At 39.1% G+C, this 103,628-nt stretch overlaps 2 protein-coding genes across 4 annotated transcripts in view; both read left to right on the forward strand.

The window, feature by feature from the left end:
* The first annotated feature begins 21,365 nt into the window (after positions 1-21,365).
* On the forward strand, positions 21,366-92,706 carry LOC137268250 (polyamine-transporting ATPase 13A3-like). Of its 3 annotated transcripts, XM_067802787.1 has the most exons (33): positions 21,366-21,509; positions 35,551-35,642; positions 41,989-42,156; positions 42,599-42,657; positions 44,386-44,547; positions 46,791-46,868; positions 48,197-48,266; positions 49,401-49,535; positions 50,003-50,072; positions 50,454-50,585; positions 51,231-51,392; positions 52,104-52,261; positions 53,032-53,220; positions 53,413-53,474; positions 54,145-54,289; positions 55,039-55,134; positions 55,644-55,797; positions 56,088-56,208; positions 56,897-57,021; positions 61,239-61,441; positions 66,835-66,891; positions 68,176-68,220; positions 73,052-73,159; positions 74,525-74,604; positions 75,230-75,272; positions 75,662-75,771; positions 76,403-76,499; positions 77,470-77,542; positions 79,896-80,046; positions 82,122-82,270; positions 83,435-83,523; positions 84,054-84,143; positions 86,706-92,706. In XM_067802787.1, the coding sequence occupies exons 1-33, from the start codon at positions 21,494-21,496 to the stop codon at positions 86,907-86,909; spliced, it is 3,693 nt and encodes a 1,230-aa protein (XP_067658888.1). In that variant the 5' UTR covers positions 21,366-21,493; the 3' UTR covers positions 86,910-92,706. The 3 variants fall into 3 exon arrangements, with proteins under 3 accessions (XP_067658888.1, XP_067658890.1, XP_067658889.1); XM_067802789.1 differs by lacking the exons at positions 66,835-66,891; positions 68,176-68,220 and adding an exon at positions 61,918-61,953; XM_067802788.1 differs by lacking the exon at positions 68,176-68,220.
* Positions 92,707-97,725: 5,019 nt separating this feature from the next.
* The window catches only part of LOC137267689 (uncharacterized), a 21,646-nt gene continuing 15,743 nt past the window's right edge, over positions 97,726-103,628 (forward strand). Inside the window, exons 1-2 of the mRNA XM_067802156.1 lie at positions 97,726-97,939; positions 98,835-99,059. Of these exons, the coding sequence (XP_067658257.1) occupies positions 97,726-97,939; positions 98,835-99,059 (439 nt within the window). The remainder of the gene's footprint in view (positions 97,940-98,834; positions 99,060-103,628) is intronic.

Here is a 103,628-nt window from a genome sequence, read left to right on the forward strand (position 1 = left end):
AATCGGTATTCATAACATTCGTCACTGGTTTGTTAGCTGGGATATTGGTGTTAACGACAAAAAAAACAAACCAAATCCTTCGTCATTAATAACCAAACATGAATCAATACCTTACATGGCGTCATAGAGAAAGGATACATGTCTCTATCTTCCTTCATAAAACAACAGCTCGGAGTCACACCTTCAGCAACACAGACAAAATATTTTGTCAATGGCGGATAGCGTCGATGCGATAAGCCTTGACCCACAAAGACGTCGTCAGCGGCAACCAAACGTCTACTGCCCTTCGGCGTCGCTGCTGTGCTATTTACTGGGGCTTACCGCCGTGAACAATTGCCCCCTAAGGTCAAGCACACGTCAACGAGGAGTACCCCCTTTAGATCTATTACCGACGTCGGAGTTATTTCTCGAAGGACGCATAGTGCACCTAACTAATCCCCAACAGAGCTCAGCATGTTAAACGATTGTGGCAGAGTCTAATTTATAGCATAGAACTATTCACTGTAAATTTGCGCCTATGGTTGACTCGGACGCTCAAATTGGATTGGCACGTCTTTCATTTGTATGAAATGAAACTGACAAGAACGTTGGCAAATGACCTGATTTTGATTCTGTGACACAAATTGATGTCAAATCCAAAGATTCGTTGTGTAACAAGGACAGTCGGCATGTTGATGTGACGGGCGAACGCAGATATAGACGGTGATTTCATTGCCTGTCACGCTGCGGCAAAATTAGAGCAGTGCTGTTGCATGGCAGGTAAAAACACTTTATCATGGCAGAATTCTATAAATATTGAAGATGCCAGCATTGCTGAATATAGGGAGGGTAAATCACGTGTATTCTCACGTGTATTGGTAAACGGAATTACAAGGCGTTGCTTCATTATTTGGTTTTGATGAGCACGGCTGTCAGAGTTGAATCCCTTCGTTCCGCCAGGATGCTGTGGATCCCAGTTCCCAATTCCCCTGATTGTGATTTTTAACCGATGGGTGAAAGTTTGTCAAAACTGGTAATTCGGTGACCAAATCAATTTGCTCATGAAAGTGAGAGAGGTGGATTGGGCATGGAGAGAGAGACTTGGAGATGGAGAGAGACATGGAGAGATATAGGGGTGAGATCGATCTTTGATAGAAGGTTTCAAGGGTCCTGTGCTTATGCCAGTCATCAATATTATTCTCCCTCTAAACAATCATATCATTTTCGTGTTACTGTTGTTCTTAATGTCGTTGTCGCCATCATAATCATGTTCATCATGATCATCTGCAGCATCATGGGATACTGGGATACGATGTCACACAGGTCAGCGTGTCTGACCACTGGATCCCGTCAGTCGCCTCTTTCATCAAGCATGGGTTGCAGAAGACCAGGACATTCACGGGTCGTGCCACGTATAAACAAATATGCCACTATAAATGACAGACTGGTACAACTTTCAGCGTTTACAAACAAGTGTGTCAGTTGTGCTTACAATCACGCGTGTTGTGTGTGTCCGCGCGTGCGTACGCGATGTGAGTCCAGCATTCATCAAGCAGTCAAGTACCTGGAGCTGGAACCATCAACACGCCTATGCCACTCAAATGAAATCAAACAACTGCACTCGTGCATTATGTCAGCAGCGTTGAGAGAGTGAGTGAGAGAGCGACAGGGGAGAGTGAGGTAGGGAGAGAGACAGAGGTGAGTGAGATAGGGAGAGAGGTATATGTAAGACGGAGAGACAGGGGAGAGTGAGGTAGGGAGAGAGACAGAGGTGAGTGAGATAGGGAGAGAGGTATATGTAAGACGGAGAGGGAGAGAGACGGGGGAGAGTGAGGTAGGGAGAGAGACAGAGGTGAGTGAAATAGGGAGAGAGGTATATGTAAGACGGAGAGACAGGGGAGAGTGAGGTAGGGAGAGAGACAGAGGTGAGTGAGATAGGGAGAGAGGTATATGTAAGACGGAGAGGGAGAGAGACGGGGGAGAGTGAGGTAGGGAGAGAGATACTTGTAAGATGGAGAGGAAGATAGACGAGGAGAGTGACATTGGAAGAGAGGTATATGTAAGATGGAGAGTGAGAGAGACAGGGGAGGGTGAGATAGGAAGAGAGGTATATGTAAGATGGAGAGTGAGAGAGACAGGGGAAGGTGAGATAGGAAGAGAGGTATATGTAAGATGGAGAGTGAGAAAGACAGGGGAGGATGAGATAGGGAGATATATATAGGTATGATGGAGAGTGAGAGAGACAGGGGATAGGGAGAGAGATATATGTAAGTTGGGGACTGAGAGAGATTGGGGTGAGAGTGAGTATGGTTTAATGCCACACACAGAGATACTGGATTTGGAAAGATGAGGCAAGACAGGGTGAACAACAGGATGAAAAACTACCTCCACACACAAAACGTTTCATTTGGAGACTTGGCATCGTAAAATACGTTCCATCATCGAAGCATTTGTAAAATGGACACATACTTTCCCAAGAAATATGTGAACACTGACATTAAACAATGTCGTAATTTATTTTCCATTTCATGTTGAAATATCCATCATATTTAAGCCTGTTTCGGCTGTCTTCTAAATGATGTATGGCCAGCCTGTGGTCTCATATTATGTCTAAAGTTCGTTTTATTGCTGATTCCATTCTTTCGTAGGATTTTGTTGCGACGGTTCCCTCTGTGCCAACAGCTTCAACAAATTGACGAGTTGCAGCTTATAACAACATCCTCCACTCCAAAAGTCGTTAACCCCCAAGCAACGAGAAGCCCCAGTGCCCTACTTGCCATGTCAACATCTACCGGAGGCAGTATTGTTACCATATGTCCTTTTCTGTCCCACAGTGTGCACCTTGTCTTGTGCACCTTATGTATAACAAGTCGTTGGGCTTATTATGAAATCTCGTTGACAACTCCTTGAACGTTCTGAAAAATCCCGTTATAATGTCCCTGAATCTGTGCCTTATGACGAGAAAGTTCGTGCCTTTCGTTGCTGATATATTCGTATAATTCCTTCATTTAATGGCACTATAGTAACGCTGTAGAAAAACAACTACTCCTTCAAGACACTGAGTTAATTAGTTGTAATGTCTTCAAATACCCGATTCCACATCCGTTCACTGACCCGTCTTTCAGCTCATTGTGAAATTTCTATGTGATGTCGTCCTTCATTCACTATTCGCTGGCCTTCCACCACAAATCTCGTAAAGATATCCCAACAGGATGTCCTAATAAGGAAGTCCCTTCATTCACTACTCGCTGGCCTTCCACTATAAACCTCGTTGTAATGATGTCCAAATAAGACGTCCTAACAAAGATGGGCCTTCATTCACTACTCGTTGGCCTTCCACTATAAACCTCGTTGTAATGATGTCCAAATAAGACGTCCTAATAAGGGAGTCCCTTCATTCACTACTCGCTGGCCTTCCACTATAAACCTCGTTGTAATGATGTCCAAATAAGACGTCCTAACAAAGATGGGCCTTCATTCACTACTCGTTGGCCTTCCACTATAAACCTCGTTGTAATGATGTCCAAATAAGACGTCCTAATAAGGGAGTCCCTTCATTCACTACTCGCTGGCCTTCCACTATAAACCTCGTTGTAATGATGTCCAAATAAGACGTCCTAACAAAGATGGGCCTTCATTCGCTACTCGTTGGCCTTCCACTATAATTCTAGTTGTTATGATATCCCAATAGGATGTTCTAATGAGGATGTCCCTTCATTCGCTACTTGCTGGCCTTTCACTGTACATCTCATTGTAATGATATCCAAATAGGACGTCCTAATAAGGAAGTCCCTTCATTCACTACTCGCTGGCCTACCACTATAAATCTCGTAAATGATATCAGAAAAGGACATCCCAATGAGGATGTCCCTTCATTCACTACTCGCTGGCCATCCACTGTAAATCACGTAATACCATCCAATAAGCGGTGTCATAATAATTATATCCCTTCATTTACTACTTGCAGGCCCACCACTATAAATCTTATTGCAAAACTGTAATACTTAAACTTCAATCCCTCTATTTTCGGCATAGATCAACATCATGCTAACACGCCGCGTCAATACTTATGAGGGATGATCGGAGCGAGTGAGTGAGTTACTTTGGTTTTACGCCAATATCATTGCGGGTCACGCCAGAAATTGGCCTCACACATTGTACCCATGTGGGAATCGAACCCGGGTTTCCGGCGTGACGAGCGATCCATTAGACTACCCAACCTCCCCTGATCGTGGTGAGAGTGGTTGTGTTAGTGCTGGAAAGAGATGTCTGTCTTCAAATGCATCCTCTTCACATTGAGAAACCGAATGACTTTTGGTCTAGAAATGCACCCTTTGGGTACCTCTGTGTACCCCCTGTGTACCCTGTGACCCCAACGTCAACAGCGACGTCCCCTTTCCGTCCTCTACTGACGTCGTGGGCAATGTCATGTCGACCTGGATAACCGGATGCATGGCAAACAGTTAATTTGATGAATGGTGAAGTAAATCACAGCTATATGTTTGTTTACATTAAACCAGTCTTACGAACACTGAATGATTGCGCTAGCCAGATTCCATATTTGCAATAGCCCTGGGGAAATACACCGGCCACAGAAGAGAACGGCGTACCATTATCTGAGAAATGCCTCCGGACAGGAAGGCCCATCGGGCTCACTCGGGCTTATCCGGTCTCACTCGGCCACATCCGGGCCCTCTTCGGGGCTTATGGCGCCCTGCTTTGTTTTCTTCAGCTGATCGACCGCACGTCACTGGGTTGAGTAGATAGTGTCCTGACAGCATCAGTGTCTATGTATAGGGCAGTGCCTAGGGAATAATTGTTGATTAGTTGGCAAGGTAAAGACAATAGTGAAAAAAAAAAAGGTTTATCAATATCGGTATACATTAAGGACATACTTAAAAATACACTTACGAAATAATATCAAACTTTAATTTATGTAATATTTAAAGATAAAGGATAAATTGATATACTTCCAGTTATAAAGTCCACATGAAAATAACATACTTACACAAGTTTTATTCAAGTGGTTTACGGACACACGCGATCACCCCACATGTAAACCCAAATGAATATTGTGGGTCATTTTCCTCTCTTCCGCCTTCAAGGTCAAGAGTCGATACGACCGAGTGTGAGAAACCACGAGGAAGTTTTATGCCTCTTTTAATAATATCACATCTAGGGACATTGGAACCGGGCTTCACACATTGCACACATATGTGGTTTATCGAACCCAGCACTTCAGCTTGACGAGCGAATACCTGAACCACAAGGCTACCCCGCCGCCACGTGTCTGGGATGAAATTGAGTCGCGTTTACAGCGCCACCCCTATTCTTCAACAACTGTAGAAACTCCACCATGGCCTCATTTAGATAAGGAAGGATCCTCCCCAGAACATAGATTCATCTGCTTCGAAGGGCAGTGGGTAGCCCATTGGTTTAAGCGTTCGCTCGTCAAGCCGAATACCAGGGTTCGATTCCCACATGGTTACAATGGGTGATGCCCATTTCTGGTGCCCTGGATAATGTTGGGATGTTTCTGAAAAAAAACATACTCACTCATTCATCTGCGGTTGAGTACAAAGTGTCCATCCCTTCATTTGTTGTGGCCAATGTTATGCCTTATGTGTTATGGCTCATTTGCATATGCGAGGTGCGGACTTCTTAAGGACTTCTGATCACTACTACACCTTGAAACATTTGTCTTTTCATGTAATTAGACATACTTCTGGGCAGCAGAAGGTCAAAGCTGTTTGTTCGTGTGTCACGACATATTTTGCCTTTGAGTATACCGGAGTAAAGAACAGCTACGGTTTGGTATTATTGTTGCAAAAATGAAGGTCCGATCCTTTAATGCAAACAGCTGCAAACCTCATTTTTCAGTCAACAGTTGATACAATTACTAGGGTTTTTCTCATGTTTCATGATATCACCCCACACCTGTGCTGGTTGTTGATCATTAGAACAGCTATAATACTGGTAGAAGAACTGAGAGGTTCACAAAATGACACAATGACGTTTACACTAGCCTCGGGGCGGTGAAAGTGTTCTCTCGTCATGTCGAAGACCCAGTTTCGAGTTCCCCTGGGTAAAATATGTGAAGCCCATTTCTGGTGTATCCCGCTGTGATATTGCTTGGATATTACCGAAAGCGGCGTAAAACCATACCTACTCAAACCTGTTTCTGTTTCCCCCATACCTCCTTGCAGAGGCGTTCTGTGATTTTGGTCGAAGCCAGCCATGCATGTGAAGTGCTTATTTCGTATTAAAGGGCATTTTCAGCGGAAATGGTAAATAACATTGCGTTCACCAAACTTAACACTTTTTAACAAGGCCTTTTTGATTGTGTTCATTGATTTCCTTCTCCGTTTATTTTCATTATATTTTACAAAATTATAGGATTCATATAATAATGCACGCTTAAATTGGCAAGATCTATTTATACTGAAGAGCATAAGAAACAATACCTCTAAGCTGATTTTATCATTCAAAATATCTTATGTCAGCGATCTCACGTTAAAACAGAGCGAAGAGGCGCTCAATCAACTCTCAAATAATAGTTCTCCTACTTTTAGTTTTTACGATATAATTTGATTTAAAACTTCAAAAACAAATTAAATTGCAAAACACATAAACTGCTGATGGGTATCTTCAAAACAATGTTTTTGAAAATCAATAAATTTTGCTTCACATTGCTAACACTGAAGGGGTCAGGTGTTTACTCTTCTATTTCTTAATCCGGTCTTCCTTTAAGCAATTCGCCTTTAAAAACAATTTCTCTGACCCGGATTACCCTCTTTACAAACTCACACAGGATGAAAAGTAATTGCTATTTAAAACCGCTCTCAGCAATCTTCCAAAGCGGAAGTAATCCTGTTCGGACCAGGCATTCCAGTAATCAACTGCATGAGCATCTATCTGTACAACTGGGAACCGGTGACATGTGTCAACCAAGAAACGATCCTGACCACTAGAACCCGTCAGTTGCCTCTTACGACAAACACGGGTTTGCTGAATTCTATCCCGTATCCTTCGCAGGAATGAGTAATGATTTTTCGAAATGCCATCCTGCTTGTAACCTTCGTCGGACTGTGCACATAAATCTACAGTAAAGTTTTGCCATTAACATCGAACAACCATTTCAAGTTTCAACCAGAATCCATCTAACCTAGTCAACCACCCTCCTAAAACCAAGTCTGGTGTCATCTGTGACAGACGCGCCAAGAATATTTGCTCAAGCAACGATGACCTAGAACAGGGCCCTGTTTCACAAAACTCTCGTAAGCCTAAGATCTCGTAACTTTTCTCGTAGCTCTTGTACCTGGTATACTGTAACATAGGAGGTGAAAATGCTACGAGAAAAGATCTTAGGCTTACGAGAGTTTTGTGAAACGGGCCCCAGGAACTCAGTCACTTACAACATGTCTTCAACCAGGATCCATCTAACCTAGACACAAAGCTCCAGGACAAACCCAGACTGACCAAGCAAGAATCCGACCCTATTACTGTTAACCTTCCTTATGCTGGCAAGACCTCCCATCAAATCAGCAGACTCCTAAAACACCAAGCAGGCGTCATCACCATCTTCTCTGGCTCTCCAACCCTCAGGACCATACCCCAAGCCAATGGCCGTAACCCACCTTCCATCATGCAGCCCCCAAAAGGAATGATTTACAAGATCAACTGTGAACGTGGCGATTCATATATAGGTGAAACCTCCCGCCCCGCTGACATCCGCATAAAAGAACACAAATCTTCTACAGCTCTCTCAGAACCATCAACAAAAATTCCCCACTCATCGAGTCAAGTTCGACGAATTCGAAGTCCTGTCAACCAAAATCCAGGACTTCACAAAAAGGAAACTGTTGATCCATCTCCCACCGGTGCCACCATTATTATTTGTGTATATAGAAATGAACATAGGGATGATTTTGTTGTCATTTTCTCTCATTGAAACGAAGCATGATGACAACTTTGCACCTGCTATTGGTGTTCAAATTCTGTCGCATTATGATTCCAGATCTGACTGCATGTTAGTTCGACCTTATTTAATAGGAATAACCTTAAATAAACCAGATTTGAATGTTAAATTTAGCACCTGTTACTTATGTTAGTTTTCCTAGAGCGTTCATTGTGCATTTATAGCTTTCATGCTAACTGCGGGACGCACCATAGCTACATAAATCAACGGTTCTTTATGCCTGGTGTATGAATTATTCATAATTGTGCTTGTCCTTTCAGTTTCTTCTGAGCATGTAATCAATTTGTCGTTCACAATTCTATTATTTCACTTTCCTACTCAGTTCCTACATAACTGTATGCGTCTTGGGGTTTATGTTACGAGCATTAATTTCTGTTTCATTTCTATGATATAATATTTTGCAAACGTTATTTAAAGGCACTCTGTCACGCCAGACTTCTCTAACATTCAGTATTGCATTTCTCTCATAAATACTATCAACATCCCAGCGAAGCTACCATATAATTTATTCCGAAAAAATTAACGTATTAACATATTAGGATTACAATATGGAATTAAACAGTTCGAATGAATTAATGCAACGTTGCATTAAATCTAGTCTCATACCCTCTACCGACAGAACTTTGTTTCAAGTCATGCTTGTCTGACAGGAGTCAGTCTGTACAAACTGGTGACCTCCAACCATCACCCTCAGTGCCCAAATGCGGCGTACCACAGGGTTCCGTGATGGGGTCAGTCCTCTTCACGATGGATACTATATCCTTTGGTCACCTTATAGCACAGTACCGGGTCATTAGCCGATTGGATTTGGATATGGAATTGGAGACTAACCGAGCCTTTACTATACAAAACATGGAGTTGTGCTTCTGTGACGTCAAGTCCTGGATGACAGCGAATTTGCTGAAAATGAATGTCAGTAAAACAGAGGCTATATTGTTTGATCCACCTGCTACTTTAGAAAAATGTCACTTGAATCATCTTCAGATTGGGGACACTTCCATCCCTTCCTCTACGGTCGTGAAACATTCGGGAGTCTACGTGGATAGTAGTCTCTCCATGGAAATTCAAATAAATCAGCTAAGCAAAACTATTCACTATCACCTCCCTAATATGTCCAGCATTCGCCAGCATCTGGCCCAAGAAACCACTGCTCTGCTCTGCTTGTTCGCTCCCTCGTTCTGTTAAGACTGGAATACTGTAACAGTCTGCTTACACCTGCCTCCAAAACTCAGAAAAAGCCCCAGCAATCTCTCCAAAACAAAGCTGTCGGTCTTGTTACCCGCTTCAAGCCATCCTATGACGTACATTTCATTCTGGATTCCTTGTACTGGTTACAGATCCATGAAAGAACTGATTTCAAGGTACTTACCCTGGGTTACCAGTACGGGTGTGTTAACTCCACGGTTCCTTCATACCCGTGTGATCTTCTCACGCCATACACTTCTGCTCATGCCCTCAGATCCAGTAACAAACACCTGCTGGATCCTCCACCATTCAACCTCAAGATATGTGGTGCCCGCTCTTTTGCTTCTGTTGCAAATGCACAATGGAACTCACTTACACCTAAACGACGTACAGCCCCCATCTCTTCAAGTGTTCAAGCGTAACCTCAAAACACTACTTTCCAGCAGATCCAAACAATAACTCTCTCTAAGCTCATATTTACGACGATCTTCTACCATACTCATTCATGTGACTTTTGATGTGTTTGAGGTTCTTTTAAGTTTGGACCCGTGAAGGTCCCGGGGTAGAATAAGCCTTCAGCAACCAACGCTTGCCATAAAAGGTGACTATGCTTGTCGTAAGAGGCGACTAACGGGATCGGGTGGTCAGACTAGCTGACTTGGTTGACACATGTCATCGGTTCCCCATTGCACAGATCGATGCTCATGTTGTTGATCACTGGATTGTCTGGTCCAGACTCGATTATTTACAGACCGTCGCCATATAGCTGGAATATTGCTAAGTGCAACGTAAAACTAAACTCACTCACTCACTCACTCTTTTATGTTTGTGCTCGCTTTGAGCATGTCCTTTGTGGTATGAAGTATTGCAAAGTATAAGTTTTAAGCTTTTGTGTGCTCCTAAATGATATTTATATTCATTTTTTACAGATAATTATTGTTAAATAAGAAATATATTTTGGGAGCAATCATTTCGCAGATATATTTTTGTGAGGAGAAATTAACATTTCTGTGGCTTAAACTGGTTATTTGATTCTGTGGTTTGAAATAACGGCTACACTGCAAAGAAGACGTACGTATTCACAGATGACGGGAGAATGAAATGTAAATACACCCATGAAGTATTGACGGTTATCATCGGTTTGTCAACATCATGCCAAAACGAGAGAGTGCGTTTGCCATTAAATCACCTTTACCAATACCCCAGCAATAACACAGCAGGAGATACCACAAATTGGCATCACCCACTGCAACCATTGAGGAATCGAACACGTGCCTTTTGTGTGGCGAGCGAATGCTTTAACCACTAGACTACCTCCCCTCCTCTGTCCTATACCCGTACCTGTGTTCCAGGCTTACCTCTCCCATTATACTGGCTCGCTTAGTTTGACATGCAGGACGTAGAGCCTTGATGATGCCAGATGCCACCATACAGTACCGGGATGCCAAGATTTCAAAGCTGAAATTTGATTTCGATAATTTTCTTTCAAAAAGATTTAAATTGATAAAACATTAAGTTTTAAGTTCCAAGCTTATGTTCTTGCAAGGAGCTTAGCGGTTACAGTGTTCGCTCGTCACGCCAAAAATCATGTTCGATTCTGATGGACATGGTATCTTAACCCTTTCGTCATGTCTATGGACGAGATATTACTCTATTATTACTCGCCCGTTGAAGATACTGTAGTGTAATATTTTCACTTCAATATTACACTAGTGTAACACCGCTTGACGTATGACGTCAAAATGGTTCAAAGTTGTGACGTCACAATGCTAATGTTGATGTCGCGATTTTACTAGACCTTGCTTGACTTGAAAGCTGAGAGTCCTCACACTGGAGGCAATTTCGCCACAGTTTAGAGTCAATTTATGTTGGCGAGTAATAAACAGAATACTAAACTCGCTTCCGTGAAATACCATTTTCATGAAACTCGTTGAAGATTTGGTATCAAACGAGCGAAAGCGAGTTTGATACCAAATCATTAACTCGTTTAATAAAAAGTGGCATTACACGGAAGGTCGTTTAGTATCCTCTATTTACATTGCTGAAAGCGACCGAAACAACACTCATTGACTGTGTACCTGCATGGTCTTGCCTTCTATATGAAATTTCTTAGTCTTGTCTATTTCACTTACTATTGCTGTTAAAATGACATGTCTTAAGAGTCTGGGGATATTTTAACTGAATGCAAAGACAAATGAGTGGGTGTGCATGAGGGCATGGGTTTTAACCCTCGTAACTGACATGGAGATCGAACGTCGTTAATTCTACATTTTTTCAAGGATCAAGCCTAGATTTCCTGAAGTCTAACCTTCCATATCACTTGGACGTCTTTTCATTTGAAAAGGAATTGTTTGTCTCTATCAAAATTATATGTATTCAGAGACTAAACGTTAGTCCACTTCACCAGGACCTCAGTCATCTACACTTCGTCACGGTGGACGATCACCGGGAGCTGTTATAGGTATTATCTCGTCTATAAGTGCGTGTTCGTAAAGCAGGTTTTAGTATCTTCAAACACTGGCTCCACATTACTCTGTTTACCCGGCTCTATACATACAGCGTCATAGTTGAAGCGCAAACACTTCACTGGGTTATCTTTGTTTGAGATGGTAATGGTTCTTTGTGGGTGACGAGGATACGGAACCTAGTCTCTCTGGACTAACCACTCATGTTCAAATAAATGTATTCCATCCGCAATAATGTCAAAGTCCTTGTACATTTTCGCTGATTTATTAGCGGGTGCGACGTGACACGTTATAATCTTCGACCCTTGAAGGTAGACATCTGATTTGAATTTTGAAGGAGCTAGCCTTTCAAAGTTGGCTTTATAGGTTCTGCCTTTAGGATGTCTAATATGTTCAGCCAGTGTCCGTCGGTCGCATATTCACTTGATGCTCGTCCCCTCGTAACGTAGGGTCTGTGAAATAATGCTAGATGTGTACGACTCAGGTGAAGCCCACAAGCCCACCTCTGACACGCTGGCAAGTTTGGAAACATTCCGAGCTAATAGGAATTGGAACTTACGTCACCACCAAAGGTGTAGTCTCCTCCATCCTCCCCCCTCTCTCTCTCCTCCATCCTCCCCCTCTCTCTCCCCCCCCCCCCCCCCTCTCTCTCTCTCTCTCAGATGTGATTATAGGCCCATGGTGGCTTTACATATAAATACAGGTGCGAACACAGCAAGTACTAGAGACAATCAAACGGTCATGCACGTGACGTTTTTGATGGTGTGGACTTGCAGTGTACTATATGTGAAACTCAGAAATCGCTGTCACTGTCGAAAACTTGATCTTTGGCCATTCAAATGTTCGCAAATTCACATCAGAAGTCACATGCATATCATGCCACCATGCCACCATGCCTCATGCCATCATGCCATCATGCCAAAATCAACGTCATGAATCCATTGGAATGGTTAGCGCAGGGATGAGCCAACAACAGGTGGCAGCACATTTCCAGTGTCATCGCAAGACGACCTGCGTTGATCAGGTGTTATCGAAACACTATGACGTCCTGACCATTAAGATTCTGGACGTCCCCGAGTAACGACGCCAAGACGGGACAGAAGAATTCGGGTGACTCATCTCCAACGGAGGTCCCAGACGGAAGTGACCACGTCCTAGACCATTCCTGGGCTGCACCGTATCCATCCCCAAACTGTCAGGAATAGCCCGTTACGTCAGTTTTGGACTGGACCACCACGCACTGCTATACGACCCATTCCGACACAACGTCCTCGAGACAACCGCATATGGTGGCCATACCCTTTCTTGAATGTCGCGTGACCCCTTATTCGATTTTGAACTTCTGCCGTCATCGTTACTGATATTGTTAATATTCTTTTGACATTTTGTTGTGCTCCGATACTACAGCTTATAAGGTGTCTACATCATTTCGTGTCTGCTGTGTTGTATTCTAATTCTGAATTCATTTTCTGTTTGCACAGTTTCTTTATGAGTCTAGTATATATTATCCGATGGTAGCACACATCCAAAGATCCAATCCAATATGAAGTTGATTCCTCAGTCGAATGTTCCCCTGTGTGGGAGTATAGGGTTCGTAAGGTTTATTGCAACCAGAATACCTCCTCGAAGTCAATGACGACTGATGGAGCTAATGTAATGGAGGTTTTAACACAGTGCGAGGCTGATATGGGATATTTGTGTACTCGTGACATTGCAGTGAGAATCCAATTGACTGTTTTTGGCGTTGGCTTAGTGTAATTAAGTACACAGTAATTCTTGTTACTGCAGCTTCAGGATCACAATTTCATTTATATTGGAAAAATCATGTCGTAAAATGTTTCTATTCTAAGCATTCTTTCGAACAGCTCTCAATAATCGTTTTCTTCCCGTTTCTTGAATCGATCGCTCGTCGATTGTCGCCCGTTGAAGGTTTCAGGGGGTCCTGTGTAGATGGCAATGATCAATATTATTCTTCTCTAAAAGTCATGTCATGATAGTGTTACTGTTGTTGTAATGGCGTTGTCGTCGTCGTCATCATCATCATCATCATCATCATCATCTGCAGCATTGTGGTTTGTGATACGACGGTGTCCTCAGACGAGCTACATCTCATAAGAACATCACTCGAAAACATCCAGCTTGTTTACCAATCCGGTTCTGCTTTTGGAAATAGACATGTTTAAAGCAGATTGCTTGATTGTTCCACTGATGTTGACCCGTGAAGGTCCCGGGGTAGAATAAGACCGCCGAGATATAGCTGGAATATTGCAGACATAAAACTAAACTCACTCACTCACTCACTCACTCCACTGGTGTTAGACAAAGATGTCCATATAGTTGTTCTCCATGTTTATGAAAGTGTGGACCAGGCCATTCAGTGATTAGGGGTGACCACCATCGCCCGAGTAATATGTGTACTAGTTTTATACTGCAGTTCAGGTGGTCTGAGTTTAGGGAGGTTTGCGTTATGGGAATAAACCGTATAATGGATTTGCCCTACAGAAAACAAATAAATATCATTAATTTGTTTGTCACTCATGAACATACATCTACATACGATGACACTTATCATCCAAGTCACGTGGAGGCCTGGGTTAAATTCCCCACATGGGTACAATGTATGGAGCCCATGTATGGTGCCTTCCGCCGTGATATTGTTGGAATATTGCTAAACGTGGTGTAAAACTAAACTCACTACAAAGTCTGGACCAAACAACCCTGTGACCAACAGTATGAGCATTGATCCACGAAACTGGGATACGATGGGATACAGTCACCTCTTTGAACGAGAATGAGTTGCTGAACGTCAGTTCTAACACGGATCTTCCTGGATTGGGGCTTGTGTGAATAGATACGCCGGTATACAATGCCAGGTTGGTACAACTTTCAGTGTCTTCAAACAAACATGGCGCCGCCAGATGTATGTGTGCATGCGTGAGTGCAGGCACGCGTGATATGTGCGTCTATTCGCACCGCATTGTGAGTCCAGCATTTGTCAGAGCTGGAACCATCAACACACCTGTAAGACAGATTATCTTTTCACATTTATAACATCAAATGTGGAGTCGTGAATTCAAGAGAGCTGGTGTGCGTGCGTGCGTGCGTGCGTGCGTGCGTGCATGTGTGTAGGGTACAGGTGCGGGTTTTGCATTATATACCTCCTCATTAATAACGGGAGTACAACACGTTTTTCTCGTGAATTTTATTAACTTTGCTTTCAGTAATGTATTGTGAGTGCGATGCGGTGACTGTGACTCGAGGTTTCGGTGTAGATGCCAACACCGTTATTGATCAAGTTGTATGTCCATAGGAGAACTGCCTCTCTTGTTCATCATACCAACTTCAAAAACAAGTTAACGAAATTGGAACATTTAGAAAAAGTTTTAAAATGATTCACGGAGTGGTTGCGGGATGATAATATTACGAAAGAGGATCATACTGGAAACAGGTGATGCTCAGATGCCAGTGTCCACTCCGGAAAAAGTGTTATTTAGATCGTAAGACGAGAACTCTACCGCTAAGTCAACACACCACATCAACGAATGGTATTTTATGAGAGCTTAAATTACTTAAGTCGCGCATGTGCAGTGTCAGCTTGGCCGATTATAAAGAGAATAATACACGAACGAGTGTGTCATATTGTTTTGTTTTTTTTAAGACATGAGGGTCAGAAAAATCCATATTTCCCGAGCGTGAGCGTAAACTTAACCTCCATGTGTAATACTACTAAGTAAAGAGCGCGACATATTGACTAGCTACTCTTGCACGAAGACAAAAATATACAAACACATTTTCAATTGAAATTTAATCTTTATCAACTTAAGTAACTGTAAGAATTGTATAACTGGAAACATGTTAATGAGAAAGTTACTCGTCGTCAGAAGAGTCACTGAGAGGAGAGCGAGCAACACGGCGACGGTTAGTGACGGACTCGGTCTCACTCACTGCCATAGAAGACTTGCCATTATTAATGTGGAATGTCCCCCCGTATATTGGACATCCATAGATAGTGTGAACAGCATCACTAGATAAGGCTTTGCTTGTGTCTGTGTACGACGTGCATTGGGTGTAGATTTAGTTTGCACAACCTCAGATGACAGAACGATTGAAGACGCGCGAAGCGAGCCTGGAAGCATGGTAGGCTGATTTCCGGTCGAAGACAACAGATTTCCCACTTCCCTATTATGTGCATCAGAATATTTGTTCACACTCTGTACGTTTTTATTTCCAGACACTTGCATGATATGCGTTGGAGTTACGTTATTGTCCTGCAACCTCTGGATCAAATGTTTGCAGGCACTGTGCTCAGTTAGCCGTTTGTCGACAGTGATGAGTGCTCCACTTGTCACCCTTTTCATTATTAGTCAAGGAGGAGGCAGCTGTAAAAGTTGAAGTCATAGCCTCCCCAGCACTGATTTGGTTTGACACTATTTTCAGTTACTATGTCATGGGCTCACGAAAAGGCTTGTAATACTCTCAGATTGTTGTATCAATTTTGTTTTGTTTTTTCACAGGCAATTTGATTTTTTTTTCAAAATAATTTATGTGTCAAATAATTTCTACATCCTTTAGCAATACAGCGAAGCCTCGTTAATCCGGATGGTTGTGTTTTTCAGCAAATTCGTCCGGTTTGCGAATCATCCGGACAACTGAATCAAGACACACGTTTCAGCAAGAGTTGCTTCCCTTTACTATTACAAAAAAAAGACACGACTCTGGACAAAACAAATAAGCATTTATGTATGTAAAGCTTATTAAATGATCAGTAGCAAGCATAACAATAAATAAAGTAAAGACATACTAACGTCTTTCGTGGTTGTTTATGTTTGTTTAAGCTTTCTCATCACATTCATCACATCACATCAATAAATTTTCCGATTGACATCTCATTGTTTGAATCTAAAAAATACATGTATATGAGCGTATATATACCACCAGATTTTCCAAGTGTGTCCATGTACAATGTCACAGTCACAGTAAAATGCCTTTAATGGCTGTTTCTTTTCGATTTACCTTCGTCACTGAATGCATGACATCGATGATTTTCCTGCTCATCTCCGACTGTCTCAAAATACGTCACCAGACTTTCTAGATGTAATGTCTGACAAGCGATCTCTTGTAGTATGCCTTGAAAATGCGAATTATTCCTGCATCCATTGGTTGAATGTGAGATGTGGTGGCAAGGAATGCATGGTCACATTTTGCAAAGTGAGCGAAGAACATTTGTGACTTGCAGCATTGTCTAGAAGGAAAAAAAGTCCACGTGACTGCACCTGTCTGTCAAAATACTTCAGCAATCACAAAAGAGCTCGCTGGTCATCCACGCCTTTGAGTTATGTCGGTATGTCAAGTAGACTTCTGGGTTAAAATCACGTCCAAAACATCTCGGTCTCCTTGCTTAACCGGGAACTACTTCAGTCGGGAATTTTTAATGTCTAAGTAAAACAACACCCTTAACTGACATTCAAAAGTTGACAAGAGTCCATCTTGTCAACTCAATGTCACCGAGTGTTTATTGTTCCCAGTGACTGTACACAAAAGTCAAAATGAAAGTGATCAGATTGATAGTAGTAAACCTATCCATGATTAACTTTGAGGTGTCGAGCAGGAAACCAAATGCCTTGAAAATGTTCACAGACCCCTACCACATAAACTGGCCAGTGGACAAAAAACTGATACCATAATCTGATAGTATTACTGGCCTTTTCATGAGCCCAAGACATCATACTAGCTGAAAACAGTGTCAAACAAAATCAGTACTGGGGAGGCTATTTCTAGGCTCCTTTTGAGATTTTCTACCTGGACTATATCGAGCTGACTTTATTTTTACCTATGTTCGTGCTGTCTCTAACCCATGGTTGACCAGGAAGCGGTCTACACTCATACAAGCTGTGGCAAGACAATAAGGTATATCGGAATTGCAGTGATCTGGCGGTCTCAGAGATTTGTACAGTTTGTACATGGCAACCGGACATCTGCTTGGGTTTTCGTCATTGGCCCACGCCCGAGGAGGAAGGACTCGCTCATTTCTTGGATCGGCCCCATTGCGGTCTTCGTTTGCATCTCGGACATCTCAAGATATTCCATTCCATCAGTGTCGGTGAAGTGTCACCCAGCATAAATTGTGGTGGGGCGTACAAGATCGCATCCCGAAGTAGATTGTCTTTTGCCACCACAAAGTGTTTTCTATGGATTCGGGATTGTCTCTACCCAACTGCCCAGAATTCCACAATTTCTTTACTTCGTCATCTGTCAGGGCCTCAGATTTATTTGGTAAGTTCCCTTTCAATCTCTCTGTAACTGCCTTTGTTTTGACATGAGTACCGCTTTCATTTGTCCAAAACAGGATTAGTCGCTAGGGACCTGCCACAACTGGCTTGTTTTAGATGTCTGTCAAAACTGGCAAGTGTGTCACGTAATGTAGCTGGTTGATACTCTTCACCATTAACTTTTCTGACACTCATGAAAAACTCTGTTAAAATTTCGTTGAGCTGAGTAGGATGAATGTCATGAATTTGTCGGTGTTCATCGTCCATGGAAGACATATACGAATTCAAGATAATAAGGTCATATTTCGTCTTTTTAGCAGTGTTTTCGTTTTCGTTTTCCTTCAGAAAATCCTGTATTTCAGTGACAGAAACATCCCGAAGTCTTTCGAATTTATAGGCTGATCAAATAAATTGTCATTAAGAACATACTTGTGTGGGTAAGATGCATGTCACTGTTTCGCCAGGTAAGGTTTCACCCTATATAGAAGAGTTGTTGAGTTGTTGAAGAGTATCCCTGGTTACACAATGCGGTGATGTTACAGTCTCGGGTAACTTCCTAATTCTGTATCTTGGAACGTCTTTAACACCACTGGCAGTTCGCACAACGAACACGTTAAAGGAATTTAGAGGTTGTGTAACACTGATAACACGACCCTTTAGTATCTGATCATTTATCTGAACGAGACTGTTGACTTGTGCGATTGTGTCAACTTATCAAATGTGAATATATAATTAATGTATACACATGACGTTTGTATTTTTCTTGAAATCTCATATCAATAAACGCGGTGTGTGAAAATGTGTTTGTTTGTAAGGTGTTGTATTTCATAGCATTTCATCAGTTTGTTCTTGTAGTAGCTAGATTGAACATCCGTACTAAATTTGTAGTACATTTGTGCAAAGTTACAAATGTTATACATTCCAATGGGGTCACGGAGGTCATGGTCGGATAACTGACCAATGAAATTCGTTTTAGGGTTTATTACACGTTTGCAGCATATGATATTTATGTACTCGGTTATGTGTCACTGTATGGATAATAAACGTCTTTATTTTCTCCAGTAATGAGTGAGTGAGTGAATGTAGTTTTACGCCACCCTTAGCACTATTCCAGCTATATGACGTCGGTCTGTAAATACTCGAGTCTGGACCAAACAATCCAGTGATCAACAGCACGAGCATCGATTTTCCAGTAATGAAGATTTACAACAAAGAATGAACACTGAGTATGGATACTGTACTACAAACACAAACATTGACACACAGACTGGGTATTTTGTTTGTTTGTTTTTGGACATCGCTCTCTGTAATATTCCAGCTATAGTACGGATTTCTGTAAATAATTAAGTCGAGTGCAGACAATCCAGTCACTGACATGATAAGCCTTGATCTACGCAATTATGAAAAGATGAAGTGCATCAACCAAGCCAGCCAGTCTAACCTCCAATCCCTTTAATCGCTTCTGACGAAACGCATGATCGAGTTGTTGAAGATCAGTTCGAAACCGGATCTTCACGGGTGATCGGTCCGGTTGATCCGTATCAGGATTGTGTGTTTGTTTATCAGCTCTCTTTGATTCACTTAATTTTGTGAAAGGAGTATTCGATTTACTTAATGGAACATTTGAGACTTGAACTGCGCGAATCTCTCGTTTTCAAGGCGGAAGCTTATAGTAGTTAAAGCGTTCGATTCCCCACAATGTGTGAAGCCCATTCCTGGTGTCACCCACCGTCACATTGGTGTGATATTGCCAAAGACGGCGTAAAATATAACCCACTCTCGGTTTTCGGGACCCAGTGTCCTCAGTTTACCGAAGGAGTGAGTTAGAATTTCACTCTGCTTTTAGCAACATTCCAGCAATATCACAGCAGGGGACGCCACAAATGGAGTGCACGCTTTGAGCTTATGTGGGGAATCGGATCTGGGTCTTTGGTGTGACCAGGGAACACTTCAACCACGAGGCAACCCCACCGACACAACACGAACAATCTATATGCATATCAGTTTTAAAGGCTTTACAAAATAGTAACTCTTTAATGCCTTAATTCGGGCCATGTGGCGATTTCAAATAATTTTTTTGAATACAGAAGACAATTATTCTCTAAACATGCTTTTTTCTGTAATCATTGGCTAAAAATACATTTTTTTTCAAAAACTCAGTTGCTTCTTGTGGGATCAATACATTGCACAGGCACTTGTTGAGGCCAGCCAGCTGACAACACAATATTAGCGTTTCCATTTGTTTAGACCAGGAGAAGTGTGTCATACAGCAAGCTGCAATCGAGACTAGTGAGCAGATGGCTGTGTAGAACCATCCACGCATACGACACGCCAATTAATATCTCAGAAACAATGCCTTTAAAAGGAATATCATTTTCGTTCTTATTGTAGTCTTTCGTAGTCAGGTTTTTGGGGTAAGTTGGTATTTCGCTCAAAGTTGTTAATGAAACTGACTGACTCGGTCCTTGTGCTGTGTGTGTCCGTTCGTGTGCGCGTAAGTGAGTGTGTGTGCACTTGTGTGCGGCCCTTAAACCGTGCCTGTGTGTTTCTACGTCTCAACAAGCCGTGATACGCATGTGGGATAGGATGACGTGCATCACCAGACAAGTCGGCGAGCCTAACCTCCCGATTCCGTCATCCATCTCTCAGGAGGAATCTGGGAGTACGAACATCGATCTGTGCTACTGGGATACGATGACATGCGACAGCCAAGTCATCTAGTCGACTATCGCCTGTTACTTACAAAGCCAGAGTTTGTTGTTGAACATCAATTTTAACACGTCTTCTCGTGCCTTTTTTTTAAATTAAAAGCTATATAATATCATGGCCAGAAACTCTGGCCTCCAGTTTTAAATCCCAGCGGTTCCTTTGATCCAAAATTATTTCCACCAATAAAATCATTATTTTCTTCATGTGAATAAAAACAGACTACTAACTAATAATGTGTAACTAGAGGTCATGTAATAGCCTATTGTGTGGTCTGCCTATGGGGTAGGCCCTATCATATAATTCTGGATTTATAAACGCTTGTAAACTCACGCTTGCTTTCCAAATGTCTCAAAAGCATCTATAGTGTCACATTACATGTTGCTGTGTTTCCGACGTGTAATTATTTTGATAATTTTTACTGAACCATGTGTTCGTTCTGAAAGGGAATTCGAAAACAATTTATCTGATCAAACTGTCAGTAATGGGACCTTCCGTAGTTATGGCCCTTTATAAAGTATTAGAGTTACCGTTCTTGGCTGTTATTGTAACCGCATCTCCGCCCTCGGAAAAGAGATTAATATTCTTGTTAGTATTCTTCCAGAAAAAAATGATTCACTACAAATAAACGTTGTGTAATTGTATTTTAGTAATCGAGAATTTTCTAATGAAAATAACACATATATTGATTTGTACACTGCAAAATCATTTTTCTTCGGGAAGGCAACGACGGGCTAGGAGCGACAACTGTGATTGAATGTCCACAACACGGGAAGTGTCAGATCGAATCGTGTCCCACAGCAGAACTGTTCAGTTGGCAAGTTTGATTATTTCTGTGATAGAGACGGACCCAAATCATGCCTTTCTAGACCGTTTGTCCAGCATGCGATTTCGTTGCTACAGTGACAAATATGAATCACCTTACAGGTAAACATTTACTTAATAAGTTATTTTCAGATTTTTGTGTCATGGTGTATGCTGTTCAGAGTACAGCTGCAGGACGTAGGCTTGGGCTATTGATCTTAACAATTGACACTTCCGCAGGGATTACTTAAAATATATAACTTGTTGTTTTTAATGTTTTTGTCGATTTTCTCCCACTTTGTCAGTTTCTGTGTTTAATTAATTTAAGTGAACAATTCAACAATGGGGAGATTAATTAAGGATTAGCAGAGGATTAAAACAGTTTACTTAAAGACAGTTCATTTCAATATTTTATTCCATTTCACATTCACATGACACATTTTGATATAATATACAAGCACTACCTCATATATTTGTAACATCAGTAATGTACAAGCACTACCTCTGATATTTGTAACATCAGTAATGTACAAGCACTGTAAAACTGTTACATTTTCACATATTCAACATGCTTTTCATTTCTTCTTTAACTTTATATGTACAAATACACATTCAAGTACAATTTTGCAAACACACTAAGTGGGTGACAACATCCTTTCCTTGTCTTAACTCTGAACTTATGACCTCTCTAAACCAAACTCTGGCCACAACGACCATTTGGTATGATGCTAACATGTACCTGAATGTTTGCCATCTTGTGATATCTGACAGAATGTATGAATGAATGAGAGGTTTTACATTGATTTTAACAGTGCCAGTGTCATTGATGGGGTAGGTGGGGCTTTAAGTAAATAATATAACAATGGAGTAATAATAAATAAATCACTGTAGCAAAAAAATATAAATGAAGGGGCTTTAAACTTCCCTGAATTTTAAACAAAACCATTTACAACATAATGTAGATGACAAGTGGCAGTTGTTCCCTATATATAAAGTGTCCTCTTATTGTTTAATTATACAAATGGTGAGGGTGTCTTCCCATTAGTCATATGTCCCACTAGTCATGTGGGTTAAAACAACATATGGTATGGTTGACTGCACCAACAACTGCCTATGTAATACTTTTGTAATAAAATGGAATTAGCCAAGAAACACAAATACAGCCTCTAGTTGGTCCCACAATCGGACAAGCCTGTTTTCCTTTCCATGATCATGATGATAACCTCGCTCTCTTCCTTGTTTGACATTACCAAAAACTATGGCATTCTCAATGTTTGAGATTAACCTCAAGCTCTCCGATTTGCAGGCTTTTGCTGGGCTAGTCCATTTTGCACAAAGGGTACATGCCTGTTGTTGTTTTTATTAATCCCTCAATTGCTGTATAACTAGTGCGCTTAAGACTAACGGGAGTATGACTAATGGGACATGATCATCGGTTGGGCCACACCCAACACTTGTTTTCCACTCTTTACTGTAAACACTTTGAATGAACGCTGTGCCACTGAGTATCAGCATCATCAGTTTCAATGAATGAGTTTAGTTTTAGGATCAAGCTGATGGTGTGAACTCTGCAGCTATATAATCAAACATTGTTTGAACTCACCAGATCACGCCCAGCAGACCTGCTAATTGCCATTCACTTAAGAATGAGTCGCATTTTAAATCTGTTCCAAACGCCCATGTGTTCAGGTGGATTAATTATATTGCCCAGATTGATATGTGTCGTCATTAGTGAGTGAAGTATTTCTGGTCAGCCATGTCCTGATTTGCCTCCTTGCATTAATAAACGCACTCATTTTCGTTTTGAGGTTTGCACTCACATTATTTAACACACGCATTAGTTTGTTGATTTACAGTATCTTCATATTATGGAAAGGCTACTGAATCATGTGATCCACATACAGGTCTCTACAAACAACATTTTCTGTTTGATGGAATGGACAGATATGATTCCAGCTGTAAACAAGTGTCCTGAAATGTCAGTTGTAAACACCACTTGTTTACTATGAGTGTGATGATGTCCCTAAAATCCTTTTAAACCAGTCTTCACACGCCACTGGTCTTCTCGCTGTGCAGAGTTGTGTCCCTTAGATTTGCTTATGCTATCGACCTCTAGTTGTTTCAGTCTGTATTTTTACTTATAGGAATGACTGTAGAAGTGCTGACCATGTCAAAGGAAAACCTAGTAACATTCATTTTTATCATAATTGTCAGCGTATGAAACTCCTAAAATACCCAGCAAGCCCACAGGGCTGATACCTAAAAATGTTGCTGGTCCTGTTAACATGTAACCAGCCCTGTATCTAAAATAGGAAACTGAGATAAGGTGTTTAAATAATGTAATTTAAGAATCAATGTGTGATTGTTATATACTATCAGAAAAGAACAACATTGTTCATTGGCTGAAAGCATTCTCTAGACCAATCACATTTGGTGTTAGGTAAAAGGGTAGGCTTATCTGTGGAAGTTATGGTTTGATTGTTCATGAACTAAAGAGACGTCTTCTGGCTACCACATTTGTAATTATCATCAATACGGATGAAAATATACACCACAAGACAACTGAAAAGAAGGCCATCTTTGATGTTCTCTGAAACGTGTTGTGAAATGTACAAAAAGATCATGAGGTATATAACATCAAACAGATTTCCTTGTTGGATTTGAAATTACAGATTCATTCCATTTATAGGATATATTATGACCTATTTCTTGTGTGAAACTCATCACACAGATAGCAATCGTTTACTGGGCACAGAAATCAGTTGTGCATGTCTGAGGACAGAGCTCACTCATTCCAAGACTATAGTAGACTACTTGCTGAGTGGAAAACATTTGCAGAGTGGTATCATGAAGAGACTATCTGATTTCATAGTGATTGCAGAGGTACTGCAACCTGTGTTGTATGGTGTCACAATACACTTGCACAACATATCAGAGCATCTTGTTTTTCTATTTATGATATCAGGGGTAAAAAATCTCATCGCCTGATGGCTTTTACAAGTCGGTTTTCATTTTGGGCAATCAAATAATGGTATCTTACTTCTATCTTGCTACTAGATTATTTCCACTTATGGTTTCAAACTGCAGATAATCTTCATTTCATATCTGACCTGTGAAGGTTCTGGGGTAGAATAGGCCTTCAGCAACCCATGCTTGCCATAAAAGGCGACTATGCTTGTCGTAAGAGGCGACTAACGGGATCTGGTGCTCAGGCTCGCTGACTTGGTTGACACATGTCATCGGTTCCCAATTGCACAGATCGATGCTCATGTCGTTGGTCACTGGATTGTCTGGTCCAGACTTGATTATTTACAGACTGCTGCCATAAAGCTGTGTCACAATACATTTTATTGATAGTCACTGTTCATCTTGTCACTCTTCATCTCAGCAGGGTGTGCTATTCATCATATCGATTGTCACTGTTCAGCTCAACAGAAGTCGCTTTTTATCTTATTGACTGCCACTCGATTATTTACAGACCGCTGCCATATAGCTGGGATATTTTTGAAAAACTGGATATGTGAAATATACTGACGAAAGATAGTTGTAATCAGGGAATTTGGGTTTTACTCAGATGACTGGTTCATTCCTGAATGAAGATGTGCTCAAACTGTGCAATCTGACTGATGAATTAGCTGTTGGTAACATGACCCTTGTTTTGAAAGTTGTAAGGGGCATGGTGTTCCCAGTCGTTAGTAGCACTGCAATTTGTTCTGGCGAGCTGCATCCCTTGGGCACAACAGAAACCTTAGATCATGAGTTTGAATCCCAGTTCGCCTTGATTATGACCCAAGGTTTGTCTGCACAATACCCTATGCTTATGTTTTTAAAGTACTAAATTTGTCAAACCAACATCACTTAGGCTTTTCTCCCATGTTAAGCTGACATTGTTGTCATTGGGGGTGGGGGGTGTATTAAAATGCACCCTGTCCGTGCACATATATCTTTTCCGGAGCAGAACTCTAAAAACGTTCAATATTTCTTCACCAAACTTGGCACATAGATTTGTCTAGTGGTGTCCTGGTGCTTTTGATAGTTTTGGAATTCTGAATAAAATATTTTTGGTGTTTCCATGGCAACAAGTGTGACTTAGACTGAAATTGGAGGTAATGTGGGTGATATTTATGACTGTGTGGTCTTGTTTGAAATTCTGTCGTGTCACACACAACGTACTCACTCTGTTTAAAAAGACTGTTCAACTTGTCTTTTTGTATAAACCCAAACTTACTCTAAGGAAGGTCCATTTGACTATAGGACCATTTCAATTCCATCCAGGATGAGAGTGCAAAATCTGGTCAACACTTCTCACTAAGAAACTCAGTTGCGTAGATCGATGCTCTTGATGTTGATCACTGTATTGTCAGACTTGGTTATTTACAGACTGTTGCCATATAGTTGGAATGTTGATGAATTTGGCATTTAACAAGCAAAAAGAACCCTTCCCACTAAAGTCTATAAATCAAACCCTGATGGAACAGTCCCTCTGTGACAAAATGTTAAATGGTTTTGATTACTAGTTTTAAATGGATATCTGTGATACAGTAGTAGTTTTACTGTTCTTTCACCAACAGGGTTTTAATTTCTTATTTACTCTGATCACTAGTATACTAGTAATTATTGATTGTTCTTGTCCGATATGGCTAAAATATTTGACATGTACTTCCCCACTTGCCATGACAGTGAGTGACACCATGGGTCATTGTTGGGTTTTAAAAATAACTAACTGTGGGGAGAAAACTGTTGTTTAGGTTCAAACAAACAGAAAAGTAGCTACGTTCTATTTCTTTGTCAACTCACTAATGTGCAGATGCAATATTTTGTATTCAATATATATGGGCTATTCAGACTTCAACAACTCAACTCACGGACATTTCATTGGATGAACCCTTCAAGCAACATACTGGTGGCTTGTTCATCTGTACTGTTGGTCACACTTTTCAAATAGCAGGTTCTATGTTATTTCAAAGGATCAGCAAATATTCTTAACCCCAAGAGCTTGGATAGATGACTTTTGATAAATGAGATCTGGTAGGTCATTGTCATGATTTTATCACCTCAAGTCATGACCTACGTCAAAAGGAAATCTTCAATACAGAGTGAATGACAAACAGTCTGCAGTTGAAGTATTTGACTGATCTGAAACCATGTGTAACCACATGCTTCTACTCCCTGACCATGGTGAATAGCCAGGTGGGAGGGTTATTGTGATCTCTGATCAAGCGGATGTCAATTAAGACCTGTCTAAAAGGGAATGAATATTGTGAGCATAGTTCCATACCACTGGTTTGCCTCTTCCATGTTTCTGTCAGTTACAATATTAATTGTACTGTTAGACGATACAGTGGCAGTGGCAACCAAGTGAAGAGGTACATCAAGTCAGCACAGACTCATTTTTTCAAGGAAAGGCTATCTGAATGGCTATGGCTCAGAGTTTACCTGCAGCAAGTTGAGGAGACGAAGACCCCTGTTGAATTCTTTGCTTGGATGAAGTCGTCAGGTCTGAAAAGTGATACAGAAGACAGTGTTTGCCCTGACACAGAAAACCTGCATATTTGACGCACAAATTATCTCATATGCACGGTAAATTTAAAAGCTTATGTCATCGTTGATGCAATGCTTCTTTGCCCTAAGTGTATGTATTATAATCTAAGCGTGTAGTTTGCTGTTTAAAACTATATAGTTTATTCTTTGCCACTTAACTGCTCAGTGCTGATCAGATATCTGACCTGCTTTACCTTGTTTTTGTTGATGCCTGGATGAAAGTGAAAGTCACCCATGCTGAAGTGACTCCCAAACACATGTCCATGACTCCCTTTCATGACTTTTGGTAGTCATGATGACTCCTACATTTTCATGTCTAGGGCAAACACTGAGAAAATTTTGTGTTTCATAATCATCAATGAGGATTTTACATCAAAATGTACTGTAAGTATAAAATTTAGATAGAGTAATGGATTTAATGAGACTGTCCAACAGTGGATGTCTGACGTTGGTCCTTCCATGGCAAGACCCAGAATATGTAGAGGGCGTCATGGAAACTGTCTGTTCATACATTTTTTGGAATAGGCCCATATACATCCTGAGATGAATTCCAGCCAACAAACTTGATCTTGACCTTTTTGATAAAGCCATTGAATGTATTTATATCATTGAACTTTCTGCCCCTTTTGACAGCAATGTGATTGGTAAGATTCAGGAAAGCATTCTAACTGTGCTACCTTTAAAATGTCTCGCATGTCAACGCTGGACTTCCTGTTGTTCTTGGTGCCTTTGGTTTGGTACTTTCTGATCTGTTGGCGCAGATCATGAGAGTGGTGGGGTTCCCCACAGGGAGCACAGCCCTTCTGACACTCTGGGTAATGCAGAGGACTGCAGTGTTGTGTTGTCTACATATTCTCTGGAAAGTTCTTGATGGGTTTGACTGGGAAGCATTTCCATGGGGAAGTCCCATTAGCTGTATGGGCTGGGTGTAGAAGGGGTGAGGTCCGTGACTGTGAGAGGATTACCTGAACCCTCTCTGCTGCATTTTTTATCTTAATCTGCAAAACAAGTTTTTACGATCATGACAATGCCCTGATGCCCACTGTCAGTGCAAAAGAAATTGCTTTCCCGTGTAACACCCTAAACTACACTTTACCATTCTCAGCTTTTTACAATGCAAACAAAGTATTCTACACTAGCCTGCAATTCATTTCTATTCCATTTATTGCTCAAAACACCACGAATGACGATACGTGAGAATACAGTATGTAACTATTATAATAACATATACTTGTCAAGATGGCTGATACAAGCGAAAAAGAACCAAACATTAATGTGTCTTTGTAGACTTAAATATCACATTAATGTACATAGTAAGATTATTAAGACTGTTTGGACATGAACTGTTTGACAATTTTCTAAAAGGCTATTGAATTCAGGTAACAAGGTAAATATTTTGTCTATACAGTAATAAAGCGTCGCATTTGAATAAAGAGTGGATTTCTTCTCCCACTGCATGGGAGTTACATAAGGTACACAAACAATATTCTGTAGAAACATTTGCCCAATGACCAGCTTCTATAGGGAGGTATATATATATATTTGTTCTGAATCTTAAAATTGGGAAGTAGATATGTTTTGGCAGAATGATGTCTCTCAAATTCAATATTGTTTTGAAGGATACGGTAGAAAGAAGATTTGGTATGCCATTTCTGTAAAAAATTGGTCTCTGATGTTCTGTTTGATCTTGAAGAAGAGAAACTTAGCATGCAATATGCACTTAACTGTGAACTGGGGAAACTGATAGTGTGCATTCCTTTTGGAATGTTGCTAAAATTGTTAGAAGGCAATGTTCACTCCGACTGTAGGCCTGAAGAGGATTAGAGATACTTCAGTTATAGCATACATGAAGATCCCAGGTCAGTGTCAAGATGATTTAGTTTACACTAGGCTGTTTCTGAAGATGGTGTCTAGTGCTAGAGTGATTTATCCAATAATCAGTCGATTGATGTTGTCTGCATCAAATTAAGCTTTAAAAATTATGTTTCTTATTGTTAATAAGTGGAATATGTTTGAGGAATATTCTGTATTGTTACAAAAGCTCAAGAATTCTATGATATATCATCTTAATTTACTGCACTGGTTTTAAACCTCCACATGTCCTCATGTTGTTTTGTAGACCCGGTAGATAACAATGATGATGTTGTCAGTGTTCCTGTGATTCAGCAGACAGCACCGATAACACTGATGATGACGTCCTCTGACATACGCTGAATAACTACTGATAGTCACAAGGCAATGTCATTGACCTGGGTTTTATCAGACCCAATCATTGGCTGAAGATAAATGATGTACATCCTTATTCCAGTTGTCCTGATAGGGATTGTAAATGATGGTGTTTGTAGTTACCTTGCCTGGTGGACAGAATGGAAAAAGGACCACTTTCCAACAATCCACATGCCCACTCCACAGCTCCCCATGCCCACTCCACAACTGCCCATGCCCACTCCACAACAGCTCCCATGCCTACTCCACAAAAGCTCCCATGCCTACTCCTCAACAGCTCCCTATGCCTTCTCCACAACAGCTCCCAATGCCTCCTCCACAACAGCTCCCGTGCCTACTCCACAACAACTCCCCATGCCCACTTCACAACAACTCCCCATTCCCACTCCACAACAGCTCCCATGCCTACTCCACAATAACTCCACATGGCCACTCCACAACAACTCCCCATCCCCACTCCACATCAACTTCCCATGCCCACTACACAACAATTAACTCCCCATGCCCACTCCACAACAATTCCCCACGCCCTTTCATCAAAAACATTCATGTGCAAACTATTTCCAAAGACATGCTTGAATGCTTAAACAATATATTTAAAACATTTTTTCGACATATAAGTGCATCTGCAGTACAACCAAATGCATGTCATGCTAAAGACACAGGTTTGATCCTTCACATGCGTACAAAGTGCCCATTTCTGGTGTCCACACTAATGTTGATATGCCTGGAGTATTGCTAACAGCAACAGAAAAACAAACTCTCTCACTCCCTTAAATCGAAATCTTTCATCTAAACAGGAATTTATCCATGATTTCAAACAAAACTGTTACTCGTACATAACTACCTGTCCTCACACAACACCATTGTCTTTAATGTCCCTACTTCACAAGTACTGTCCGAGACAGTCCCTACTTTCAGCAGAAAACAAACCAACAATCTATCACACAAACAGCTAAATGGGTGATAAAGCATTCTCTGTCAAGGCTCTCACTTTGTGGAATAGCTGCCATGACAGATCAAGAGTGCAGACGCAGTCTTTTGAAAACTTTTCTTTTCTCTTCAGTCAACTCTTATTCCAAATTTGATATACTGATCAGAAACTTTTAAGTACCTCTGAGCACCTGAAGTTTGAAGAAATCAGTTATTTTCATTATTAACAGAGTGTTCTTAACCATTATTCACTCATATATATCTGAAAACAAAATAGAATGTACTCAAGCAAAACTAAGTAACATGTTTATGTTCAATGGATTTGTGTCTAGATAAATAAATAAATAAATAAATAAATAAATAAATAAATAAATAAATAAATAAATAAATAAATAAATAAATAAAGCTAATTGCTTTGTCATTTATGCTAACCAAATGTTAAAAAATTTCTTCGTACACTTGAAAACTGTCACAGCTGTTTCTGTTCAGGACATGTGATATAACCATTCTGCAGAATGATGATATCAATTTATCGTCACTCATTTGAGATGGAAGATCTGTTGTACTGATAAACTGGATTAACTCACATCCAGGTATGAAATAATATTATTTAAATGATTAGGATGTCAGTTCTTGGGTACAGCTGAGCTGTCTGAATGTAATAACGTAATGACCATGACCTTGATATCACTTGCCATGATTATCTGGTGTGGAGATAAGAGTAACAGATTGAAAGTCAGATTAAGAGTGATGCTAGCAAAATGGCTGTGGACATTACTGACCTTCACCCCCATGTCCACTTGTAAAGATTTGTTTCTGAACTAGTTCAATATACACTATTGATATAGTTGTCCATCAGTCAATCTGGAATCATTTTATTTCCGAGCACAACTTAGAAACAGTTCTTATCTTTCAACAAAATTTGCTAGATATATCATACAGAAGTTATCATGATGCCTGTTTCTATTTGCTATTTTCATTTTTCTTGAATTCCGTGGAAATGTTTTGAATTCTCTTGGATTCTTTTAGACCATGCAGATCCGTTGCAAGGTCAGTGTGGTCACACTAAACATTATGATGTCATAATGTTTGGAAAAGCAATCAGTTATTGTCTGTTTTGCAGTAGCTGAAGAGTATATTGGCCCATCTATTGATCCTTTCTGCTTTGCAAAGACCTAAATGAAGCAAATCAAGATGTTCCTCAGGATCAGGTTCTGAATTAGACTTATGCATAGTCTCTGAATGTGCATGCTGTAGTGCACTGGTAGTGTGTCTGCCTGTCACACTGAAAGTCTTGGTTCGATCCCCAGTGGAGGCACCTGGGTTGGGGTTTTGAGATGGGCACATTTGTGTAGTATCCTTAAACAAGATACTTAGATCTGTATTGTCTCAGTTCACCCAGCTGTTACATGTGAGGATGTGCTCTCAGTATGAGTGGTTAGTTCATTATGATCCCCAGGGAGTTGATAGAGTATCGGAAAGTATGGTATTGTCCTATGACCGGGAATAGTAATGTAGGTAGTATCATGAAAACCTGGCAATGTAATGTATAAGAGCACCAGATAAGCAGACTATATTACTATTTAGATACAAACAGTTCGTTTTTGAATTGAAAAGAAACACCACTTAGGTGGGAGATTTTAAACACAAAATAAAGACTTGCTTCAATTATGGCTTTATTACTGAAATGTGAGTGAAAAGGTACTTGGCAGAAGGGGAAAAATTGTGAGACTACCTTTGAATCTCCGTCAATGTGAATGGGGTTACTTTTCAACTAAATTATTTTTTTTGTCAAAATTATGTTTATTCAGAGTCAAAGTGTCAAGTAATTCTAGATTCTTAGAAATGTAATTATAACTGTTTTTCTATGACCATATTGAACCATTGATATCATTACGACAGTGTACTGGAAAATGTACTGCCATAACTGCCATATGCATTGCCATATATAAGGAGCTAAAGTGTTTGACAGTAAGTATCACTGGTTCAACATGCAGAGACTATTTTCCATGTCTAAAGTAGGCGAAATGGGGAAGAGAAAATGCTCATGGACCTGGATTCGATTCCCTGCTTGGATAATTCAATGTGAAGCCCATTTCTGGAGTCCCTCAATGTGATTAACTTTCGTAATATTGCTGAAACTATACACACTCGCTTATTCAATTAAGGCTCCTAGAACTAATGACATGGTTTTATCTAAAATATTTTGGATAGTTATGGCGTCTTTCTTTTTTTATACAATTCATAGCATTTGAAGTTTGTCATTTTGTCAGTGAATTACAATGGGAAGCATCAGATGTGAATGAAAGTCTGCTAAGAGTTTAGTTCAAATCTCAGAATGATGACAAAACTTGATCATGTACGTACATGTTTTTCCCTTACTCTGGATCTCAGAAAATATATATTGCAAAACATATGAAAAACATTTGGCACCGTGCCAGTAGTACCAATCATAATTATGTTTACACCAGAGGATTTTATTGAAGCTAGATGATGATGATGATGGTGGTGATGGTGATGACGATGATGACGACAACAATGATGATGGAATGTTTATATGGCACACATATGGTGATGTGATGATGATGATGGTGATGACAATATTGATGGAATATTTATATAGCACACATATGATGGTGATGGTGGTGGTCGGGGTGATGTGATGATGATGATGGTGATGACAATATTGATGATGGAATATTTATATAGCACACATATGGTGATGGTGGTGGTCGAGGTGATGTGATGATGATGATGATGGTGATGACAATATTGATGATGGAATATTTATATAGCACACATATGGTGATGGTGGTGGTCGAGGTGATGTGATGATGATGATGATGGTGATGACAATATTGATGATGGAATATTTATATAGCACACATATGGTGATGGTGGTGGTCGGGGTGATGTGATGATGATGATGGTGATGACAATATTGATGATGGAATATTTATATAGCACACATATGGTGATGGTGGTGGTCGAGGTGATGTGATGATGATGATGATGGTGATGACAATATTGATGATGGAATATTTATATAGCACACATATGGTGATGGTGGTGGTCGAGGTGATGTGATGATGATGATGATGGTGATGACAATATTGATGATGGAATATTTATATAGCACACATATGGTGATGGTGGTGGTCGAGGTGATGTGATGATGATGATGATGGTGATGACAATATTGATGATGGAATATTTATATAGCACACATATGGTGATGGTGGTGGTCGGGGTGATGTGATGATGATGATGGTGATGACAATATTGATGATGGAATATTTATATAGCACACATATGGTGATGGTGGTGGTCGAGGTGATGTGATGATGATGATGATGGTGATGACAATATTGATGATGGAATATTTATATAGCACACATATGGTGATGGTGGTGGTCGAGGTGATGTGATGATGATGATGATGGTGATGACAATATTGATGATGGAATATTTATATAGCACACATATGGTGATGGTGGTGGTCGGGGTGATGTGATGATGATGATGGTGATGACAATATTGATGATGGAATATTTATATAGCACACAATTATGGTGATGGTGGTGGTCAAGGTGATGTGATGATGATGATGGTGATGACAATATTGATGATGGAATATTTATATAGCACACAATTATGGTGGTGGTGGTCGGGGTGATGTGATGATGATGATGGTGATGACAATATTGATGATGGGATATTTATATAGCACACATATGGTGATGGGGGGGGGGGTCGGGGTGATGACGATGACAATGATGATGATGGAATATTTATATAGCACACATATCCACCCATATAGTTCATGCTCAAGGCTATTGAGTGTTCCCTTGATCAACGGATGTCTTTTTGTCCTGGCAGTCTTTTAATCACCTCAACTCCCTGGGGAATATTCAACACATGCAGCCTCACATGGTACTCATTTTCAGCTGGATGAACTGGGAATATACATGGTGTTCATAGTGGGCTATATGCATATTTGAGAATATGATAGGGCTTTACATCTGTTACCAGTACGATAATGCTGTATTAAACTTGACAAAAAGAGACATATCAGAGTGTATGGTGTCATATAACATCAACACAGGCTTCATTTTTTTATGTAAAATGCATTGGATGGCTGGGGTTTAACACATATATTTACCTTCTTATTTTTCAATGACTAGGGACCATAGGGTAGCCTAGTGGTTAAAGGATTTGTCACACTGAAGATGTGGGTGCAATGCGTGAAGCCCATTTCTGGGTATCAAACCCGTGTTTTCCGCAAGGTGAGAACTCTTTAACCATTCTGCTGGCCCACCGCCCATCATAACAAGCTGACTTATTGTGATAGATCTACAATTCAAAGCTGCATGGAATCAGCTTACTCAATCATGATGTGCATGGATTCAGTTTGTTCTTATGTCAGTCATATGAGCTTCTCATTAATTATATTGTGACATGCTTGTGGAAAAATTGGTGATACAGGCATCAATGCCATTATCATGTTATTTATTTGTCAGTAATGAGTTCTATGTCACAAAATGAGGAAATAGTAACAATGTAACCCACTTGTCATACGTTCGTCAAAAAAGTCATTCTGTGTCTGTACCCAGTGTCATGAAGGAACTACATTATTGCTGTTCTGAGCTTTAGTTCATGTGTAGGTAAGGGAGATGTAATTCAGTATGTTCATATATTTGCTGCGGAGTACCAGAGGCAGTGACTGTTTTTGTTGAGTAGAATCAATAAAGGGAAACTCATTGCACTGAAGTATGTGGCCATTTGCGGTGACACATAATAAAGTTGAGTGACCTGACGATACAGAGGATACTAATTTTCACGAACATTTATAAAGGAATTCTTTAAGCCAAGACAATGTGACCATCATGTGAGTGACTTTATTATTAAATTTAATTTCAAACACTTTTCATTTCATGTCTTTGTGAAAATATTATTCTGACATCGATGTGATATGTGTCATTTTATCATTAAATGAGACACAAAATGTATCAGGCTTGTGGTAAGTTGCACTCCCAGCTTTGTAGAAGTATCCTTTGTTTTGTCAACAGCCTTGTGCCATTCACAAAGCAAATACCAATATCACTTGTGTATTGAACACTGATCAGTTTCTGATTGTTTCCACAGTAATATCTCATAAATTGCATGGGTGACATAGCGCTTATATTTAATTGGTCAAGAAACCAACAGCACATGTCAGCATTTTACAGTCAACTGTGAAATGATCAAATGTACCTTCTGCCTCTTATTTAAAAACTGAAAATAAACCCACTCACTCACTCAGTTATATCATTTATTGGAACACTGATGCGTAAATGATCAAATTGATGATTAATAATTGCTGGAGCGTTTTGTTGAGCTTAATATCTATGTATAACTGTGCGCTGATGTGTCAGTAAATGGTTTCAGCTGTGATCATGTTGATGATGTGGTTTTTTGTTTGCAGATAGCACTGCTTCCGTCAGCCTCAGCAACATGGCCAACACCAGGCTTCTCCTCACCAAGATGATGCTGAACGATGGGGGAGAGGAAGAGTTGGTGAGTTGTCTCTTCTTTGTATTTGTTTTGTTTGAAACATATTTTATTTGTGAGAAAAGGATTGGGTACAAGTTATACAACTTAGAACACCTTCTCCATAGTATTTACATACTATTAAGTACATTCATTATACAAGACGGACAGACACGAACAGAAAGATAAGAAAGATTGTCGCAATTGCAATAATTAAGAAAATCTCTTTATATGTTGAACAATTTTAAATATGTTTTGATTGGCATGATCAGACAGATCTGCATTGCCACGTAGCAGGAACTCAGGGTTTATAGTAACATTGGTAATGCTGTGTAAAGTAGCCATCATCATGGTAGATCTCTGTTGAGTATATAGTTGACTGTCAAATAGGTAATGATATGAATTTTCACAAACATATCCACAAGAACATTTTGGATTATCTATTATACCAGCACGGTATTGTTCATAATTCAGTTGACTACACATGCAACATAGTTTTGTAAGGGTGATATTAGTGATTCTCGGTCCAAAATCAAAGTATTTGGGAGCTGCGTTTTGTGTTACAACAATATTTGATTTAAAAGTATTCAGTCACACGCTTTTTCAAACTTCAACTGGAAATTCATTCCACATTCTAATTGTGGATGGAAAATACGAATTATATGAAAACTTTAATCAGAAGGGAAGCTACTTTTAGACGCTACCTTCCCAGGAACAAAATCATTAAGGTACAATGGTGCCATATTATGTGGTATTTTGTAAAAAAGACAATGTTTTTGCTTTCTCCTACGCTCTGCAAAAGATTCCCAACCAGTTTCATAATACAGACGTTCATGATGAGTATATTTGGGTAAACCTGTTACAATTCTTACTGCTTCTAATTGCAGTTGTCCTAATCTATTTGCTTGGTAATGTGCACACACTATCCCTTTGTATTTGTTATAGTCGTCATTTTCAAATTCAGTCATCCCTAGTTGCATCCCAAAGGCTGTCATTGTGAAGCATGACTCATTGACTGTGTTTACTCCGGTGCCGCATAGTTGATGAGTCTGGGGTAGAATAGGCCTTCTGCAACCCGTGCTTGCCATAAAAGGTGACAGTGCTTTTCGTAAGAGGTGACAACTAGATCGGGTGGTCAGGCTCACTAACTTGGTTGACATGTGTCATCGGTTCCTAATTATGCAGATGGATGCTCATGTTGTTGATCACTGGATTGTCTAATCTAGACTCGATTATTCAACAGACCGCCGTCATATAGCTGGACTATTGCTGAGTTCGGCATAAAACTAAACTCACTCACTCGCTAATTGTTGAGTTGACTTCCCTATGTATTTGTTCTACTTCACAATCTCACAAAAGTAGACAGTCACCCCTGTGGTATTGCAAATGGTGTAATTGTAAGCGATGACTGTATTATATTCCAGTGTAGCATGATTTGCCTCAATCAAAATATGACATATTTCATATTTGGAGGTCATCAAGTTCTCTCCATTATTAACAAGGAATGGGAGATTATTTACTTCTTGCCTTTGTTGCTGGTGCACCTTAGATATTGTTATAAATGGGATCCTAGTTCCATAATGGAAATACCAAAGGTATCTAAGAATGAAGATTTTATGGATATCAACTTCTTTATGAGAGAACACAACGTTTCGGAGTTAATGCTTACTCCTTCACCTGATGAAGGAGTAAGCATTAACTCCGAAACGTTGTGTTCTCTCATAAAGAAGTTGATATCCATAAAATCTTCATTCTTATGTATTTACACTTCTAAATGACATTCAAAGACCAAAGGTATCATCGTATGATTCAGGATCTAAATTGCATTCGTGCATGACCACAGGTATTTTCATTGTTAAAAACAACCCAGTATAATAATATGTATATTTTTTCAGTATGCTGAAACATTTAGATCACATCCATATGACATTAAGTACTTTAGAGATACAGTTATGAACCAATGTTAGCAGGTAGTACTGTATTGTGTGGTCTTGCTACTGAATCATTATTTCCTAAATATGATCTGTATTTACATCACTAGTTTGAAACCTTGCTCGTGGAAAATGTGAAAATACACTTTACTTGTCATGCTTAAAATGTTCTACGTTCTCATAATGTTTGCAATATATACCAGAATCCAACGCAGTGTAAATACATGTACTATGCAATCCAACCTGTCACAATCATTGATGAAAGACCATATTGATCAAGATTGCATGTTGGCCAATCAAAACATCACCAACATCAATAATCAAGCCTTCTCTGTAGAATGTGTTCAGATATTTCACTCATCAAACCCAGCTGTCGACAGTGTTCAAATAGTTTATCGCCATTGCTGTATCATCCTCCCAGACATTGAAAATGGCAGAGCTGTCTTGATTGAATGTGTCTGCCTATATGATACTTTATTGTGTTTCAGACAATATGGTAGCACCTGGTCAGTACAGCAAGGGATGGGACAGGTTACTGAGTAAATTGGGGATTTTATCATTTTCATGGCAAGGTCCTGAATAAATTACCTTGCCCATTTCAGGGATTGAATGATCAGGATTGATCTTCGAAATTTGCAATTTTTATTGGAGATATATGGCCACGTCAGCAAAATCAAGTTCTGTTATGCTCACATTAGAAATCTCAATTGAAAAGACAATTTACACTCTAACCTTAAACTCAAGTTAAAGAGAACAGGAGTTATAGTTTAGATGGTAAGTCATAGTGTCATGGATGATTGCTGAATATGATGTAGTTTTTTCATCTGTGCATTATATTCAAAATATTTGGGTTTCTTTCAAAATATGGTTACCTTAGTAGGGCTATGCATTTAACATGGAAGCTCACTATTATCAAGAAAATGTGTACTTCATTTTGTTGTTGATCACGATATCATTTAGGAAAGTTTAAAAGCTAAAACATGGGGCTGCTTTATGGGAGCCTTTTGGTGCCATGCGTTTTGTGATTTTTATTTCTTGAAATGTCAAGATACATTGTAAGTTGAAATTTCAAGTTAATATCTTGAAATTCACCTTCTCAGCCTGAAATTTCTAGATACTTTTCTTGAAATTTCAACTTAATACATATCTTGAAATTGCAATTTATTTATCTTGAAATTTCAACTAAGCATCTTGAAAATTCACTAAAAAAATAAAAAAGCGCATGTCCTGAAAAGGCTTCCATACTGCTTAACCACTCATACACTCATTTACACTGATTTAACTTTCTCAGTGTTTGCTATGACACAGAAAACCTGCATAGCTGATGCTCAAATTGTCTCAAATACACAGTGAAGTTAGAAGCTTGTGTCATTGTTGGCACTATACTATTGGGCCCTTAGTTCAGATAATCTATACTTCTTAAACTAAATGTTTTCCAGTTAACTGCTCAGTGCTTTTGTCAAAACTTCCTTTTTCAAAACAGGACTTATTTCCTTGGCAAATTTAGGACTTGCTACTGGTCCCTTGGTTAAGATAATCTACATGTATACTTCTTAAACTAAACGTTTTCCAGTTAACTGCTCAGTGCTTTTGTCAAAAATTCCATTTTCAAATCAGGGCTTATTTCCTTGGCAGATTTAGGACTTTTTTCCAGGGCTGTTTTTCTGAGGACCTTTTTCTGCACCCTGATTAAATACCTGACCTGCCTTACCTTGTGCTTTGTCATTATTAAACAATCAAAGTTGATGTCTTGATGAAAGTTCTAAGCTGAAGTTAACTCCCTCTGATGATACTGCTTGCCCCACAAATACTAAGCTCAGATATCAAGGGTGCTTAACACTAAATTTTAGGGTACTCTACTGTAGTTTCCTTGAAGATGCAACAATTAAGTTTATGATAGGGACAGTAAATATATTAATGCATCTTCCAGGACGTAGCAAGTATCTATGTGCTTCCATGATATAAATGCATGCACGCATATATATAGTCTGTTTGCAGTGAAAACATACTAATGAATTTCTTTTTGAAAAAAAGGGTAAATATAATAAAGTGAAATTTAGATTACAAATCTTTATAGTTTTTGCTTGATAATTGAACATTTATTCAACTTCAAATAAAAGTTGTGTAACAAATGATAATAGACTCAAATTGATGTTATTCGCATTCTTAATTTCACTTTATTTGATATACTTTATTGTTTAATGTGAAATTCATTGTTAAATTTAAGTGAAATTCATGTGTTTTCAGTGCTATAGACGATAGTTGCGGATAATGTAACATGAAGTAAACTTGGACAAAGTATTGTGACTATGTCCCAGCCCACCCAGCTGTGAATGGGTACCTCATAGGGGTGGGAGAGCCACAGTAACTCGGTGCTCCTATTGGCTGCAAGAGTGTATGATCCCTGGAGAGTTGAGATTGATAAAACAATGTTGCTGTTGCAATTGACATCCAATGATCAAGGGTGCAATACCAGCGCCATGAGCATGTACTTGGACATGCACGCTCCTTGCATGGATGTGCGTGGTGTACAAATATCCTATAATACAAAAGGACATGTGATTTTCTATCTTGTGAAGTACAGTTGATATGAAATTTCCTTAGCATTATCTTTCTTTGGGAACATCTGCTGTGACACTGTGTTGCCATGGTGTCTAAGATGCTCTGATAGCGTGTGCTTCATGGCGACTGAGTCAACAAAATGGAGAGAAATCCACTAAGTGATAGATATTGATCAAGCCTCACATATTTGAAACAAAATCCATTTTGCAGAGTAGAATACTGTGTTGCTTTATGAAATTGTATTTTGAATGAAAGATTGTTTTGTAGAAAACATGTGGTGCAACAGCTTTTTCAGATTTCAGATCTGATGTAACATGTTTTCAATGTTTTTTCCAGTCAATCAAATTTTACTGCCATTCATTTTGCAGAATAATGCAATTGTAATGCAAGTAAACACATGCATAAATATAAACATGATTGTTATCAGAAGGGTGAAATTTTGTATTTTCCATATCCATATTAATACTTGCAGGGTAACTGATCCTTTACCACATGTGCTTTTTTGTCTAATGCAAGGCATGCATTTTGAAATCTGTTCACGTTTCCACCACCATGAAACTCACTCATCTGATATTTTCAAAACCAGGAAATTGGGTATGTTTTAAGCTGTAGTGTATTTACTCCCCTGCTGACTACCTAAATGAGCAGTTCATGGTTTTTTTCCATAGTCAATACACGTTTTCTTTCTATCTTTTGGGAAATTGGGTTTTCTGCTTAAATGCTGCTTTAAGAGTTCTTACCCGAGTATGTCTGTTGATAGGAATCGGAAGCCAAATCCACTATCGATTACTGGAGAAGTTGTGATGAACTATTATGAATTTCAATTGAAATATATAAATTTTAATGTAATCACGCATTTATTTTTAACTTAGTAGGTGTTTTTCCCCAGTTAATTTAATTTGTGCATTTATGCAATACATATTTATCAATATATCTCATTATATCCACAACAGATGTAAAATTTATTCATCGACAGGTTGCAATAGTATTTAACGTAGTGATGAATACTAATCTATGAATACAATGCACATGGATTTTTTGTTCATGAATATTCATCAAATTTAATGTTTAGTTTGCTTTGTTCATGTGTGATACACTGAAACAAAGAATAATTAAGAATATGTTTTTGTCCCGTCGATAATTATGTTTAATCCTTCTTTCGATCAGTTATTTATGAATTGATCATCGGAATACCACTACATAATAGTTATACGAATGTCTGATTAACAATGAGCAATATATAGTGCATTTTGTATGCCTTCTATTCATTGCAGTTTGTTTGTATAATATGTCTGTATCCCATAAGCCTGAAATGGTTTTCCGCAGTAGAACCATGGTATTTTGCCGGTTCAGTGTTCCGTAATACAATCCAAAAATTTGGTATTTTCGGTTTTTGTATCATTATCTCTATCTAGTCATACAGTCACAGTCTTGTTGTACAAAGATATTGTAGATTTATGTTCTGGATTGTCTGGTGAAGGCTTTGTAATTTACCAACCACCTCCCTGTATCTTTGATGTACCTGAGTCCAGAGTAAAACTAAACTCACTCACTCATGGAATATTGCAAGAATGCAGCTTTAAAGGACAAATATAAGAAAACAATGTTGGTAGTTGAAAAAAATTTTCAACTTTAAAATTAATGCTGCAAGCAATGACTGAAATATGACATAGATTATTAATTGTAAAATGTTGATTGTTTTGTTGATGTTTCTTGAGTACTGATAGAATTCTACATATTTTTTCACATTGTGAAGTTGACTCAAGTACTTAAAGTCAACAGTCTTTATATTTTGGGTCTTACTATCTTAACTACGTCTTGCAATATAGTCAGTACTTTGGTTAAAAAATATTGACTGAATATTTCCATACTTTTTGCAGGTACTTCGTTCATATGAAAAGGACAGGCTGAAAACAGTGATCTTCTTCCTGTTGGTGGTGCTGACCCTTGGCCTGGTGCTCCTTGTCATCTACTGGAAGCCGGAATTAGAGTGCTACCTCAAGAAGAGGCGATGTGCCCTGTACAAGGCAGAAGTCGTTATGATAAAGGTAACACCCTCACTCTTAGACTTTGTTAAGTTGATGTGTTTTATGGATTTTAGAAGGAGAGAGGGAAGACCTTTATTACTTTCATGAAAATTGGCATCTTGGAAAACCATTTTTCTATTCTCCACAAACTAAAGAGTTACCTAGTTAGGCTGTTGGGCGTTACCTCCCCTGGTCTGTAAATGTGAGAGAATAAAGTCATGCCACACCAGATTTGTGGATAAGGCATACTCGAATATCACAGTTGATGTGACATGACTCATCACAAAATGTTTTTACTTTTCAGGGTGTATTTTTTTACATTTTTTGCAAATCTTGTTGTCATGATAAATTTCGATCTCAATAGGAATGACGTAAGGTAGAATACGTTACTGATGAAACAAAGTGTTGAGTTCAATGTGTTGAAGATTAATGAAACATTGAAATCACTTCTTTCTTTTTTCAGGACCATTATGGACACGCTAGCGTTATCAAGGTGGACTATATCTTTCTTGATGATGTCAGGTAAGTATGGTGAACACAAGTTGCCATACCTTTGAAATGGTAGTTTCAAATAAAATATTTTTGGCATTTCCATGGCAACAAATTCAGCTTTCACTGAAATTGTTGGTGCTCTTTTCCGGAGAGGAACTCTAAAACTGTTCACTATTTCTTCACTAAAAATGGCATATAGATTTGGTTTAGTGCAGTACTGGTGCCTTTTGATATATTTGGAATTCTGAATAAAAGTATTTTTTGCATTTCCATGCCAACAAGGTTCACTTTGACTGAAATTGGTGGTAGTGCTCTTTTCCAGAGCAGAACTCTAAAACCGTTCTCTATTTCCTCACCAAACTTGGGATATAGATTGTTCTAGTGGTGTACTGGTGTCTTTTGATATATTTGGAATTCTGAATGAAATATTTTTTGCATTTCCATGGCAACAAGTTTGACTTCAACTGGAATTGGTAGTTGTGCTCTTTTCTGGAGCTGGACCTAGATTTTGGATGACAACAAGTTTGACTTCAACTGGAATTGGTAGTTGTGCTCTTTTCTGGAGCTGGACCTAGATTTTGGAGGCTCTTGTAGCGCTAAGATAGTCATAAGTTAATGTTAATGTATGGCACTTATGACTACCTTACTGCTAAGAGAGCTTCAAAAATCTAGGCCCAGAACTCTAAAACTGTTCCTTATTTTTTCACCAAACTTGTTACATAGCTTGGTGTACTGGTGTACTGGTGCCTTTTGGTAGTTTTTGAATTCTGAATTGAATGTTTTGGACATTTCCATGGCAACAAGCTTGACTTAGGCAGAAATAGGTATTAGTGCTCTTTTTCGGAGCAGAACTCTGAAACCATTCAATGTCTCGTCACCAAACTTGGCCTGTAGATACATCTGGTGGTGTACTTGTGCTTTTTGGTAGTTTTGGATTTCTGAATAAGATATTTTTGCATCTCCAGGGCAACAACTTTGACTTAGACTGAAATTGGCAGTAGTGCTCTTTTCTGGACCAGAACTCTAGAACTGTTCCCTATTTCTTCATCAAACTCAGCACATAGCTTGGTCTAGTGGTGTATTGGTGCCCTTTGGTAATTCTGGAATTCTGCTTAAATTATTTTGACATTTCCATGGCTACTAGTTTGGCTTAGACTGAAATTGGTGGTTGTGCTCCTTAATGAGCAGAACTTTTAAAACCTTTCATTACTCTCCTTCCACTTTTCTATGTACACATCAAAACATATTTGCATAATCTTAACTTGTGGACATAATCATGAAGGATATTTTGCCATTACGGGGGATATTGATGAGTTTGTCTTCTTTGTGAAATTTACTATCGTACACTGGGATGGACAGGTTGTAGACTTTTAGCAGACCGTTGACAAATATGCCTAATTTGTCCAAAGCCTCTGATGCTATTTGTGAACTGAGTTCTAAACTTCTTTTGCCCATTGTACAGCCATATTCATTTCAACTCTTAAATTTAATGGAATAAATATTGTTATTATTCACGGCAATCGTGCAAAAAACTGTAAAGTGAACCAGTTTGAATTTACAATCAATGATATCCCTGATTGGTTGATGTTATGTGATTGGTGTGAAGTAAATAAAATTAGCTGGAAACTTCAAGGTCCCAAATCTAAAAGGGACCCACCCAAATTTATCCAGGTGGGGCACTGGCTTTTCAAAAGAGATTCCTAAGTTTATCAATGTTTATCAGTTATTTTCTATAACCTTCTGTCTTTCTGTTCCTAGCACTGCCGAGGGTTACAATCGCCATGACTACCATGATGCACCAGTAGATGTGGATGACACGACTGTTCTTGTCCAAAGAGATAGTCCAGCCATTAGGTACTTCGACTACCAGAAGATCCGCTACATTTGGGACTCAAAACAATACATATTCAAGAGATTGGAGTGAGTTAGAACAGTTTATTCTGCTTTGAAGTTCACATTATTAGCTTCCCTGTGAAGTGAGTTTATGTAAAACTGTCCCTCGTTCAGTTAGTCATGGAAGGGATCTCAGTAAATAATACATCGAATGCTGAATTGTTTCATATTCTGTCAAGGATGTAATACTGTATGTACCAAATTTTGTGGACAAGAAGAAAGATTCTGCACAGGCGATCCGTCTGTGTAAATCTACTTTCGACATGCGTGCAATGGTGTCTTAAAAATTTGCCCAGCTGAAAATGTCGCTTTACACTTCTAATTAGTCATATGGCAGTGTTGCTTTGTAACAATCTGTTGCGAACAAATGACTCGCATCCTTATTCTTGACTCCGTGGGAGTGGTAGGTCTTGACTCGAGGGGAGTGGTATGGTAGCCCATTGGTCGATTCCTCATATGGGTTAATTATGTGGACTTCATTTCTGGCATGAATAATGCTACCAGCTACGTAAATCTGAACTCTTTCTTAACTCCTGAAACTTGTATCAGACATGAAGATCTTGACTTTGAAGGATTTCTGGGGATGTGTCCCTGCCCTGCACTAAAGGAGATGTAACACACTATACCTGAGAATATGCTTGTTCACCCATCTGTGAATGGTTACCCGGAAGGATGATGTGGTTATGTGACTGTCATCGTTTTAGTTGGATTATGCCTGCAGTGGATCTGAGACAATGAAACATGTCCTTTGAATATGTGTAATATGACATTGGACAAGCACTTAGAGCACACCTGTAGAATCTGCTTCCAGCACATCAGAAGTACTGGTGATATCTGATGACTCAGGAAGCCACTAGCCAGTTAGTCAGATCTCAGATTCTGTGCTGGATTGACTATGACTACAGTTTGCTTATCAACATAAGGCAAGATCTATTCATGAAGCTTCAGAGGAGTACAAAATGCCTCAGCTCAGCTGATTCATTGCTGCAAGAAAACATCCACATTTGATGAATCTCCAGTACAAGCAAGAATCAAGTTGAAAGTGTTATCCCTGACTTACAGCTGTTACCATGATGTTCCTTCAGGATATCTGACAGAACTTGTCCAAAATCCTGAGATCCAGTGATTGACTTTAATTTATCATCCCCAAGATCAATCTCAAATCAGAGATCATTCTCATTCTGTGTTCCTTCTTTCTTCCTTAGATATCAAAACCTCTCCCACCCATCTCTTTTATACGTATTATCCTTGATACATGCACTTTGAGCAACCACAAGGGACAGAAAATAGTGCAGTATTAATGCACTTATTATTATCATTAAATGGGTAACACATAGCAGTGACTGACAGCTATACTGTGTGCCTTAATGGATGCTGCATATAGACCTGTGACAGATGCAGCACTTGCGGATGCTTGTAAAAAGGCAGCTTTATTTATAGTTGTTCACAGGTGCTCGAGTCCCACAGTTAAATACAAGAGATATTTCAGCAATCATGCTCGGTCTTCTGGTGTCTGAAAGATTTCTTTACTAAAGATCAGTCAGTTATTTAGACATTGGCACAGGTTTGGACACTATCTTGTTTCTTTTTTGTGCAAGGATGTGAGTTATTCTGACAGAATCACAGTAAATATAGAAAACTGCTATTTCCTCCAGTAAATGTACCTCAGAAAACACTTGTGGATGGGATTTACCTTAAATGAGTGAGTGTCCCTGAGTGAGTGCTCTTTAAAAAGTTCATGCTCGTACTCTGAAGTGAAGTGCATGTTTTTTATGCTGTTTTTAGCAATATTCCAGCAATAGCACGGTGTGGACAGCAGTGTTGAGTGAGTGAGTGAGTTTAGTTTTATGCTGAACTCAGCAGTATTGCAGCTATGTGGCAATGGTCTGTGAGTAATTGAGTCTGGACCAGACAGTCCAGTGATCAACATCATGAGCACAATCTGCCTAATTGGAAATTGATGACATGTCAACCAAGTCAGCGAGTCTGACCACCTGATCCTGTACCTGTAGGTCACCTCTTATGAGAAGCACAGTCGCCTTTTATGGCAAGCATGGGTTCCAAAATCGTTCGTGTTCAATTATAAGAAAATGTGATCGACTACTTGCTCCTTTGGTCTCTGCGACCAATCTTTGGGTAATCCTTTTCTATTATCAAAGTCTATTAAAAGTTGAAAAGTGTTTTCTTGTGATGATAATTTACCATGTTTACATTCTAACAACGTTCCTTAAATTTTCCTGTGACTGAATGTTTACTTGTTCTTGTTTCAGAGATTTATCAAGTGGGACTCGCTGTGCCACTATCCACGATGAGTTTCAAGGACTCTCAGCTTCAACGCAGGCCCAGAGGTGAGTTTTTAGCTATGGAGATTCCAGGTTTGAATAGGTCCCCAGCAACCTATGTAGTACAATCATCAGTTGAAGTTTAGCAAAACTGGTCATGGACACTCCTTTGATTGATGACCGTATGGCAGCTTGACTCAACAGAGTTTCTAGGACTTATGTCCTGCCTCACAATGAAGCACATGTGACACATGTGGTCACAACATAGGCAAGTGAGTTTGTTCATGAATTTCCTCTGTTCACCCAGCAGTGAATGGGTACCTGGTGGGATATGTCATATGACTATTAACCTTGTAGCACCTGGGTAATAATACGTTAGTGCTTTGAGCATGCACAAGTGCATGAAAACAGGAGGAATTATCATTATCATTATGAGACAACCAAATGGATTGTATGGCCAGGTGCAGCATCTCTGTTAGCATGTAATCTTAGGCCAAACTGCTGGGTTGTTCCCCGCAATGGATTGTCTTTTCCAGATAAAATTACTGATAAGTTTACCATCATATGGTTGGAATATTGCTGAGCATGGTGTTCAGCAACAAGCGAACATCAGCGATAAACCTGCTAATGAAAACACTGACATATATACCACGTGACATGTATTGTGTTTCAGAATGGTTGCCACAGCAACATAATGTTCTTGTTGCTGTTTTGATGGTAAACCAATTAAACCAATTACAGGAAGTCAAACCAATTATGTTCACGTTGATAGGAAGCCCCCAAAATTGTTCAGTTCATTGGAGGCCCCTCCCCCAAGTCGTTCAGTTCATTGGGGGCCCCAAAATTGTTCAGTTCAATGGAGATTGAAACCATTGTTCAGTTGATTCAAGGCTCAATAAATTGTTAAGTCAGTAGACAGGTTAACAAACTTTGCTCATGTTGATAGGAGTGCAAACAAAACATACTTCAGTTAATTAGAGTCAAGCTAATGAGGGGCCATGCAAATTGTCTTAAGCACCCAATCTGTTTCTTGATTTTCAGAGTAATGCCTTCTGATTATGGGGCCAGATCAAATTTATGTTGAAATAATATTGTCAAAATGTTAAAGACTGAAAGAAGTGTTTGAGGTAAACAAAGTTATCTATGATTAAATTTGAACTAAAATTTATGCAGATGCAAAATGCAAGAAAGTGCCATAAGCGGTATATTATTTCACAGTGTTTTGGCTTCTGTAAAGTCCATTCTTTGCCTGTGATTTACATGGTCTATGTATTGTCAGAAAAGATGAGAGGATAAGAACCACGCTCAATACATTTTAGATCCTGTTGGATATACAGGAGCCATTTCATAATTGTGAAATTTCTTAAGTCATCAAGATCTGATTTTCTTAACAGACGTCGCCTCCATGGGCCAAACTCCATTGTGATAGAAGTGAAGAGCTACTGGCGCCTGTTCATAGAGGAGGTAGGTCAGCACACAGGCAGTGGGAATTGGTCATGCCGCCATTGATCATAATGGAGTGAGTGAGGGAGGGAGTAAGGTTTTTCACCTCTTTTAGCAATATTCCAGCAATATCACGGCGGTCAGAAATCAGGCTTCAAACATTGTACCCATGTGGGGAATTGAACCTGGGTCTTCTGTGTGAACACTTTAACCACTTGATAGAGATGGGAGAGTGTTGATAATTAAGGAACCATATGTTACTTTCTTACTCTTCCTGGTACTTGGCAATAAGTCGACAACAGATAGAATGGTTAGCTTGGAATCAGTGTAGACCAACTGGGGCTTCGTATCTCAGGGAATTAGCAATATAATTAGCTAGTATATAGTACCAGCATTCACACTCATTTTTGCATGTGAACTGAGCCTTGCATTAAACCCAATTGGCCTGAATTTGTTTTAACTCACTACACCCAGTGAATAGCTCGCATGGAATGCTTATAACTTATTAACTACTAGGGCAAATGTATCAGGATTAAAGTTTTTCATAAGATGCCCTTAGGCAAAATATCACTTTGTCTTGGTGACCTGATGTCGTGATCAATGCTATGATGTCACGTTTTGATCTACATGTGGGGACGGCAGATAGCCAGCTTCTGCTTGAAAGTAGTTTTGAGTTTCTTTTTCTCAATTTGACGACTAGAATATTATATTAGTGCCCTTATCATAGCATTTTTATGACACTCTTGCCTAAATATAGGTGTATCCCTTACCCTCAGTCGGGAATTTGCCAACATATAGGCACCCTTGTCAGAAACATAGTATGACATGGTCACTCATGTACTGTGCTCTTTTTCTGTTACAAGACTCGTGAAGATCCGGGTTAAAATTGGTCTTCAACAAATATGATCAGGTGGTTAGGCACCCTGACTTGGTTGACACATGTGACTGTAACCCAATCTAGTAGATCGATACTCATGATGTTGGTCACTGGTTTATCTGGTCCAGATGTGATTATTTACAGGCTGCCACTATGTAGACAGATTATTGTAAAGTAATGCGTTTTGGAACGAGCAAACAAACACCCAATGAATACGAATCTTCAAAATTTATGTCGCCGTTGAATCTCATATGAACAGTACTGGTATTCTTCCTTAGGTTCTCAATCCATTCTACATCTTCCAAGTATGCAGCATCATCCTGTGGGGCTTTGACGAATACTACTACTACGCCGGCTGCATCTTTTTCATCTCACTCATCTCCATCTCTGTCTCTCTGTATGAGACAAAGCGGGTAGGTCAAGGTCAATCTTCCTCTGTGAGCTAGAAGTGAGTGTGTAAATGGTTGATGCTGCTTTTAGCAATATTTCCTGACATCATGACAAGGGACACCAGAAATGAGCTTCACACATTGTACCCATGTGGGGAATTGAACTCATTGGCATAACAAGTGAACTCTTTAACCACTACGCTATCCTGCCATCCCATGAGCTTAAAGTGTATTCAGTGTCTGAGACAAAACCTATACATAATCTCTCGGCCTGCTTGTACAAAACAACACAGGTATAAACAAAATGGAAACAATCCCAGGATTCGTATAAGATAAAATGGTTTGATCAACTGATTTAACCATTTAAAAGCTTACTTATCAAACTTAAAAGTAACCTTTTAAGAACTTCTAAGAATCTGTTTGTTCCTTTAACTGGTAAACAAACTGAATTGAATGAACGGGAGTTGATGCTGAGCATTATATTATTTCAGCAAAGTCGGACACTCCGGGACATGGTTGGGTCTCTTGAATCAAATATCTCTGTGTGTCGCGGTGAACAAGGTGAGAAATGCCTAGGCTTGGTGAAGCCACAGTCTTCCAGGCCCAACAGAGGTTGTGTTTATGATTTATTTCATCATGCTTTCATGTTCTTTTCAAAGGAAACTGCTGCTTTGATATTAAAGACGTAATTGGCTTTGTAGCCTTCCCAGATTTTTCACGATGACATTTGTGTGTCTATAAAACAGAAGCATCATTTTCAGTTTTCAGAGGACAGTGTTCTTTTAACTGAAACAAGATGACTTTTAACTTATTATAGAAATGATAAACTGTACAGTGCATTTTCACGGGTGCCATGGAGGACAGTCCAGTGGGTGCCATAGAAGACAATCTACAAAGTATGTCTGGCTAATAAGTCAGTTAGATCCAATTATTTTGTCACAGAGTTTGAGGAAATCCCCAACCAGGACTTGGTCCCTGGTGATGTGATTGCCATCCCTCCTCATGGCTGTGTGATGATGTGTGATGCCGTCCTGGTTGCTGGTACCTGTATTGTCAATGAGAGCATGCTCACAGGTGAGTCAGTGTATTTCACCCTCTTCCCAAAACTGTTTCTAGGAACTTCTGTATATCGTCTACCTGTGAAGGTAGGGGTTCGAATCAGGGATCTACAGGACGCAAATTCCTATGTCTCATGCACAAAAAAAATTGACAAAGGATGCAATGAAATAGATTAGCGCATCCAAAGGGATGCAGAAAAAGTCCAAATGCTTATTTTTAAATGTTCATAAAGTAGTAACAGGTTATCACTGAATCTGCTGTTAGCCTGATTATCATTTGCAGTTTAATTACTGTGATGATCATAACACACAATGCAATAACAGTAACTGAATTGCGACAATATTATAGCATAGTATTAATAATAATATTTACGTGTCTAGGACCCCTATTTTGTTGTATGAGTATTAGTTGCAGAGACACTCAAATAGAAGACTCAGGGTAAATCCCTGGTTAGAATTTTCCTTCTTTATCCCATGCCTGTTGTAAGAAGTGAGTAACAGGAACGGGAGGTCAGGTTAAATGACTTGCCTGACACATGTCATTATATCCCAGCTTTGATCGATACTGATCCTGTTTATCACTGGATGGTCTGGTCCAGACTTCATTATTTACAGATCTACAAAACAAACTGGAGTTAATCCTTTGTTGACCTCTGTGCAGGTGAGAGTGTGCCAGTGACGAAGACTCCACTGTCCCACCAGGAAGACGAGGAGATGTACTCGCCAGAGAATCACAAGAGACACACACTGTTTGCAGGGACTCATGTTGTCCAGACTAGATACTATGGTCAGGCCAAGGTGCTTGCTGTGGTCGTCAGAACAGGTGAGAATGAGCTTTTGTATTTATCATAAACAAACTCAGGTAATGTTTGGAAGTATTGATAAATATGTAAATGAGACCAGTCAGCATTAACTACTTTCAGTTTCAAAACACAGATATTGTACTTTTTCTCAGATTATGAACAGAGTTCCTCACCTGCTTAATAAGAGTCTCTGTAGATTGAAGCTGCCAGTTGTTTGCTTTGTGGACTACAACCTTAGGCAAGGTGGTAGCGTAATAGTTTAAGTCTCTGCTTGTCACGCTGAAGACCTGGGGTTGATTCCCCACATGGGGAAAGTGGCATAAAACCATACTCACTCACTTACTCACATACCTAAGTTGTTAGCATGATGAGGGAACACACTAACCAATAGGCTACCCCACCTAGTTTTATCAACTATTTACACATCTGCCATTATTACCATTGAGGAAATGCTCTAATCAAAGCAGCCAGTGAAGGGGGTTGTTACTATCCTGTTTATGGCAGTATTGTCATCATCCAATCACAAAGCAAATTTACAAAGCAAAATATTCTCACTGCTGGTAAATGGGAAATTATTATGTATTTAATTGTTCTGCAGAAGAAAACGGTTGCCATTACACTGGACATTTTGACTTGGAACATCTTGAATCTACCTGACTGTTATCATTTGCAGTAATGATCATATTGATGAAACCCCCAAGAGACAAAATGGATCCTTTTTCTTTTGACAGGCTTTAACACAGCCAAAGGTGAACTTGTTCGAGCTATTTTATATCCAAAACCTCTTGGCTTCAAGTTTTACCAAGATGCAATGAGATTCATCTTGTTCCTGGCCGTAGTTGCCTCCCTTGGAATGACCTACTCCATCATCATAGAGACACGGATGGGGGTGAGTTATTTTGAATCTGGAGAAGATTAATCTTTCTTGGCAGTAGGGGCCTCCCTTGTATTTTTATGATTCTGTGCCAGTGCATAGAAACATAGCCGTGAGGATATGTGTTAGAATTGACTTCAGCAACCCATGCTTGTTTGAGAGGCAAGTAATGGGATTTGGTTGTCAGACTTACTGCCTTGTTGACACATGTCATCATGTCCCAGCTGCTTAGATTGATGCTCATGATGTTGATTACTGGATTGTCTGGTCCAGATCCAGTTATTTACAGATCGTTGCCATATAGCTGGGATACATAATAAACAAGACTCAACACATTCTACTTGGAGTTTGCCATAGAAATAATAATCTAATTAACATAATTGTAGTACTTTTCAAATATGTTTTATCCAATTATAAATCAGCCAAACATTTACCAACTTTCCAAATTGAAACCAAACACATATTATCTTCGTACTTAATATTCAGCGATTTTAAGCTGCAAAATCAATACTTTTTGTACCTTTTAATCATTATGACATAACCTGTTTACTTTATAGTACTTTCATTTGTTTGATATGTTTTTTGTACTTTGAATTTCTGACCACAACTACATGTAAATGCAACAAAAATAATAAACATTCGGAAAGATGTAGCTGGAATATTGTTGAGTGTGGCGTAAAATTTAACTTACTTACTTGTCTGTTTCCTTGTCTGGGTGCCTGTTGGCTAGACAGCTGTTATTACCATTGTAAAACTTATTCTCATTCCTGCCATCTTTACTGCAGGCGTATCCAGAGAAGATTGTACTCCGGGTCCTGGACATCATCACAATAGTTGTCCCCCCTGCCCTCCCCGCTGCCATGACAGTCGGCACAGTCTACGCACAAAATCGACTTAAGAAAGCGGGTATATTCTGTATCAGTCCACCCCGGATCAACTTCTGTGGTAGGATCAACACCTTCTGCTTTGACAAGGTAATGAACGAATAGTGGTCCTCTTGCAATATGAAAATTCAGTTGTGTTGTTCTGACAAGGTGAGAATCTTATGTATTCTTTTGGTATTACTTTCAAATGAAGTTTCTTGATGCCACTTGACAATCAGATCCCTTGATGAAGAATGTGCAGTTTGAGTGTCACTGTTAATATCTGTCAATCATTTTTCACAGACAGGAACCCTGACAGAAGATGGGCTGGACATGTGGGGGGTTGTGCCAGTGCAAAACCAGTGGTAAGTTGCAACCCAGTGTCTGATGACTTTATGGCAAACACGTTCTAATTTGAGATCCTAAGACCCCAGTGCAAATATGTTCTCAACTAAGACCCTCTACTTTGAGTTCAAGACTGTTAGAGCCTCAACAGAGACCCTCTCTTCAGACTCCATGGCAATTGTGTTCTCAACTAAGACCCTCTATTTGGAGCTCAGACCTAATATGGCTCATCAAAGACCCTTTATGTGGACTTCAGGGCCCATATAGCCTCATGTAAAACCCTCTGTTTGGACTTCATTTCTTATATGGCCTCAACTGAGATCCTCTATTTGGACCTGTGGACTCCTATGTTCTCAACTGAGACAATTTTTTCAGACTTTTTGACAGATGTTTTCTCGATTAAGAGCTCTATTTAGACTTTATGGCTGATGTGTTCTCAACTATGACCCTCTATTCAGACTTTACGGCAGATGTGTTTGCAAGTAAGACCATCTATTGGGACTTCAGAGCTAATGGGGACTCACCTTAGATCCTCTATTGGGACTTCAGGGCTGATAAAGACTGAAGTAATATCCTCTATTGGGACTTCAGGGCTAATATGGCCTCAACCAAGACCCTCTATTTGGACTTCGTGGCACTTACTCAGTATACCTATGTCATTTTGTGCTAATAGCTGTGTTATTGTTTCAGTTTTCAAGAGCCAGTACGAAGGCTTTCAGAACTGCCACGTGGACAGATCCTTGTGTCCATGGCAACCTGTCACTCACTCACTCTGATTGATGGAGAACTCATGGGGGACCCTTTGGATCTCATCATGTTTAATTCTCTCAACTGGGTAGGTGGTAACAGGATATAAGGGCAGTCTACATAAAATTAGTGAAGTTAAATGTAATGAGTGTATACACACAAGGGAAACCGAAACACATGTATGTGCCAATAAATATATGATTCTGTAAATTTTAACACTGTTTGGTGATGAGACAAATTATGGGTCATGCTGTTTATGGTGTGACCCAATTATGGCTTGTCCTTGTTTTAGTCTGATTTTTACATGTCCTAGTTAAAGTGTGACCCAATTTTGGCTTGTCCTCATTACAGTGTGACTCAATTATGGTTTGACCTGGTTATAGTATGACCCAGTCATCATGATTTAATCTGGGTATGTTGTGATCCAATTATGGTTGACCTGGTTATAGTATGACCCAGTCATCATGATTTAATCTGGGTATGTTGTGATCCAATTATGGTTTGACCTGGTTATAGTATGACCCAGTCATCATGATTTAATCTGGGTATGTTGTGATCCAATTATGGTTGACCTGGTTATGATGTGTCATGATTATGCCTTGTCCTGATTATAGTGTGACCCAATTATAGTTGGACCTGGTTATTGTGACCCAATTATGATTTGACCGAGTGATGGTGTGACCCAGTTATGATTTGACCGAGTGATGGTGTGACCCAGTTATGATTTGACCGAGTGATGGTGTGACCCAATTATGATTTGACCTAGTGGTGGTGTGACCCAATTATGATTTGACCCAGTGATGGTGTGACCCAATCATGGTTTTCTTCTGATATCAGACTCTGGAAGAGCCAGGACAGGACACCACGAAGTACGACACACTGATGCCGACCATTGTCAAGCCCTCTGACAAGGGCAGCTTCATGTCAGATGAGGTCAGTGATCACTTCTACATCTTTAGTGGCTACTCTTAACACAAATGACGGAAACATGTCTGTGACTTTGATGTAGTTTGTATCTTGATGCAGAGAGAGATTTTGGATGTGTTAAATGTACACGTTACTATGCAGGAGTTCAAAACTCCCATCGCCGGACAACCAGGACAAGCCTTTTGGGAAATCAAATAATGGTATCTTACTTATCCATGGGCTAGTAGATAATTTCTGATTACGATTTCAAACTGCAAATAAACTTGGATTTCATTTAATATGTGCTCAAAATGTAGCTTTTAAATTTTGCAATCATAATAAAGTAGAGTTATCTGTCTTTGCTGTTTATCACTTCTAAATAAATAGTCCACTAAACATAAACATCAGGTACCATGTTGATTTATTCTTTCATATTTTCATCATCATGATTATGTCATAAAAACCAGGACAAGCATGGTGGCAAGTGGCTTTTGTAAACAATTTTGCCATAGTTGTACACAATGTATTTATTCTAGGTGCCATTTGAGGTGGGAATTGTACGCCAGTTCACCTTCTCGTCCAGCATGCAGCGTATGAGCGTGATAACACGAACCCTAGGTCACAACCACATGGAGATCTACTCCAAGGGGGCGCCGGAGAAGATTGCTTCACTCTGCAACCCTGACACTGGTAATGATGGACACTGTCCATGGGCTAGATTATCAAAGCTCTCTGAGCACTAAGACAGTCATAAGTTGATATAAATGTATGGCACTTACGACTATCTTAGCGCTATCCAGACTTGTTTATTACAGACCGCTGCCATATAGCCTTAATATTGCTGAGTGCGGCATAAAATTAAGCTCACTCACTCATTTATAATTATATTCTTCACACAATAAAATATGACTTGGTAAGGATTCCTCATTAACTGTGAATGTGACCCCTGTATTTACTCGGGCTGCCTTGTGTGTTGTCAGTGCCGGAGAACTTCCAGGCTCTTCTCCACTCCTACACTGTGCAGGGATTGCGAGTCATCGCCCTGGCATACCGACCTCTTGAAGCCAAGGTCAACTGGCACCAGGTCCAGCGTATCTCTCGGTCAGTATATATAGGTGCATACATCCATTTACTGCTGATAGTACATGTCCATGCACTCACACCCAAAAACATTTTCTCACTCTGTCACTACTCAATCTTCTTGTGCAGCTGAGGGTTGGAATTTGTTTTCAGCAACCCATGCTGTTGTCAGAGGCTACTGGCAGGATCAGGTGACTTGCTCACTTGGTAGATACATGTGACGTTATTTAGTTTGGTCTAGTAATGATGTTTGACAGACTAACATTGATCATTAAGTGCAACATGAAACAGCAAATAAATAACAAATAATTCAATCACCCAACCATTGACTCATGTATTTTCTTAACACCTTCCCGTGCATAAACATGACAACCCAAAATCCGCAAGAAGTTGAAGAACCCATCTCCCCATTTGGTTGTTCCTCAATCAAGTATATAAGAAAATCCATATTGAAGTTGATCCCAGGTGAATATATCCTGAATCCTTACCAAAGGGTCCGAAGTGCCGAAGTGTACCATACATTTCAAGTCCAAGTGTCAGGAACGTTTTCCTCGGTTAAGTGTGACATGATCAAACAGCACCCAACAGCATGTGCTTATTTGTCTGGAATAGCATTGTCAGTCTAGAATTGTGACAAAATAGAGTGATTAGGCCATAAATACAGATTTCTGACTGAATCTATTTGGTTTGTATGTGTTGGATGTTACAGAGACAAGGTGGAGTGCGACTTGACATTCCTGGGACTGTTGGTGATGCAGAACCAGCTGAAGCCAGAGACAACTCCAGTCATCAGGACTCTCCTGGAGGCCAAGATCAGGACAGTCATGGTCACAGGTACGTGTAGCTAGACTATCACAGTCATCAGGACTCTCCTAGAGGCCAAGATCAGGACAGCCATGGTCACAGTAGGTGTAGCTAGACCACCCCAGTCATCAGGACTTGCCTGGAGGCCAAGATCATGATACTCATGGTCTCAGGTATGTGTAGCTAGATCACACCAGTCATCAAGACTTGCCAGGAAGCCAGGATCAGGACATTCATGGACTCAGGTACGTACGCAATGGACAGAGGGGCCATGCTTGTCATAAGAGACCATATGATCGTGCAGTCAGGCTCACTGACTTGGTTAAGTTTGTAATCATGTCTCTACACATGAAGTCAGTCACATTGGACTGCCTGTTCTTGACTTAATTGCTTACAGATATTGCTGGAATATTGCTGTGTTAAACAAAAGTGAAGGGAGAACCCACAACAATGAGATAAGACATTTATCATTAGTTTGCTCCCAAATACAGTCATCTCTTGCAATAACGCGCTTCGCGATACTATGGATTTGATTAAACCGTGGGGTAATCCGTGACTCCCATAAAAAATAGTTGAACAGCAGTCACACCCCTTCACCCCTGAAATTCAATGTGAATGGCAACTGACAGTGTTTATCGTACATATCCATTGTGTTTCAGATGCTTAAAACATGCAGGATTTTCTCAATAGTAATCATACCAAACATCGTAGTACTAACTTATGAAAGACAAGACATGCTATCAATCAAGTTACGACAAGTACTTAGAATGTTTGCTGTGAGCAACACACAGCGCTGTAGCTCCGTAAAACACAGTCATCCAAGAACATACTGTGTCAGAAAGCACATTTTATTTGATTAAATTCAATCCCAATTTTATTCATTAAGACTGTTGACAGAAACAACGGAAACACTGTGAGAGAATGGCATTGCCTCATTCCATACACGTACAACTTCCGCTTACCACATTCATGAGGGTCTGTTTTCCACGCCTACAGCGATAGCACCAATTTCACATTATTCTTAGCAATCATGAACAACTTACAGTCTCATAATCCATGGACTCCGAGACCCGCATTATTGACTCATTGAAGTCATTTTTGACAATTAAATAGCCAACATTTTGTTTTTTCACAATCAAAGTTGCAAGTACCACAGGAAGTCAGTGGTGTCAGACTGTCTCCTACATGAAATGTATCCAGACAGGTAATGGCCTGTGTTCATTTTTATGTTAAATATGTTTGCAGAAAATATGCTTTATATACTGACCTGGGGCGGTGGGGTAGCCCAATGGTTAAAGTGTTCGCTCGTCACGCCGAAGACCCAGGTTCGATTCCCCACATGGGTACAATATGTGAAGCTCATTTTCTGGTGTCCCCCTGCCGCGATATTGCTGGAATATTGCTAAAAAGCGGTGTAAAACTAAACTCACTCACTCACTCACTGTATACTGACCCAATAGCAATGTATAATAATCTGTTACAGTAACAGCTTAATTTATAAAATATACTGATAATGGAATAGAAGTTCTTTGATGTGTTATTATGGGATCATTTTTACCTGAATCACTGGTAGATTGGAGCAAAACATCTGTGCATAGCTGATCACTATTTCCAGCTTAGTTGAATAACAGGTAGCATTACAGGAACAGCAATCAAGTTATCATGTCTAGTGATTTTTGATTGCAAGTTTCCAGTACATGTATATATATATATATGTTACAGCTGGGATAAGGCGCCAAGAATCACATGACTCGCTGTAGGGGGGTGAGGGGTGGTTTATTCAGTTCATATTGGTAATCGTAAGCCCTGGAATGACATAACATTCTTATTAAAATTTGTACAATACATGATGTTTAGCATAGACAGCACAAGCAGTTTACCACAATAAATGCTGTAATCCAACAATGAAGTTATTCAACAGAACTGAGCAAGTGAAATAATTACATGATACATTGGCTGTGCCACCAAGGGAAATAATTCATGGTCCAGTAACCTAGTTTGCCCAAGAAACTGTTAAACTTAAAAATATGTACACATATATTGATAGGCAATAAAGTTCACAACTATAAAAACATACAGTCAGATAAATATTTGATAACCCTTCGTAGATACTAGAAAACTGTACATAACAAATAGACATATGTGGACAAATGAGAATACATCTTACCCATTTGTGGAATAGAGCCTAGTATGTGATCTTGATAATCTGGACCATGTGTTCACATGTGACCTGCCAAGTGCAAGCATCATTTGTCATTGTGACAACACATTCACCATCATATTTGATGATCTCCAATCATACAATGCAAAGAAACCCATTGCATGCATAAACACAGGGAAAGCTGAAGACAATGGAAGCAGATACCAGTCATTCAGAAATATAAAAAAAACGCTTTCATCTATATCTCTGCTCTCCACTCACAAAACAAACAATAAACCTATTGCACATATACATCTAAACAACCGTGAACCATGGTTGTAGAAAAATGAAACAATACTTGCAATACTGTTTGATTTTACACCTGAGCTATAATACAATACGACATGAACTTTGGGTTTAAACATAAGTTATCACCTTTGTCTAGTTTACAACATTACCATATGTAACCAATTACCAAATAACATTTATAATGTAATTAAGTTAATGAAGTTATTAAAAACTCCAATGCACTTGAACTTAGCATCATGTTTAAGTATCAAACTGACCTGTCTGATGAAAACTACAGCTGTATGCCTGGGGGACCTTGTTCCTTGTTGTTGTACTGTGCTATATTGAAGTATTGTTAGATGAGTACCCAGATTGGTGCATAGGAATTATGGGAATTTTTAAAATTAGCCAATTGGGAGCTATAAACTAGGGTCATGTGATACACCATATTCCAAAGTGAGACAATACTCTTGATCCAGCACTTTTCTGAACCACAAATGCAATAGCAACTTTTCAGATGAATAAAATGCATCTGGAATACTTTCCATACCGTACTAAATGTCAATATGATTGACATATGCATAAAACCACAAACTTTAGAACACTACCACCAACCTGACCTTTTTATGACTTATATAATATTTTTATTCCTATTTTCCTTGTAAAGAATAAAACACTGTAACACCAATTTATATAAGATAGTTATAAAATAGTTCGCAGCAAACAAACCAAACTGATTTATGAAAAGCATTAAAATATCACTGCTACATATATGTTTTCATTTTCAAAGTTTGTTTATTTTCACCTTCAACGATACGATATAGTTTTGACTGGGCACAATACACGAAATGGCAGTCTTTTTATGTTCGTAAAATATGTAAAATACGATTTCACTTGGCCTTTGTTCCATATTATGTAATAGGTACTATAGCGTGGATGTCTAACAACGCGAGCGGTCATCTGTGGACCCCAAGACCCGCGTTATGGCAAGGGATGACTGTAATACTTTTCTGTGATGATGTCACAAAGCCTTTTTACCCCGCCATGATATTGCTGGAATATTGCCGGAATATTGCTTTAGGCAGCATAAAACCATTCTCACCCCCTCATTCATGCATACATGTATTCAGTTATTCATGCAGCCGTTCTTATGAATGAACCCTGAGTGTGCTTTGACCTCCCCTTCTAAATGAAAATCACTGTCTCAGCAGTGATAAGTGTAGCCTACAGCTTGAAGCATATGCTGGTCACAGTAAAGACCTGATTTCGATTCACCAAATGGGCACATCGTTGTGATGCCCATTTCTGGTGTCCCCTTACTGTGACATTGCTGGAATATTGCTAAAAGTGGTGCTCACTCACCCTCATCATGTACAGACTGCTGTCACAGAGCTGACACTGCAGTGTTAATAACTTCAGTTTATTACTCGCCCATTGAAGATACTGCAGTGTAATATTTTTGTGGCCATATTACACTAGTGTAACACCGCTTGACGTATGATGTCAAAATGGTTCAAAGTTGTGACGTCACATTGCTAATGTCGCTGTCGCAATTTTACTAGACCTTGCTTGACTTGAAAGCTGAGACTCCTCACACTGTAGGCAATTTGGCCGGAGTTTCTGTCAATATATGTTGGCAAGTGATAAACAGAATACTAAAATCGCTTCTGTCAAATACCATTTTTATTAAACTAGTTAAAGATTTAGTATCAAACTCGCTTTTGCTCATTTCATACCAAGTCATTAACTTGTTTAATAAAAATGGTATTATACAGAAGGTCATTTAGTATCTTTCAAAATACAAACATGTTTGTTCCAGGTGATATGATTCAAACAGCAGTGAGTGTTGCCAGGAATTGTGGGATGGTTCAACCACGTGATAAGGTTGTGATTGTGAATGCCCATCCCCCAGACAAGCAGCAGACAGCTCGAATCGAGTGGGAATATGCGGAACTGCCCACAGATGTAGATATAATATCTGAGCAGGAGACAGATGGCGAGTCCGATACTGGACAAGATTCGGTGAGTTACTTAGCATTAGGAGGTCTTTTTGAACACTTTCAATGAATAATCACAAACAGTTAAGTGCACAGGCAAACTAGTTGTCAGACGGGACACAATTGTTGTACAGAGTTTGCTGTCATAGTTGGCCTTGAACATTTATGTGTTTATGTATCTGTGTTGGTCATCGCCATTTCTGTTCCTATATGTGATAAACTGACCAGACATTTCCTCTTCAGGCATTTCTCGTCATCAGTCAATTCATATAGTAACCTTCAGTTAAAGTTTGAGTCGGATGTGCTGATGGTTTAATGTCCTCAAGTCAGAAGTGAGGTGATGAGGTAGCTAAATAGTTAAAGTGTTCGCCCATCACACTGAAAACCCGGGTTAGAGGAGGCATAATATTAGAGGTTAGATATTGTCATCCTTAAAACCCTTGTCCAGAAATTGTGATGCTTGCAGTGATTCACACACAGACTTTATTTATTTTGTTGAAGAGAGCACCATTGCTCCCTGCAGAATCTGTTGTGGTTGTAAGTTGTATAGTTATCATTCTATGTGATGCATTTTCTTTATTTTTCTTCCATTTGATCTCTTTGAATGACGGGACTGGCTGTTCGACCATATTGATCTCAACAATGATGGCAATAAATCTGATGCTAAATAATAATTTTAAATTTACTGCAGTAAAGGGTTGAAACCATTTAATGATACACATATACATACATACATACATACATACATACATACATACATACATACATACATACATACATACATACATACATACATACATACATACATACATACATACATACATACATACATACATACATACATACATACATACATACTCAAGCAAAAAGGTTAAGGCCAACGCCAATATTCAATATTTAAGTATTGTTTGGATCATAATCGGAACTATTAAGTACTTTAAGATTGAAGGGGCTATGGGGTAGCCTAGTGGTTAAAGCATTCTAAAGACCTGGGTTCGATTCCCCACATGGGTACAATGTGTGAAGCCCATTTTCTGGTGTCCTCGCGCCATGATTTTACTGGAATATTGCTAAAAGCAGTGTAAAACTAAACTCACTCACTCACTCACTCACTTTAAGATTGAAATGTGGCCCTTTACTGTGTATTTTAGAGTACATAACCATGTTATGGTAAAGGAAAAGAAAAGCCTTTTTGTAATACCTGATTCCATAGGTTATGTAAGTTTAATAAGAAAAAGTGATCAACCCTCAATGTATAATTTGATGAACAGAGATACTAAAAAGTGAAAAATGTGGGCTGTGCACCACTTATTTTGAAACTCTTTGTCATCACATAATGTTTATTAGTATGTACCATTTGTGGAGAATCATTTGTGGAAAAGAATTTTTTTAAGATGCAGTGATTCACAGGTAAGTCATTCCTGTGTATTCATGGATGAATATCACACACTATGATGCCAACTATCCCCAAACACACTTGCGTGTTAACTGGGTATGAATTAATTCTACAATAAGTTAATGGTATCTAAACTTCAGATGTTAGGATTTCCAAACTCTCATAGTTAGGTCGTTATTTCAAAAATTTTTGTTTGTTGTAGATGTTTCAACCCTTTCTGCAGGACATTGCAATATGATTTCTTGGCTTGGAAGCTGTTTTATTCAATGATGTTTTTTCCAAAAGTAACAGAATGAAAAAAAATTATCAGACTCTTATTAATTGTGTGTAATCTGAAAGTGTAAAATTTTTTTTATCATTATACACTTCAAACAAGTATGAATTTCAACTTATTAAATCAGAGCATTCAATTGTTGAGTACAGTATGATGTCATTATTTTCGTCCTTTTCAACATGCATGTTTGACTTCATTGTCAATCATTGATCCAACTGCACATTGAAAAGCATGCATTTTCACGTGCATGGCAATTATGAATGTTCTTCAGACTTTAAGATGATTCTTAAGCACATCTTTTTATCCTGTACTGATCTCAGCACCAGACAAATGACAGAGGACAAGGTATTACCCAGGTCATTTTTGCCCATAGGACTGTAACCCAAGTGGTTCATCACACAGGAATGGCAATTTTCCATGAATCCATGGAAATCTGCAGATTTGAATACAAATCAGTTGATCTTGACCTGCTCTGGAATTGGTTTGGGGACTGAAATCACTTACACCTGTTGCCATCCCTGATCAGAAATCACCATGACATTTGGGCTGCAACAATTCTGTCATCAGTGTTTATGATTCTAAGAATATTATGTCTATTACATCAGAAATTCTTCCTCCAACCACCCCAGTCATCATTTTCTGAGTGGTGTTGGAAAAAAATGAGGTTTTCACACCTTTTTGGACTGAAGAAGTTATCGCGGGTACAACAAAATATGTATAGTTGACAGCATTTAAGATTCCATTGAAAATCAGAAATTAAGATTTGGTGTGCCGGCAGCCTCGCATGTAGGATTTATGATGATGATGATATATTAGAAGTATTATTCTAAGAATTTTAAACAAAAAAAGTGACCATTGTTCAAAGTTCATTGACCTGCTACAGTTCATTTTGTCCAGTGACTATGTAACTCTGGAGGCAATGTTTGGATCGTACAAGACATCACTCAAATTTTCTTGCATGATCAAGAATATGCACGATTTCTGGTTGATATGTATGGGATTGAAATTGATTTTGGGGGTTTCTTGAAAAGACCAAGCCTTGTCCACAACTCAGTTGTAGAGTGTTACTGTGATTGTAATTTCCACATTCTTTGCATTGATTTACAATGGTCTTGGTGCTAATCTTGCTTTTGGACAGGAAGTAAGACTCATAGTCTTAAAATGGCCTTGAATTTGGTCACCTTATCTGAAAGAGTAGTAGTTTGATTGTGAATAACTTTTTCAGTTTCACGTTAATGTGTTTGTTTCAAGAATTGAACAGAAAATAAGTGTTTCAAATGCACTGAGTTTGAAGTCGACTGTGCATATTATACATATCTCCCGGAGACTGTCTCATTGAAATGGGCTTTGAGTGCTTACATGCACAGTATAGGAATGAGCCTGTATCTTGTTTTAATGATACTGTATGGGAGAGATGTACAGAAAGTTTTGTTTGTGCGGAACCTTTTGGAAGATATATGTTTCATCAGCAGGAAACTTGACTGCTGTGACCGGTATTGTGTTATTTTAAAACTTTATAGTAACTGTTCAGAATCTTTATTGTATTGCAACATTCATTTTAAACAGTACTGTTATTTCCTTGGTTTTTTTTAAACTGATGAATTCTTAATTTTTCTTTGTATATGTGTTTTTCTGGAATAAGTGTGTTGTTATACAACAGGCAAACAAATGAAACTACAGTCTGAGCGTAAGGTTCTCTTTGTGGAGACATTGAGCAGGTTGAGATCCTGTTGTCATGGGTTGAGATCCTTGTTCGCCCCAGTTGTGATCCAGGGGCTCTTTCACGAAGCAGCCTTTGCTAAGGTTAGCCTTAACTCCCATACCTTAACATTGCACTGAGGTTACCATAGTGACTTGCAATCACCTTAGTGCTTTGTGAAGGAGGCCCTGGCTTTTTAGGTTGCAGAGCAGTAAGTGTCTGAATCCTCCATTTATGGGAGGTTCCTTCCACACCATGAAGCCAATAAACTTGGTATAATGATTGACATTTATTGCAGACTGCATTGTGACTTTTTGTTGAAGACTTTGTAGCAACAAAAAGTACAATGTCTCACATTCCTGTTTCTCTTAACAAACAATTACTCTTGAAGAGGAACACATTTTGGTATAAGGTAGATGTATTCAGCATGTTTTGTGTGTATTTCCTCTGTACATGTCATGTTGTCTTAAGTTAAAGGACTCACCGACCACCAGGACATTCAATACATTTCCAATAGTGTTCTCGTTTGTCTTCTTGTACAGCATGTTCAGCAGAGGCAAGATAGTTTACTCGAACAAATCACCCATTGTGACAAATGTTAGTACTTTGTGGACGGGAGAGTTGATCATTGTATGCATGGTGGTAGGCATGAGTTTATTTTATTTTAGTAATATTACAGATCTTAGAGCAATCTATTTTTCTTTAATTTTCTTACCACTTATTTTTGTCATTTGTATATTTTTCATGTACCGAAACAGACTTGGATAATTTATGGCAAACAATTAAGAAAGAATGCTTCTTCCCAATCCCATCTGTGGTGAGCACAGGGTGTATGTGATTGGTGGACGTGCTTAAATGTTTACTGATGGTTTACTCAAGATTTAAAACACCTAACCTACACAGTGATTCAGACTACCAGAGAAAATGTCAATAAAAGTGTCACAACTGGCTTTGTTGAGTTATGTCCCCTAGGTGTCCCAAGGATCTAAAGACTGGATTGAATTTAGTGTTATTCATTACATTTCTACACTGGGTCTAACAAAACCTAGTAGGAGGTCGCGTCAGGTAACCTTTGAGTGACCTATTAATGTGCAGTCAAATGCGAGAGGGCTAAACGGTTTCAACCAATCAGACAATGGCAACTGTTTAGGGTATGGTGGGACTTATACCACCAGTCACTGACAATGATCTCTCAGCAAACAAAAACCTGCATTTCACACTGATATTTGACCTGCAGTACATATGATTTTTGGCTTCTATTGACATGGTTACCATTAGCTAATATTCCTGCAAGCTGATATCCTTGAATATTGCCAAAAAGACTATTTTCAACTGTATTCACTGTTGTGGCATCCTCCATGTATATCACCTGGTAGCAAGTGTAGGGAAAACAGCATTCAGATTCATTTGTGTACAAATCTTTGCGTGGGTAAAAAGTTCAAAAGGTATGTGCGAATGTCCATTTTCGCGATTTGGTAAGCTGTGCTCTGATTGGTCAATATCAAAGGTAACCTGACGTGACCTCCTACGCACACAGTGTAGGAGTGTAACAAATAACACTGGGACCAAGTTTACTCAGACTGACCTCCCAAATTTGTGGGATCTGGCTATAAAGTTAACCAAAATACCTTTCAAAACAAAGGGCATAGTTGTAGTCTTGTGGTTAAAGTGTTCGCTCATCAAGCCAAAGACCTGGATTTGATTCTCCACATGGGTACAATGTGTGATGCACATATCTGGTTTCCCAGCTATGATATTGCTGGAATGTTTATAAAATTAAACTCACTCCCTCATTTCAGGAACCATGTATCACTGACTCACAAGTACAGGGCACAATATTTCTGAAACTTTACAGTACATTTTCATAGATGCTGTGTGTATGATCTCTATGAAGTTGTCAGCACTCCTTTGAATCAGAGAAGTGATCTTGTAGCTTTTCAAATGAGTGACTTTTATGATTTGGTGTATTGAATGTTTTTTGTCCTGTGAGTTTGCTTATTGTGTAGGTTGGTGATTGGATGGTGTTTGTTGAGGTTTGACTTCTTTCAGAATGCTTCTTCCCCCCTTCTCTCACGCGGCAGTGAGTCAAGAATGTCAACTATAAAGGTGTGTATTGGGAAAAATGCACGGACCTGTGAGAAGACTGCCAAGTGCTTGTAGAGAGCCTTTCCAGGTTCAGCCAACTGTACCTATACACAAAAAAGTCCTTTTTTTAATCAGAATCTGAATTTTTTTTTCCAGTTTCTGTCTGTCACGAAGGTTGTGGAATTATATTGAATACGACTGTCATTGTACAGTCATACAGTCAGAATTTATGTTGAAGCAGAAGTATAATTATATGTATAATATTATAAATCTATGAGTTGGCTGATCTGGATACAAAACTAACACTTTGCAAGTAGACACGGCAATATATACGCTGTTGATGTTGTTCATAGTGTTGTCACTTATACTCTTCTTTCTTGTTACTCAAGCCTGTGTTCTGATTTGTGTATCTTCTATCTAACCCACTGTCTTTCTTTTGTAAACACGACATTTCACATTCCTTGAAAACTCAAAGTTTTAAACATGCTCTGTTTGTTGACAGACTTAATTCAGTATAATCCCATTTGTGTGCTGATAATTGTGGCTTAATGGGTTCAGTACATTATACATCATATCAAATTATCCAGGTCTGTATTGTTTTGGAATACAGAATTGATGATTCTTTTGGTGCATTATCCTTGTATACTTCTCAAAAGAAGCTAAAGAACAAAAGGATAAAGTAGTCAAAAGAAAACGTTGGGTGTTCCAAAACTTTGAGTTACATATCACCTATTTGTTCATCTAATGTTTCTTTTTCTTGTTTGGTTGTTGTTCCATTGTAAATTTCAAATTGGGAACAAAATATACTGCTGTTGATTTTGAAATTGTGTATGCTATGAATATTTAGGCAATATTATTCAGCTTTGCTTCAAATGGTATCCAGGACTTTGAACTGTGGTCAAATGGTAGCCAGGACCTTGAAAGATGTTCAAATGGTAACCAGAACCTTGAAAGGTGGGCAAATGGTAGCCAGGACCTTGAAAGGTGTTTAAATGGTAGCCAGAGCCATGAATGGTGCGAAAATGGTAGCCAAGACCTTGAAGGGTTTTCAGATAACAGCCAGGCTGTTAAAAGGTGTTCAATTGTAGACAAGCCCTTGAAAGAACTTCAAATAATAGCCAGGACCTTGAAAGGTATACAAATGGTACCCACAACCTTAAATATATAAATAAAGCTAATCTGAAATAGATTTGCATTACTAATGTGTGGCTTTATTTCATCAGCGTTGTTCACTATATTTAAATTATTGTTTATGGCTTGATTATTTCATTTTGGTTACATTAGTTTGTTATTTTATTGTTATAGTTGAAGTTATTAAAACGGGATGGAGATGGACAAGCATGGAAACAGGTCCACATTCCTCACCTGCATTGTGATGTATACTAATCACTAAAGTACAGAATTTATGCAAATTAACCTGCATTATTCCATCAACAAATCAACTTCAAAACGAAATCAGTTGTTGGACGCAAAAAGATAGGTCTTCATATATTAGCTTGTTTGATCAGTATGTGTTGAAGTTCCGCGGACAGTGTGCACATAAGCTATTTCTGTCACAGCAATGTTGGATGGTAAAACATATTTTGGTGGGTGACTCCTTAATAAGTATGTAGGGCAGTAGGGTAGCTTAGTGGTTAAAGTGTTTGCCCATCATGCTGAAAACCCAGGTTTGATTCCCTACATTGGTACAGTGTGTGGATCCCAGTTCTGACATTGACCGCCATGATTCTGCAGGAATAGTGCTAAAAGCGTCATCAAACTAAATTCACACGAATAAGAATTTGTTGGACTGCAGCAACATATCTGAAGATTCCTTGGGCAGCAACTGGAAGACTTAACAGCATACCATTTTTCTTCCGCTTTGAAGTTTTTTATACTTCTCAAATGAAGTTCAGTGTGAAAGAATCCATTAATCCTTGTTTTGAGAAGTACATGATAGCAAGAATTTTGGATGTTTGACTTGAAATGTTTAGATTTTTAATGACATTGGAATCTTAGATCAAGAAAATTCCTTGTGAATGGCACTGAATGTATTTCACAATGTATGCGCATTTGTTTTATGGTAAACTTGAAGTAAGAATATGTAAAGTATAACATATGTCCAAACTATTTTCCACATGACCCTTGAAGCATATCCATTTCAGGAAGATCCTAAAAATTAGTTTTGCTATTGTCTACTACATGTCAGAAGATTTCCATGAAGATGGCAAAAAGTACTTCTTTGCTGTTGTACTCGTTGAATGTTGCTGGAGTATTGCTAACAGTGGTGTCAAACCATTCTTACTCACTTTGCATCGCTAACAAAGACTAACACTGGATTTCCAACTAACATCTTCCACTAACATGAACCTCCTGGGGTGCAAACCGTAATGGCCTTCACCTCAGTTGACCTTTTGCACTTTATGGAAATGGTAAAGTGGCATTGGGTACACATTAATCATAATTTGTTCCAAGAGTTGTTGGTTTTCTTTATTTTTTTTCAGAAGCACATATTTAATTTGAATAGAAATTGAAGTGCAAAAACCCTTAAGCTTCTCACAAAACTTGGTAAATGGACTAAGGGACTGTTCATAATTTATGGCTAGGGAGGTTGATGATGAGTTTTATGGAGCTGCGTATACAATGTGAATGACCCATCCCACACCTCTACACCCTTAAGATTAATGTACAAAGTAAGTGACACACACCTCTGCTTGTCATGTGCAAAATCAATGATCCCAGCCCCAAAACATGTGTTCAAGATCAATGACTCCACCTACCTTCTCTGAACAAAATGAGTGACCCACCCCCTTTAAATTCATAATCAATCCCCACTCCACCCCCCTAGCCATAAATTATGAAAGGTCCCAAAGGAAGTGCCATGATCCAACTTGTTGCCTTACATAGTCCTAGGCCAAAAGATAGCATCAAAATCAGATAATATGATACACCCAGCCTTATCACTCATACTGCATATCTTGACCATGTTGAACACCAGTGCTTGTCACCACCCATTAGACAATGTGATCAATTCTCAAGCAGTTTGACTATGAACATGTGGACACTATTTCAACAGTCAACTGAACCCAGTTAGTTTTCAGTAACCTGATACCTCCTGCAGCTAGTTCCACTTCAACAAGAATTTTTGGAGTGTGGGAGGTGTCATACTAATTACTGAATAACCCGTTTACTGCTGTTGAGAGATCCTAAAAGATAGGGACTTTTCTAGCATTTGGCCTAGGACTATACACACATGTCAACATTATTTTCAAATTTTTGAAAAAAAAATTGTTTGTCAAAATTCCCTTTGTTCTTCAGCTTGTTCCAAGTAACAGTTTACAATCTTTGTTAGTTGGTCACTTAAGCGTGTGATACGGGATTAAACCAACAACAAATGACATAATCCTATATTCCTTTGCATCACTTTGGTCGAGGTAATTCACAGTGTGACTTGGGGAGGTTTCTGTTATTTCATCTGCATGCAGATATTCTATACTCTCACCAACAACTGCATGCTTATTGCATACTTAAAACAATGTGCATGTTTATGTATTGCAGATATGTTGTAACCAAGTGTTTCATACTTTGTCATAATTAGTGTGACCTGTGAAGGTCTCCGGGTAGAACAGGCCTTCAGCAACCCATGCTTGCCATAAAAGGCGACTATGCTCGTCATAAGAGGCGACTAACATGATCAGGTAGTCAGGCACACTGACTTGGTTGAAACATGTCATTGGTTCCCAATTGCACAGATTGATGCTCATGTTGTTGATCACTGGATTGTCTGGTCCAGACTCGATTATTTACAGACCGCCGCCATATAGCTGGAATATTGCTGAGTGTGGTGTAAAACTCAACTCACTCACTGACTCATAAGATGAAAATCACCCTTGGTTCTCCAGTGTTTTATGTCTACAATATGATTTATAATTATGTTTATTAATAGTATAATATATAAATTTATTACCTGTTGCCAAACTCTCTGCTGAGTAGCTGTATCGTTTACAATTGTATGACATCCTATAACACATGTAGTGCACAGAGCTCATAAACCTTTTCATTAGTTGTTATGGTTAAAGCTAGAAAAATGTTCCATTATGGGTCAATATGTAGACTTTTATTTTACCAACTTTCACTGCTTTATTTAACTATTAACACATTGAATCATTTGCACACTCAACTTATATATTATTAACAACTTTTATAGCAGTTTTAAACTTGTCAAGATAGGTTTCACAATGTTAAAAATCCATTTGTAAAGGCATCAGTAGTGATCTTGCCCCCCACTAAATAAACTGATACAGTGGGAGCTGTCAAAACCTGCACTCATTGGCACTGAAGAAATAATCTGGTTTGGGCAAAGTGCCGAATTGTAGAGCTGATGGTAAGTGTACAAGCCAGAGACGGGACTGAGATTTTATCCAGTGTTGACAACATGCCTGATTGGACAGATGCCGGTTTTGACAGTTTCAACTGTATTTTGTACATTTGGCATGGAGAGAGAGATAAGTATATTTTATGCTTCTCCTTTGGTTAATACAGTCTGATCTAAGCATCTTTGTAGCAGTGTTACGCAAGCCCGCATTACCCTCAAGAGATGCATGCTCATCTCCTGGCCCTGGTGACTCTGCTACAAAAGCATAGATGAGACCTTTATCCTCGAGAGATGCATAAAACTTACAAAGTACCTAAGACAAGTGCAACCACAGGCATGTGATGGCTCAGACCCATGTATTGTTGCTTTAATATTTCGTTGTCAGTAACTGTAGTGAGTGCAAAAAATGTACAGTGCTACTTTGTGAAGATAGAACATGATGGTGCATTTTTCACTCATTATATACTGAGCAAAACAAATAAGGGAACACTTCGTCATGGCAGTGTTCATTTATGTATTCTCAGATTTCCCCCACAGCACTATTCAAAGCTGGTGATTAAAACTGGAAAATATTAAAGGAACACTTGATTTCCTGTGTTTCTTTAATGGAGCTGGAGCAAATTTTGGTCACTGAATTTTTAGAAATGGTTTGAAAACTTGACAATAAATAATGTCATTTAAACAAACCCCTTATAGCATTTCACTCCGGTGGTCATAGTACTTTCATTGATATGTCTTGAATGCAATGTTAACCTTACCTTAGTGCTTCAGGAAAACATAAAGCTAAATGTTCCATCAAATTCATTGTTTTCTGTATGTAAGTAGAGGTATGTTACCCTGTACTTCACAAGCCTCATGAAGGTCCATAGGTAGAATAAGCCTTCAGCAGCCCATGCTTGCCATAGAAGGTGACTAACGGGATTGGGTGGTCATGCTCACTCAGACTGGATTGACACAAGTCATCGGTTCCCAGTTGCGCAGATCAATTCTCATGTTGTTGGCCACTGGATTGTCTGGTCCAGACTCGATTATTTACAGACCGCTGCCATATAGCTGGAATATTGCTGAGTGTGGCGTAAAACTAAACTCACTCACTCACTCTACTTCACAAGGGTAATTTCAAATTTCAGATATAAGGGTAATGAGCAGGAGAGACTGCTAATGATTAGTGACATCAGTGGATATTGCAACATTGATACAATGAATTGGCCCATGGTAGATATCAGAACAGAGATATGAAACACTGGATTGTCAAGGATGGGTTAATGTATATGCTTCATTTAAAAATTTGAAGCAAAACATGTGTCAAATGAACATGAGCTAAGATGCAATTTTAACTGTAATTTTATCTGTCAGAATGTAAGGACTTTTTTTCACTATATTATTTTCTGAATATAATCTGATTGAAAACTGACAACAAACTGTCTACACTGATCAATATTTGTTAGGGATACTGAGACATATTAAATGTTGAATAGTATAGTATATTTATTATATTCCAATATTCCAATATTAGACAGTTGATGAATAATCATTTTGAAATATTTATGGATTGTATTGATTTATTTCTTATATGAGATATGTGTTTTGTACTGCTGTTATGTTTTCTTTTCACATTAATTTAATGAATTGAAGGACTTGTATTCTTGATAATGAAGAACAAGACTGCAGGCACATTATGCAATGTTTAAAATTCAGATTAGTTCTTGAATACTCGATGTTTGACTATGTAGTAAAATGCAAGTTAGATGTTCCAGACTTCCCTGCTGTGTTTCGAACACTCATGCATTTGTTCCATGGTCACAAATTGTCATCCTCTAAACACAGGGCTATAGGACAGTGAATATAGCGGATGAGGGGCCTCGTCATCACCTTGCTATCACAGGGAAGTCCTTTGCTGTTGTCACATCTCACTTTCCGGAGATGCTGGATAAGGTAAGACCATGAAGTGGCTGCATTGTTGGTAGTGGTGTTGTGATTAATCGATTTCATCAATGGTTGATCGGTAGAAAATAGTAATCAAGGACCATAATATCTGTGATTGTTTATGATTGGTTTAATATTTATGTACAATGAATAAAATAAGCCAGTAAGTATAGACACTGTTTACACTGCCATATGAGCGAGTTTTCAGTTTGGTTGGTTCACTTGTGAACAAAGAAGTATCTCAACCTAAGCCTGAGCATGTTAACAATATGATTTTCAAAAAAAGAAATGACAACTCTTGCTAGTCATAACTTGTGTTAAACAATATACAACCATGCTGCAAGTTGTGCATAAAATTTCATGAATAAAACATGAAGCAAGTACTGACAAAATGTGCATTTGTTTGTCTCTTACAAACATGTTTGCCTGGAAGTTAAACACTAACCTGATGATCTGTCATTTTGATATTCCACTGATTGATCATGAAAATTCAGTCAATTCCCAACTCTAGTTGTTTGTTTTTATTGATTGTAGAGTCATTCTACATGAACTGGTTGTGCCAGATGATTTCTTTGATTGGCATTCTAAAGTTTGTGTAGATGAAGGATTAGGACTAATTTTATGGATATACAACTTCTTTATTCTATATAGGCAACTTGTTTGACAATGGCATTAAAATCTGCGTTGAAACATCACCTATACAGAATAAACAACTTGTACATCCTTAAAAATAGTCCTCATCCTTTGTGCCAGATGAGATGTCATTATTCCGCATAAAGTTGTTGTGTATAGGTCTTTTGAGAGTTGAAATGGCAAGCAAGTTTGTTTCTTTCTGTGGCAAGGATATCTTTGAGCCTGACTCTGATCCACAAAGTATGTGAAACATTACAATCTGTTGTAACTCCACAATTTACCAAAAAATTGTGAATGTCATAGCGCCAGATCCTGATGAGGCAGTGATATTTTGTTTTGCATGTGAATCGTTTGAACTCCAATTTTGCGGGCATGTTTTTCAACTTAATAGGTTGAATTGGTATTTTTGATGATATGTTCTGGTAAATGCATACCGAAACGTATTTTACATTGCATGTGACCTTTAAGGTTGGGGTTCAATACACCCCACATTGGTACGATCTGTTAAGCCTATTTCTGGTGCCCCCCTCCTTCATATTGCTGGAATATAACTAAAAGTAGCATAAAACCCAACTCACTCACTCACTCTCATTATGAAATACTTATGTGTAAAGGTGGCGCTGGGATGCATGGTGTTTGCTGTTCTATTTGTAGATTATATGAACAAGGTTCAAATGTTGTGCAAAATGTATCCGTGATCATAATAACATGACTGGTAATGCGTGTGTGTTTTTTTACCAGATTTGTACCAAAGGCACTGTGTTTGCTCGAATGTCGCCAGAACAGAAGTGTCAGCTGATACAAAACCTGCAGAAACTGGAGTGAGTCTTGTCAAGGATTGTATGTTTGTTTGTTTGTTTGTTTGTTTGTTTGTTTGTTTGTTTGTTTGTTTGTTTGACCGTTACTTTGTTCGGGTGAAAGCTAGTTAGTGATTCAAGCAATATGATGCCAGCTGGTAAATTATCAGATTATCCTGCAATTGATATTGTGAACACCAGTCTATATTGACAGACTACATGAATGTGATATCCAGTTGTTGCCAGGCCAACTATTGGCAGCCGATGTGTTGAGTTTCCCGAGAAATAGTCTTAACTGAAATGCCCATGGGTTTGTCAGAGCAAGAAACAGCCAAGATGGAAAACAGGGAGAGTGGCTAGCCTGGATGTTCACGTGTTTAACTGTGTTACATAAGATCTATTCCACACATTGTTATGAATGAAGTCAGTACTTGGTGTCATGAGGGGTAATATCGCAGCAAAAATGTTAACATACAATGTGTGGAATATTCTCCTTCAAAGATTTCAGAGAAATGTGTGTACTCAGCAACAGTGTTATATTAAATTACATCAGAATCAGAATGAAGATTTGATTGCTGGTATGGCTGCTGATTCTGCAATGTGATACAGCATACAATAACTTTCATTCATATCAACTTCTCTTTGACAGCAACATTGTCGGTATGTGTGGAGATGGTGCAAACGACTGTGAAGTAAGATTTTTAATTTCTCCTATAAACAGTATGGAAGGAGTAGATCTTTGTAACAGCTCTTTTTGCACAAGTTCTAAATTAAGTGTCAACTTTATTATTTCTTATTCTTTCAAGAATTAACTGAAACCTTATACAATAATATTTGTGACATTGTTCAGAGCAAGAATACAAGACGTGCCCAAAACAATTCCAATATGGAAACAGATAGCAGGGCCTATTTTCTTCTTTAAAAAAATGCTTAATGAGACTGTCAAATTCAACAAAATCACTTTCTATTCCAATATAATTGAAAGGTGGGCACAATGAGTTCTGAGTCTAATTAGCAAGACAAGTTGAATGTCTGTAGGTACCATTTGGGTAACAATGACAGTGGAATGTTTCTGTGTCAGGCTCTGAAGGCTGCCCATGCTGGCATCTCACTGTCAGAAGCTGAGGCATCAGTTGCAGCCCCCTTCACATCCCGTATCTCCAACATCGAGTGTGTCGTCACTGCCATGAGGTATTTCCATATCTGTTGGTCTGATGTTCTCAACACCATGCATGTTTGAGACAGATAATGCCACTTGAAATATTTCTGGGCTGGGAAGAGCAATGCTGTTTGAAAGATTACAGCTGTAACTGGAATAGCTTGCCCTGTGAACCATGTATTACATTTTGTAACTGAATATTTATTTATTGTTTACATCACATTCAGCTATATTCCAAATTTCTGAGAGTGCTTGGTAAATAATTGTGTCTGGGCCTAACATTCCAGTGATTGACATCATGAACATCATTTCAGCAATTGGGATATGATCATATGTTCCAGTCAAATCAGCAAACCTGGCCACCTGATACTGTTAGTCCCTTCTTACAAAAGCATTTGTTGCTGAAGGACAATTCTGACCCAGATCTCATCTCATTCAGAGATTAATAGTATGGTTCAGCAACCTTATTACAAAAAGCATGGGTTACGGATCATTTCTAACCCCGATTTAAAACTGAATGAAGAAATAAATACCAGCACATTTAAAAGAATATATTTCGATTGTTCTGCTTTTATTGAACACTTCAGCTGAAATATTGTAGGAAGCAGCATAACAGCACAACTATATGGAGTTGTTTACAGCGGGATGAGGATTTTGTTTCAGAGAGGGCAGAGCAGCCCTGGTCACATCCTTCGGCTGCTTCAAGTACATGGCACTGTACAGCTTCATACAGTTCGTGTCTATCCTCATCCTCTACACGGTCAGTCAACACTTAGCTCAACAGAGAGTGTTCCATATTGTAACAACATATGTTTGATTCCCAGTATTTGTGTGCTGATTTCTTCAGCATAATCAAGGATCATTAATAGCTGAGATTGGGTAGGTTACTGTCGTAAACTTACGAGAATTGTCCCACTATTTTGGGTCATTCATAGCTTAATTGGGTGGGTTACTTCTCTGGACTTATGGGACATGTCCAGCTTAACAGTCCAACAGAATGTTCTGAAAGGATAAGAGTTGCCTACTTGTTTTGAAGTGTCACATAATGCAGAGTTATGTCCCTTGGTTCAATGAGGATACAGTGGTCAAATCAGGTCCAAGATTTTTTCCCAAAAGTGTTTCTCACTACCACACCAGAGAGGGCATCACAGTTTCATCAGCTGTCTGATCATATATAACTGAAATACAGTTCAAAGTGTGTCATACCAGTGTTCAAATTTTGACAAGTAATTCCAAAGACGTAAGTAAAACAAAGTGAACTATGTCAAAACATGCATATCATATATCATGTGATGAATGTTAACTTGGCAGGCCAGTGATAGTATGTGTAAAATATATCTTCAGGACATAAATAGGTAAAGGCCATGCATGCACTTATGAACCATTGGTTATTAACTTGATTTTATCACAGACCTGGCCCTGATTTCTCGAAACAAACTTAAGTCTAAGGTTTGGCATAAGTTCAAGTTTTTGCTCAAATTTGAGAAAACGCAGGCGCATCCATTTTCTAGAATGAACGTATGTCACTATCAAACTCAAACTCAGTTGACAATGTGAGTTTGGTGGACAGATTTCCTTAGTTGTTTGGACTTGTATATTTAAAAAATGCAGTTGAGTTAGAAATTCACCTGTTTCAAAGTATCAAACTCAGTTTCAGATTTGAGTAAAAACTTAAGTTTGTTTCGAGAAATCAGGGCCTGGTCCTGACAGCCATGTTTCTTGATTTTCAGTTCGGTGCCAACCTGTCTGACTTTGAGTTCCTGTACATTGATCTGGTCATAACAACCACTGTTGCTGTCCTGAGTAAGTTAACTTAGAATTTCAATGGAATAGGTCCCAGTGCTTATTGTGAGGGTGACCGTTAGTGAAATATGGTTCAGATTCGTTGTACTGCTTGAGGTGTGCCCCATGTACAAGGCCACAAAGTACATTGATCTTGGTGTTCCGCCCATTCTGCAGCTTATTTAGTTTGACCTTAGCTACTCTACATATGCATGACCCCAGAGGTCAGATGGCACACATGGCAGATTGAGTTAATTTCATTAAAATAATGTAGAAGAGGCTATTATTATTGTTGCCTTCGTGCGAAAAATTGCATACATGCATACATTGGAAACATTAAACCGTCTGCAGCAATGAAAATTTTATATTTTAATTTGTGCAGCAACTAAGGTCATGTCTATTTTAATTCATTCTATTTGCGCCTTTGTTCCATATTTTATATTTTAGTTGTGTAACAACCAGATGCAGTTCCACCATAATTCATTCCATGTGCATCTATGTTGCGTCTCTAGTTTTTGTACTCACCGGCACCGGAAATACGTCACAACACCTATATATACACTAGTTTACCACGTGATCACCCTCTTACTCCATCTTGCCATTGTTTTTATCATTAATCCTTTAAGTTCAATTATTATCTTCCAAGCATTGTCCGATACTCTTGCCCATCCCCGCGTTTCTGGACCCAGAGTTGGTGCATTACATGCTCATGACATGGCTGAGCGATCGTACAGACGCACGAGGTCCCGTACAGCCTCTGGCAGGAGAAAACAGACCAGGTTCCCGTCACCTTCAACCCCTGAGGTCAGCCATGATGCCCCAGAAACCACCCAAGCAGAACCTCTCCTTAGATGAACTGATTTGAGACAAAGGTTACAGAACATGGGATTCAAAATTCTACAATCGTGGAATCGACGGACCATGCTCCAACTGTACCAAGAGAATGCTGTTCCAACATCTGAGGCCAGCACAATTTCCAGTCGAGGGAGACAGACCCAAAGGTCATCTACTATCCCTTCTTGTACGGTGACGTCAGCCTCCATGACCAACCATCCGTCCGGACAGCCTGTAACTACACACCACGATATCACCCTAGATGAAGCGGCCTGCAGGGTGCATCCACGCGCCAGAGGCAGAGTACATGTTGTCACCTATGGAGGACATCTGGGACATGAGCAGTGCGACACTTCCGTCAGCTGAACCTGAAACTACCGTGGCTGACCTGAGAAGAGAACTGGCGGAGTTACGACGCGTTGTTTACGATTCGGCCGAACCTCAGAGAATCCCTACACAGGAGTACCCTGTCGAAGATATTGCTTCAGATCGTTTGCCCCATATTGATACAGTTCCCCCTCACATCATTAAGAAAATCAAGGAAGGGAAACATGTTAATCTAGGCGTCCTGCTCCTGCCCAACCCAGAACAAGGGGAACCCTGTTCCCTTGGACCTAAATGGCAGCTCACTACTCCAAAGAGACCATGCCCACACTAGCCGTTCATTGAAAAGGCTTTCGATATATACAAGAGGATTTTCTGTGGTGACGATGTTGTAAAAATGCGCCAAATGGACCTACACCAACAGACGTGTATTACCCTGGCTAAGTACTATGGTGGATCAGCCCACTATGACTACCATAAACTCTTCTCAGCGAGAGTGGCAGCATATGCTGAGAAGGGCGTGCCCATTAACTGGGGAATCAGAAACGCTAATTTCTGGACTCTCGTCACTTCTGGGAATAGGGCAAGGTCCTGTGACAAGTGTCAAAGTGTCACACGTTCTACAGAAATGTGCCCCCAACCTACTGAAGCTGGTATTGCTAGAGGTTTTCTGTATGACGTAGAACTACGTAGAAGAAAGCCTACAGATACCAAAGGAAGGGAGAGGGTGCTATTTGATAATACTGAAATCTGTAACAATTTCAATTATGCGGGATGTAGGCGTGAGAGGGTGCTATTTGATAATACTGAAATCTGTAACAATTTCAATAATGCGGGATGTAGACGTTTCAACTGCGTTTATGCTCATCAGCTGAACGAGACCAGTGTAGGTCTGGGGTAGAATAGGCCTTCAGCAACCCATACTTGCCATAAAAGGTGACTATGCTTGTCATAAAGAGGCGTCTTATGTGATCGGATCTTCAGACTCGCTGACTTGGTTGACACATGTCATCGGTTCCCAGTTGTGCAGATCGATGCTCATCTTGTTGATCACTGGATTTTCTGGTCGATTATCGATTATCTACAGACCGCCGCCATATAGCTGGAATATTGCTGAGTTCGGCATAAAACTCAACTCACTCACTCACTCACTCAAGCTGACCAAGTTGTACAAGTTTATCCAGATCACACTGGCAGATCATGATTCTTGTTTCAGTGGGATACACTGGCCCCTACCACAAACTGGTCAGGAAGAAACCACCAGGGAGTCTAGTCAAGGTGTCCAACCTGCTGTCCATCATAGTGCAAGTGTTGCTTGTTGGAGTCATGCAGGTTGCAGCATACTTGTATCTCCGATCTCAGTCATGGTAAGTGCCCTGTCACAAGATATAACAGTGTAAACAAAATAATCTGATATAAAGATGTGATGACCACAGAAGTTGTAACAAACATCTGCTGTCCCAGAGTGTGTGTTCCATCAGTATCTCCATATTAACTACTATCAGCTGCCATGTTGTCTGACAGTGAACGAGCTAACATCAATATCTGGTGTATGCACGCACTTGTTAAAATGACCGATACTGTCTTGACAGAACAGAAACTGGTTTTGCCTCATCAGGACACTATAAATGTACAATAACATAGAAATCTTGCAAATTTATGTACTTACCTACTCATTTCTCTTTCAAATTTAAGTGGACACATGGTTTCCAGCTTCTAAACAGTCTGGGTCATGTATGTGTATCATCCCAGTCAGCCCATACGTGCTGACTGTGTATCTTCCCCAGCAAACTCATTGTCCTTAAGTCTCCACACAGAGATGATATTTTACACTAGGTTATCAATCTAGTTTTTCCTTGCTGGTCATGTTGTTATTTTTCAATAGCTACTGTAAACAGCCAAATTTTCGCGACCGTTTAGTTTTCACCAGTCTAAGTAAACTTAGTCTCATTGTATTTCGCTACACTCCACCACTGAGTCTAACAAGACCTAGTAGAAGGTCGCGTCAGGTAACCTTTAGTGACCAATGACAGTCCAATCAAATGCGAGACGGTTAAATAGATTTAGCCAATCAGACAATGGCTACTATTTAGGGATCGGAGTGACTTTCAAAATATTCAGGTCACTGACACAGATCTCTCCACACACAAAAATCCACACATAACACATTTATTTGACATGCAGTATATACGCTTTTGGGTTTCTCTTGGCATGGTTACCATTAGCTAATATTCCCGCAAGATAACATCCTTGAATATTGCCAAAAACACTATTTTCAGCGATTGTTTACCCACCGTTGTCATGGCTGTGCGTACGCTGTGTGCATCACCCAAAAGCGAGCGTATGCTAAATTGCATTCAGAATCATTCGGGTACGAACCTTTTCGAGATAAAAAGTTCAAAAGGTATGTGCGAATGTGCACTTTCACGATTTGGTAAGCTGTGTTCTGATTGGTCAGTCTCAAAGGTTACCTGACGTGACATCCCATAAGGTTTTGTTAGACTCAGTAGTGGAGTGTAACGAAAAGTACTGAGGATAAGTTTACTTAGACTGAGTTTTCGCGAACTTTGCGTCAGACTTCACGCTAGAATAAAAACGTGATAATATAGATATATCATACACTCTATTCAGGTAAGTGAACAACACAAAAAAGTACAGGTGTCATTGCTCAATCACGTGTCACCGCTGGGTTAATCTGGATTAACACGACTCAGTCACGTTCTGTTTTCATTGCTCTAGCACCTAATTAAAAAGGATTAATTCTTAAATCAATTACATTAATTTGTTGTTAGATCACTTCGCACATCTGTTTATTTTATAACAGCTCAATGGTCACGCACCTGCGTGTCTTGTAAAAAATTCAGAGACACCCCTGTAACAAGATCACCTCGCGAAAATAAGAAGGCACGAAAAGGTTTAGTGACCATCACTCGCGAAAATTGAAAGGCGCGGAAATAAGACAGTTTACAGTATATAGGATAAGAATTAACAATTACCAAAAAAATGACAAGTATGAACAAGATGTCCTCCATTGAGTAAACTTGAGGTATATTCATACATATTACATCCCCCCAACCATCCCAGTTTTTATTGGGATGTAAGTACTGAAATAAGCATGCTACTCAAAGTTTGCTAAGGGACATAACTCTTTAAGGTTACATGGTAACCAAAGAAACCAAAGTATATACTATTTGAAGATATGTTTAGTGAACAAATACTTTTTCTACTGTTCCACTTGATGCCAACAAATGATGTGACCAGTAATCAGTCAGACTACACATGTATAAGAGTCAGATATTATGTCATTGTCTAACCATTATCGTAGCTACAAGGAAATATTTTGATGTATATCACAGTGATCTGGCCAGTCACTGAAAATTTAATGGCCCAACTTAATTCAGCTCCAACAGGCAAGCAAGTATAATATTGTTTATGTATTTAGGTATGTTGAAGCCCCGCCCAACAAGGACCTGGAGAACGTAAAATCGTGGGAGTCTACTGTGATATTCCTTGTGTCGTCATACATGTATATATCAGTTGCTTTCTGCTTCTCCAAGGGACCACCTTTCAGAAAGCCCATCTACACAAACTGTAAGTTGGAGTTGATGGATGTTCTTGTTTCAGTAATCTGTGTCACATTCTATCAACTGCATTATTTTACTACCCTTGGAGATGGGTGGAACTGATCTTCAGTAATCCAATATAGCAGGCCATCTGGACTACTGTGGGCCAAACTTTCCCCAGAATCTGACTGGATTGGGTCGTGCAAGCTCACTGACTTGAGGTAGAACCTTGAAGGTTCGGGGTAGAATAGGCCTTCAACAACCCATGCTTGCCATAAAAGGTGACTATGCATGTCGTAAGAGGCGACTAATAGGATCAGATGGTAAGACTCGCTGACTTGGTTGACACATGTCATGACATGCACTGACCGATGCTGTTGCTGTTGATCACTGGATAGTCTGGCCCAGACTCGATTATTTATAGACCACCACCATATACATGTAGCTGGAATATTGCTGAGTGTAGCGTAAAACTAAACTCACTCACTTGCACACTGACTTGGTTGACACATGTCATTGTATAGAAAATTGTGTAGATTAATGCTCATGATGTTGATCACTGGATATGTCTGGTCCAGATTATTTACAGGCAGCCACACAGTAGCTGGAATATTGCTGACATGAAACAACAAGCAGGGCAAACAAACATTATTTTCCCTTCTGCCCTCCAAACATTCCCGTTCTTTGGACATTGTAGAGGAATAGGAGAAAACTCAACTCCATGAACATTGCTTGACACAAGACTCAGTAAAAATGAGGAGTTGGTCAAACTGTGAGCCTTAGTGATTATCATTGAGCCCCGATGTTCTCATACCCATGAAGATTCAGGCAATAATTAATCTTCAGCAACCCATGCTTGTCGTAGTAGGCGACTGACTGGATCAGGTGGTCAGTTTTGCTGATTTGGTTGACATGTCATTGTATCCCAATAGTAGATCGATGCTCATGCAGTTGATCACTGGATTGTCTGATCCAGATTATTTATAGACTGCTTGCATATTGCTGGAATATTGCTGAGTGCAATGTAAACAAGAAACCAACCAACCATTGTTTTGCCAGTCTAGAACTGGCCATTTGATGTGATATTGATGGAAATGTTTAACTGTCATAAAATGTTCACTCACTTGTAGCTTGCTATTTGGATTGCATTAATTGCATCAAATCTTCACACTTGAACATCTTTTTTTTTCAGATCCGTTCCTAATTGCTATGATACTTTTATTTGGTTTCTCCACATTTCTGCTGTTGTTGCCCCTACCTGAAATAGAACACTTCCTAGAGGTGAGCACTACCAAACTAACTGGGATGTTGCTACCAAATTAAGAGGTATTAAATTGATTATGACATGACTTCAGTGATCTTGCTCAACCTCACAAAGAGAGGTATCAAATTGATTAAAAGATGCGATTTAAAGAGATCACTCATCCTCACAAAAACAGGCATCAGATTGATAAAATAACGAGGTTTATATGAGATCACTCACTGTCACAAAGAGAGGCATCAGATTGATAAAATGACAAGGTTTATATGAGATCAGTCAGAGCACAAAGAGAGACATCAGATTGATGAAATGACATGGTTTAAATGAGATTGCTCACCCTCTGAAAGAGAGGTTTCAGATTGATAAATAGATGTGATTTGAATGAGATTGCACGCTCTCACAAAGAGAGGTTTCAGATTGATAACTAGATGTGATTTGAAGGAGATCGCTCACTCCTACAAAATAAGGTATCAAGCTGATAAATACGTGTGATTTAAATGAGATTGGTGATCCTCACAAAGTTATCGTATCATGTGTCTGGTGCTTTCAGACGAAGGAACTTCATGAGAAATCAATTACATTCCGTCTGTACCTGTTTGGTTTCGCCATCGGATTTGCTATCATATCGAGCTTCTTGGAGGTAGGTCTGTGAGTGTTGCTGTAAATAGTGTAATAACACCAAGTGTGTTAGCATCATATCAAGCTTCTTGGAGGTAGGTCTGTGAGTGTTGCTGTAAATAGTGTAATAACACCAAGTGTGTTAGCATCATATAGAGCTTCTTGGAGGTAAGGTCTGTGAGTGTTGCTGTAAATAGTGTAATAACACCAAGTGTGTTGGCATCATGTCGAGCTTCTTGGAGGTAGGTCTGTGAGTGTTGCTGTAAATAGTGTAATAACACCAAGTGTGTTGGCATCATGTCGAGCTTCTTGGAGGTAGGTCTGTGAGTGTTGCTGTAAATAGTGTAATAACACCAAGTGTGTTAGCATCATATCGAGCTTCTTGGAGGTAGGTCTGTGAGTGTTGCTGTAAATAGTGTAATAACACCAAGTGTGTTGGCATCATGTCGAGCTTCTTGGAGGTAGGTCTGTGAGTGTTGCTGTAAATAGTGTAATAACACCAAGTGTGTTAGCATCATATCGAGCTTCTTGGAGGTAGGTCTGTGAGTGTTGCTGTAAATAGTGTAATAACACCAAGTGTGTTGGCATCATGTCGAGCTTCTTGGAGGTAGGTCTGTGAGTGTTGCTGTAAATAGTGTAATAACACCAAGTGTGTTAGCATCATGTCGAGCTTCTTGGAGGTAGGTCTGTGAGTGTTGCTGTAAATAGTGTAATAACACCAAGTGTGTTGGCATCATGTCGAGCTTCTTGGAGGTAGGTCTGTGAGTGTTGCTGTAAATAGTGTAATAACACCAAGTGTGTTGGCATCATATCGAGCTTCTTGGAGGTAGGTCTGTGAGTGTTGCTGTAAATAGTGTAATAACACCAAGTGTGTTGGCATCATATCGAGCTTCTTGGAGGTAGGTCTGTGAGTGTTGCTGTAAATAGTGTAATAACACCAAGTGTGTTAGCATCATATCAAGCTTCTTGGAGGTAGGTCTGTGAGTGTTGCTGTAAATAGTGTAATAACACCAAGTGTGTTAGCATCATGGCTCATGTTTTCATATTGACTTCTTTTTGTCAGGATTTGGTTTGATGTTGTTTGATTTCAGTTGAATTATACTTATTTTAATTTGATACACCACTCTATCCATTCTCTTCCCACAGAGGTTACTTGTCATATCTTCCTACAAACCTCTGTTCTAATACGGCCATATTTCGCGGTTCTCATAAAATCCCCTAGCGGCGAAAAATGTCAGCAGATTTATCACCCTTTTTTTCTATCAATCAGAACACGTATTACATCGACCTAGATTCAACTTGACAAATGCAAGCAATGTGGAGAAACAAATATGACATGACTGAGTTCTGTATAGAAGAAACATTTGAGTATCGCGCTCAAGAGGTTCTAGTTTTCATGATGCATCCTGAAATTACTGAGATCTTGCGAACGATCACTTTTGAAGCAAGGTCGTTTATTGCACTACTAAACCTGATTGCTTCCAATCTTGAACACTCGCACCATGAAAGGGTTGTATTAGAACAGAGGTTACGTTGGAAGATATGACAAGTAACCACTGTGGGAAGAGAATGCACACTATCTAAAATACAAAAGACATCATCCTTGAGGTGGACAGTCGGAAATTCTGCTCCTGTTATTTGTGTGCGATTGGAGTTTGTGTTTGTTAATTTGCTCTAATTCATTTATATATACTGGACAAAAATAGTTAGGGATAGGTAAATTTTGAAATTATGAATAATGATGTATTTATTCGTTGACATACAGAAATATCAGTCATACGAATATCAGTATCCCTTGCTTATTTTGTCCAGTATACTTCAAAATTGATGGATCACATGTTGTCTTTTTTTAATAAGACAAATGATATTTGACTTCCCTTATTTTGCCAAACTGAATGTGAATGATCATCATGCTGAGTGGAAATATTAGGTACAACTTATAAAATTCCTGAAAAACAAATTGTTTGATATACGATGTACATTTTTTTTTTACCAGTGTTTGAAATAAAAATTATGATTTGCACAAGTAATTACAGGTTTCTTGATGTGCTGTCATTGGTTTACTACCTCCCTTGATATTGATTTGTTTATCTTTTAAAAAAAAGGTGAAGTCAGAACAATGTTTTTAATTATCCCTGTCTTAAGCTGAATGGCATATGATATTCTAGCAATAAAGTCACTGCTTTGGAAAAGTGAAAAGCTTAGTTTTTGGCCATGTGTATTTTGAGCATACCCCTCAGAAAAGCAGGAAGAGTTAGAATTGGTCTTCAGCAGTCATTTCTTGTTATAAGAGGTAATTAATGGCATTGGTCATTCTGACTTCCTGGCTTGGTTGACACTTGTCCTTGAATCTGAAATGTTAAATTGATGCTTATGATGTCAGTCACTGGATTGCCTAGTGCAGACTTGATAATTTACAAACGCTAGTCACATTACTGATATATTGTTGAATGTGGCATTGAACTAAGAAAGAAAATAAGCTGAGTCTGTAAGGGAGATAACTGCTGGTTGATGACATTTACATTACTAATGAGAAAATAGTGCTCCATTAAATCCCTACTCACCCACAAACTCTTTGTTTCAGTATATGATAGTGGATAGCAGCATGTTGAAACCATGTTACAAGGCCATAAAGAACAGACGTCCACAGAATAGGTACAAGGTTGTCGAGAATGAAATCAAGAATTCTGATTGGCCACCTGTGGGTCAGGTGACATTCCCAACAACCAATGTAGTCCTTGTCAGCGACATCCATGTTGACATGAATTCTCAAAGTGCAATACACTAGCCCAGTTTGGCTTGAAACTTAACTTCACACAAAATGGTATTTTGATGAAAATTTATTGAAATGTTTAATGATTAACTTATATTACAACACAGGGCAGTGTCATGACTATGTATTCAACTATGTATTATGTATCTGTGATGGAGAAAACAGATTGTTTTCATTGGCTAGAAATGGTTACCATGGATACACATATATATCATAGTATTATTTTGTACATATATTTCCATGTTAACCACAGTGATGTTCACATGATCTTGTTACTTAAATATAATGGTGGGTGATCTATGGTGAATGATGTTGCATGTTTATAATTAGCTGAGGTAATGACTTCAAAGTATTTGGGAACATGATTTATCGGCAAAATTTTCTTCATGAACCAGCAATAATAACCATATTTAATAAGGCAGGACGTTTCATTTTCGTTGTCATCAATCTGGCAAAATTCTTTGCAGATATGATTTCTACCAGTAGTGCTTATCCTAATTGTAATCTTTCAGTAGGTACAATTATTATTAATGACTTTGCTGTCATGTCCAAAAATTAATTACTGGTACCCACATACAACTTTGTCAGCTTGATAATAAATCTTTCACTGGATATGATTAGACAATAGTATAAGAGTATCATGGATTTACTGATTATCTTTTCTCAAGTGATAGAGTAGCAGTTCCAGACCTCTGGCAGTAATGTGTAATTCTACCTTTTGAGATTATTCTGTGTATCCATTGTTCTGTTCAGGGAAGAAAACCCAATAAAATGTGAACTGTACAGAGAAAGTTCACTGAAATCCACATGATGTTTATCCTCGATAATATCCATGGTATATGTTCATATGAATATCAAAGAGTACCATGGATGCATCTATGGCTCAGCCCCATAATTATGTTACCTCCCTGTACTGGCTCGTCTTCTAACAGTAGCCAGTCAGATATGCTGTAACAATGAAGCTTGCCAGTGTTAACAAAGATAGCAGCCGAAGCCACAAAGGTTTGCTTGCTGTGTGAATCAGATTTATGAAAAAAATCAAACACAAATTGACAGGTCTGAAACCTTAAAAAAAAATATATGCAAGAACTCGTTCTACCTCTGCAACAACTGTGTTGCCAAGTTAAATCGGTTAGATAAAACAAGCAGAAATGTGTTATGGTAGAAGCCTTGTGATTGGTACACTCAACTTCCCAGCGTAGACAGCTGATTTAATAAAAAGCCAGAAAAAGGAAGAAATACAATTATCAGGCAGAGCTGTAGATACGTCCAGGATACAAGTGGAGATTTACCAGAACATATTTCCTGGAGATTATCAAGGATGCCTGATATTCAGATGGCAAAATGGCATAGATATATTCGTGAACACCCATAGTGTTTTCTGCTGTCTTAGAGTGGGACTGAGGGGAATGTGTATGGACCAGCATTGACAATATGTTGAAATGCACATGTGCAATAAATCCCAGAGTTATTTTACTTGATTTTCTATTGGTTATTGGTAATGTGATGGTTAGAAAACATTACTTGCAAATGGCTGTTGTGTATATAACCATGTTTTAAATATACTAGATTGTGTATCAAAGTCACATTCATTTCTGGGTTGTTACCATGGTAGCAGATGATGTTATGCCAGTTTAATATTTCATCAATGTGCTATTTACTCAGCAATTTTTATTCCATTTGAAATGAGGGTCAGACATTGATTGACATGCTGGTAATGGAAGCATTGTATGAAAAAGGAAAAATCCAGGATTAGTCCAGTCAAGTAAATTTGCAAAACAGAGTTGCTTCCCTTTGTGTACCAGGATCTGAAGATAGTGGGTTCAGATCCCACTTTTCAGTGACTATGATTCTTGGCTTACCAGCACTGTATCTGTTACAACAGTTGTAAACATTCCAGACAAGCTTGGCTGGGCATTTCCTCCAAGGTCATCTGAATTTCATTGTCTGATTTAAACACTGACCTCAGACCTTACTCATTCACACTGGAATTAGATTGTCCCAAGGGTTTTCTGTACATAGATGTATTATCAATACCAGCTACAGCAAAACAAATTGGTTGGTCATGTGTACAATGAGAAATCAGGTTTATTCACAGAGAACACAAAATTGTATAGATTTGTAGACGAAGGAAAAGATGTTTTATTCTGCACACCTCATTCACCACTGCCTAATTTTTCAGGATAAAATATGTAATTTGTTTGTTGTTATCTGTACATCAGAATTTATGATACCACAATATTAATCAAAATGTGAAGAGGAGTTACTTTCCACAAACCAAGGAGTCAGGGTCCAGAAGTCAGAGATAAAATATCCAAGAGGTGTTCCCTCTCTAAAGATCACAAACCATAATTATTTTGTCGAAAATACTGGTTTACTAGTTCAGAGAACTGGTGATGAATTTATGAAAGGCCAAGTGTTGGTGGGTTTTTTGGGTTTTTTTATAATTATTTAGAATGTTATTCTGATAATATTTGTATATATTAAATACATATGCTTAAGATGTAATTTTACATGTACAAGGGGATTAACAATTTTATTTCCCATGGATGTCAAAGACAATCAATAGTCATTGGTTAAACTTTGAGTATGACAATTAAGCAGTAAACTGGCTTTGTGGAAAGGGTCCTTGGTTTTTTCCAATCCTTAACTCAAGTCCCTGCCAAGGAGATGCAGTGTGTAAATGTTCATGCAAAGAATTGTTCTAGATAATATAAGAATGACACATATATTCATTGTACATGGTTGTTGTTTTGTAAATCCAGATGTATTACTCTGTTTTGATACCTTGCTGTGCTTACATCCAGTGTGCCAGTATAGGAGGTTGGTCTTTGTGAACCATGATGTGAACACCTTGTCAAATGATGACATTCTGGTTAAAATCTTGATAAAAAAAAAATAAATTGAAGGAAAAGTTCTTTAGATTTAAAAATATTTAGATCTCTCCCTTGTTTAGAACTTTTCAAATTCAAGTATGATAGTGGATAACTAATACCCATACTGCTCACATGATATAAAGTGGGGAATAGTTCTTTGTTCATTCAGATTTTGTAGAAGAATAGTTTGGCTTCCAGAAAAACATGCTATGCAGTGTCTTGCATCATGCAAATGAGATTTGCCATGACTAAGTTCCCTATTCCTTCTGCTTCCGTCTTGCCAAAAGTCATAAAATCTGCAAGAACATATTTTGCTAAAAAGACTTAGACAAAATTGGCTGATGGAGTAGCTTAATGGTTAAAGTGTCTGCTGATCATATTTGAGACCTGGGTTTGATTCCCCACATGGGTGCAATATGTAAAGCCAATTTCAGGTGTCCTGTGCTGTGATATTGCTGGAATACTTCTAAAAGCAGTGTCACACCACACTCACTCACTCACTGTTATTTTCAAAGAAGGATTGATAACAAATAGCCAACCCTTGCACATAATACAAGAGAAAATAGTTAATAAGGCGCATCCTCTCAAAAGTGAGGAGGGACAAAAGGCTGCACATGTACTTTTGCTTATTTTAGAAATAGTGGTTTACATGTGACTTACATACAGGGATTTTTGTCTCGGCATTATGTAATTGAAATTTTCTTTGTATTATCATTTGTTATACAATAAGGGATGTGGTTGACAAACAAATCAAGATAGGATTGTATGTTTCAATTATGTCAAATGTTGTATCTTGACCAATATCATATTTTTGTACTTTTCTGTGATTTTCGAGAGATTCATGGATCACTGTGTAGTTATGCAAATGAGATGTATATATCTTTGTGCCTTATGACTTTTAATGTGGACAAACCAGTCATGTTTCTTGAAAATCAGTGTGCCTAATGTTCCATGTTGCTGGAAGCAAAAATGTTTTGTGATCTGTTCAAAAGATGAAAATATCCAGGATTACTATGACAGTTCTGGACATTGTTTAAAATGCTTAAAGGACACCCAAGTAGGTATCAATAAATTACATGCAATAAAATCTTATATTAGTTATACCTATTTGGGTTGTCAGTGCAGATTTGGGTACATAAATTACTTCACTTTCAAAGTGAATAAATTTACCACATTTTAGACATAGTATTTTTTTAAAATTTTATCTGTTGGTTACATTTTCCAACAATCACTAGCAGCTGAAGGGATAGTGTAAATCCAGCTAGGAACCATGCAGAAGTAATGATTGGTGATAGACCTTGGCGATCTATAGTAATGTTTGCTTGCTATTTTTGTATTCATATCTGTGATTCTCTGGTATTGTTACTGTCAATCGTCAACAGGTTTTAATCTTCCAAAGGTTTTCATGTTTTATTGTATAAATTTCATTCGTCACGATTTGGCTGAAATATTGCCAATGTGACATTAAATATTAACTTACTCAGACTTCGATTGTCAAATTACAATTTGGAGCTGAAATAATAGCCCATACTAGCTATATTTTAGTATTTGGTTAGCAAAAGTGTTTTGTAGGTGGTGAAAAATGTGCAAACTTTCAAATCAGTTCAGGTGCTAATAATGGGTGGGGCTTCCTTGTAGAATACATATTTTCTTTAGTATTTTTTGCAAACGTTTTTAGCAACATGGTTTGTAGGGTGCAGTGGGTGTTGGGGTAATATCACCAAAGATATTTCTTTTTCTGTTTGAATTTGTTTGGGGTGGGGGTTTTATCAGTTGGAAACACACTTTCAATCTAAAGTATGTTTTGAAAAATAATATGAGCAATATATGACTTGTAATTTTTCAGTTGAAGAGATAACAATTATCTTGCCCCCTGTGTAGCTTGATATATTGATGGAGAGGTTTGTAAAAGTGATAAGACTGGTCTGTCCACATTGCAAATATGGCTAAATAAAAAAAGCGAAATGTTTCTCAGGCATTGGTGCATCACTTTTATTTGTGCATGTGACGATTTTTTATTGCCATTTTAAAAAGATAAGTTTGACTTGGCCATGTCCCGATTATCCATTTGTCCACTATGAGAATGAGTGTCTGTAAGAACGAGTGTGACTGAATCTACAACTCGTTAACAGGTGCTACACATCCCAAGCTGTATTTCTTTTCTTTTTCTATCAAATTAGAAGTAAAATCCTACTGGCCTCATCACTTTTGAAAAAATGTGCTCGAGAAACATTTAATTTTTTTTATGCAGCCAAATGGTCCTAGGCCTGTTATACTGCTGATTCTACTCGTGTCATGGTCTGTTTGTTCAAACTGTTTTTTGATGTTGCTGGAACAAATGCATGTATTATAATTGTCTTCCATATATTTTTTAACCTGACTCATGTTCATCAAGGCACAATAGAAGACTATTTTTGCATATTCATGTGGGTTTTGTTGTTTCATTGTGCAGTGTTGCATAAATGCTGGTGTAATATACTCAAAATGACAACTTGTGAGTACATTGGTTGTTTTGTAATTTCAGATTAAAACCAATAATTGTTTGTCGTTTCCAATTATTTGTAGCAAAGAAACCTTATTTTAAGTCAGTTACAAAATATGTTTTGCTGTTCCATACTGTTGGTGTTTCTGTGCATCAGTGTCTCAGCAATCGATCAAACTATTGTTTACAATGATAAGAAGAGGGGTACAAGTGTTGTTATGAGTTCAGTATCGTTGATATGATACTAAACATTCATATAGCACCAATATCCAGTTTGCTGATATCCAGTTGAACTGCTCAAAGGTGCTTTATTTTCCCTTGATCATTGGATGTCCATCAGAATGGCACATCTAATTTTCAATTTCAACTCCCTGGGGATCATACAAAATTACTGATTTTCAGGCTTATTGATTTGTCTAAGCACCTGGTGATCAATAAAAAGGTTTTGAAAGTATTGTATTTTTGTAATGTCTTGGTCATTTTCAGGAGGGGCTGGACTGGTATGGGTTAGGCTGGGATGTGGATTGGTTTTAAATTCATGCAGCTTATGGTCCTAAGTCATTCAGTATTTACAATGAAATAATCGTCAACCAACCAATACATGGGTGGATTTTTCCTCCAGGAGCATTTCACTCTAACCTTGGACTTCATGATTTATGAACATGCACGCACACATGCACACACACATGCACACACTCAAACCCTGCCAATATCATGTCGAAAGCTGGTCATTTATATTCTTTAGTCAGACACGAACAGATAATTGGAATATTGCTGATTGCAGTAAAACTAAACTGTCTCACTCTTTGGTCAGGTAAAAAGGTTTTGTCAGGGGAATCATGAGTGGACTGATACCTCTGTGTGACAGTTGGGCTCGCCCAAGATCTGTTTTTTACTGTCGGACCAGGCGACTATATGATATTTTGCCATTGAGGTTGAATTACTCCAATACCATTCTCCAGATTAATTTTGCAGGGCCCCGTTCCTCGAAACGATTGTAACCGTGAGAGGATCGTGATTCCCGTATGACTTAGGGCTGATTTAGACCTGGCTTTACGCTGTGAGGAACGAATCAGGCTGATTGTAGCGCTTAGATGATCGCAACTCCATACTCTAACATAGGCTTGCGACAGTTGCAGTTCTATGGTAATCGAGAGAGTTTAGTTTTACGCCTCACTCAGCAATATTCCAGCTATATGGCGGCGGTCTGTAAATAATTGAATCTGGACCAGACAATCCAGTGATCAACAACATGAGCATCGATCTGTGCAATTGGGAACCGATGATATGTGTCAACCAAATCAGCGAGCCTGACCACCCTATCCCATGAGTTGCCTCTTACGACAAGCATAGTCGCCTTTTATGGCAAGCATGGGTTGCTGAAGGCCTATTCTACCCCGGGACCTTCACGGGTTGATAGATTTACATGCATATGAGGCAGAGGATGGTGAGGCCCAAACAGGTCAAGATTCTGACTGTGATAGCGGCTATGATAGTGATGACGGTATCAGGGATACAGAAAATGATGATGTGGAGGATTCTTCCAGTGATGATGACTATCTTCATTATCCCCGCAACACGTTTTGCGGGGGTTATCAAAATGGACGCCGTCCATGCGTCCGTGCACATTTGTCTTTTCTGAATTCTGAATTAAATGTTTTTGGCATTTCCATAACAAAAAGTATGACTTTGACTTAAATTGGTGGTAATGCACCTTTCTGGAGCAGAACCGGTAAACCGTCCACTGTTTCCTCTCCATATTTCGTACATACGCACATCTAGAGGCGAACTGGTGCCTTTTGGTAGTTTTGGAATTCTGATTAAAATATTTTTTGCGTGTGTTTCCATGGCAACCAATCTTGGTTTCAACTGAGGTTGGTGAAATTGCTACTTTATGGAACAAAACTTTAAAAACTTTCCAATACTTTCCCTCCACTTTCTTATATACATGCCAAAACATTTTACTTAATCATACAACTTGTAGACATATTCATGAAGAGTATTTTGCCATTGTAGGGGATATTGATGACTTTGTCTGTTTGTTTGAAAACGTATGGGTATTCTTAGAGTGTCCCATCAATGTCAGACGCTCAGAGTTAATAGTTAATGAACAATTAATTTGTGAAATGAATACTCTAAGTATTCTTATATGCACTGTTTTATTGTCAATGAATTATCATGGATTATTCGTTATAGTAAGGTGTCTGAAGTGCCAGTGACATTTTTTGGTCACTAGCCCCACTGGCTAGTGAAGGTTTGAATCTATTTTAACATTTATAGAAGACATAAACATTATCGCTTACTTTTATGAGTCATCGTGCGTTTCTTTTTCTGTTCAATACAGTTAAATATCCTTGTTCTACAGACTCAGTAGCTACCGCCGGTGTCGTGATCAATGATCCAAAGGACACCCAGTGTCAGTCGCTGCTTTTGGCATTGAAAGGCACTCTCAAAATCCTGGTACAACACAAATGAATGTTTAACAATTTTTAGCTGTCCAATGTCTGAAAGGTGAGAATGTATATATAGCAATTCATTATAATGAGGAACACGATTACATTCAAACTGCAATTTGACGTCCATACACATTCTCACCTTTCTGTGTATGACCACTTATAAATGCCGTCTTCTGGAAATATTCTGAAAACTGATGTTCCCTGTCCAGAACAATGCCTGGTGTTTTACAAAGATTTGAAACATTCCCATCTCGGCTGTTTGCCACTGCAGTACTATCCTTGTTTCCTTTCCCGTGTTTTCTGATACTTTTCAGGAACTTTTGATTGAAACCATACCTGCATACTCTTTGATATAAATTCACACTTACAAAATACATGATTGGTCAGCCATATAATTCACATTCACTATCAGTACACTTTAACCCATGTTAAAGTTTTCCAAAACGTGTCATGCGATGAGTTTAAAAATCAAAACCTTGGCTTTAATTATATTTTCCGATATAATAAAATCAAACACACTGTATACAACAAAATGAATCCGGGATTTAGGTGAATTCCATTGTCATCCCATGCAATGGACAAGTGAAGATCCTGGTTAGAATTGGTCTTCAGCAACCCATGGCGACAAACAGGATCGGGTGGTCGGGTTCGCTGACTTGGTTGACATGTCATCGTACCCCAATTAAGCTATTACTTAGATCAATGCTCATAATGTTGATCACTGGATACTCTGGTCCAGGTTAGATTAGTTACAAATCGTCGACATATGCGGCGTGAAGCAACAAACAAACATTTCGGGTAACGAAAGCTTGTGCTGAAATATTTGAACAAACTAGTAACTACGGCCAACACCGATATCCTTATGTACATTTGTATATTACTCGCCCGTTGAAGATACTGCAGTGTAATATTTTACGGCAATATTGCACTAGCTTTCGCTCGTTTGATACCAAATCATTAACTCGTCTAATAAAAATGGTATTACACGAAAGGTCGTTTAGTATCCTCTATGTGTTACACGGAAGGTATCAGGGATCGGGAGAAACCTATGTGTCTGTATGTTTATAAACACAGGTAACGGTAAAGTATTAATATATTACATTTACCATAGCCAAGAACTTATTCAAACCTCAATTAAACTTACTTTCTCAAGAAACTGGCTCTCGGGAGATAATAAGTTATATTTTGAAAAATGAACATGAGCAGGTATCCCTGTTTCTCTGAACATTCACACAAAAATATTAAGTATACACGTATCGGAACTTCATCTTGGTAACAGAGTTGTAATGAGTTCGAAAATCCTCTGATATAATTAATTAGTTATTTCATAAACATGCATTCAAAACATATAAGTGTATAAAATTAATTGAGCTAGCTGTCAAACACAGAACATATCATGTTCATCTGAATCCATCAAAATTATTCAAAACGCGTAAACTTTGATAAGTCGCCAAAAACATCAAAATGGGCGTGGTTTTCGGTGACCTCTGAACCCGGAAGCATATCCGTCTGAAGCGATGTCCTTGACAACAAGGGCGCGCGCTATTTGGAAACACGTCTGTCAAGATAGAGGCGTGTGATTTCGTGGATTTCTTATCCAGTCTTCATTTTCAAGATCCTGGTAGTAAGATCCTGAACAGTAAGTTAAAGCCTTAGCGTGTATTGACCGTCACTTTATTTTAGCGGAAAATATTTTCCTAAATCTTTATCGCTTTTTATTTGGTCAGCCTCAATTGATGACAGTCAGATTATGACAGATAGAAGTTCGGTGCCATGTTCAACTTTGAAAGAAGTTGTCGATCATCCAGCGATCAACTGATGATAAATATTGACACTGAAACATGTTGATGATGTAGTTTTAGTTAAAGTACTGTACTTAGAAACAAATTTTAACTTGGGCTAGCGTATGCAACCTTGGACTTCTTGGTTCTTGCGCCTGATTCCGTCAGATTCCGAGTTGCGTTGCATGGTTAGTCATATACACTTCATGCTGATCTGATTATGAATGCAGTCCTTGCGACATATGTGTTTGGATATACCTTTAGTAAACTCTGCTGTGTGAAATTGTCAGTGAATAATGAGATTTATTCATGTATCTTAATACCACTGGCAAATAGTTTGGTCAGGTCTCAGTACTCAATGGACATTTTGTTCCCTGCTATCTCCGAGATACCTTCTCTGGCACCAGGGTAGGATCGGGTGGCTGGTTGCTCGTACGAGAACAGTAAATGTGAACTCATCCCAGCCCTAGTTTTTACCAACAAGTATAATGAGGAAAATAGTTATAAAGATACGGGGTCTCACTGAGTATGTGAAAGCTGGGAATCACCATGACTCTCTCATTTGTAATTGATATTTTCCTTGTAATTAGTTCTAAAAGTTGAGAAGGAATAACATGGCCATTAAGGGTGTAAGGATACACAGGCCCAAGGTCCACTGATACATTGTGTGTGTTGAGACGATGGCCATCAAGTGTGTGTGTTCACACGATAGCCATCAAGTGTGTAAGGATACACAGGCCCAAGGTCCACTGATGCATTGTGTGTGTTCAGACGATGGCAATCAAGGGTGTAAGGATACACTGGCCCAAGGTCCACTGATGCATTGTGTGTGTCCAGACGATGGCCATTAAGGGTGTAAGGATACACAGGCCCAAGGTCCACTGATGTATTGTGTGTGTTCAGATGATGGAGATTAAGGGTGTAAGGATACACTGGCCCAAGGTCCACTGATGCATTGTGTGTGTTCAGATGATGGAGATTAAGGGTGTAAGGATACACAGGCCCAAGGTGCACTGATGCATTGTGTGTGTTCAGATGATGATATGTTGGTGCTTTTTTGGTATCCATACCAAAAAATATATTTATCAAAGTAGCTTACTTACTAATCTTTGAACGACTTGCTACTGGTTTTGTCCGTTATTAAAAGCATGTTGTCAGAAGTGTTTCAAGCTTCCTTCTTAAAATAGGCACTTTGGACATGTTTCTGCATGTATTTTCTTTTCGTTACAGATCATAATGCGTCGCTCAAAACAACCGCCTCGAAGAATATATCCTTTACAGCACACCAGCCCTTCTTTGGACACTGAGAATGCAGATGATAATTCTCATCGATTACAGCTGCCACCAATTAAAGACACTTTCCTTGTGTCTCCACCTCCTGGCAGACCAGAGCGTCCACAGTTTGGACGCCGAGCATGCAGGCCTGTAAATGGGACATTGGATTCTCTAGGTGATCTCTCTAATTGTCAATGAAAGATTTAAGTATACACCACAGTTAACAATGCTGGGAACAAAATTCACAAAGTACTGACAATGATGTTCTTCTTACACCAGTGTAGGAAAGATAGCCTGTTCAGCGTCCAAGACAGGTGTATGTTGTGGAGGACAGGTTAAAAATAATATCTAGTCCGTCCTCATGCTGGGTAAGTTTTAGCAAACCGATGATATATGTATGATGATTATAACCTTTTTAAATATTGCCAAAGGATACTGGAGTAATCAAACAGATAACATTATCGCAAACAAAATTACTGAGATATGTTTGCTATGAGAACAGAGTTCTCTCCCTTAGCTTCTTGAAAATGAGTTTAGTAAGGAAGTGGAGGACAGGCTAGATGTTGGCAGGACTGGTAAAAAAATTGACCATCCAGCTCTGAGGACAGGCTAGATTTTCTTTATCTTTCCGACACTGCTTACACTCAAAATTTTGGGGATCATTATAAAATAATGAGGGATATTTGTAAATTGAAACTTTGTTTTGTAAAAACACCTTGTGAAGTGTTCATTTCGGAACACTGATTGGATTTTTCAAGAAATCAGTTGTTAAAAAATAACAAATTGCTCCATAAAATGCTAAAAAATGTTAACAACAAAAAAGATAAGTTTTACAGAAAAAATCAGTTCCTAAATAACTTTCAAGGAATATGATGAGAAAGAACCCAGTGACTTTCTGGAAAATTTTAAAACTGTGGTAATTTAGACTCCCATCATATTCCAGGCATGTAAGGGATTTCTTGGATATATGTATTTCAGGTTCTCTTTGACAGACTAAGCTCACATGCTGTTCTTATGCTTGAAGATCATCTTTTGACACCATGGTGATGTTTTGATTTTGTTTTTTTCAGGCCTTCATCCTAGCAAGTCACAGAGCCAAGCAACAGCAGCTGCTGCTGGCAGACTTACATCACAGAGCCCCAGCCCCTGGGGTACAGAGGAGCCATACCGTGTTCAGAAGTCCTCCTCAAACGTCAGCGCCAAAGTCCATCTGCCAGAAATCATACACAACAGGTGTCAGCTGACCCGTGGCCATCTCAGAGTCCGTCCAGCAAACACTGATCTGCTGATCCTCAGTAAGTCTCTGCTTGTGTATTGTGATGTGGTGGGGTCGGGACTGATATGTGTTAGAATGTGTCCACAGCAGGACTTAATAGGACTGCACAACACTCCATGGCTTATATTTTTGAAGCTGTCTTAGTGCTAAGATAGTTGTAAGTGCCATATGTTAACATTAATTTATGACTATCTTAGCGCTAAGAGAGCTTTGAAAATCTAGACCCATCTCTTTTCACAGCATTACACAATATTCCATGGTTCTCCAACACTGGTTGAAATTTGTTAGTTGCTGTAGTTTGGTAACATGATTGATTGTGTGTCAGCATTTCCTGATGGCATAATATCCTGATGTAACATCTTTCATCTTGTCTGATTCTTTGTCTATTTATTTTTCCTTAACCTGACTCATGCTTATATGCTTGCCTTCTCCTTCTGTGCGAATGATAGTAGAGCACTTGAAATCGTTTGTTGAACCCTTGAAGAGGACGTAAAAGTACATTCACCCATTAGTTGCCTCCCTTCCACACTTTCCCACCAAAACAATCACATGACCAACCATTCATGTCACCCTCTCCTCTCTTGCCCAGGAGGATGATTGTGGGAACTTGGAGTCCCTCTACGGCACCATATCCTTTTTAAATATTTTGATCCTTTAGCCTAAATTTTGCTGCATATGGTTTTTTAGTTTGTATGATTCTTCATTATATGTACAAATTATGCCAAATTGCTAATAAAATTATGTTGTTTTTCATCTCAAGGGTTTGTTTATATTTGAAGAAATGGTGTCTGTGAAAGACCAGCTGTCTGCGGTTGATCCCCATGCCCAATGTTCTTGTACTACTCAGGGCTCTCCCAGTTGCAAATTTTGTGTTGACTTATCTACCTCACAATTTAATGATTATTTGGTGGCTTTACTTAGACATACTAAGGACAAGGTGTGGAGGTCATCTTAAGTCATGGCTGATAAAACCAGAAATAGCGTTAGTAAACGTCTGTTGCAAGCTACAGCTGAAATTCATGTTTCCCACAATAGTAAGGCTACTTATTAGAGATCTTTCAACGAGGAGATAGTACCTCCTGCCGAAGTAGACGTTTTTGATGACCCTCCCATCCTCAGCCGTCAGCAGAGCATAGCAGCGACCGTTATCGATTACATCTACGTCTTCAGCGTCCTCAGCAGCGCAGCTGACACCTCCAGACCTCCCATCAGCTATGCAGACATCAGGTACCAGAAGAACTAGCAGATCCAACACAGATACAGTGCAGATTGGAGGAAGACTCTAGGTTCTCAGATGCTTCGTCAACTCTGCAGAGGTTCCAGCAGTGAGCCTAGAACTTAGACACAGGAGCATTTATGAGAAGTTCACACAACAGATGATGTCCCTAATGGAAGGTCAGTTCGCCGAAGAGGTTTCGCAGCAGTCATCTCCGATGCAGAAGTAGCATCCTGTATTGCGAATGGACTCGACTTAAAGTCTCCATCCAAAGAGATGAATGAAGCACTCACATACAAGATCTTGGATGTGGACTCAGACGAACTCTTGATCCAGCTGGACACCATGATTCGGCGAGCATTCTTTGGCTTTGCGAGATCCGGAGCAATCATCTGAAGGTTGAAGGAAGATAAAATGATCCTTTTGGTGCTGCTTACCCAGAGGAAAGATCAGCAATTTATCTTGGAACATCTAGCATCTGTGTCTGCAGGTCTCACCCTCTTAAGAAGACAAGGACTTCTGTCATCGAGCTCATGAAGTGAAAGGTATACCAAGACACTGCTGAGTGCCGCATCTGGCAGCTTTGGCTGAAGAATTGAAGAGGTTGCCAGTGAAGTCATGCAGGGAAGTAATGATGATTGACACCCTTGCAAATGTCATCTGTCAGATGTCACAGCACTACAACAAGAAGTCGAAGTCCAGCTCTAGAGACTCAAGAGGTTCTTATCGTCAGCCAGCTGGGAACACAAGATATACCTCCCAGATGTTCCAGAGAGACTTAAACATTGAAGATAGGGTTTGGAATGACTAGACTCTTCACCCCCAACCCTTCCTGTACAACAATTGACAGTGGGTTGAAGTCTAAAGCAATACTGGGAAAATTGGGGAATACTGAAGACCAACTACATCTCACAGATCCTATGAAAAGGTTATATAATTCAAGTGAAGGCCGAGCAAGCAGAGCGGTTAGAAGAGGCCATCAACACTCTGTTAGAGAAGATTATCTGACGCCCAGCTTCCACTGCCCTATCTTCCTGATACCCAAGATAATTCCAAGGAGAAGTTCAAGCTGATCTACAACATGAAGAAGTTCAACCGGGACTATCTCCTCAAGCCTGAGTAGTATAGGGAATGACAGTTCTGGCTCACTTTCAAGAAATGTCTCTACAAAGCCTTATTTAGTAAATAAGGCTTTGGTTGGGTCATTAGCTCTTGCTACTATTACCCCTACTACAAAAAAGTTGGCGGTAATTACTGTGCCTTGGTAGGAGGTAACACTGTGCCGTACGGTACGATCAATAATTCTTCTCTTACAAAACCCCTACCCGGCCCATCCCTCAAGTAGTATAAGTTAGGTTCGTTGGCTTTCATATCCACTTTATCTATGTTGTAAGTTTTGACTGACCATATAGGATCGGTGGCTCGCTTACGGCTATCGCCCTCGTGTTCCCCCGGCTGGTATAGATACCTCACTTTGGCGGCCTATGTCATGTTTATATCGATGAAACAGTTTAACGTGAACCGCCTACGATCTCTTTGGTGTTCATAATAAAGGCTTGCTGGGCTTTTTGTATTCCCTGTGCTATGTACTTTTTTTTCTCGTCCTCGCTGATAGCAGACTTACGAGACTTGGATCGAATATCTTGCTTCATTCCGTTATATTTTTTGAGTTCAGAGAGGATTGAACTAAACTCCTCTTCTGAGATCTTACTATCAGAGAGTGCCGTGGAAATTCGCTCACTCACTGTGTTCAGTTTTGCTTCGGCCAGAACCCTGATCTCGTCGTGTTTCAATGCCTTACGATTAAGTCTGCGTGATACTAACTTAAGCGCCAACCCTGCCAACCCTGCCACCCCTGCCGTTATTTCAAAACCTAGCACTATAGGTGCAGCCACGATGGTGGTTAACAACCCAACGCCTGCCGCCCCTAAGTCCCATGCTGGTTGCCATAAGGGCAGTGTCAGCCCCGTCCACGATATTGAAAGCTCTATTGTATTTTTTACATAATGCTTTCCGCGTGTCACGGTCTTGTTCTAGTTGACGTTTCACATCACATAACTGCCTCAAGCGGAACCCATCTACGGTTTCCAACGTCTTCGCTACTTCCTCTACGACTGGGTACAGACCCATCCTATAATATATATTTTGAAAGATATTTTAATTGGGGTTCAGTTAATATTCTATCAATTAATTTGAAGTCTATAAGGTCTAGATTACTAGTCAGGGTAATAGGTGAGAGGTTAATAGAATTTCCTGTTGTAATAAAAACCCCACTGAGGTTTATTAAACGGTTTATAGGACCCCCGTAGGTATCCTGTTGTATAACAATACGACAATATTGGTCTTGGTGTTCGTCAAACCAGTGTATTGACACCCCGGGTAAAATTTGGTGTACTTTTGAGGTGTTTTCATTACCTAAATAGAAAAAGAAGACTTCTATGATGAGTGTGAAAGGGGTGTATATACCAGGACTTAAGGTAGTAGGATAATTGCTAAATGTAAATTTACTTTTTACTTCACTCCTTAACCTATTTTTTTCGGTATTAGTAACTCCTATGGCTAAACTATCCGGAATGAAATCCCCGGGCCAGATGCCGTTGTTCCTAATCTTAACGACAGTCCTATGTTCGTTTAATGTGATATAAGGTGAGGCGAGTGTTAAGTTGATCAGCCATTTAGGCTCTTTAAAATCTGATAACGACACCCGTCTGTACACGTTGTCTTTGAAGTGCAGGATGTATAATTCATCTTCCTCACCAGGCTGATCGAATCCCTCCGTATCTCCCAGGTCGTTAAGTGTAGTGTTGGGATGATGACTGACCATTATTATACTATTACGATATAATTTCCAACTGGTTTTCTGATAATAATTCAGGGGTTAACTTCATACCCATGAAGTGTATGTTGTCAGGTAGGAAGATATTGATTAGTGATATCTTGTTTTCCACGATCACGTTGACCCCCTGCAGACTGGTCTTGGAGTCGACACCCACCCGCACGTAAACGTTGCAAACTTGAAACTGGTGTTGTTTCACCCACCCGAGTTTGATCCCCTTCACGATCTCGACATCATTCACCGATGGTTCCCCTAGGTAGACTTTGATGATCAGTGTTGAGTTTACCGGCAGACTCTCTAGTATCTTGACCACGCCTTCGAATTCAGACACCAACTGCAATTTCACGTTTTGTATGGTTGGTTTACTCGATAGCATGTGGGCTGCTATAGTGTTGACTGGGCTGACGACTATACTACGTCTCTGAGTTGGTACGTAAGCCACGAGCAGAATTCCATTGTTCACGACTTTGTTTAGGTGGTTGTCTTTGTTATCAGTGAACACGTAGGGGGAGACGAGTCTAATATTGATAAACCAG

This window comes from Haliotis asinina, chromosome 16 (genome assembly GCF_037392515.1).
Source record: "Haliotis asinina isolate JCU_RB_2024 chromosome 16, JCU_Hal_asi_v2, whole genome shotgun sequence".
NCBI lineage: Eukaryota > Metazoa > Mollusca > Gastropoda > Lepetellida > Haliotidae > Haliotis > Haliotis asinina.

Excerpts from the sequence above, each read along its gene's own strand:
- LOC137268250 (XM_067802787.1), top strand. Across the intron at positions 44,548-46,790 it reads TACATATTCAAGAGATTGGA|AGATTTATCAAGTGGGACTC; the intron begins GTGAGTTAGAAC and ends TTCTTGTTTCAG. Across the intron at positions 61,442-66,834 it reads CCGATACTGGACAAGATTCG|AATGCTTCTTCCCCCCTTCT; the intron begins GTGAGTTACTTA and ends GACTTCTTTCAG.